Source organism: Trematomus bernacchii, unplaced genomic scaffold, assembly GCF_902827165.1.
Source record: "Trematomus bernacchii unplaced genomic scaffold, fTreBer1.1, whole genome shotgun sequence".
In the NCBI taxonomy this organism is placed as follows: Eukaryota; Metazoa; Chordata; class Actinopteri; order Perciformes; family Nototheniidae; genus Trematomus; species Trematomus bernacchii.
The window spans coordinates 3,568,499-3,709,300 of NW_022987588.1; the positions used below are offsets into that span (position 1 = coordinate 3,568,499).

The 140,802-nt window shown below is 40.1% G+C and overlaps 6 protein-coding genes and 1 long non-coding RNA gene across 10 annotated transcripts in view; 2 read left to right on the forward strand and 5 right to left on the reverse strand.

Moving 5' to 3' along the window:
* Positions 1 to 1,993, reverse strand: part of znf385b (zinc finger protein 385B) — a 44,771-nt gene extending 42,778 nt beyond the window's left edge. For both annotated transcript variants that reach the window (XM_034128956.1, XM_034128958.1), the window contains exon 1: positions 1,649 to 1,993. The gene's annotated coding sequence lies outside the window, so the exon portion shown is untranslated. The remainder of the gene's footprint in view (positions 1 to 1,648) is intronic.
* A 5,814-nt stretch (positions 1,994 to 7,807) lies between these two features.
* On the reverse strand, positions 7,808 to 18,445 carry cwc22 (CWC22 spliceosome associated protein homolog). Its single transcript, XM_034128777.1, has 20 exons — positions 18,326 to 18,445; positions 17,234 to 17,290; positions 16,838 to 17,112; positions 16,312 to 16,505; positions 15,718 to 15,972; positions 15,101 to 15,229; positions 14,786 to 14,954; positions 14,276 to 14,329; positions 14,050 to 14,185; positions 13,332 to 13,538; positions 13,161 to 13,223; positions 12,981 to 13,076; positions 12,730 to 12,811; positions 12,339 to 12,399; positions 10,488 to 10,565; positions 10,038 to 10,190; positions 9,794 to 9,921; positions 9,187 to 9,288; positions 8,895 to 9,067; positions 7,808 to 8,778 (listed from the first exon to the last, which is right to left on the reverse strand). The coding sequence occupies exons 2-20, from the start codon at positions 17,286 to 17,288 to the stop codon at positions 8,015 to 8,017; spliced, it is 3,174 nt and encodes a 1,057-aa protein (XP_033984668.1). The 5' UTR covers positions 17,289 to 17,290; positions 18,326 to 18,445; the 3' UTR covers positions 7,808 to 8,014.
* Positions 18,446 to 19,568: 1,123 nt separating this feature from the next.
* itprid2 (ITPR interacting domain containing 2) lies at positions 19,569 to 55,834 on the reverse strand. Of its 3 annotated transcripts, XM_034128468.1 has the most exons (22): positions 55,736 to 55,832; positions 49,966 to 50,097; positions 48,683 to 48,832; positions 47,818 to 47,860; positions 46,038 to 46,087; positions 45,743 to 45,796; positions 41,760 to 41,799; positions 41,554 to 41,649; positions 39,398 to 39,545; positions 38,401 to 38,461; positions 32,979 to 33,086; positions 31,940 to 32,285; positions 28,158 to 28,377; positions 27,289 to 27,334; positions 26,818 to 26,900; positions 24,879 to 26,651; positions 24,119 to 24,178; positions 23,673 to 23,797; positions 23,457 to 23,571; positions 22,889 to 22,954; positions 22,481 to 22,801; positions 19,569 to 22,297 (listed from the first exon to the last, which is right to left on the reverse strand). In XM_034128468.1, the coding sequence occupies exons 1-22, from the start codon at positions 55,812 to 55,814 to the stop codon at positions 22,190 to 22,192; spliced, it is 4,224 nt and encodes a 1,407-aa protein (XP_033984359.1). In that variant the 5' UTR covers positions 55,815 to 55,832; the 3' UTR covers positions 19,569 to 22,189. The 3 variants fall into 3 exon arrangements, with proteins under 3 accessions (XP_033984359.1, XP_033984360.1, XP_033984361.1); XM_034128469.1 differs by lacking the exon at positions 41,554 to 41,649 and having other exon boundaries at positions 55,736 to 55,834; XM_034128470.1 differs by lacking the exon at positions 48,683 to 48,832.
* Positions 55,835 to 59,340: 3,506 nt separating this feature from the next.
* Positions 59,341 to 63,438, forward strand: neurod1 (neuronal differentiation 1). Its single transcript, XM_034128421.1, has 4 exons — positions 59,341 to 59,434; positions 61,025 to 61,276; positions 61,784 to 62,013; positions 62,329 to 63,438. The coding sequence occupies exons 2-4, from the start codon at positions 61,047 to 61,049 to the stop codon at positions 62,886 to 62,888; spliced, it is 1,020 nt and encodes a 339-aa protein (XP_033984312.1). The 5' UTR covers positions 59,341 to 59,434; positions 61,025 to 61,046; the 3' UTR covers positions 62,889 to 63,438.
* A 2,287-nt stretch (positions 63,439 to 65,725) lies between these two features.
* On the forward strand, positions 65,726 to 84,456 carry cerkl (ceramide kinase-like). The gene is made up of 14 exons (XM_034128781.1): positions 65,726 to 65,990; positions 66,633 to 66,742; positions 69,830 to 70,060; positions 75,052 to 75,183; positions 76,319 to 76,382; positions 78,383 to 78,513; positions 78,639 to 78,713; positions 80,192 to 80,369; positions 80,623 to 80,670; positions 80,880 to 80,899; positions 80,978 to 81,095; positions 81,223 to 81,319; positions 82,956 to 83,152; positions 83,599 to 84,456. The coding sequence occupies exons 1-14, from the start codon at positions 65,827 to 65,829 to the stop codon at positions 83,675 to 83,677; spliced, it is 1,644 nt and encodes a 547-aa protein (XP_033984672.1). The 5' UTR covers positions 65,726 to 65,826; the 3' UTR covers positions 83,678 to 84,456.
* Positions 84,457 to 85,195: 739 nt separating this feature from the next.
* Positions 85,196 to 104,361, reverse strand: itga4 (integrin alpha 4). The gene is made up of 29 exons (XM_034128780.1): positions 103,991 to 104,361; positions 102,362 to 102,562; positions 101,806 to 101,924; positions 101,389 to 101,489; positions 99,927 to 100,059; positions 99,662 to 99,729; positions 99,379 to 99,511; positions 97,804 to 97,889; positions 97,101 to 97,163; positions 96,878 to 97,018; positions 96,448 to 96,556; positions 94,730 to 94,824; positions 94,255 to 94,345; positions 94,124 to 94,169; positions 93,655 to 93,809; positions 93,219 to 93,373; positions 92,954 to 93,106; positions 92,279 to 92,355; positions 90,941 to 91,082; positions 90,652 to 90,753; positions 89,825 to 89,901; positions 89,321 to 89,410; positions 88,655 to 88,742; positions 88,300 to 88,407; positions 87,945 to 88,070; positions 87,304 to 87,429; positions 86,987 to 87,085; positions 86,737 to 86,856; positions 85,196 to 86,441 (listed from the first exon to the last, which is right to left on the reverse strand). Exons 2-29 carry the CDS (start codon positions 102,547 to 102,549, stop codon positions 86,337 to 86,339), a joined length of 3,096 nt encoding a protein of 1,031 aa, XP_033984671.1. The 5' UTR covers positions 102,550 to 102,562; positions 103,991 to 104,361; the 3' UTR covers positions 85,196 to 86,336.
* A 10,564-nt stretch (positions 104,362 to 114,925) lies between these two features.
* Positions 114,926 to 123,148, reverse strand: LOC117481338. Its single transcript, XR_004555714.1, has 3 exons — positions 123,008 to 123,148; positions 121,555 to 121,734; positions 114,926 to 115,072 (listed from the first exon to the last, which is right to left on the reverse strand). It is a non-coding gene; the product is annotated as an uncharacterized LOC117481338 (long non-coding RNA).
* Positions 123,149 to 140,802: the final 17,654 nt, after the last annotated feature.

Genomic DNA, 140,802 nt, shown 5'->3' on the forward strand with positions numbered 1-140,802 from the left:
AAGGACATCTTGGTCACTTCAAATGGATTTAGAGATGGCAGCACTGCAATCAGTTTCCAGGTCACAAAGGAATGGTAGTAAAAACGGAGGGAGGGAGGAAAAGAGAAAAGAGGTAAGGGAGGAAAGGTAGAGGTAGGAGGGAGGAGGATTGTTTTCGTGTGAGCTGCAGGGGGCACTACAGTCAAGATGATCAGGTGTCACCATCACACGCACAGATACACACACACACAGACAGCTTGTCATACTGTCACCTATGTGGTAATTAACAACATCTCCGTGGCAGAAAGACAGAGCCAACTCTGCACGATTCGGACTGTGTGTGTGTGTGTGTATATATGTGTAGGCGAGAGAAACAGAACCATATTACCGATTGATCCGACTGATTATTATTACATTTAATATAATATAACACAAATGGAAGAGAGGACCTGGAGCCATCAAATGATTATGTTTGAAATATTAACTAATGGATTAAGTAATAATTAAAATACCTGCAGAATATTTCTCTTTAAATCAATTAGTTGATGAATCGACACATTTTTGCAGCTCTGCGTTTAATGTGGTTCTACAGAAAGATGTGGGAAAATACTGAGAGGCTACGAAAGGGAATCCTTTACTTAAGTAAAAGTAGTAATCCATCACATACATTAAAAGTACAACAATACTCATTATACTGAATGGACACATGCAAAGTTATTATCCACCACAGCCGGGTCAACTGTCACTGGTGGACATAACTCAAGTACCTGATTTAAAGGTTAGAAAAACGACCATAATGGAAAAACACTCTTCAGGGCTTTCCTGTGATTTATCCTGTATGTGATGCTTTCTGGTGAAGCTCTGCATATATAATTTAATTACATATGTCATACATTTCTTTTTAATATATTATCAATAAAACATCCAATGCAATTCAATTCACCTGACAGCTCTTGCAACCGGTTACTTAACAGATGAATATATACAAAGGCGCTTTTAAAATATATCACCTATTTTATTGGAGGTTTTACTGGCTGCTTTTACTTAAGGGAAATGTATAAGTGTTTCTTTATCAGTGTTAAGGTTTCATTTGAGCGTTTTCACTTTATTATGTTTACATTACTGCTTAATGTCTAGTTTTACTTTACCAGATCGATGTAAGGATTGTACTCTATTTAACTGACGGTATACGTTCATGTTCTATATAGATTTAAATGAGCTCATAAGACATACTTGTATTAGTTAGGAGATCTGAATACCTCTTTTACCACTATTTATTTACTTGATTATTTCCATGTTCTGCCTTTACTTAACATTTCAAAATATATACTTTTAAGAGCAAATTCAGCAAAAATCAGCTCATGCTATATTACACTTTCAACTGATAAAACGTATATTTATTGACTTCAAAATTCAGCAGAGAAACACAGTCAGAAATGTCTTGTGAATACCAAAACATGGATAGACTGAAAGGAAAAGCGACACGTAAAAAGTGAGACAGAAGAAAACACACACCGGACAGACGGACACAGTCTGTTAAAAGCCTCTACTGCTGCTGTTTCATAACCTTTAACTAACAGAGAAAAGAGAAAAGAAATAACACGAGTAAAACTATTTAAAAAAAAGGGAGTAAAAAAGACAGAAGAAGAAGAGGAGGAAGGTGACTTACCGGAGGAGGAGGTGATGGATGATGAAGAGAGTCCTGTAGGTTTGAAGCGCTGAACTCACTCACCGCTGCCAATCACTTATCAATGAGTCAATACGGAACAGGTGTGTGTTTCACCTGACTCAGAGTGCACGAGTTTTTTTTTGGTGGATCACACCATCGACCGTCCATCATCAAGTATCCCGCACACTGATCACCAACTCCGGGAGAGCAGAGCCGCGCGCTCTGCGTTGCACCGGGAGCAGGGCGGCGGGGCTGCGCATGCGCATCACACAAAGAGAGAGCGACAGGGAGAGAGAGAGAGGGCATCCTCAATTTTGAAAAATAAATGAAAAACTTAAAACATTACTGGGGGAAATGAAAGAGAGCTGCATTCTCGCATGACAGTTTGAGAGAATCAGACTGACCTGTTGTATTTACAGGTATTTTTATATATTTTATTTGTATGTTCTTATTAATGTATTATATGTATTTACTACAGTACCAGCATCCTGCACAATAATCAATTACTCACCTTAACTTTTTCTGTTTTTTAATTATAGTATTTTTATGTATAGATGTCGTAATTGTACAAGGCTTTGGAAATACTGTATGTCATTATGGCCATGCCAAAAAAAAAATTGAATTGAGAGAGAGAGAGAGAGAGAGGGAGCAGCAGGTTCTGGTTGAATTGACTTCCAGGTTTTGCTTGGCAAAAAAAGGCAAACACCATCTATTTTTAACTATAAATACTGGCTGCAATGGAGACATCGTTTTTTACAGTGTTCAGTCCTTTTTTTTTACCTGTTTATCTCCCTGTCTCTCTTTCTGTATTTACTGTCAACTCACCTGCTCATGACGTCAAGAGGTGTCAGGTTAAAACCTTAAAGGATCATTACGCCGTTTCCTCCAGCCAGAGCTGAAACTGTAGTACATGGAGAGTGGCGTACTTACTCTGTTACAAGAAAAGTCATGCATTCAAAATGTTACTCAAGTAAAAGTATTCATTATGCAAAAGGGGTTTTACCTTTAACTGATTGGTTCTTTTTAGGAGACACGGACATTACCAGATTACCAGACACCTGAGACATTTCACACTACCACTCTGAGAGAGACATCTACCTGTCTGTCTCTCTGAAGCTCAATAATGTTGTCAACAAGCCCAACACACGCACACGCACGCGCACGCACACACACACACACACACACACACACACACACACACACACACACACACACACACACACACACACACACACACACACACACACACACACACACACACACACACACACACACACACACACACACACACACACACACACACTTCAGAATAGTATTGACTTACACATAGTTGTCTGATCTTTTCATGGGGGTTGTTGACAAAGACAGAAATACAGCCTTTTCCTTTAAGTAATTTAGCCCAGGCTGAAAACAATTAGTCCTGTTCTGCCCTCCGGGTACAACTTTCAAACCAGTTTCATCTCTGGATGTGGTCAGAAGTGTGCTTTGTTGCACCTGTAAACACACACTACAGTGATGTCACAGAGTCATGGAGCTCCTGTACGTCACTGCAGAAAGGTGAGTTAAACCCAAGGAAGTCAACAAAAAATGACATTTTTGGGGGTTGTTAAATTACTCTTTAAGAAATCAAGTAACGAAAGTGGAGTCCTTTAAGTATTTGGGAAATATACTGGACATACACTGATATTTGAGAGCAACACTGACATGGTGTTCAAGAAAAGCCATCAATGTCTGTTTTGTCTGAAAGAAATGTAAAGCTCCAGGTTGACAAGACCTTGATGTCAATGTTTTATTGATCTTTTATTGAGTCTATGTGTTCACTTTCTCTTTGCTGATATCATCTCTCAAAGTCAAACACAGAAACACGGTGGTCACTGTCTGAAGCAGAGTAACTGTCCCTGAACGGGAAACTGCAGGATCTTTACAACAAACAGTTTAAAATTCTGAATCCATCCTGCCTCACTGTTTTCATCTTTTACTGAACCTGCTCAGACTCCCACTAGCTAAAACCTACAACTTCCAACACTACACCGTCTGCCATCTCTCTCACAACTCTAGACGAAAGGTCATTATTTGCACAATCTTTTAACTTACGGATTTTGGTGTTAGATGTATGGCCCCTGCGTTTTCTTTTGTCTGCAACACACTGCTGCATACCAACCAATGCACTGGGGACAAATACAGTTATTTTATTGTTTTCTATTTGCATGTGATGAACCAACCAGCAAATGTAGGGAATTTGTCATCATTGTTTTGCTTTTTACACCCCACTGATTCTCTGTTTCGGTTCCTTTTTATTGCTCTAGCAGCTTTTTTGTTGTTGTTGCAAAAAAAACTACTCTTTAGTACCTTTTCAGCACAAAAAAGTTTAAGTCCAGCTGGCGATCACAGTGGAGCATTCAGCAGCTAAAGAGACAGATATTTTCCTCAGGAGATTGTATTAAACAAAATGGTGAAACACACACAACCGTTAAAGAGGACATATAATACTATTTTCAGGTTCATATGTGTATTTTGTGCCTCTAATGTGACATGTTCTCATACTGCCTGTCCTGAAGCACCTCTTTTCACCCTCTGTCTGAAACCAGAGCCCAGTCTGCTTTGATTGGTTAGCTGGCCGGCTCAGTTGTGATTGGTCAACTGCTTAGAGATGTCCCGCCCCTTAGCCTATCAGGTAGAATCTGTTGAAACGCCAGCAAATAAACCCAAGTGTTACATAGCGGTAATGGAAGTAAACAAAAGAGTGCAATGGAGCGTTTCAGGCAGGGGGGGGGGGAGAGTGTGGGGTAAAGAGACTTGCTCTGACATTGACTTTGGGATTTTAGCCTTTGCAGACCATCTACATGCACAAAAACCTATATAAGACACTACAGGAAAGGCCAAACAAAAGCTTAAATCAATTCTTAAGTTGTCCAAACCTGCCGAACGCGTAAATAAGCAACCATATACTAAGAACTGTAACATGTCAAATGTATCAGGTGATAATATGTTAATGATGAGATCCAAGCTTATGTCTACTGCCCTCAAGTGGCCAAAAACTGAGTTGCGGCATGTTTAAAAGACGTTTGGAGCCCTTCAGTGAAGCTAAATAATGTTTACACTGAGGGGTAAATTCAAATCCAAAGACTTTAAATTAAAATATTCCTCATTCGTCCAATCATGTTGTAAACTTAGTAAAACCTTAGTCTTACATGTTTGATATATCTGAGGTATATTAGAATTTGAAAGATGGAGATAATCTTCTCATCTCATCAATCTCTCTGATCTTATTATAAGAATTATAAAGTAATTGTTAGACGTCTCACTTCTTACCTCTCACCTCTCTCTCTTAGCAGTGGGCCTTGCTGTGGTTTCCTAGGGTTCTTTGCAGCTCCTCGGTCCCAGTGGATATTTTTTTTGCTGCAGCATGACATCCAGCCAATCACAGTCCAGCACTGCAACGACCCACTTACATACACACACGCACACACACATCCCCCGTCTCTCACCTTGAACATCACATCAAGGTTGCACAAGGATACAGAGTGTGCATGTGAATGTGTGTGAGAGAGAGAGAGATAGCGTTAGGGGACACTCCAGTAAAACCAGTACAAACACATACAGAGATGATAAAAACCAGTCTACACACAAAAACAGATTTCATTCTCTGCCAACTTTCTGATCTACTTCCCAAGAGCCACGTCCGTCCACATTTTTGGGGAAAAAACTCTTCTTTCCTTTGTTACAGAGGGTTAGAGGAGAAGCTTGATATCACTTTCAAGGAGACAATTATCTTTGAACATACACTGGAAACCTTTTCCTGAAAGCTGCAGAACAGGAATTCTACATATAAATGAACATTGGTAACAGTCTATGATTAAAACCCATAGCGGCCAGGCAACACTCTGATGTCTATGCCAACTTGTGTTTGCAGACTTGCTTACCTCAAATTCTCCCGTGAGAGACAATTAAAGTATTTTTAATTGATTTGTCAGCTCTTTTCTGTTGGTTTATACCTAAAAAAAAATCCTCCACCTTTCAACCAAGTATAGCCCCAATTCAGCCAAATATTTGACCTAAAATTACCCAAATGACATTTCAATGTGACTTTCACTGCAGCTTGTTCAACGCCAGTGCGTAATACTGCTATCAGTACATTGTTTCCTGTGGAGTTACGAGGAGGTATGAATCCTCCTCTGGATTTAAAGAGCTAAGAGATGACCTGGAAGCTCAGTCAGCTGGTAACACAGGGTCGTTTCTTATCAAACCAAAAGGCTTAGCGGCAGTGGCATGTCATGGAGAGGAATTTAAGTAACAGTATAAGCTGAAGACGGTGTAAGAAAAACAAATAAATAAGGCCTTCAATACAAAATTATAATTGTAAATGTGTTTTGCCAAAGTCTTACAGCACAGGCTAGATTTTCTAAAGCCTTTTATTAAGTTTTCTCTTACCACTTGTAATACAAAATGCTGAAGGGCTACTTGCAAATGTTTTCTCATAATAAAAATATATATATACCCAGCTTTAAAATATAAATATAGAATTGTTCTTAGTTTAATATATATATACACTGTACATAATGTATTATAATTGTGAATCTAAAAATGCACTATAGACTCAAATTATCATAGTGTAGTAAATAGTACATGGGTTTGTAAAAGGTAGGGGAGCAGAAATATAAAGTAGAAAAATATAGTATAGTAAATTAAAGTACAAGCACCACACAATTATATTGAATAGTCTCTTCGACAGCATATCAACTTCTTTGTACTCTTCACTTATTTCTGAGATATCATACGATATCAGGGAGTGTCATTACAAAAGCACATCACAGCAGGGGTATGTGGAAAGACATCCCTCAGCACCAACAATAATAGATGTTTTCTAGTGTGTGTCAGTTTACCTTTTTATTTAGCTCCTCCTTCATGTGTATTCCTCAACAGCTGGGCTTTGTGACAGAACATTGTGTTGGGCGGGAGAAACCAGGCGGTGCCATTTTGTCAGAGTCAATGAACTACAGACACCAGCAGCTTCTGAACCGACACCACCAGTGACGTTTACTGTAAACAAAATACTGCTTTTGACTTTTAGACGAGAAGCTTTTGGAAGCCTGTATGAACACACCTGAACCTGTCTGTGGTACACATTTCCTGCTGGTCTTCACCTGAGGATCTGTTGTTATATAGTTGCATGTTAACGACTTTAAAGGTGGGGTAGGTAAGTTTGAGAAACCGGCTCGAGATACACTTTTTGTTATATTCCATGGAATGCTCTTAACATCTCGATAGCAATGAATATCTTAAGTGCTTTGACAAAAAATCCATAAAAAAATGTCATCTGTGGAAGCCGTAGTACTGTAAAAAGCACGACCAATCATTTTAGCCGGCCCTGCTAAAATAACTGGATGGCCTACCTGCCTGTCAGCCTTCCATCTGTGCACAAACTTATCTCGTGCCCTCATTGGTCATGTGCGCGTTCGTGTGTGTTGGAGGAGGGGCTCTGTAAGGAAGTGGCAGATTTTTTCCGGCTGTGTATTTTCAAATTCTAGCACACTCGAGCTGGTTTCTCCAAAATTACCTACCCCACCTTTAATGTTACAAAATGTTCTGCTTTTAAAGCTTTTGTAAAAGCAGCAATAGTTTCAGTGTTTACAACAAAACGGCTTTTGGTAAAAAAGCTTCATGTGGAGAAGCAAATACTGTCATTAAAGTCGCTATATCCTACAACAAAAAAACTCGCAATAAAAGACGTGGGTCAACTTTTACTAATAGTAAAGCTGAACATTATTATTTTCGTCTATGAAGTCTTTCGTTATCTCAGAAGGTGGTCTCTGGACTAGTTTAAACACCAGGGCATTAAATAGCTGTATGTGGATCTTGCAAAACGTTATGGAACCGATATAGCAGAACATCTTGTGAATTGGAAAGGATTGGAAGTGAATGCCACATCCTGCTGCCAGAGTTAAGTCAGGCACAATAAACTCCTATAAGCGTATAGGTTGGCAGCTGTTTTTTTCCTGTAGTAACGGGGATTTGAAAACAGTCACACGTAGCTAGCAGAGAAAAAAGTCTGAAAATGTCCTGCAAAAGGCTCATACACACAGTCAGACTGCTGAACAGTGAAAGACAATATAGTGTGTGAATGTGGAGGGAGTAGGAAACAGTTCAGACAGAAACAGATTTAAAAACATCTAAAGCAACTTTAATGTTTTCTTTTCACATATCATTAACAAGAAAATATTCATAGAAAATACAGACAGACAGATTGAGACAGGAAGAGATAGAGAGAGAGACAGGTCCCAAATCCCCACACCGGAGTGACAGAGCGAGGTGACTTCACTTGTCTGTCACTCATCGCTGCTGCTTCAGGACGACAGATGAAGACTTTCACCTCCTCCTCCTCTCCTCTCTTTCTCCATCTCTGTTCCGGTCTCTGTTCTCTTTATTCCTCTCTCTATCCCTCGGCTTCTCTCGCTCTCCCTCCCTCTCTCTCTTATCCTCAGTCTCTCTGTCCCCCCCTCTCTCTCTGTCTCTCTCCCTCCCGCCGTCCCTCTCTCTCTCCCTCTCTCCGTCTCTCTGTTGGCCTTGACCGTCCATTTTCCCCCTCCTCTCGTCCTCCTGCTGCCGCTCCTCTTCCTCCCCTTCGTCTCGTCTGTTCCGGCGGGGGCCCTCACGTGCACGCTCCTCTTCCTCACGTGAATGGTCACGACCCTCCACCTTCCGTGCGCGATCGCGACCCTCCACCTCACGTGCACGCTCGCGACCCTCCATCTCTCTACCGCGCCCACGGCCCTCCATCTCTCTACCACGACCCTCCATCTCACGTGCACGCTCACGACCCTCGACCTCACGTGCGCGACCCTCGACCTCACGCGCATGCTCATGGGCCTCGAGCGCACGCTCATGAGCCTCGATCTCGCGTGCACGCTCATGCTCCTCCACTTCCTGTGCACGGCCTTTCTTATGCTTCTTGGCCTTCTTCTCGTCATCGCTGTCCTCGTCCTGTTCGTCGTTTTTGCGTCCGGCTCGCTTCTTGTCCGACTGTTTGTCTTTCTTATTCTTCTTTTTCTTGTCTTCACCTTTCTTCTTCTTTTTCTCCACAATTTGGGTTTTTCTCTTCTTCTTCTTCTTTTTGTGTTTGCTGTCCGAGTCTGGGGGACAAGGAGGAAAAACATTTATATACATTTCCCCCTCTTCTCAGATGACCAGATATGTAATAATGTACGATGCATTTAAATGTACTTTTCATAAATAACTATGGATGTACCTGAGCTGCTGCTCGAGTCAGAATCAGAGGAATCTGAGTCGCTGGATGAGTCTGACGAGGAGGATGAGGAAGAGGAGGATGATGAGGAGTCCGAGGAGTCAGAGGATTCCACTTGCTGGTTCTGAGTCATGATTATCTTGGGAGCATTCTTCAAATGTTCCCTCAACTCGTCCCTGAGAAAGAGAGCCAGATGTTTGTACATGCACAACTTTCATATGCACTTTTGGGTCGAACATTCATATTACAACAATATAACTGTTAGGCTTTTTAAACATGTTTGTGACTCTCTTACGTCAGGCCTCCCAGTCCGATAGAGGTGAAGAAGTTGATGGCAAAGCGAGTGTTTCTGGGATTATCTCGAGGGAAAAGACCTTCAAAGAACGGCTGCAGAGTCCTGAAACACAAACACACAGTTTTCTGATTATTATCATGGTTGTGTCACGGAGGCGTGTGGTGCAGTGAGTTGTGCCTTTGGTGTTCGGATCAGGGGGTCACAGGTTCAAACCCCACTGCAGTCAGCATGTCGTTGTGTCCCTGGGCAAGACACTTCACCCCAAATTGCTCCTGTGGGGATTGCCCACAGTACTGAATGTATGTAAGTCGCTTTGGATAAAAGCGTCTAACAAGTGACATGTAATGTAATGTAATATTCTTCAGAAATGTATGCACACACTCTCCAATCATTCAACAATCTGTGTTTCGTTTTTCACCTCAAACCAGTAAATGGACATATATCCTACTAACAGACTAATGCATCGGCCAATCACACAGTTTATTTCCCAATTTGCCAAATGTAATGTTTTTTCTCTGATCTTCAGTCCTTACAATTGTTGTCCCCTTAAATTGTGTGTGTGTGTGTGTGTGTGTGTGTGTGTGTGTGTGTGTGTGTGTGTTCGTACGCGTCTTTGAGCCTCTGGTTGAGTCGGGGGAGGCCCATGTAGGCACAGAGCTCCTGGAAAAGGATCTTCACAAAGATTCTGCTGGACGACGTCGTGGTCTCCTCACTCATCCTGACACACTCCAACACCTGGAGAGAGAGCAGGGATTATGAGGAAACTCAATCAAATAGCTTCATGTTTGTTTCAACTGAGTTTGGTCAGACTAGAAAGCATTTTGTGTGTGTGGGTGTGTGTGTGTTCTTACACTCCAGGGCACTGAGTCTGTGTAGAGCAGGTGAGCGAACAGTCGAGCCACGTTCCTCAGTTTGTTGGTCTCCAGTCGGTGAATCGTGTCGTACTGCTCCGCAAAAATCCCCTCAAAACTCTCCATGTACTCCTTCTTCAGCAGACAGAATCTCTATGAACACACAAACAGACACACAAACAGACACACACAGACAGTGTTAACAAGTGTTTTCAATTTAGACAGTTGTGATGTTGCACTGGACTCCCGTAGTTACTCCTCCCATAAATGGAGATGGAAAACACAGAGAGATCCGAAAAGTGAGTCTTAGTCAACACTTTTTGTTCTTTCCTAGGCCTGATATTTAATTCAGTGTGACATGTGCACGTTTAGTAATAATAGCCAATGTGGTGGGCTGTCATATATGTACGTGTGTGTGTGTGTGTGTGTGTGTGTGTGTGTGTTTCTCACCCCGGCCAGGAGACCAAAGAACTTCTCGTAGGTCCTCTGTTGAGCGCAGCAGTCCAGGATCATGTTACACAGCTCTTTCTGTTCACACACAAATAAAACATCTCATTAAAACATACATTTATAGAAAATCACATATTAAAGTTAAAATCATGTCTATCAGACTGAACATCTGAACAGAGGTTTAAAAACAGTAGTTGAACAACAGTCCTTCAATAACCATCTTATTGCGTCGCTGACGTCTCATTTTGAAAACATGTCCGACTGAGCCGTCGTCTTTTGAATTCTCGGCCAGCTGTGATCTGATAGGACGTTTTCTGGAGGCTCAGTGTTAAATGGGGTCAAAGGTTAAATGATGTGAATGTGAGAGCAGCAGCCAGGTGTGAAATCCCAGAGGTGGGTTACCCCCTCAATCTGAGGGAGAAACAGGGCCGAGACGATTTGGTTTGATCGTGTGTGTGTGATGTGTGGAGAGCAGCTGTGACTACACGTCCTCAGATATCAGCCACGTCTCAAATAACACACACACTTCAAACACGTCACCGCCATTGGGGCCTCTTGTCTTTAAGCACGTTTCCCTGATGTTTTTATTGTATGTTAGGGTGTCAAAATCTCGACTCTAAATTGAAATGTGTTTCAACGTTTTTTTTTTTTAGAAAAGATTCCAAATACGTTTAAAGACAAAGCAGCACACAGATGTTTAGATTTAGGATCGAAAGCTTTGTGATATTAGGAAAACATTTTTCTGTGAGAGGAACGAGCATCTTTGTGCGAGTGTTTCCAGCTGTTGTGTTGAGTGATTCAGTCCTGATGCAACTCTGGCTGACAAGGTCAACAGCTCTGACCACACACACACACACACACACACACACACACACACACACACACACACACACACACACACACACACACACACACACACACACACACACACACACACACACACACACACACACACACACAGGATCGAAAGCTTTGTGATATTAGGAAAACATTTTTCTGTGAGAGGAACGAGCATCTTTGTGCGAGTGTTTCCAGCTGTTGTGTTGAGTGATTCAGTCCTGATGCAACTCTGGCTGACAAGGTCAACAGCTCTGACCACACACACACACACACACACACACACACACACACACACACACACACACACACACACACACACACACACACACACACACACACACACACACACACACACACACACACACACACACACACACACACACACACACACACACACACACACACACACACACACATTCCACGTTCTCTGAGGCTTCGGATTGAGCTACATTTATGATTCACAAAAATCACTTTGTCGTCTGATGCAATGAAGTCCTGAAGTATAATTTGTTCCTCAGTTGATCTCTGGTTGAGCTATTCAACTGTCTAACAATGTTGGAAAGGGTTTTGACCCACACACTCACAGCTTCCCCACTATAGTCACCGTCTCAAAGCAGCTATTACAGTTACACAACCACACACACACCCACACCCACACACACACCTTTAGTTTTCAAATAGTGAAGTGGTTTGTCAGCGCCACCTGCTGGTCAGCAGTGAGAGAAAGAGTGGCAATAAATCCGCCCATTTCAGAAACTGAACAAATTACTTTTTTTTGTATTGACCGCTTTGATTTCTTGGTATTAATTATCTGGCTAGATGTTTAATCTCTACATTTGACTTTCATCCGTTGTTATTTTAGCAAAAATACGAGTTTTCACATTTATCCTGATTCCTGTGTGGGTTTGCGTCACTGATTTATAATTCTGCCAATTGTGTGTGCGTGTGAGTGAGTGTGCGTGTGAGTGAGTGTGCGAGTGAGTGAGTGAGTGTGTGTGTGTGTGTACTCACCGTCTGGCTATCAGGAAAGTCCATCTTGATCAGTTTGTGAGCGCACTCCTCAAAGTCCAAACTACAGAAACAATCATTCCATTAATATATTTATCGGTTAATATACATCATTGAGTTCAAGTGTGTCATTTTCTCAAATCTGTTTCTGTGTTTCATCCTGTTCTCCAAATCTGTGAGCTCCTGTACATTGAAACCATGGTAACTAGGCTGTGAACACACATACCCTAACAAACACACACAGATCTTTAAACACAGCTTGAAATATTAGTCCAAGTCCATCAAATATAGATGGAGCTGTAAATAACTGCCAACACCCTGAGTCACTCTCTGTGTGTGTGTGTATGTATGTGTGTATGTATGTATGTATGTATGTGTGTGTGTGTGTGTGTACCTGGATTGGATAGCGAGGTAGATGGTTCTTCTGAAAGCAACCAGGTTGATTTCTGTCTGATCGTAGATGATGATCTTCTCCTCTGTGAGGGAGAGACAGAGAGAGGGCTTCTTTAATGTTGTGTTAGAATCCGGTTCATACTATCCGGGACTTGTTATATACTTGACTAAACTCCTTCAGCTTTAAAGTAGTATAAACATAATTATCCTTTAACTTGAGAGAAAATGGCCTTTTCAGCATTTCTGCCTCACCTTCTGTTGGCTCTGCGTTCTCTTCTTCATCGTCTTCATCGTCGCCGCTGCCGTCTCCATCTTCCCCTGAGTCGCTGCTGCCCTCATCCAGGATCTCTGTCAGGGGGTGAAAGCTGATTGGTTAAACTGTGGAATAGGTGACAGCTGATTGGACTGTTCAATGTCTTTACAAACGCTCACCTCTTTTGATGGTTTTGTATTTCTCCTCGTTCTCCAGGAAGTCTGGGTCCATCTTAAACGCATCTGAGTGAACACACGGCAGATGTTAGATCTACATATATAACACATTATCATTTCTGCAGACTTTTAGAGCCAGTTTCCCCCCCCCCCCCCTCCCTCTCTGTGGCTTACTGAGGATGTCGTCGATGTTGTACTCGTCGTCCAGCGGCAGCATGTGGGTGAACTGCTCCCCCTCGTCCACCAGGTCCAGACCCTCTGGGATCACCGGGTGGTCTTTGAAACCGTCCTTCCTGATGGCAAACATCACCTCGATCATGTACTGGACCCTCTTATCAATGGCCGACTCGTGGAGGACGTTCCTGAGACGCTCAAATATGGCTGAAAAGAGAGATGGGCAGATTTGTAGGCATTTTCGATTCATTATGCTGACACTTGGGAACTTTTTGAATTTGGAGAGCCTTTGACAAAGCAGTACTGCTGTGTTTGGAACCTGTGTGTCTTGTCCAATACTGAGGAGCAGGACACGTGGTTCCAATTATCACAAATATTATATTTTATTTAACACGATGCAATATTTAAAAGACAGTTTCAAACTCAATCATACAGGGGGCTATAATATAAGGGGACAACTAATCCTAACGTTTAACAACAGAATTCAAACCAAAGAGGAACAGTACATTTAAAAAATAATTTGTCAATTATTTCAGAAATTATCAATTGATGATTTGAAGAAAATGGCAAATTGGATAAAAAGAAAATTGAATATAGTGACATTTAAAAGCTTAAATGCTTTATTTGTAAACTGCAGGATAACAAAAATGTCTACATTTGAGAAAGTCAATTGATAAAAAAAATAAGAAATGTCTGGTAACGTGTCTGGAGTATTTACCGTTGATTCCTCGCGGGGACACCTCGGTCAGTTTGAGGCCACACTCCTTCAGGAAGGCGATGGCGACCTCCACGCTGTCGTCAGTCGGACGCTCCAGCAGCAGAGTGAGCATCTCCAGACACAACACCTCATGAGCCTGAGGGAGAGACGTGAACACACTCCATTAGAGCTGAACATGAACACTTGTTCTCTTTCGTGAATGTTGACGTCCGACAGCAGGACCTACCACGTTCTGGTTGATGAGATGAGCCACAAACTTGGAGGCTGTAAGGCACTGTTGCTGGAAAACAAAAGACACACTGATTTGAATACATCGGTAATCCTCATACAATTGCTTAACAAAGAAGCCAATATTTATGACATTAAATGTTATTCACATTTAATGTCATAAAAGGAGAAAATGCTCAATCTAAAGTGTGTTTGAACAGTATTTTCAGATGTATATGTTTAACAGTTATAAATACCTCACATTTGTCTAGCAAAGCTTGTTATTTCATACAAAATGTACCAAAATGCTTGCCTAATTAGAAACTGAACAACATTTTGCATGAGATGAGGCTTTTACATTTTACAGAAATGGAATCCTGGCATTTGTAAAACAAAACAATTCTTAACCACCTCTATCAGGCACGTCTTTTAATTATACTGACTGTACTGTCACTTTCTGTTTATCAATGTTTCAACATCAAACAAATACAAAGAGACACAGACTCAGCGAGAGACACAGGACAGGTACCTTGATGTTGCGGCGGTAGCTCCTCCTGAAGGACAGGATGAGGCGTTTGAGGATCAGCTCTCCAATCTGAGGGAACTTGGAGTTGATGATGGATATGACAGCGGAGTAAACGTGAGTAAAGATGGGAGACGCCGCCTGAGCCTGCAGCATCGAGCGAGCCAGCAGACCCCTGAGAGACAGACAGGGGGACAGTTACAGCGGGCAGTCAGACAGAAGGTTTATAGCCCCTCACTACCCCATATTGGTTTCACTCAATCTGTCTGTGATAAGATTTTAGTAATATGAAGTTGTCTGTGTGTGTGTGTAATTCTTCACCTCCCCCTGACGATGTTCTCCTGCAGCAGCTCCTGGATGATGAAGACGATGTTCGCCACGTTGACTTTGTTGATCAGACCGTTGATGGACTTCTTCAGGGCCTCCCAGCTCATCCTCTGATAGGCCAGGCTGCACAGGAAAAGGGCATTAGTGACACACAGGTTATAGAGTGGTATAAATACAAATAGTTGGAAAAACAGCCCCTGAGATGTGGAATTGTTTTATATTGCGTGCTTTATGTTGATAGGGAGACAAAGCGAAAGGAAAGGCAGAAAACGGTAACAGAGAGAAGATAACACGCAACAAAAGACCCTGGGCTGAATTCAAACAAGCTATTGCAATTTCATTTACTAACGGAGCTAATCAGATTTGAAAACTCCCTTAAATGCACAACGTTCAACCTTCTTCCCATCCAACTTTGACTATAAGACAAAGTAGTTCATGATGATTTATATAACGGTTATCTGCAGCACGTTTCTGGTCTTCATAAGAACAAATGTGAATATCAATCTACAAACTGATATACGAGTAGGAAACGATCTGAATGACTTGAGGAACCAAATCTGAAAGACAGTGTTCTAATCTTAGCTGCTATAAATAAATAAAAACACTCTTACCTGGTCTTGTCTGTGATTTGCTGCTGCATCATGCGCAGCTTGGCGGGGGGGATGTAAGCTCCACCCGTCCTCGTCAGGATCGGGTCGATCTCCTCCTTCTTCTTCTTGACTGGCGGCTCCTCGGCGGTCCCTGGCTCCCTGTCAGCTGACGGGGATCCGGAGCGCCCTCGCCTCCTCTGCTCCCACTCTGCATCTCGGTTAGGTCGCCGGTCAAAACGCGCGTCCCTGTCGTCTCGGCGAACATCGTAGCGATCGCTGGGGGAAGAGACAAAAAAACATTTGTTGTGGTTGTGTTTTTTTAGGTGTACCAAACGTTGTATTCAATCAAAAGAAAGAGAGGGGATGAGATCTATTTTGTGGTATTCAATAAATTAGGTACAATACATAAGAGGCTGCAATCTGATTCTTATGTTGTTTGTACTTTTAGTGTTTGATCCTGTCATGATGTTATGCAATACAAAATACTTTAGACATGTCTTTAATGTGCAATGTGTTCGATGACCCGGTCTTTAAGCTATCGAGGACCTTCTTTTAAACTAATAGAAAGTCACCCACTAAAATGATGGCAAGCCAATAAGAAGCAGCGTTGGTTACCGATCGTGGCGTCCTCTGTCGTAGCGCCCGCGGTCTCTGTCTCTTGACCTGGACCGCTCTCGTCCTCTGGATCTTGATCTGTCCCTGGACCGGTCTCTGGATTTGGACCTGGATCTGTCTCCCTCTCCCGATCTGGATCTGTCTCGGTCTCTGGATATGGATCTGTCTCTGGACCTAGACTTGGATTTGGACCTCTGGACAACAAAAAAACAAAGACTGTCAGCGGTATTTCTTTTGGTCTCTTCATTTTAAAAGGAATGTCACTTTGAGTTTGAAAATAATTGTTTAACAACTGGGAATTGCGTTTACATTATAGCCTGTGCACTTTATACAACTTAAGATTCAAGTAAACGGACCAGAAGAACACTTCACATTTCTGCTTCATGTTTAATTGCAAGATTTAGAGCTAGACCTTCATCATTCAAAAAGGATTAAAGAAAACAATAATGTTGCTCCCTTGATGAATGATAAGGATAAACTGTAAATACATTATAACTTTTTGCATTTTTAAATTGATCATGCTTACCTTGATCTGAGCCACACTGCTCCTGAGCCTTCGCAGTGACCCTTGATGTTCATCCTCATCATCACTGCTGGTGCTGTCGTCTGAGCTGCTGGAGGCAGGACCCCCAGAGGCCGGACCCCCAGAGGCCGGACCCCCAGAGGCCGGGCTCCCGGAGCGGGACCGGGCTGCAGGACTGGCCTCACGGGATGGCTTCGTCTGGGGTTCTGGGCTTTTCTCTATAGGACCCTCCTGTTTGGGCTTTTCTGCTGCAGGACTGGCCTCATCTTCTGAAGGTCCTGAAGACAGAGAGGGAGAGAGCAGCGTTATCAGATGATACTACATCTACAATTACTACAACTGCTAGCAATGCTGCTGTTCCTACAACAACCTAAAATAACGAAAGCAGGTTTTACTCACCACTTTGTTCCTTCATCTCAGGAATGGGACTGGGACTTCTGCTTGGAGAGTCCATACCTGAAAATATATGCATACACATGAATGACTTTGGAGAATAGGTACTGAAACAGACATCACAGATCAACTTATATGTGATAAGCAAAAACATTCTATTGATGAACACAGAGTCAGACAGCACTTATAGCAATACATTAAACTATACATATAGTGTGTATTTTAGATAGCAGAAAAGCTACAGTGATCATCACTTTTAAATATCTCGACAGTCTCTGCATGATATTACAAAATTGTTTTACAATTGATTGCAGATGTGTTGCTCTGACACCAATCGGCCTTCTATGCAGAAGAGATAGCTTTCTCGATGAATTACAGTATAAAACATTTGATTAGCAGGTGGAAACAACATAAAGCCAGAGATGATGTCTTCCATTTGATTATAAGGATAGCCCATAATAATCACATCTAAGATGCTGTTATCAACACATACGCTTTTATAGATGATGGATTGAATTAATATAATGTTCTCTTTTCTGTCGATCAACTTATTGATGACTAGAACAATATCTAATTTCTAGCAAAAAGACACATCACTGATGAGACTTTCTGAATGTTTTTATGTGTGCTGTCTCACGGTCTCACAGACTGCTTCTGGACAACAGCATATCAAAACATCATCACAAACGCAGGATATATGTTATTCATTTTAAGTTCACTGACTCTTTGAAGTTAAGTGTCTGCAGACTTTCACTTAAAACTTAGAACTTGAGTTGTACCTGTAGCTAATACATAGGAGCAGCTAACACTGACAAGGGCAGGACAAAACTTCAGTAAATCAATATGAAGTATACCTTACAGCTAAAGTAGTCATTAAGGGTACTTTTTTAAACAACAATATTATTTATAAATTCAAAATAAAAAACTCCAACGAACGCATCAGTTTTAAGGCCATGTGTGTTTGGGTGAGCTAAAGTTAGCTAGTCAGCTAATCCTACTTTAGCTACATCTGGTTAGCTGAAATGCTAATTATTTGCCCCTAAAACAGCAACACTTTGCTTTTGTTTGCGTCTCTGTAAATAAACGAGATATTCTTACTTCACTGAGTTTGTCTTTTTATGTCCAGTTGTCGTGTTGTTTTCCGCCTTTTCGTTCCTGTGTTAAATCAGTACGTCGTACTCTGGCGGAAAACGTCGCCCGACAGCTTCCGGATTTCAGAACAAAAGCCCCCGAATTGTTTCTGTACCGCCCCCTGGTGGTGATAATAGTGACCTCCTCCAAAGATGTCCCTTCAGTTATCTAAGGGGGAACTTGCATTATCATGGATAAAAACAGTATACATCTTATATAACGGTTAAATTACATCCACATTCTCATAACTCAAATCCAGCACCAGACACTGTTGACGCTGCTATGGACAATCTGGCAATAATGCACATTCTATGGACAATCTGGCAATAATGCACATTCTATGGACAATCTGGCAATAATGCACATTCTATGGACAAGCTGCACATTCTGTGTACAATTTTGCACTAATGTACATTCTCAAATATTGAAGTGACTGTTATTTTGTATATATTGATTGTTGTGTTTTTATGTAGGTCTTAATGTGTGCAGATGTAAAAATGTGTCTATGATTCTGTGTATATATACATATTTGCACACATATTTTTATACACATTTGTTTTTATATACGGGATTGTGGGAAACGGTATTTCAATCTCCAAGTCTGTACACACAAACTGGAAGATTGACAATAAAGTTGACGTTGACTTTGAAATTGAAAAGGCTGCTTGTGAAATAGGGAGATAGAGCTTTATTAATGTCATAGGAAATTGTTCTGCAAGAGTTTTCTCAAAAATTAAATTAGAAAAAAATCCAATAATAAATGTAAAGTGTATGAGAAATAAAGCAATAGTACCAGTGCCTAGATAAGTAACTAACACCTGCACCTAATATAATAACAATTCAAGTAAGATACATTTACAAACATAATTGAATTAAGAATAATAAAGTAGTACTAACAAATATTTAAAGGTAATATTGAACATGATATTGAAAAGTAATATTGCCCAGGATATTGATATTGCTGTTTTAAGTGTGTGATATGACATGTGTCCTAACAAAATATATTTTTATACTTTTAGAAATTAGGAATGATCTTCTGTGGCATTCTATATCGCACCTGGTTAATCTCACTCTACCCCCGAAGGTGATCTGATCATGACCATATGGTGGTGTTTTTGGGGCATGAATATAAAATGTTCACAGTTTGAACATTTGAAATACTTGAAGTTGTAGAAGTGGCAGTAAAAATAAAAGAAGCAGAACACATCAGTACTGAAAATAAATACATCTTTATTATTCTCATCGCATGGGAGTGATACCTCCCATGCATCCCGCTGAAAAAGACATCAATACAAAATACACATCATCATTATTAGACATTAACAGAAATTAATAGACACCAACAGACAAAGCAGGGAAATTAGAAGTGTGCGAAAGATTTTCTTGATCAGATACAAAATAAAATAAAAGCACGTTTGAGCCTCGGAGTTCACAGCGAGTGTTGGTCCAGCAGAGTAAGGTTTGTGATCAGTGAACATAAAAAATAAAATGTTTAAACAAACACAAAGTCATAAATGTTGGAGAGAATCGAAGGTCAAATGCGTGTTAGTAATGATTTAGATAAGGGAATAACAAAGGCTGTGTGATGTGGCTGACAAATCTAATGTCAGTCTGTACAGACATTTTGTTAAATATTGTTCCACAAAGACGTAACATTTTTGAATCGAGTGTGTTTGTCATGATTGACAGGCCTCTTGGACACAACACACAGTACTAAATGCTGATTAAACATTTTTTCAGTTCAATAGTGAGGCAAAGTCAGGCCCCTTCTGGTTGACGACCATTGACCCTCATTTGGAATAAGACTACTAAACTACTAATTGTACCATTAATTACAAATACGATGTTTGTCAATTGAACAATTATTTTGCAAGTCAAGTAAAAAGTTTTGTTGCAGTTTTTCATAAATCTGTCATATCATAACTTTCTCTCCTGCGATGTATATGTTTCGTGATGTACTCACAAGAGGAACAGGTCTTCTTTTGCTCGATGGCTGATAAAAAAAAGATCATTAGTCGCTAAATAAAACACATCATGTAGAATAACGTAACATTTGTTCCTAAAACATAGCTAGAGAGTTCATGGGACTTCTTGACGTGCAAAATCAACTTTTAAATTGACAAACACATGTGTTATTCAGGGCATAAATTTAACAGATGAAACGGTTATTTGTCCATAGCCTTTACATATTGTACATATCTTTCAAAAAAATTCCCATGATGTAAACTGGCAGATGTTTCTTTTTGGTCATTAGTGGTGAATTGTTTAGTGATAAATCACCTGGATTATGTACAAAGAAAAGCGAAATCTAGAGTTTCTCTCAATAAAACCAGCAAACTGCAGATTCATTTCTGTCAGATGTACTAGTAGACATGTTGAGTTGAAGTGGTGCAGGATGACCTGAAATGTTAAAATTGATTTACTCAGTAATCAATACATATCTATATATTATTGCACACAGGTTTGTAATTGGTGAGTCGGTAGCTAACATTCTAACACAGCTAATTAACCGCAAAATCAAAAATACAAATGTATCTTCTTACAAGAAGTGTTATTTATCGATCTAGATTTTTTTGTGGTGAGATGCTGAGTGTTGCGACATTTCGGCCGTAGAGATGTTTGCCTTTCTTTGAATATAATGGCACTGAGCTTGTGATGCTATAGACTGCTATACAAATACATTTGAACTCAACAGCTCATCCATACATGATCTGCTGGCTAAGCTCTTCCTTATGATTGAGCATAACATCATCATCATCATCATCATTACTGTCACCATGACAACTTACTGAAACCTGCTTGAACTCCTCAGTACCTCACATGCCATCACACACTAACCTCATCACCTGCTCTGTAGCAACCAACCAAAACACACACACGCACGACATTCTGTGAAATCCTTTCAGTTCAGGATGAGTTCGGCCATGCTGAGCAAAACCCAGCACGACAAAATGAACTGTGAATGAGGCGAGAGGAACAGAAGCACGATGACAATGATGGTGACGGTGATGAAGATGAAGGAATGTTGACTAACATGGGACAAAATACATCTGTAATGACACATCTTTAAGACCTCTTAGAGCCCTTTGCATCAAGGTGAAATGTGCATGGAATTAGTAACTTTGAAGAGTAAAAGCTAAGTAAGACTGCGATTATTGAAAATTAAGGAATGTTACCCGAAACTAAAAGGAAGAAAAAGTTCAGATTAAACCGCATTAATGCACTTACAGTATTTCTCACAGAAGTCTGTCACCTGTTTGTCGCTCTGATACCATTGAAACTCATTCAGCCAAATCATTATTATTATTATTATGATAATTATTATTATTATTAGGGAAGCCTGATCTCATATGATACTTGGATCTAGGGCAAAATAACTTGATAGGGACATTCACAGGACTGGGACTGTAGTGGTGATGCTGGCAGTGTAATGTTAGTAGTACTAGATGTAGTACTCGTAGTATTAATGGCAGTGGTAGTACTTTAAGGCCTAGCTTTGATCAAAACAGCTTAGAGAAAGGAAACGTGAAGAAAAAAGGCGACAGCTTTCTGCTGGTGGCTCACAGGCTGGTGTTCCCAGCATGCATCACACCGGCACATTCGAACCAAATAGACAAGTAAACGTCCTCGTGGCTCTGCGTCCCGTCGGAGGCTCCACAGGTGGGGGGGGGGGGTGGTGTTTCATCATCAGTGTTACAGACATACAGTGTTGAAGGCACATAGTGCTCCACAGAAACAGTGTTACTCAGCTATACAGTGTTACAGACGGACAGTGTTGCCGTGGTTATGAAGGCTGAAGGTGAAAGGGAGCGATGCTTTGCTGTTGCTGTGTTACAGGGGTTGTCGGCTACCGGGCTGGGGTGATTGCCGTGGCGACACGGCAGCCAGCAGCTCGCTGTAAATTTCCTGTCGGACCTCCTGCGCCAAGTTCTCTCGAATCTGGAAAACAACAGAAACATTGTAAACATATAAACAACAAGCAGATCCCTTTCTGTTTTTCTCACTGTTTTAATAATTAATAATATGGAAAATATTATCTCATTTGGCGTTTTCCCTCTACACACACAATTAAATAGGAATCTTAACCAGTAAAATCCTGCACTAGTTAGAGTAAAAGGTTACCTCTTTGATGAGCTGCTGCAGGTTCCCCACTCTGGCTCCTCCTGCTGCCCCTTCCTCTTCTGGTACTCCTCCTCCTCTTCCTCTGTCCGGCTCGTTCTCATCCAGCTCCTCCTCCTCCTCTTCCTTTTCCTCAGTGTGTGTGATGGATCGAGGAGGAGGGACAGGGTTAATGTTAATTGTTGCCCGGTACACGCCTCCTTTCTGCCGGCTTCCACCTCTGACTGGACTGGAGGATCGGGACGAGGGGCCGCTGGAGGGGGCGTGGCCATCATCACTGAGCTCTGATTGGAGGTAGAGCTGCTCTCTGAGGAGGTCTGACACCTGGACCGGAAAAGGTTGTGCATTAAGATAAAGTTTACACCGTGAGCTTTATATTAAATACGTGTGTTTGTATGCGTGTGTGCTTACTGGCTCCATGGCTCTCAGTGCAGAGGCGGTGGACAGACTGTCCACACTGCCGCCTCTATGGAGACCCTGAGGAAGAGAGTAGGACACATAACGATAAGAGTCGAGACAAAAGGCATTTTACAAAATGAACACCTTTTTGAGTGTAATTTTAAAGCTTTGTCAACTGAATATGACATTGGGCAGATCTGCATCACCTCTTGTCTTTACGTCACAGGTGTTGAAAAGTCTTCCCCTTATATCTCCTCCAACAAGACTCCACGCTCAATTGGGACGGCTCTTACTGTTGTCTGGGATTACCCCTCTTTCTTTTCACTCTTTTCTATATTTCTATATTATTTGAAGGCTGTGGTTTGATATTGTCCTTTTTTTACTTGTACAAATTGTAGTCCAAATCAGATACATAGTCTCAAAAGGGTTGTGAAAACCTACTGCTGTAACAGCTCTTTATGAAATAGAAGCATATATATGTTGTATGCACATGTATAATTGATCATTAACCCTGTGGTATCAAAGCAATATAGAATACATCTAGCTATGAATGCTGGAAATTAAGATGCACTGTGTGTACCCTGTGTGGTGGGCTGTGTGTCAGCTCCATCAGTCGGTCCTCCAGCTGTTGTTCCAGCTCCTGCAGCTCCTCTCTGACCGCCGACCTCAGAGACTGAAGCTGCTCCACCTCCATCCTGAAAACACACAAGATGTTTGTTATGTTCATCATATACACACAGTCTCAGGGCTGTGATACTCTGTTTATCTGTGATGATTGTTTGCTGTGATGACTCACCTGTCAGCAGGGCTCAGGTGTTTGTAGACCTGAGCCTGCTGTCGAATGATTGACAGCTCCAGGTCCATCATCTGACTGCGGAACAAGTTCAGGCTCTGCCTCTTCTGCTGAAACTCTGCCAAAGACTGTAAACAGAGAGAGACAAAGGTAAACACACCTGACTGATGACACGAACAATATTTACATTTGAAGCCATGTAAAGCTAGTATTTCAAGTTACTATATTACTATAAATTCCCAACGATGGGATGTATGCACATTATGTATGAAACATATAGTCTTTGCATATTATCTCTTTGTAATGACTCAGTCAGAGAACATATATCCAGACAGTGTTTGTGTCATGAACGTCCAGTAAAAGCTGTACATGCGTTTTAAGTAGTCTTTACTTACAGGAGCATTTAACGCACAAGCTAAGCCACAAAACGTAATAAGGGATGACGATACCTTGTGGCTGGGCAGACCCCCTCTGGGCTCACTGAACACATCCGGAGTGCCGACTCGGGTCTAGATGAAGACGACAGAGATGTTAGGACAGGAAGTGGAACATGACAAGCTGACCAGGGATAAGTAAAAGCTAAGCGAGGACTGGACGATATGGAAAAAATGTGATTAATATATTTCTTTTTTAACCTAAAAAAAAAGCAGATAGTTAATTATGGTTTGTAATATACAATTATTTATGATCAGAAATCCAGCTGAGGACAAGCAAGGCATCCAACAATACTGATCTCCAGTACCTGCCCTGTGTGACTTTGGACAACTTCAACTAACCTTTAAAAAAAACTAAAGTAGGACAATAACATAAACTAACTAACCAATCAAGGCAGCTATGGCAACACCCGTGTTCTGCCAGTTATATTTACAGTTATTTTTTCAAAACGTCCCTTTAAAAAGAGACCATCGATGGATATATATGTTTCAGTTCCGTGGTTTGGAGGCAAGGTAAATTGGTGAAATTATTCCAAATAAAAAAGACACTTTAAGTGAGATTCAGATTTGTTTTAGGTGCTAGAATATGGTTTGCTGCTGCCCCTTTCCACAACATTATATTGCTTGACTCCCGTGTTGGAATTCCTTCTGTTTCTCCACACTAAGGACCTGCAGACTGCCATTTATTGCAGGTAATACACTGACCATGGATAAGTTCATCATACAAGCCCACTTCAACAAATCAAAACACTTTAAGGAAGTGAAGAGCACTGACCTGGCTCAGGCTCTGAACCGTGTCTTTGATGTCGTGCAGGACCCTCCTCAGCTGCATCTCAGTGCTGGACGGGCCATGGCTGGCTCCTGGACCGGGAGCAGCATGAGGATTGAGCCCCGGGTGGAGGCTGTGACCCGAGCCCAGGGAAGAGGCCAGGCCTGGGTAAAAGCCTGCAGGATGAGTAGCAAACCCTGGGTGGAGGCCATGTTCTGGGGCAAACGGCGGACCCTGTGTGGCGGGGTTGTGGTACGCTAGGTGTGGGTTCATGTTGTACATATTGTGACCAAGGTAGGGGGATGCAAACTGTGAGCCGTGAGGAGAGGCATTGTAGGGTGACTGATGGCCGTATAGATGATTGTAGCCCTGTTGGTGCATTGCTGGAGTTCCAGGATGTAGGTTGCTGTGCTGACCAGATGAGGACTGATGAAAGTTGGAGAGGTTGCCGTGCTGGGGGATTGTGGGAGTTGGAGGTTGGTAGAGACTGTTTAGACTAGAATGATGGGGAAAGTGTTGGTGCTGAAGGAGGTTAGGAACACTGGCGTACGGATTGAGATTGGAGGGATACTGCTGAGGAGGGTTTAGAGGGGAGGGGTACGGGCTGGGACTAGGATTTGGGCTTGGGTTTACGTACGGAGTTTGAGGATTAGGATAGCGAAACATCATCTGGCCTGAATTCCAACTCTGCTGGTTTTGCTTGGTGCTCATGTTCTGTTGGAACTGGCCCGGATGCTGCTGATTGGAGAAGAGTTCGGGAACGCTCTGGGTGCTCCAGGAGTGGCCATGGCTTCCTGGGGACCATTCTGCAGGAGGGCTGCTGCTCTGCAGGGAGCAGGTGGAGCGCAGCAGGTAGCGTGGAATGGGCTTCGGTGGGACGGGACCTTCAGGGGGAAGCCTTGGTGGTTTGTTGATAGAGTCTGAAGAGGAGGAGGGGTTTATGATCAGGGTAGACATACAATTCATTGATCGTTCCTCCCCCTCCTCTTCTTCTTCCTCTTCCTCTTCCTCTTCCTCGTCACCTTTATCCTCTGGAGTGTATTTGAAGGAGTACCTTGGCTGCGTGCAGGACGTCTGTCCTCGCCCAAACAGGATCCTGACAGAGGACACAACCCTGGTGGGGGAGAGGAGCGAAGAAGGCAAGGAGGAGGACCTCTGCAGGGGGACGCCACGTCTTCCTCGTCCTCTCCCTGGGATATGGGTCAGATCATGACCATGGGACAGCTGGCTCTGTTTGGCTCGGTACAGAGCGCAGAGGACTGGAGACGATGGAGGAGGAGGAAAACAAAGTGGACCAGAATCGTCCAAGGTTCCTTGCTCTTCCTGGGCCTGTTCCTCAGCACCCGCTCCCTCTGTGGGTGGTTCTGCGTCTGCAGCGGTCTCCGTCTGATTCGGGGTGTGTTCCAACTCTGGTTGTGATTCTTGTTCTGCAGCAGGTATAATCTCCTGTTCTGCTTCTGGTTGGGAATCATTCTGGTGTTCACTTTCAACTAGCTCCTCCTCCCTGATCTCATCCTGTTGCGTTCCTATGTTCTTGGGTAGGTGGTGCGCTGAGTACTGCAGAATCTGCTCTAAACTCCCATCATGCTCATCTTCCCTGGATCCACTTCCCCCTTCAGCCTCAGCAGCAGCAGCAGCAGCACCAGGACCCGCCTCTTCCTCACAGGTGTCTGGCATCTCAAAAGCTGGTTGGTCCATTGGGACCGGCGTGGCCACATCAAGTGAAGGGTGTGACGTCACGGTGGTCTCGCTGTCACAGCTGTCGCTGCTCTCCTGCACCTAATCACAATCAATGTATTCGCCAGTTAGTGGATGAAGAACTAAGATGAAGTTAAGTTAAAGAATACAACAATGTAAAAAGAGAGATTGGATTGAACATCTGCATTAAAAGTTGGTGTTCTGAACAGAGATACAGGCGGTAAAGACATAAAACACACAAACAGACCTTGAGGTAGATGTTGGAGTCTGCAGACGGCTCCTCAGCAAAACCACTGCTGTCTGACTGCTGACTGACTGTCCTCAACAGGTCTGAGAGAGACACAAAGACAATGACACACATGCTGCAGTACATCGTCTGTCCAGCTGGTGGCAGAGTAGAATAATTTACACTGAGCCTAAAGCAGAAAGTGACGGGACAGTCTGTCCTCACTGACATCTGTGTGTACTAAGACAAAAGGAAACACGTTTATTGCACACAGAAACAGGCTGCACATATAAATCCCCATTCCCGTAGATACACTGGATAGGAATGCAGCACGCAAGAAGTAGACCACTAGAAAGTTAACATACTGTAGATGCAGGGACTTTTTATTTTTCAATGCATCTAGGTCAGTACAATAACAAATCCAATAGGCAGTTTGAAGGAAAGTCAAATATATAAATGTCACCAGTTGAAAACAGGTAAAGGGGAACTCACCGGTTGCTCTGGAATTTCTTTGTGGCAGACCCTCATCTTCATTAATCTAAAAAGCAAACAAAACAGTGAATTTAAAAAGACAAAAACATACTCAACATGGGCAAAATGATAGTTAATCTACAGCAGCAGCAGACCAGGCTCCACACAGGGGAGGAAATCGCTTTAAAAGGTCAATACATAATGGTTTTTGTTGCATTGTTTCACATTAATGACTTTTTGTGGTTTTGCAATTCTCCTAGAGCTTTATCTTCCCATGGCATGATTAGTGAAGCATCAGCTCCACATAAAGCCGTTCAATTCACACAAATCTCTACGACTACACAACTTAACCCATAATGATCACGCAAGGTCATCATATTCACTTTGAGCTTTGTGGTTTTTAAACAGGCATATGGGGAAATTAATTAAATGAATAAATAAAACAACAATGATTCCTTCCTGTATATTCCACATGGAGTCCACAGTCAAACTATTTTTACTCACAAAAGTTGTTTAAGTTGTTTGGAAATGTCACCGGTTCTTCTGGTTTATTTTTAAATACAGTGGGAAGACAATTTTAGGATTTATTTTCATCAATTTCAGGGCTAGTTTGTGTTGGGAAACTAGTGTTTAGTTGCTAAACTAGGAGCAGAGTGCATATGCAACAAATACAAGGATAACGTTGTTTAATTGAGATGGTGAAATGGAGTTGTGAACCCAGGAGAATATCACACATTTGTGTAGGCTGATTTGAATGTTAAAAAATTACCAACAGGTACCATTTATAACCTAGTGACCGCGCAGATCATTATAACTCATTGTGTTGGAGAACCCTGTTTGGGAGTAGTCCTGACATTACCACATACTAATTTAAAAGATCCCTGGCTTACCTCCTCCATGTCAAAAGAGTCCGTGTTTTCCTTCTGGGCCAGCTTGAACGGGGCCAGGCTGGGATGAGCTCTCTCTGGGGTTGAGGTCCGGTTCTTCTCCTCCAGCTCTTCTTTGCCTACCTGGGTCCTGTCCTCTGTTCTCTGATTGGTTGACGGAGAGTCAGCTGATTCTGGTTCATGCTCTCCATTGGCTGCTAGACTGGCGCTGCTCTGTTCAGGACTGACGGGAGGCGAGATGTTAAGGTGCAGTCAGAACGAACTTGGTAATAGACAACTTTTTAAACATGGATGCAACTACTAGCCTTACTGAATTGTTGTCTAAGTTTTCTTCTGAAATCATTTTATTGGGTGATTTAAATTGGGACTGGTTAAGTGATAAATCTTCACAGTTTAAGCAGGTTTGTGATTCTTTGAACTTAACTCAGCTTATTGATAGTCCCACTAGAATAAACCCTGCCAAACCCAATAACGATACCCTTATAGATGTCATTCTAACAAATGCAGCTCATAAGTATGTGTTTGTTGGTGTTTTTCCTAATGATATCAGTGACCATTGCACTATCGCTTGCGTTAGGAGCACTAAGTTGCCCAAAGCCAAGGGCCTTATTGTGCTCAGGCGCTGCTTCAAACACTTCTCTGAGCAGGCTTTCCTACACGATCTGGCGGAGGTTAAATGGCACTTCACAGCGTTAATTCCATCTGTTGATGTTGCCGTCCAATTTTTTATTGATCACTTTTTATCGATTATTAATAGACATGCCCCCCTTAGAAAATTCAGAGTTAAGAATAGGAACACTCCATGGTTTACTAGAGAACTATCTGATCTCATTCATGATCGAAATAAGCAATGGTCCTTAGCTAGAAAGTCTAACACTAGTGATGACTGGCTTCTTTTTCGTGTCCTCAGAAATAAATGTTCTGCCCTTATTAAAAAAGCTAAAGCTGATTACTATCTGAGCTTAACCACTGATTGTTTTAATGACCATTCCAAATTCTGGAAAACAATTAAATCACTTCAGAACAAGAAGGTTTCTAGTTTCCCACAAAAACTGAAGGTCAGTGATTCTTTTATTTCAGATTCAGATGGTATGTCTAATGCCTTTAATGCTCACTTCAAAAAGGCTGGTCACATTTTTGATGAGCAAAGTCATGACTCTCTAAATGGTCGTACTCACAGCCATAGTCAAGAGTTGAACTCCCCTGTTTTTGATTTCGCTTATTTCTCGGTCTCTGAAGTCTTACAGGGTTTGCACTCGATTGATCCTAAAAAGTCTGCCGGGCCTGACGGCCTTGACCCGTTCTTTTTAAAAATTGCAGCTCAGATGATAGCACAACCAGTAACTGATATTTTTAATCTCTCCCTGTCCACTCACACACTGCCAGCTGTGTGGAAGCAAGCTCTGGTATCGCCCCTCTTGAAAGCTGGTGATCCCACGGAGTTGAATAACTATCGTCCTATCTCAAATCTTTCTGTGTTATCAAAGATTCTTGAGTCCCTTGTTTCTACTCAGCTAAAACTTTTTTTAAATTCACACAACATCCTTAACCCTATGCAATCTGGATTCAGATCAAAGCACAGTACTGTGACTGCCAGTCTGAAAGTCTTAGACGATATTAAGGCTGCTTTGGATAAGAAATCAGTTTGTGTTGCATTGTTTATTGACCTAGCCAAAGCATTTGACACTGTAGATCACCACATTATGTCTAATGTTATGTTGGTGTCTCGTTTCGGTCACAATGCCATTTGCTGGTTTCAGAGTTATCTAACCGACCGTACTCAATGCGTCAGGTTGGGTAGTACTGTCTCTGACCCTGTCACCTTGGAGAAGGGAGTTCTACAGGGCTCTATCTTGGGGCCCTTGCTCTTTTTATTATATGTAAACAATATTTGTAATCAGATGCAATTTTCTACCTATCATATGTATGCTGATGACACTATTGTATACTCGTGTGCTCCTTCTCTGGATATGGCCGTTTCCAATTTAAAATCAGATTTTATCACGCTGCAGCATGCGCTTCTTGATTCTAAACTGCTATTGAACAGTAAGAAAACCAAAGCAATGCTTTTTGCTCCCAAGTCAGCGTCCTCCTCTTGCCTCTCCATTGACACCCTTGATGGCGTTTCTGTTGAGTTTGTTGATACCTACAAATATCTGGGCTTTTGGTTGGACAGTAATCTGAACTTTAAACACCATATTGAAGTTTTAACAAAGAAATTGAAATTCACTCTTGGCTTCCTTTTCAGATTTAAATGTTGTTTTTCAATTTCATCCCGTAAAAGGTTGGTCTCTGGCTTATTCCTGTCCCAGCTGGACTACGGTGATACCATTTATAGATTTGCCTGTCCCACTGTTTTGGCCAAACTTGACCCACTTTACCATGCTGCACTGCGTTATATATCAAATGCACCCTATAGGACTCATCATTGCACACTGTATAGCCTAACTGGATGGTCCTCACTTACTATGCGTAGGATGCAGCACTGGTTTTTATTAATGTATAAAGCCATTTTAGGTAAGCTTCCACTCTACATATGTGTCAGATTTGCCCCAGTTTGTGACTCTTACAACCTCAGATCCAGTGCCTGGATACGGTTCCAGGTACCTACTGTACGGACTGAGGCTGGAAAAAGGAGTCTTTCTTATTATGGTCCTTGGTCTTGGAATGACCTTCAATCACGCCTTAAACTGAGGGCACTTGTCTCTATTTCATGTTTTAAATTGAAGTTGTCTGAAGTCCTCACCACCAGCTGCTCTTGCAGTAACAAGTAGTGTACTTTTTTTATTGTCCTAATGTGCACGATGTAGTGACTGCTTTTTCGTCTTTTGTTTTCTTTGTTATGTTCTCTGTATTTTATATGTTTGTGTTATGTGTTATGTGTAACGTTGCTGCCTTCTTGGCCAGGTCAGCATTGAAAATGAGATTTTATCTCAATGTTTGTATCTGGTTAAATAAAGGTTAAAAATAAATTTAAAAAAAATAAAAATAAAAAACCAAAAACCATTAGGGGAAAAAAACTAAACAAAATACTAAAGTACATTTTAATACATTCCCAATGATGCTCAGAGAAACAGCAGTCCACTGTTCTTCTACCGACTAGATTTGGTTTCTTAATCTCTGCAACGAACATCAGCTCTATGCAGATGATACTCAATTACATTGCTAATATGCAATTAAAGGTAGGGTAGGTAAGTTTGAGAAACCGGCTCGAGATCGCTAGAATTTGAAAATACACAACCGGAGAAAATCTACCACTTCCTTATAGAGCCCCTCCTCCAACACACACGAACATGACCAATGAGTGCACGAGATAAGTTTGTGCACAGATGGAAGGCTGACAGGCAGGTAGGCCATCCAGTTATTTTAGCCGGGCCGACTAAAATGATTGGTCGTGCTTTTTACAGTATTACGGCTTCCACAGATTACATTTTTTTATGGATTTTTTGTCAAAGCACTTAAGATATTCATTGCTATCGGGATGTTAAGAGCATTCCATGGAATATAACAAAAAGTGTATCTCGAGCCGGTTTCTCAAACTTACCTACCCTACCTTTAAGTGTAATAAAGCAATGGTGGAGAAAGCACTGCTCATAGTAAACCAATCTAAACACAAAAGGTGTTTTATTCTCTTTTGGCATAGCATTTTGCAATAAACACTACCTACACAATACTAAGTTAAATAAAAAACATATCTATTGCCATATTTACAGATTGGAATACTTCCTCCACCACTGCAAACTGGCTTAAATATTAGCGAGCTAACATAAGCTAGCATTTTGTACCTGTCGTCTCCATCACCGTTGGATTCCTCGGTGACGGTTGCCAGGGAACAGTCTTTCCTGCGCATGTGTTTCTGGTTGACTGTGTCCGCCTGGTGGTCGGGGTCAGTACTGCTGCCGTTCTGCTCCAGGCCGTTAGCGTGACCGTTGGAGTGCGTGTGATCAGGGTTAGCGTGTCCGTTCAGCTGCGGCTGATGGTTGTTTGCTTCAGGCGACTCGGGGGCGGCCGCATGCAGGTTTTTTTTGCTGATGGTTTTCTTGAGGAGTTTAGCAACGTTACGAGCCGAGTTGGTCTTCTTCAAAGGAGGACACGACTCGTTTGCTTCTTTTCCTTCTCCTTCTGCCCCTCCTAGAGATGCACAACCAATATGTCACTATCAGTCAAATGCAGTGCCAACTATGTTATCATAGTAAGAGTAACATGAATGAAAAAACAATCTGGGATCAGTTTGTCTGCATTTCACTTCAATGGTCGTAATTGATCTTGAACACAGACTGTAGGCTATATAAGAAGTGTGTAGTTTTTTTTAATGTTTTATTATTTATTCTACCATTTCCACAATTAGACAATTTATTTAGAAGTATAATGGTTTGTTTGTCATCATTACTAGTAAACTTGAAATTTGAAGTATATTTGTATGTATCTGTACACACGTTGGTATTTCCTACTCCATTCTTCTCAATACATTTTTCATGCACAAATAAAATAAATTATAGATCCAACCAAATTCCCATGGAACTTTGGTGGTAAAATCGAAAAAAATAACAAACAAATGTGATTATTTGGAAATCTTGGTAAGTCATCGGAGGGTTAAATTAAAGTCCCATTTAAGTCTGTTGTAAATTTCATGGACATTTACCTATGTTTTTTTTGCTCTGTAAAGTCAGAAAGTAGGGGGCCCTAAGTAATAAGGCTATGTCTTACAGCAGAGTTATAATCTGACCTCTCTCTCTCTCTCTTGTTCCTGTGTCGTCAGCTTTACTATCCAAACCCCGTCCCCTCCCACCACCAAACTAAAATGATTGCAATTGTCATGGTTACCTTGGTCCTTGGAGCTGATGCGTTGGACAGGCTGACCAGAGACTTGACTGTAGAGCTGGAAGAACTCGTTAGCTACTGTCGTCAAGACCTCGATCTGACGGAAACGACCTGAGAGAGACAGAAACAAAACAACAGTTACAAAAATGCTGTGCCAAAAATAAAGAGCAGGAAAGACCATGTGTGAACTAAAACATTTTAAATGAAGAAGTTACTGAAAACAAAAGATACTCTTTCAAAAGTCTGCACACATTTGGATACTGGATAAGGCTTTTCTTTACCTGCTCCTAAAAGTGTAACAACTGGCAGAAAGGAGGCAATTTAGTTAAACTTCTAAACATGCTGTCAACATCCAGCAGCGCTCTTCCTCCTCTGAGCCAGTTCAAATATCTCTGCCTGGTGAGGTTTCCTGGTGTCCCTGAGCTTTTTGTTAAAGCACTCCCCCCCCCCCATCAAAAAAAGACATCCATCTTACAAGGTCATTCATTCCCAACTTCAGCTTCATGAATACCAAGAAGTCTTGTTAAAGAAACATTTAGAAAAGCGACTTCCAAAATAAGAGACTTATCCACATTTACCACATATTTTTATGTTACATTTGATAATTTTGACTTTAGTGTATCAATTAACCCTTTGTAATCATCTAATGTGTATCATATCTGTACAGGTGAAACGTGTATATTTGTATACAACTATCTTTTTGATCTGTTTTTTGCCTTGATACATGATACATTTTTATGTATCATGTTTTCCTTTTCATTTATGACTGAGTCACTGTAACAAGTTCATGTCCTCAGTGTGTGATCAATAAAGTTGTTATCTTATCTTATGTGGGTTAAGTTGTTTAAAAATACAATTCAACAAAAAGGAGTGTCCATACACTTCTTTCTGCTAATAATCCCAAAATGCCATGAAATGTCAAATTATATACTGTAGGGGCACATTTTACGGTACAACCTTACTCACTATGGAGTTACCTTTTGAATGTTTATTACAAAGGGAGTGAATGAAAATAAGTAATAGTAGTGGTAATAATCTGCGATCCATTTTGCCTGTTCTTTTCACATTTCACAAGAAACAAGAGTTTTCGATTTAAAAACTATCTGCAGTAAAAAAAACGACTTGGCAAAAAGCTTCATGTTTGACGTCAGAGCCTTCCTTCTTCTGTGGTTGTGTAAGCCGAGCTGTCAATCTTGTCTGTAACAGGATGATGATGACTTGCATACGTTCCTTCCTTCCGTACTGGTCCCTCCTCCCCACCATCCCTCCATCTTTCCCTGTCTAAATACTTGTCACTCTGTTATGAAACGCAGACTTCTGTCTTTTGTCAGTCACCCTGTTAACCCCACATAACTTGCTCTGAAGTCATCACCTGAAATATGAAGCTCAGGTCTGCTCGCTCTTGCATTTGATCCCACCCTCTAGTTGTTACATCGATAGATAGATGGATAAAAAGATTGATGTACTTTATTCATCCTAAATTTGAACAGCAGTAGCAGGTTATCAAGGCATTGTACGAGAGTAAAGAAATGCAAAAAAACTATAAATACAACTATAACTAACTTTTGTCAGCTTAATCAGTTTTCAATGCATAGGTTAGTTTGGCCTCTTGCCAAGAAATTTAACAATTTGAGTCACACTAGGCTATTGAGATATTTAAGAAAAATGGACTACCTTACTTCCACAATTTGCGCCAAAAATCTTACTCTCTCTCAGTCATAACTTTATCAAATCTTAACACTGTAAAAGTAACAATACATATATGTCCATTATGAACTTTTGTCTATAAATATACGAAGAAACCAGAGAAAAAAGATGATCGTTTTACTCTAGAACATTCCTGAGAATCATCACGTTTCTATGTTTTCTTCAGTATCAAAGTAATCCAGTTTAAGTTTTACTGCACGAGTATGTTGCAAAAAACAAGCGCTAATAGTTATTTGGCATTCTTTTAAAGGTAGGGTAGGTACGTTTGAGAAACCGGCTCGAGATCGCTAGAATTTGAAAATACACAACCGGAGAAAATCTGCCACTTCCTTACAGAGCCCCTCCTCCAACACACACGAACGCGCACATGACCAATGAGGGCACAAGATAAGTATGTGCACAGATGGAAGGCTGACAGGCAGGTAGGCCATCTAGTTATTTTAGCCGGGCCGGCTAAAATGATTGGTCGTGCTTTTTACAGTACTACAGCTTCCACAGATGACATTTTTTTATGGATTTTTTGTCAAAGCACTTAAGATTTTCATTGCTATCGGGATGATAAGAGCATTCCATGGAATATAACAAAAAGTGTATCTCGAGCCGGTTTCTCAAACTTACCTACCCTACCTTTAACTGTGCCATTTTGACAAAATGTAAACAAATGTTGGCAACAAGTGATATTATTATAGCCAGAACAACTTTTAGAGATCCATATAATTTGCCATTGTGGCGTTTTCCAAATGTTCTGCTGCCCCAAAGCGGCCAAAATATATCCATTAATGCACCATTAAAACAAGCAGTAATGATGAAATATGAAAACCTTTAAGTTAAACACATAGAAAACATCAACTGTGTTCAAGCCACAAACATCTTGACATGACGCCACAGAATATGAACCTCTTATTACAGCAGTCGTGTGTGATGATAGTAAGACTGTGTGAGTCTGTTTCCTGCTGACTGCTGACTCGGCACTAATCCTCGTTCTAAAACAGGAAATGAGGAATAAGAGAAAACGACACGTACTCTCTCTTTCTCTCTCCCCGTCCCAAGAGATTCATTCTGATGGTGAGAACAGAGCTTACGTAACAAACAACAACACACACACACACACACACACACACGCACACACGCACTCTCTGGGACCCGGGGAACCGATGGAACAGTATGAGAATGTTCTGGAAAAGAAAAAAAAGTTTCCAGGACCCAAAGAGAGACCAGAGGCTGTTAAAGGAGCAGTTCACTTTGTAAAAGACGGACACAGAACTGATCTCAGTCACCCCGGCTGTGTGTGAAGTCAGTTTGTATTTCGTTTTTAACCAAACATTTACTACATCAGGCTAAAGCAGAAAACAATCCCTCCCATTACAAAAAAAACGATTTAGTAAGTCAGTATTTTGTTTTACTGTTGTTTTTAGTCACTTTCCTACACAATGGTCAGATTATCAAATGCAATTTGAAATTGGAACCAGGTGGGTGTTTCTTAAGCGGAGTATAAAAAGACAACAAGAAAGCTCTGTAGCCAGAACAAACAAGGCTAACTTTTTTAATTCTTTCAACCTTGACAGAGTCAGCGCACACCAGATCAACCTGCTCCGTTTTTGTCTTCTACAATAAAAGCCCTAATTAAACACTAAGCAAAAAGGAAATACGTAAATCATAGAGAATGATATTGAATCAATAATAATTCCCTTAAGAATGATAGCCAGAATCTACTTAAGCCTTTCATTGAATAAGTGCTTGTTTAACTCTTTCTCTCAGTGGAGAGTGAGTGCATGAGTTCAATGTCATCCTGAGCTGTTCTCCTGCCGTCAGACTGAACGCTGGCCCACTTCTCTCCTCCTGACTCAGGTCATTGAGTTTCAGTGTGCGTGCATCCAAACAAGCCTGTGACTCATTTAGTTGCTATCAGCAGATAATCAGTGATTGTGAGATAAGCAAATGGAAACCGTATGGATGAATGTCAACAATGCAATGTGTCCGGTTGTTTATTGGAGTGAAACATCCAGGTTAATAACTGTGGTGACATAACAATGAGTCACAGCAGAGTCTTATTTGGTTAGTTGCACTTATACACACTGTCCGGATTACAATGACATCAATATGTCATGACCTCAACTGTGTACATGTATTATCTAACTATAGCCGTCATGCAAATGTAAGTTAAATGACAAAACCAGAGATGGAACAAATGAATGAAGGGCGTGTTGTACCTAATAATATAATCATTTCCTGAAACTGTAATAAAAACCCATTGACTATAATTTAAAAAAATGTCTCGACTGATATCGTTTTTTTTTTTTTCTTTCAGATGGGTCCTTTCTTTTTCAAAACGTATGATGTTATAATTAGTATGTTATTAAAAATGTATTATACTGTTAGCGCCATGCTAGCCTAATAACGAACACCAACATTTCACACTTTTAAAAATGTAAACTCTAGGTTTTATGAGGAAATTGAAAAAAGTGTTATCAGTGTGTTATCAGTTAAAGAGGAATTCAACTAAAATCTCTAACAATGGTAAGTCAACATGGCCACACCCATGCTGATTGGTTGTTGTGCAAGGATTGTCTGTCAGACGAGAGTGGATCTTAGATAAGACACCATCAGAAGATAACAGAAGCTGCAGACGATCGCCAACGTTGCACAAGTGAGCGATGAAGACAAAACAGCTGATGTCCCTTAACTCTCCTTTTCATCTGATTCAACAGTCATTCTTATTGAATGAAATTCTCTCTCTATCATTTTATCACATCATTAGTGAGGTCATTACGTTATTGGGTTTTAATTCGTGCTCAGAAAATTATTACATTATTGGGTGCTACAAGGTGGTCAATAAGACTTGGAAAACTGTTGCATAGTGGCAAACATATGCATCTTTTGCACTACACATAAAAAACCCACCCTTAACATTAAGAGACACAAACTCTGGTTGAAAGGTCAAAACTTTCAATTCCATAAAGATGCTGAAGTGAAAAAGTAATGGCGCATAGGCACTAAGGTCAGCCACGTAATAACGCAGTCGTTTTAACATACAATTGAGTGGCCTGGCTGTTTTCAGACCACCAACGCATACCAATAACTTTCATTAAAGTAAGCTGGAAAGTCAGTGATTCCTATTCTTCCATATTAAAGTGATAACTAATGCAGACCACCCAGCTAAACTACCATCATTGCTATGGAGTGATTCATCTTCCCACACACAGAGGATCTATGGTCATGCTATTTTTGTTTTTTTGAACAGCACCAAGACAATTAAAATGTCAAGAAGACTAGAATCAGCTGTGAGCGTGTGGTGTGCGTGTGTGTGTGTGTGTTCAATTAGGGAGCCAAAACCTTCCATGAAAACAGGAGTTGAAAACAAAAAGAGGCCAGGATGTTAGTGGAGCAGGTCTGTATATATATATATATATGTGTGTGTGTGCGTGTGCGTGTGCGTGTGCGTGTGCGTGTGTCTCTGGGACAAACGGATCTTTGTCCTTGCTGGCCGTGTTGTCCAGGCAGTTGGCAGAACAGCTAAAAGAGCTAAAAGACCCCACAGAACACCATAATAGTACTGAGAACAGGACACTCACACACACACTCACACACAATGTTTGAGCTTCACTTCCTCTGTCTACAGTTTCTGGACATAACCCTCCTTCTGCAGTACTGGTGTTCTTTAGTTGTTGCCCTTCAGAAACGTGTAGTAATAAACACTGGAACAGATGGAGGTACATACTGGTCAGAGCGTAGTTGGGGTGCTCCACTTCCATGCGCTGCAGCTGGGCTCCCAAGTAGACCTGCAGGTGAAGAACAGGAAGTCATTATAATACAGTATCAGTGATTAACTATTAAAAGACAGGCAGCAGAGTTAAGAAATGGTAATCAGGTGAAATGCAACATTTGATACATTTGCTTCTCTGCACCAGTCAACAGGCGATTGTGTTCCTCAGCTATTGACAAGTGTGCATATGTGTATGTATTGTGTGTGTCTGCTCGTCTCTCTGGCTCTCTGTTTAGACAAAGAGGACAAACAGGTTCAACTAGAAAGGCCCTAGGAGAGAGGAGACCCCCACCTGGAACAATGGGGCATTCACATGGTATTTGGGTGGTACACAGATGAAAGTAAATTAGCCGATAACGTAAATATATACTTCAGATTAGTTAAACAGGGCAGGGCCATGTGGAATTGAATGACGATGCGTACTGGGGTGATCAGTGTTAGGAACTCGTGTCCATCTGAGTATACAGGTGTTTCTGCTGTGGTCTCCAGCAGTTCTATAGGCTTTGAAAACACACCACATTTGTTGGCTCTTAAAGGTAGGGTAGGTAAGTTTGAGAAACTGGCTTGAGATCGCTAGAATTTGAAAATACACAACCGGAGAAAATCTGCCACTTCCTTACAGAGCCCCTCCTCCAACACACACGAACGCGCACATGACCAATGAGGGCACGAGATAAGTTTGTGCACAGATGGAAGGCTGACAGGCCATCCACTTATTTTACCCGGGCCGGCTAAAATGATTGGTCGTGCTTTTTACAGTACTACGGCTTCCACAGATGACATTTTTTTTAATGGATTTTTTGTCAAAGCACTTAAGATATTCATTGATATCGGGATGTTAAGAGCATTCCATGGAATATAACAAAAAGTGTATCTCGAGCCGGTTTCTCAAACGTACCTACCCCACCTTTAAGGTTTGTATACAGTGATAAAACACTGAAGGCGTCAGTACCTTAATGTCGATGCCTCGCGCTATAGAGGAGTTGTTGAAGAACCTGGAAGGAACCTTCGAGGCTAGGTCAGGTTCTTCTCGACCAAAACCAAGATTTAAGAGGATTTCCTCGGGGTCTTCCTCATACAGGTCCAGCAGCTCTGACACACTGTGAACACACACACAGGCAGTCAATGATTCAGTCATCAAGGCCGTGAGTCGCTCAGTCAGTTAGTTAGTGAGTTAGTCTGCTGGTTAGTTTATTAATCCTAACCGCAGCTTAAGAAGGGGGTTCTCCAGGGGCTCCTCTGACAGCTCCGACAACTCTGAAAAACTATGAAAACACAGACAGCCAGTTAGTACTTCTCACACACAGCTTTTTGTTAGTCTGTTAGTGAGGTAGTTAGTTAAATATGAAATACGTGGGGTAGTGGCTGAGCCTCTCCTCAGCTCCTCAGCAGCCTCACCTAGAGGTGGAGAACAAAATAAACCTGACCAGGAGGATCAGCCCATCAAGGAATTAGGAAACGTTTTTTTGTTTGTATTGGGGTGGCTGTGTCTCATAAGGATGAGTTGGCGTGTACCAATCTGTGGTGGTTAGTACAATTGGTAACTTTTGTGGGTATTGGAAATTAAATTGCAGGGATAAGTCAAATTTGCTTTAATTCAACGATCACAGGAGGAAATATATGATGTAGTAAACTTAGTCTTGCATTGAGGCCTACTGATTTTCCTTTACAGCAAATGTTTAATTATGTTTTTAATGCCCTATAGGTGCTTCATGAAGATATGTTTTATTATCACTGCTCTCTATGGATTATTAGGTTTTCTTCTCATCACACATAGAAACCAACAAAAGCTTTCAATCTGCTACAAAACTTTTTTTTTTTTTTTTTTTTTAAACACAGCATCTCTCAAGTCCTTCGAAAAATGAAAAAACTGTGGATGGATTACCCATGATGCACCACCGCATAGCCCATGATGCACCACCGCATAGCCCATAATGAACCAGTACACACACAATACACCAATGACCTCCAAACGCTGGAGTAATGCCCAAACCCTGGCACCATCAGCCCCCTGCTGTGACCTCATCCCCGCTCGACCGCCACCAGCAATAAATCCAAAAGACTCCTTTCCACCACAAACACTTTGTTCAAGAGTAAATCCTCCAAACACAGATCTACTGATGATGCACCGCAGACATTAACAAACACAAACACACCAGCTTCAATCATGGAGATCTGAAAAAGTGTATCCCCCCACATTTCTGAGAGAGCAGTGACACTGTGAGCTGTTATTGTTCAAACCAGGCAAACTCCACTAAAAGGAGCTCTGAGAAAGGTCTGGTGTTTTGTAAGTATTCAATCAGAGAAACTAACCACAATGGTTAAACTCAACCAATATATATTTACATCTTTATATACAGCAAATTCTTGTATGAGTGGTTCCCAATGTTCTTTTTATTTTTTGACCTCCTAAAATGAAGCAATGTCTACCAATGATGACCATAGCCTGACCAACACAGGACTTTTGAGACCCATATCGCCCAAAACTAAAAAGAACGTGTGAATAAAAGTGCAGAGGTATCTCTCAAACTGAGGGTGGAGATACTCAGAAGGAGGCAGTTTATTTTTGATAAGCCTGCATGTGACAAAGCTGAATGGCTTTTTGAAACATGTTTTCTGACCCACGCAGCCCACACATTCTGTCTTGGTTGTCTTATTTCACACTTTATGCTTTGTTAGGAAACCCAGAAACACAAATGTATGTAAGGAGTTATTCCTGTGCTCTTTAATACAGCTCTGATATGATCGTGGGAGAGTAAACACTAAACACTAGGCTGATATCAATGACACACAATTACAAATAGTGGTGCTGGATTACTGTGCATGCTGAATCATCTCCTTATGGAAATGGCAGCGTTAAAATAACATAATTTTATTGAGAAATGGTGACTGAATGTAAAAAGATGAGGGGGTGGTTTCCTACTCAGTTTGTAAAATGTGAATAACTTTTTGGTTGTGTAAAAAAAAAAGCTCTCTTTCGAGTAGTTTGATTGGCTTGAAGTTTAATAACAGCCCTCTGTGCCTCTGCTGCTCTCTACCTGAGATCACTGCGTTACTTCCTGCAGAAACCTCCATGAGTCTGAGTGGAGACTGACGAGGGGAACTGACCTGGACACAGTGCTGCTCTTCCCTGATCCTGTGGAGTTCATACTTCTTGCACTCTCTTTATACTGACTCCTCTTCTGATCCGCCGCAAGCCCAAAGCTACACATTGACATACACACAGAAGCAATAACAGACATACACAGAGTTATCAACCAACTGTAATCATCTGTATTTACTCAAAGTAGAGAATTCAATAAATGTTTACTCACCAGGATTCAGATTTATTGTTACTGGACTGAAGATGGTTGGCTGCAGAAAAAAATAAGAAATTAAGATCATTCATATATCAATAAAAACAACATATATACATTGATTATTTTCTATTATGAATTGATTGGTAACTATTGTTTTGTGAAATCTGTCCACATAAAGTGCTTTGCCTTCTTTTAATGCAGTTTTTTTTTTTTTTTTTGTGGAAATAGATTATCAAGTGCTCAAGAAATGATGGTTTTCTTGTATTTATGCAACTATAAGAGCAAAAGCCTGGTCTTGTGCATGTCCCTGCTCTAGTGAAGGAAATTCGCTTCCCAAGAGGATAGGTTCATGTTAGGTCTTATAAAGATCTGCTTTACAATAAGATGAGCTTCAGATTGTCTGGCTAACAAGCTAAGTAACTACAGTAAGTACTGAGCATGCCAAACCGGTATTTTCAGCCAACTCATGGTGTGAGGGGTAAGCTTCATTAACTAGCTAGCTATAACAGATGTCAGACAGTTGTCATTTCAATGAGCATAACCAAAATGAGAAGCTTATTTAAATAATATTAAATAAATACGTTACAGGGCATAAATCTGCTGCAGTTCTGACTTTAAGAATGAATGAAGCGTGTACACTTTTCACTCAGTCAGAGATCTGCAATCACTCATCACCAGATGCAGGTTTGACAGTTTTCTTTTTCATTCAAAGGAACCTGTTGGGACATGTCGTCACACTACTGTCTGTCTGAGTTCCTCTCTCTATTTTTTCCACTTAATTTCAGCTGACAATCTTCTTCTTTCTTTAAATCCAGTGTCATTATCTGTTTTAAAGGACCCAAAACATCACAAAATCTCCCCTGCAAACTCTTAATTCCCTGGCTTATTTCCATCTATTCACCCTGAATCCTTTAATTAACTAATTCACTTCCATTATATTCACACAGTGACACTATGATCCCCTTCCTCCTGTCCTTATAATGTTTGACATCATGTAAGCCCATTGCGATCTGTTCATACATGACATCTCTAAAGTCTTCTGCGCCACTAAAGCTGATGAATGTTATTAAAACATGATTAAAGCACTTACAGTCAGGACATCAAAACATAAAGTGAGATTTAGGATGATGACAAGAAGTAGCCACAGCCACTCAACTAAAGAGGTTTTCTAACAAAACCAAAATCTAAAAATAGTACCATTATCTTTTCTTCCTAATGTAACATCCACATAAACACAAAGCCAGTGAGCTCAAAAGAAGAAAGGTCGTGAGTGATCAAAGGTTGATGTTTGTGATGATGAAACAAATGAAGAGGCAACAGTAACATAGAAACTCAAACTCAGTCCTTGTGGCTACAATAGAGGAGAAGATTTAAGTCACACCAAAGTCCAAATACCTCATTCTTCTTTAGTTTAAAATGAAATAAAATGTTTTGTGCATCTTTTTATAAATACAAACTTCATACTGAAATGATTTTTCTATTTGGAAAAAAATGCTTTCCAATCCACTTAAAATAGAAATTGTTTGTATGCTAGTATTCTATAATAAATACGTTTTTATTAACAATGGATCACATTATTACTTGTTTGAAATGGGGCTGTTCTAAAGCTCAATCTGTATAACATGAATCTGCATCTCCCTTGAGCTCAACAGATCTTTTTCATGGCATTTCTCAGCACAACGTTTGTGTTTTCAGGATGAAAGCTAACTATTGTGCTTCACTTTCACTGGTTTCAATGCTAAGTTTTCAGTCAGAGCAGGCAGCTCTTTTCAGCAAAAAGTTTTAAAAACCCACTGTACACTAGCTGTCCGGCACCAAACTGTGTTCGGACATATTACCCAGATGTTGAACACAGTGTAGCATTCAGCGGCTAAAAAGCCTGATATTTTAGCTGGTAGAGACCAAACACAGAGCTGTAAGATGAGTCAACATTGGAGGTATATTATAGGCTGCAATTAATAAGATTGACTTAACCGCCTAACCATAACTGTATACATGCCAGACAAATGACAGGTGGCTATTATTCTGAAGAAGGCAAGATATGCAGAGAATTTGGCATACAGCCTAACAAAGCCTTCTAATAGTTATTGCACAGTTGTGCAAGACTAAAACACATTTCCTGAGAAAAACTTAGGCGAGGTGCATCTATGTTGTCGTGTTAGGTGAAATTCCATAGAACAAACATTAAACCAGTTTTGCGAAATCAAGCTGAAGGACAAGTCTGATGTTATTGCTGAAAGATTTAATTACTTGATAGTTAATGATTAACGCTAAAATGAATTAAATTGCTAAGTTTCAGCACAAGATGAAGATAAATGAAGCGAAGGCTGCTGTTCCTGAACAAGTAGTCCCTGATCAAATCTATCCAACCTGCTGCCCCTCAGCATCAACTCATTGGCATCTATTCAGTCCCAGATTCCTACAACACACACCTTACAGTATAGTACAGTTGTGAACGCAACCATACCCGATTAGGATATTTGGTCAAGGGAGAAAGACCAAGAACAGCTACTTCAACAAGGATTTTCCACATGAAGGACCTGATAACACACACACACACACACACACACACACACACACACACACACACACACACACACACACACACACACACACACACACACACACACACACACACACACACACACACACACACACACACACACACACACCCACACACACACACACACACACACACACACACACACACACACACACACACACACACACACACACACACACACACACACACACACACCACACACACACACACACACACACACACACACACACACACACACACACACACACACACACACACACACACACACACACACACACACACACACACACACACACACCTCATTAGAGTCTATTCTTCACTCAAAAAAGGAAACACTTAACATCTATCTATCAGAGCTATGACTGATGTATTCACAGCAGTTCAGAGGAATGATGAAAACACAAACACACACAGAGGACTGTCAGTCAAGCATGCAGTATGTTTCCACACCTCTGTGATTTGTTGACTTTTTGCTTCATGAAGAAACAGGACTGAGGAATGAAGATGGAGCGGTGTATGGTTGTGAACTACACCAAGTTCAGGGGATTATACTGACACTGTTGTGTTTGTCAGACATCTTTATCTTTGCACATGTGATCAAGCTTTATGGTCATTGTATCAAAGGACACTTTGTACAACACAAAGTATGGATGGGCAATAGGGACAAAATAAATTGCAATATTTTTATGCAATTCCTTTGCAGTGATATTGCAACAATTTTGTAGGGTTGGTTTTGCTTTCAACAAATATTTAGAAAATACGATTTTTGATAGATAATTGGCAATAATGTGGATCTAATGACTAAGTCGGTAAAGAGCATCTATAATAGTTAGAAGGAAGCTAATGAAATTACATCACTGTACTTTAATGCAGCGCTTCAAAAAAGGAAAAAAGAAAACATGCCATATTACGATGTCCAAAACCTAAGAAGATATGAGTCTCATATCACTTTATCAATAATATATCGATACATTGCCCAGATCTACAGTAACACATCCCATGACAATTATAGAAACTCAAAATCAAATAAGCAATGGCGTAACTTCACAACCTAGTCGGCATTTTGTTCTGGGCATTGTACATTTGTGCAAAACCCCATTCTTATATATATATATATATTTGATATCAGCCTTGTATCAAAAAAACGATCACGGTCAGGCTCAGAAAAAAGGTCATGTTAATGCTAAAACTATATTTATATATGTATATATGTATTTATATGAACTTGAATAATGATTCAAATAATCTACGGGCGATCAGAAAGCCCAACATCCATATTCTCATGTGAATCTGAGTAACATGGGGAAAATGTCAAATCGCTTGCGGGTGGGTCAGTTACTGTAAAACACATAACTATCCGAACACAGGGAAGGAACTTAACAATGAGCAGAGATCTGTAATCTTATTTGTATTGTGAGTTTTTCTGTGTACTGACCTTCAGCTCCCAATGAAAGGTCATCTTCAAAGCTGCAGCCGTTCTTCTGCACTCCTGTTCACACGCAAGCACAAGCACACATTTTGAGTAAGCACACAGAAGTAAAGTTACAAAATCCCTTCGATAACATCTCCATACTTAAACAAGTAACCGCTAACAGTAACCAAAACAAATTCACTTAGAAAAACAGTCATGATGGCTCAAGTGTTTAGTCATAAAGCAAAGAGATGTGTCCTAACAGGTTGGGGTCCTCACAATGTAATATATAAACAATAGACACAGAAATGTGGATTACCTTTGCTGGGAGAAGCAGTCTGATCATCTAAGGAGGCTCCCAGGGGAGTCCTGGCCAAGAGACAAAGAGACAGTGTTGGAAAGTCACCCAAACCATAAACTAACCATTAAAAACGTAAACATCCAAAAGACTTTGAGGGTGTGGGCTTACATAACAAATATTAAATGCCCTTAATGCTCATCTACTGTTATATCACTGCAACTTAAAATACCTTGAGGGAAAGTCCTAACCAGGCAAAACTAAGTACAAACAAACGAGGCAATAATATTTATCCTAGGATTATCCCTGGTTAAACTGAGGGTAATAATCGACTAATTCCTGTTTGTGAAATTCTCATTAGCCCGTGTTAAGTACTGACTAAGCTAAAGTAACGTTTACAACCTACAGTAAAGGCCTATCCAATGCTCTGGCTTAGTATACCCTGATAAGTCTCTGACTGTCAAATTAATTACAGACTAATTGAATGTCCGAATTAAGGTAACAACCCCAATTTAGTCAGGCTGACGACAGCTATGTCAACGGTAGGTGCCAACCATCTCAGGCTAACTACCAGTTTAACTAAGATTAACTATAGCAACATCAAAGGTATCTTCCTGACAGATAAAGGCCAAGGCTTAGTAACACAGGCTGACTGCCTATCAGGCTAGGGCTATGTAACGCATGCTAACTAGCTGTATTGTGAAGGCTATCCCAGGATAGCTCCTGTTCAGATCAGTCTACTTATGATTACCATCCACTACTGACCATGCTAGACTGAGCATCCTAGGCTTACTCTTGTTTTTTTGGTACCAGTACCAGGTTTCCTACTGACCAGACTAGTTGTCCCAGGCTAACTAGCTGACAGATCGGGCAAGTTGACAGCAGCAGTAAGCAAGCAGTTCTGATCTGCTGTGTGCAGCCAGACGCTGGGAAACACTGAGCTGTTACACAACCTGCCACTCTTATCAATGGGACAAACTTCATGCCACCATTTAACACACTCACACACACTCACACACACACTGATGGTTGTGTAACAGTGTGCAGTCGCAGTGTTTGCTTATCCTACCAGTTTCCACCGGCAGCCATGTTGGCCTCAGGCCCCTGCGGCTGTTGCTATAGTAACATGTGATTCTGATTCTGCTGGTCATGTTGCCACGGTGAGGTTGCATAGCGCCACAGGGTTGTGAGTGACAGCAGTGAACAGTGTGAGTGTGTGATAACAGTGTTAACTCAGCAGGAGAAACCCCTCCTCTGTTTACTTTATTTATTTCTGCCTTTCTTTCCGTCTTCTGTCGGCTTCTTCCTGCATCTTGCTCTCCCTCTTTCTTTGCCTGAACAGCTCTATGTGCCCTATCTCTGGGCGTTGGTCTGCACCCTTTGTGTGTGTGTGTGTTCTGTGTGTTGTATGTCTGGGAGTGGCTGTGAATTGGTTCTACGTCAGCAGCTGATAACACGGGTACTAAACACACACAACTCAAGACATTGGAAAAAATATATCAATAAACCAGCAGGAAAACCAGTTAGCCACTAAAACCAGTTAGTCATTATTTTAAGACCATATCCTCTTTGTTTCCTAATTAAGTCCAGGAACTACTAAGTCCATTTACTGTACATTCCTGATTATCATTTCTAACCAATCAGCAGTTTTGTGATTACATTTCTTCCTAGGCAGTTTCAGTTAATTTTGTACATCAACATTCATGAAACTTGCTGCACTCAACATCTGTCAGCTACATTTTAAACAAATAATAAAGTACAGATTAATCTGGAAAGTCATTGGTTTGGTCAGGTACTGTACCTGCATTCAATCAGCCAGCTGGCGATGTTGTTAGGCACTTGCCCTGGCAGAGAGAGACAGATGAACATGTTAAAACAATAGGCCGCTGCTGTGTGCAACAATGATTACAACATGCTATAAAACCATTGGCTTTGTGGGGATGCGGTGAAGCACAGCTGTACTTTGAGCTACCGTCAGAACACTTACCTGCTCATGGCCACAATGCAAACAAGCTTACGTTTTGCAGGTGTTAGTTTAGCGTGTTAGCTTAATTACATTTGCTAACAAACATGGCGTGCTTTATGATGACACTTCTACGTGATGCTGCTGTGTGTGCAAGGTTTTACAGTGCGCACTCACAATATACTCGTTAATGAGCAAAGTGCAGCATGTTTTCTATCATGTGTATAATTTACAGTATAATAACCTTTTTTTAATGGCTGTTTTTTTACCTTTTATATATTTTCATAGAAATAAATTGTCACCCATTTACTTTAAAACAGTAATAATGCTTATTTGTTACATGTTAACTTGTCAAGACTCCCATTTCTGTGGCAGACTGGGAGCCTGGCTTTAAAGATGTGAAAAGAAACAAAAAAACTCATGAGTGCTCTCTGCAGACACTTTTTCTAAGATATCTCAAATACTCTATACCATCTGCCTTTCTGTTTTGCAATTTCCTGATGCTTATCAGTCGACTAGCAATACTGACATGACTGTGATAAGGTTAAATTGTCTGATAATGGGTGGCAATGAGTGTCACTTAACTGAGGTGTCTGCAAACATTTTTTACTTTCTCAGCAGATATATGGTTAACATGAAACACAGTAACATTTCATATTGTTAAAATATCCCCAGTTACATCTACAGCTGAGGTCAGTCTAACCTGTTTCCTCTGAGGGTGTTTGCTCTTCCCCGTCCCTCTGGTTCTGTTGGGGTCCCTCTTCTTCTGATTCTAGCCAGGTAGAATCTTTGCTCTTTGCCCATGCCCGACGGCGCAGACAGGCTACATTGTAGTCTGCCTGCACTCTAGGATCTGAGGATCAATCAAGCAAACATCTGTCAGACAGCCGGACTACCATGAAGTCATTGATCAGGTTTGGCAGGTATTCAACCAGACTGACAGAAACTACATCTAATCAAACCCTCACCACATCAGGTGAGTCGAGCTAGGTGATCATATGCAACAATTCTCGCAATGTATAACTTGTTTTTTTCAACCACCACTTTGATAAGGGACAATAAAGACAAGACTGAGGCCCTAGCATTAATGAAAATGTAAAAGTCCATCCCCTTGCATTCCACTATATATACCCAGGGACTGCAGATGGTAATTAGCAAACTGCTATAATCTGGTACAAAGCCTCTTATCTCTGTTCTTTGTACATGGTCCCTGACAACTAAACCAATAAACTAAAACACATTTAAAGAGTTATGCTGTGTCTCAATGTTTATGCTTCCATTAGTATTGTGTACACTCTTACTTATTTGGATAGTCTGTGAATTCTCAAAGGGTATCGTTGTCTCAAATTGTAGCAAACTGTTATGAACTGAACTGGCTTGTTTGTGATACCACATCATTACAGAAATGAACCATATAACATACTAAGGGCTTCTATCAGACAACAAGGTAGTGTTTTTTAGGTTAAAAAACAAACTGAATAAAAAAATGTATATATAACTTTTATTTGTTTAGTGGTGTTCACAGGAGAAACCCAAACTACTGCTGGTCCCTCCTCTTCCGCAACATGCTAATAGGCCGACCGCAGAGGGTGAACGAGTCTAGCCTTCCACACTCATCTTTTTGACCATCTTGAGTGCAAAATCAGGTTGTCAAATCATTCTCAGTGTGAATGCTCAAAATAGCAAGTGTAAGTACAGGAGTGAGCTAATTGAGACACACTGTCATTGTTGCCCTGTATTCATTACTTTAAGCAATTCAAACAGGTTTTGGTTCATGTGGGCTAATTTTATGACTGTTTATCCGTTTCCTTTAGCCAACTTTTTCAACTGTATACGATACTTGAAGACAATTATTAAGGCTTTTTATCAGTTCACACTACTCAGGCTTATTTAAAAAAAACTGTAATCCATTGTTTTCATCTTCTATTAAAAAACAGTTTATGAATTTCTTATGTTGACTACTTTTTTAACTGTGAGATGACCCACCTGGAGCAGTGCTGGTGTCCATGGCCAGAGATCCACTCTCCATATCTACCTGTCTGTGTGTCTGGTTGAGGTCAATCAGTCCATCAGAGGAGACTGACGACTCTACAGGAACATCAGCAACAGGTAACACTCCTGAGCAAGAGAGAGAGATAAAGCAATAATAAAAAGAGAAGAGAATATATCTGAAGCACCAAATAACACATCATGCTGCATTATCAGTCCCTAATTGAAACATGCAATGCAGACGCAAACAGTACACAGACAAAACAAACTACACATACAGTATACAAAACACATCATTCACTCACAATAAAAGCTTTAAATGTCTTTAAATAAGCTCTTAATTGGAGCGTCTAAATAAAAGTGTGTTCAAACCTGGACAGTTGAAACAGAGTGAGGGTGTTTTTTGGTGACATGAGAAGTGGCTTCTATTATTGATGACTGAGTTACCCACGCTGAGACCAGCTGAGATTACACAAACGCATGGCAAACATACTGGACTTCTTTTCTTTTACATTGTGGTGTTGCTACTTTGACTTTAGTAAAAGCATCTGAATACTTATGTGAGTTTTGTAGTTTTCAACAGCTCATCTCTCAAATTTCATGCATCCTTCATCACATGAACATGGGGTTTTCCGAACAGTTATTTGGTTTGTAAATGTTTCTTATGTATGAAACAAGCTTCAAGTCTCTGCAAGTTGATTTATCATAGAAATGAGCTGAGACCAGAAGCTGCCTGAGGTGTCACGAGATCAATCTGAACCCTGATAAATGATCTGCGGTAACAAGCGGTGTGTGGCACATCATTGCATGTTCATTTAATGCCTTCAACCAGAATTATCTCTAAGAAACATCACCGCTGGACCAAAATCATGAACTTTGTTGAACTTTGAATGAGTTTGTACCAACACAGGAAGGCACACTTCTAAGACATGTTTTTTAGGACTTAAAAGGTGGGGTAGGTAATTTTGGAGAAACCAGCTCGAGATCGCTAGAATTTGAAAATACATAGCCGGAGAAAATCTGCCACTTCCTTACAGAGCCCCTCCTCCAACACACACGAACGCGCACATGACCAATGAGGGCACGAGATAAGTTTGTGCACAGATGGAAGGCTGACAGGAAGGTAGGCCATCCAGTTATTTTAGCAGGGCCGGCTAAAATGATTGGTCGTGCTTTTTACAGTATTACCGTTTCCACAGATGACATTTTTGTATGGATTTTTTGTCAAAGCACTTAAGATATTCATTGCTATCGGGATGTTAAGAGCATTCCATGGAATATAACAAAAAGTGTCTCTCGAGCCGGTTTCTCAAACTTACCTACCCCACCTTTATAAATACATTTATTTTTCATCATAAACTGTGAGGATCTTTTCATTAACATCATCTATTATTCATGTTGTGTATATAATGGGGACGTTTTCAAATGTATGCATGTTCTATCAGGAAAAAAAAGCCAAAGAAACAACAAAAATCAGTTATGCTAGACTGAAATATATATGTTTGATGGATGCCATGAGGTTTTGTTCAGACATTCATGTTCCCCTCAGAATGAAACATAATCACTTGTCACGTGATATTGTGACATCTAGGCCCTAAAAGTTTGGGACCCTAGATTCTAGGGTCACCATCAGTTTAAAATGTCACTTTGTCCAACACTACAAACGTAATGACATCCCATCAGTCTCAGCTGCACTTTGTACTTTGATAAATAGCTAATGTTAGCATGGTAACACACTGTAGTATCAAAGCAAACATTATACCTGCTAAACATTTGCATTTATATTGTCAGCATGTTGACATTAGCATTCAGTATCACTGTACCTCAATACAGCCTCACAGGTGGCTGTAGGCTGTTAGTCTTGCTGCTTGATAAATGAATGTTAAGAAGCTTAATAATGTATTTTTTTGTGATTATACTAAACCTTTTAAACAATATCTAATTTGGTGTTACCATATATATACACTGCATATATAAACTAAACATATTTGATTATACATTTAATTACCTGATTTTCCCAAAAGCAACTTACAATAAGTGCATTCAATCATGAAGATACAAACTCAAAACAGCAAGAATACTGATCTAAGTACATTAGCTTCAAATAAGGCAACCAAATATATAAACTGTAAATTGTTCATTTGGTTTTAGTACTAGTTTTTTTTCCAAAGGTTTTATCAAGAAAAATAATAGCAAAAATATGAATCTATAGTTCTTGTTTCTGCAATCTGAGGATGTGCTTCTTCAATGTTAACATAAATAACAGATTAAATGTTATATTTATTAGAAAAAGAAATAGGCATAAGCAGCAGCTGTTCTCATATCTTTGGTCCCCGAGTTCAGTCTGACAGGTAAAAGGTGACCGGCCACCAACCAGCCTTACCAACAGGAACAACACCAGAGTTTACTACTGAGGAAGTCTGTATATAAACAGGAATGCAATAATAGGTTAGGCTACATGGTTACTAACAATAACTAACGCAGTGATACAGCCACAAAGCTGTTTAATAAAACTCAAGATTTCGATATGAAGTAAAGAGAGGAGAAAACAAAGAGCTGGTGGGGTAGAAATAAAATAGTCCACATGGAAGAAAAAAAAAGAGAAGCATGCAGCCAAATTTAAATGAGAACGTGTGAAACAGGAAACAAGTGTTTGGGATGAATAACAGAACAACTTCCTGTCCAAAGATACAAGAGAGACAGATGGGAAAGATCCATTTATTTTTAGATTTCTCTTGTAAATGCAGAAAAACAACAACAGACAGACAGTGGGAGATCGAGTACAGCGAGTCTTGTTAACACTCTTTAATCATCCTTCCCCTCCCCATGTCTTTAAATGACTCCTTCAGGCTTAAAGGAGGCTACAAATAGTTTGCATAGTCGTTCTTTACAGAGAACAGCAGCTGTGATACGTTTGGATTCTTATGGTTATCATAGGATTTAATGGTGAGAAGATGATGACAGTGGAGAGAAGTATCAACAATCTAAATAATTAATTATTATATATAATGGTTTCTGACTTCTCCTCTGATTATCTTTTAGCTCAATCTTTTAAAATGTAAAAAATATAAACCAGTTAACACACCTTAACACCTTCAACAGTTGTATATGAGCAACAGTTAAGGTGTAGGTAACTTAGACACCTAAAAACATTACATGTCCAACAATAACTGCGGATTATGTCTTTTACATCATTGCATGAGATATAGTCATCTAACAAAATAATTGTTTTTCTCAGTCCAGAGTTCAAATGAACTACCTTTTCAAACTCAACACTATTTTAGTCACTTTTGCACATCATAAAAGCCCATTCTAATTATTTTTGGACTAATGCAAATGCTGTGTGAATAATTATAATGTGACACCTCTTTTTATTGTCAATTGCTTTGGTCATGTTTATCAAAATGTGCGTGCGAGTTCATTCCATAAGTCATTACTTGCAGAATGGTCCAACCAGTTTTCGTAATCTGCCATGTGTCATGTATTAATGCTTTGCTCTATAAGTGGAATATGACTTTCACTTAATGACGGGGTATGTGGAAGACTGCAGTGTAATCCCCCCCAAACAGGGCTGCATGTAATATTCTAACTACGTTTTATTTTTTAAATATTGTATTTTTTACTTTGTGATATGTAGTTCTGTTAAAAGAAAAATATTGTCTGTAAATAAATTACAGTAAAAAGGGCATACATGTGAATTCAGTTACATCTCTTGCAATGAATCTCCCATATGAAGTAAAGTGTAACTGTGTGCTGTTGAAATGAATAAACCATATGCTATACAGAAAAATGCAGCCATGAGCATTTACAATCCTTGTCATGAAAACTTTCATGATTTCCATCAGAAAATACTCAACATAGCTGCATTTCGACCAACTTGTTTGGAAACAATGACAGGACATGTCTTATCATTCAGATAAGACATAGCTATTTACTTAGGATGATAAACAAAGGATTTAGTGAAAGTGACACGCTTCTGCAGATAATCCATTGTGTGGTGCGCTTTTTAGGAAATGATTTGAAAAGTGCACTTAATGTTTTGCAAATGTTGAGTATGATGAGTATGAAAAACTGAAATACGTTAAGTACATTTTCTTGATTAAACTGGATAACTTAACTTAAGTAACACATTTAATGAAAGAAGTTTACTTTAAAGGAGTCATTTTAAAGTGTGGTATTATAACTTTTAATTAAGAAAGGATCTTAATACTTCCTTCACCACTGGCACTATTGCAATAAAGTGTAAAAATGTGAGGATGTTTTACTTTTCTCTGTTTTAAATCATTGTAAATCAAATGTCTTTGAGAGAAAATGACCCCCGGACTGTCATCAATTCTGACAGGAACCAGACTCAGAGGTTACGACTGTCGGAATAAAACCCTACTTACAGTCCTTTACCTTGAACCTTTGCACAGAGAAACACTTAAACCTTCATCTCACTGACAGTGTTTAACGCTCACTGCAAACAGGCTTAAACAGAGAAGCGTGGGGACAAAGAGCCTGTTTACATCCCTGTTACATCACTGTTACTGTAAACTGCAGGATGACACTATAAGATCAAACAGACGCTGAACAAAGGCTCTAAGTAGATCCTTATGTGCAGTTTTAAAGCATATGAAAAGCAGTTACTGGCTAGGGTCCGGTACTTAAGCAAACTGTGATGTATTTGAACTCTCCTACTTAAGTATTTCTTGTTTTACGAAAGGTAAACACTTCAAATAACCTTTTTTTAATCCAAATACTACTTTTAGTGTAATGCTTGATCTTACGAAGTCTTTGGATAATTAAACGTATTGTAAATCATTTGTTTCTGCCTGATTACTGCCATTATAGACTTAACAAATAACTTATTTAGAAAACAATAACCTGTTCAATAATAAAATAATGATTAATTGCCTATTACTTGTGACTGAATATGTCTGCAGTGTAAGGCATCATTTACTTTTGGAAATAATGTGAGTGCTCCTTACACCACAGGTTTTCAATTGAGAATATAATTGCATTTATTTTATTTAAAAATAAAATAAGTTGCAGCACTACTCGTGAGCAACAAACATACCATTGCCCAAAGTGACCTTCAAATCGCTTGTTTCACCAAATCAGTTGTACCATGGGAATTAATATAATCCTAATAATTCAAAAGGAAATAAGCAAAGCCTCTCATTTGGAAAGCTAAAACCACTAATTGTTTTTGAAGGAAAAATGTTGATTTTTAAATGATCTCCCGTTTAATTCTCTGTTAATTGACCGATCATTTGAGTTGTAGTACTTATCTCACCTGTTGGGTCATTTAACATATCATATTTATAAATATCTTACTATGTTTTATGTGCAACAATATTATTTAGCTAAGTTTGTTAAGTAACTAAAGCTCTCAGAAAAATGTGTAGTAAAAATATCCAACTACAATGCAGTTGAGTAGGAGTAGAAAGCAAATACCTCAAAAGTGTACAGTAACGTTAGTAGAACGTTCACCAGTGTTCATCTTCCACTCACATTACACATTAGATGCTGGTGTGAATCAATTCAACTTTAAATACCTACTGTCAAGTAAAAGCCCCATTATTAAATCCACATGTGTGATTAAACTGTTCTCTTTTCGCTCGGACTGAACTTGTTTGTCCTGTTTAGTTGTTCGTGCTGTGTTTGACACGGAGGACAGGACTGACAGCAGAAAAACACAAACACACATTAACCACAGAAGCGGGACTTCCACACACAATAAGAGGTCATATTAGCGATAAGGTGAGAGGGTACAGGTACTCACCGTCATGTTTCTCCACGGTTTTTGTCGCAGCTCCCAAACTGTCAAACTTGTCCAAACTTTTCTGAAAACACTCCAACATTCCTGCTTCCGCTTCCTGAAAGCAGCAGGAGGAGAGGGGGCGTGTCCGCAGCGCTGCAGCCGAGAAACAGCCACACCTGCCGGACTGACTCCGCACACACAGCACGGCGGAGGAGACGTGGATCCTTTTCATTGCCTTGTACAACATATGGTTGTGCAACGAAATGCGAGTACCATCTGGTTGCATAAGAGAAAGAAAAAAAAAGGCTAGTGGAAGATGATGTGTGGGGTCTTAAAGAAAGACAGACAGACAAAAGAAAGAAAGAAAGAAAGAAAGAAAGAAAGAAAGAAAGAAAGAAAGAAAGAAAGAAAGAAAGAAAGAAAGAAAGAAAGAAAGTGGTGGCCTTGCTTTTACCTGCAGTACCCACATTTAACCACCAGGTGGAGACAACACACCATTGAATTGATGATCGTCTTTAAAGAAACGCTCTGATGCTCTGTGATGATACAGCTGCAAAACACATTGATACAGAAATAATGAGGTATTTCAGTCCAAATTAAACCCACTAAAATGTTAATTATCTATGTTCTGATTATGTTTAGAGTCACTCCCATTACCAGGAAAATTATTTTCTCTTTTTGTATGTAATTTTAAAAAGTCAGAATAAGTATTATGCATTAACTTATTAATTATTATCTATTAGATTGCGAAAAAAAGACATTGATGTTTTTACTCATACTGGATTGCAAAGATATTGATTTTTGAAATGCTTGTTTAAGTTGTTTCTTTATTTGTTTACCGTTTGCTTGGATTTTTGGGAACCTTTTAAAAATGAGATAAGATAAAATGGACCTTTATTAATCCCTGTGGGGAATTCAGGATATTATTCAAGATAATACATCTCAAGGAATATATAATAATAAAAACATACTAAAACACAGTTTCTTCACATGAGAAGTTACCATACATAGCCTACATACATGTATTAGCATACATCTGCTCAAAACTACATAATGATAAGCCTGTTTTATATACATTTAGGTTTATGTGAATATAAGAGAGGTAGAGAGAGAGAAAGAGAGAGAGAGAGAGAGAGAGAGAGTGTGTGTGTGTGTGTGTGTGTGTGTGTGTGTGTGTGTGTGTGTGTGTGTGTGTGTGTGTGTGTGTGTGTTGAGTTTCCAATGGTGGCTACCTTTTACGTATGAATAAGGTAATTTGACCTTCTCCATGCACACACACAGCCTGAAGTATAGAATAATAGTTCTTATTCAACAGCATGTGGCTCTGCTGCTCGTTTACTTTGCTTAAAATAAGGCAACGCATGTTTATTTATATGGCACCTTTGAATACAAGTAAATTCAAGGTGCTTTACAACAATGAAAACATTAAGAGCATAAAGACATCGTGCAGAATGGCATTTAAAAACAGCTAAATATGTATCTCCCCTTAATTATTGTCACCTCACTGATGTTTCAAACTCTACCTCATTCCTGTTTCTGCTCCTGATAAATCTCTGTAAAATAATGTAATATCTGGATGTTTAAAACATAAACATTCAAAGCCACTAACAGCTTGGGTTTTGACTGAAAAACATCAAATTAAACTGTGACTGTTGTGTGACATGTTCTGGGTATCTGTGATTTTATTCTTGACTTTATAAAGGACTTCAACTAGAGAAAAGTATATCAGAAAAAAAGTTTATTGTCATTATATATTATAGTCAAAATTCATGAGCAGCACAGAGAGAAATCTGCAGTTGTATATGCATCAGCCCTGGGCTGATGTTAACCATTAGCAGCCAGAGGATGGGACAGACACTCTGGTCCTCTAAAGTTGCCCGGTAACCTCCTAGCAACCGGTGTTCTGTCACCACAGCAACCTCTTCACTGCAGCGCGGTCCAAAGTCTACTGCTTCTTTCCAAATAAGATGCAGCCAGCCCAGAGTGGATAATGAATGCTGAAAGAGAGGGAAAGTCCCCCATTGGACCATGAGTGGTGCAGGAATGAGTCTTTAACACCAGTAAAAGTAAGCAGGTTTGCACCCCTGTTCCTTAGTCTCAGAATCAATGGGATTTTATTGGGTTTTTGGTAGAATTAGCTTTGTTCGAACCACAAATGTAACTTTCTTACTTAATGTGTTTCATCTAACAACTTCTGGACTTCCTCGCCAGAAAGCAAGAGCAGTTCTTGAGAGAAACATACTGGCATCGTAGGTCTAGATAGAAAGTTATGATGTATGTAGCATACGCTTTTGAGTTTATTGACTTTCTTAAATATCAAATGTGTAAATAAATCACAATTCAAAATGAGAAACAAAAATAAATTACTTAACCACGATTCAAGGAGACTAAGGTTTTGCTAAAAAAAGAGTTTGAACTATGTTGTACAACCAAATTGACAGGAAAATGTGTTTGAATTAGGAAGGAAAGTTATAAGAAAGTTACAGAAATGTTCAAAGTCACTACCCCACATTGCTAATCATAAATAAACAACTACCAACATTTGAAATGGCTGCAAAAGTTAAGGGAGCACCAAAGTTTGTGTAACAAAGTTTGCAGCAATCCATACAATAGTTGTTGTAGATTGATCTAAAACAGTTGGCCTGATGCTGGCTCTAGAGGCAAAGTTATAAAAAGATCATCAAGGTTATTACAATCAGGGAATATGAATGTGAATGAAACAGCAATTCAACCAAAAAGACTGACCTGCTTGTGGCACGACAGAAAAGTCATGGGATCATCAAAGTCATCAGGATTCATCCTCTGGGGACCATGGATGTCTGTATTACATCTCATGGGAAACCATTAAGTGAAATATAAGCATTTGTGGATCCATTAGATTGTGCACATTTGTAATCCCTTCCTGTTGGTTTTTCTTTTGTGGATTGAATCAAATCCAACGAAACGCACCAATCTTTGCACCTCACATTTGTGGATTTCTTATTTGCAGATCAGCTGATTCAGGTGTCAACTGGGGGACTCAAGTTGGCACCTGAACTTGCACCAACCAAAGGTATACTAATATGTGTAATTTCACCCAGGATGCATTGCAATCAGACCTGGTTATATTATATATTTTCATCATCGCCTTATCTTAGCAACAATAGTGATTAACCTTTACAGACTCAACTGTCAATATAATGATCACACCTTCCATTTCAAGAAGGATGTCTGGTGCGCATGCGTGGTTTAATGTGGCGACAGATGGTCATTTTTCCTCACAAAAGAGAGAGAGAGAGAGAGAGAGAGAGAGAGAGAGAGAGAGAGAGAGAGAGAGAGAGAGAGAGAGAGAGAGAGAGAGAGCAGAGAGAGAGAGAGAGAGAGAGAGAGAGGGCGCCTTGGCTGATACAAATGGAAGATTTGTCACGTGATCCCCGGGGCCGTTTTAATGACGTGCACACCATATGGCGCGTGCCGGGAGGGCGTGGCATCGATATGCTAATTATGTGTCCGGTGTGTGTGTGTGTGTGTGTGTGTGTGTGTGTGTGTGTGTGTGTGTGTGTGTGTGTGTGTGTGTGTGTGTGTGTGTGTGTGTGTGTGTTTGGGATGCTGAGTATAAAAACAGCATCCTCCCACTCACACACCTCAGAAATCTCAGAGCAGATCACGCACAGTTACGCTCGGACACGCACATAGAGCGCGCGGGATGCATGTGATCTGACAAACAGCTTCTTACAACAGGTAGGTTTTATTATTTATTATAAAGATTAATAACTTGTAGCCTACCTTTAATGATAAATTCATCCTATGATTGGTTCTTCCTTAAGGACGATACATCTGATTAAATATTTATACCAAATGAATTATATATTAATGGTAATTTAAAACAGAGAACAATTAACAGTGATTCATACACTTAGTAGTCTTTGGCTCTACCTAAGAAATAAACCAATATTCGTTATTTCCTCAATTCTGATTCGTTTTTCTCTCTTTCTTTAGTTATTTCAGCGTCTATATTTTTAGACTGTTCAATAATTCCTCAAATCATACAGATCGAGTTGCCGTCAGTCTATTCTCCTTTTCTGAATTTCAATATACAATTTCATTTTAAAAACGCATTTTTGGGGGGGGCTTTTATTTTGTTATTTTTTATTTTGTTTGACAAATTTGTTTCGTCTTTTTATATTCGGTTTTTCTCCACCTGTTAGTCTGCAACATTTACTGGAGCAGTTTTTGGAAAACGGGAAGGAGACATTTATGATAATAATAATAATAGGTGTTTTCCAAATCTTTTAGCAGGATCTACTTTAAATCAACGTTGAAGTCGTGTTTTCAGACGTTTTTCGCCTAAATATTCCACTTTTAATATGAAAAAAACTGGATATTTAAAACGGACTTAATTTTCTTCACCTTTAAAATAGATAAAACTATTATTTGATTTACCAGAGATGCAGATTTAAACATTGTATTATTATCTAAACTGTATTAAGGGTTATTTCCGTATAGTCCGTTTCCCTATACGGACAATATTAATGTTTTAAAGTTTTATAACAGTTTGTGGATTTTATTCTTAAATCATATATCTAAAGGTCGTATATGTTGGTAAATGTGTGATTTGGTCTAAATAACTTTAAACTTGAGTTATTTATAATACAGTTGATGACTGAATTATGCCGTATTACTCCATAGGCCAATATAAGCCTATTATATACGAATAATCAGCCTATACTTGAATACGCAATTGAATACGTATCAGAAAGCCTGATAATTTAAGATTTAAACCTGCAATTATTTTTTATTTTCGTATATAAATAATATCAGCATTTTAAAAGAAACCCTAAAAGCCTATATTTCTTTTAAGTAGGCCTCACAAACTACAGCAGCTCAATTTAATATTGGTTTTCTGCCATTTTATTTAGAGGAAAATAAAAGCTGCACAGCATGCTCACCGAGGATTGCCTTCAACAGCTGGAAGTTAGACCTGTCTGGTCTTGCGGTTATGAATATTTGTATTTGTAAAATATTTATCTTATAAATCAAGATATTGCTAAATCAACTGCCAAACACGAGTTTGATCACACAATTGAGTTTGTAGCAATATAAAAAAATATGTGAAAAAAGATTAAACCATATGATAACATTGGGAACTGAAGCTGTTATTGATACCTTTTACTCCACAATGTATAAAAGCCTTAAAAACAGTATAGAGAGTAATTTTTATATTATAACTCCCTTAATGGGCAGTTTAATTCTGTTTCTATTAATGAGCCTACAGAGATTAAGTGATAATGAGTTTTTAATTGTTTTCTAATGAGCATATTTATTCTCTAGTCTCACACAGAGAATCAGCATCATGACCAGGTCTCTGCAGGACGAGCAGGAGTCGGTGGGGTCGGAGGAGCAGCAGGAGCCTCAAAGCCCCTCAGAAGAAGGAGGAGAGGAAGAGGAGGACAGCCTCCTTAACCTGGAGGATGAAGACGAGGAGGATGATGGCGAGGAGGAAGAGGAGGAGGAGGACGGAGAGAACAAACCCAAGAGACGAGGTCCAAAGAAGAAGAAGATGACGAAGGCTCGTGTTCAGAGGTAAAGAAGATAGAAAACAAATATTATCAGCCAAAATGCACAAATATGTTTGTCCTGAGGGGGCGCTAGAGGGGAATCACATGTTCATTAAAATGTAGAGGGTTCATCCTCGGAGGAACAGGATTGTGGTCAGTAGATTTGGGGAAATTGTACCCCTATACATAATCAGACACAGTGCACAAATGTAATGAAAATCATAATTCCTATGAAAGGAATCTGGGTTGAAATGTAACCAAGCAGGCTGCAAAATGTTGGCTCCAAAACAGAACCATAAAGAACTTATTTGTGGATCTGAGATTTTGTTTAAATGGGAACATCGTACCAGTGCTTTATTACCAAGAGGACTTAGATCTTCTCCACTTGCCCTCCTGCTCTTACGGAGACTAAATGTTGATTTCCATCGGTCTCAATCTGGACATATTTTCTGTGATATGAATGACATGATGTGATTTTATGTGTGATATTTGAAAACAGGACTAACATTGAATCTGCTTTGTTTTTCTGCAGGTTTAAAGTCCGTCGGATGAAAGCTAACGCTCGGGAGAGGAACCGCATGCACGGGTTAAACGATGCTCTGGAAGGTCTGCGGAAAATTGTCCCTTGTTACTCGAAAACCCAGAAACTTTCCAAAATTGAGACACTCCGCCTTGCCAAGAACTACATCTGGGCCCTCAGTGAGATCCTGCGATCCGGCAAGGCACCTGACCTCATGAGCTTCGTCCAGGCACTTTGCAAAGGTCAGCGTCATCTTATTGCATCAGAATGGGCTGGGTTGAGCTAGAACCAGAGACAGTGTTTGTATTAAAAATAACATAAGGGGGATATTATAAATATGTGGTCTCAACCAGTGACACTCACCAAATTCTAATTAAGATAGGAATTTCTCATAGCGCCCCCTTTTGCCAAAAAAGTGTCCTTGGGCGTTAGAACAAAATGAGTATATTTGTGTATAACAAAATTCACCAGTAAGCCATGCTAGCAGCGAGAATAGCGATGCTTATCTCTTTACCTGATGATATATCGGTATTGACTGATTTTTGTCTCTTTCTCAGGTCTGTCTCAGCCGACTACTAACCTGGTGGCGGGCTGCCTTCAGCTGAATCCTCGGACTTTTCTCCCTGAGCAGATGTCCGAACCATCGGTTCACCTCCCCCCACCCGGCGCTGCCACCTATCCTGGACATTACTCTTACCAGAGCCCTGGGCTGACGGCCGGCCTGCCCAGCCCGCCCTACGGCACCATGGAGCCCTCACACATCTTCCACCAGGTCAAAGGTCAACAACCCTACCCGCTGGAGCCCTTCTTCGATGGCGTCCTGGTATCAGAGGGCCCGTCGTTTGACCCGCCCCTCAGCCCGCCGCTCAGCATCAACGGGAACTTTGCGTCCTTCAAGCACGAGACCGTCGCTGGTGCTGACTACGACAAGAGTTTCTCCTTCAACGTACATTATGGGGCCGCAGGAGCTGGGGGTCACCCTGCCCTCTATGGCAGTGGGGGGTCCAACCCGCGGTGCAGTGAGCTGCAGGTGGACGGGCTGATGGGCTTTGATGGACACTCTCACCATGAGCGGATGATGAACGCCCAACTGAATGCCATCTTCCACGAGTCCTGAGGAAGAGGAGGACAGAGGACAGAGAGCTGACCAGAGAGACAGTTATATGGACAGACAGACAGTTCTGTGTATGTCTATCATTTCATAGCTGTCTTTTATTTTTTCTCTTCTTTCATTCTGTGTCAGACTCTACAACTCCTCATCATGAGGGCGCTGATGGCGATGTCATGTTGATGATGTAACCTTCTGTGTAGCTCTTCATCCTGCAGGAGACACTCTCTGAATGTCTCGTTGTTTTCCATATTATCACTCAAAAATAATCAATAAGCAATAATCTGGTGGAAACTATGCAATTTTGTTCAAATCTGAGCAACGCTCAGCTGATAATTCCAAATGTTGAAAGAATAAAGATTTCTCTATTTTTGGGTCTGTATGTAAGTTGGCTTTGAGCCGGAAATTGGGCCGAAGTGTTCATGTTGTTCATGTGCTTTTTACTTTTTGCTTTTTATAACGTTCCTGTAGTATTCTGTCAACATTTCATGTGACTTTTGTTCATATTTTATAAGATAGATGTTTATAAAGGCCTTTTAATAAAAGGAATTCAATGTCATTTATCTGAGAGTCTCTATTCATCAGCAACAACGCAACAAAACAACAGAACTCCAATTGGATCCTGCCCGAATGTCAATATACGACGAGTTGTGAGTGAGAACGTGTTGGTTCAGTTCAGTTTACTTACATAACCAGGTTCTGCAGTTAAGTTTTGCTCAATTCACTTCTGTCTAAATAACACATTTATGCAGGAAAAACTGTGGAAAATCTAAGCAGTCAGGTAGTATATTATATATATTGTTGCCAGTCTCCAGGATGCTTATTACTACCACTGTACAGACCAAGCATTTAATTTCCCAAAAAATCAACAATGGACTGGCTGATCCATCAGATGGATTTCTGCTTTTAAGATACATTGATAATTCAATTAGTGCATTGACATAACATTCACCTGAGTAACACTTTACTTAAACTCCCTCTACTTACAGTATTATTAGTATGACTGGTCTATTTAAAACTGATGGGTATTCTAATCTATCACACTATCAGCTTAAACAAGAATATGTCAAGATTAACGTATTGGAGATTACGTTTTTATGTGACAACAGCGTTAATTAAAGTGGATTTAAGGCTCCAAGTTTTAATAAACACATGAGGAGAAAACACATATCGCCTTACAGAGAAAACCACGTTAACGTGTTAACAACATTATCCCACTGTGTGTTTGTGTGTGTGTGTGTGTGTGTGTGTGTGTGTGTGTGTGTGTGTGTGTGTGTGTGTGTGTGTGTGTGTGTGTGTGTGTGTGTGTGTGTGTGTGTGTGTGTGTGTGTGTGTGTGTGTGTGAAGGGCACAGATGTTCGTTCTGCAGGCAGATTTTAATTTATGAAAATGATCTTGTTTATGCATGAGAGCCCCTCTCTATATACACTGCTGTCTTGCTGAGTGTGTGTGTGTGTGTGTGTGTGTGTGTGTGTGTGTGTGTGTGAGAGTCAAGAGGGACAATATGGTGGCCATATCCCACCATTTAGCCTCTCTGTTAGTGGAATAATTATGATTAGAGCATAAAGATTAATCCTGTTAAAACCAAACAAAACAGAAATGTTAACTAACACTTATAAGATGTAGGAAGAAAAAAAGTACTTTAACCTCAGCCTTTTTTAGAGAAAGGAAGTTATAAATATAAACGTCATGTGGACATTTTAATTACATGTAGAACCAAAAACTTGTATTAATAGCAGTAAGCAGTAGTACTTGTGATATAGGTTTTATTTTTTCAGTCTGTCGGAAGATCATAACACCGATTAATGCAGATTAAAGTAAACCATCTGTTATCAACACACATTCCCATAATATGGTGGTTATACCCCAGTCAGGGAACATCCTGTTCTCTGATTTGGTTTGCATGTATATATTAAAATCATAGACAGTGTGCACCTGATGAAGCAGACTATAGTAAATAGGGGTGTGTCGTTGGGACTAACTAGTTACATGTAAAGGCGTCATCTACAAAATAAATGTAATTATAATCTGTTTTCATTACTGGGACAAATATGTCCTTTTTAACGACAGTGACTATGTTAGTAATTAAAAAGGGGTTACAATCTACTATCTGGTTTTAGATATGTAGAATATGACGATCATGTTGTTGCACCTTTCATTTGCATAATGGCTTCTTTTTTTAGCACATTTCTGGACTAGGCCGACTAGATGTTGGAAGTATGTGCTCAAATATTTTGTGTTGTTTGAGGAATTTTGCCTTACGAATTTATATAATGTAAATCCACTGATAAATATTATAATAAAATATATGTTCAGAATCAGAATACCTTTATTTAGCAGCCAGGATATATTACACAGTTATTAACGGCATTTATATATATGTTGTTCTAAAACAGACATTATGCATAATGAGTAAACTAATTAGGACTTTTAGCCTACTTTCAACATAGGATCTACTATTGTCTACACTGTGCTACTCATTAGTTCTCATAAAACATGTGAAATATGCAAAGTAACTCGTAACTTAAGTAAGAGTAATAGGAACTAGGCCTATAAAGAAGTAGTACACATTCAGACAAGAAGTACACATTAGAAATACTCAAGTTAATATACAAGTACCTAATGACTGTATTTAAGTATAACCAGAGAACTTTAAATATTGTTATAAAATAGGACTGCTTTAAGTTGACTCACTGTTTGCGCACTCCCGCTTGGATGAAGGATAGACGCGGGAGCGCGCACGAACGTTAATTAGACGCTGGTGAATCTGCCAAGTGTCTGAAAAAGCGGCTCCCCGTCTCCATAGCGACGACACCCCGGAAATACAACATAGCTCATCAGTTGTGATCAGCTCACCGTATGTTTATCTGCCGCTTGGTTTTTCATAAAGGAACCACCTCATAACTTATTGTGTTTGTTTGATTGTTCGTCGATCGACTCGATAAACATGTCGGAGAATGAGGAGGACCTCCAGAGAGAGCAGAGCGACAGCACGAAGAAGAAGAGAGAAAAACAAAGTGCGAAGAAGAAGAAAAAGAAGAATGGGGAGGAAGAGGAGGAGGAGAAGTACAAAGAAGAGGAAGAGGAGGTTAAGGAGGAAGAGAAGAGCAGGTGAGTGTGTGTTGTTAGCAGAGGCGGACTCATGCCGTCAGAGGGACAGGGGCGAAACAAATAAAAGGGCACAAGCTTCATGAAGGCCCAGCGTGCAGGAAGTTGTGTAGCTTGAATGGCAGCTTTTACAGTGTAATAAAAAAAAACACCCTTTAGAAACTCAACCCTTTAAAGTTACACACCCTAAGAATAACCAGGTTGGTGTTTGCTAGTTTTAGCCATTAGCAAGGCTGTCCAATTCTCCCATCAGAAACTGATCACGCTCTTGCCCCCCTTGTATAACCTGTACATTAGTGCACTGCATTTTGTTTCGTCCAATTAAGGGGATTAAGATATTTATTTTGGCCGTAAAATACAATATTTGGTGGCCTCTTGGGACATTCTAATCAATGCCACAATTATTGTTTTGATTTTTTGACACTTTCACTCCTGCAGGTATGATTTAAGAACATTCACTTTGTTACACACATATGAACTTGTTATATATTACTGAAGGACACTTGATTACATCATATAGAATGGAAAAAGATGATTTGGGGTTTCTGACATTAGTCTGCATAATTCATTCTTTTGTTTAGTAAGCCTACAAACATTTATGTGGCATATTCAAATATACTGTGTGTGTTTGGTGTGTTTTGCCAGTGAGGGTGTTTTGCTGCGTGGGATCTTCAAAGTGGGGAAGAAGAGTCATGACGTGTTACTCACCCAAGCGAGGCTGACGTGGATCCCCATCATCCCGGAGAACCCCAAAGGTCAGTTACCACAGCGACATGGCTACACTACAGACAGAAAGACAGACAGACAGACAGACAGACAGACAGACAGACAGACAGACAGACAGACAGACAGACAGACAGACAGACAGACAGACAGACAGACAGACAGGCAGGCAGGCAGGCAGGCAGGCAGGCAGGCAGTGTGTATTTCGAGGCAGCTGGTGGTGTAATGGAGAAGTTCGGTCATGTTGAGACCACCTTAAACATGACATCTGGACAAACACACACACACACACACACACACACACACACACACACACACACACACACACACAACACACACACACACACACACACACACACACACACACACACACACACACACACACACACACACACCAACACACCACACACACCACACACACACACACACACACACACACACACACAACATTCTAAAATTAAATTAAGAGTCTTTTCTTTGCATGATCAGAGTTAATCATTTTAATTTTCCGATGTCAATCTCTTCTACCTGGACTGATTGCCAGTGCATGTCTCTTAACATGGCCACCACCACAATCTCAGCAAGCTATAAATAAATAACACACCTAAAAAGCACACATTTAAAGATATACTTTTTGTATAAGAAACATAAGGAACTACAAAGTAGTGTGCCTGATTCTTTAAAGGTGTACACATTCTTTGGTGCAGTCATGTTGTGTTGATTTTGTAATGGTTGGTATCATGGTGGTAATATTATGAAATTACTTTAATTATTTTAGGAAATGTCCTGTGTTGTGCGCTTGTTTTTAGTTGAAATCCATTCAAACAGAACTGATTAGTGGAGCAGGATGAAAGTGTGAATACAATGTGTGTGCGTGCGTGCGTGTGTGTGTATGTGTGTGTGTGTGCGCGAATTTGGTTGATGCCAATCTGTTTTGTTGTATTTCATACAAGCTAATACCATTACGGCAGCCAACTGTGTGTGTGTGTGTGTGTGTGTGTGTGTGTGTGTGTGTGTGTGTGTGTGTGTGTGTGTGTGTGTGTGTGTGTGTGTGTGTGTGTGTGTGTGTGTGTGTGGTTGTTTGTTGGCAGTAGTATAGAGCAGTTGGTTCGGCCTGTGGGGGGTTATTAGAGTGTCTCAGTGTGAGGAGATTAACACACACATACTCATCCTGCCAGCGTGCTGTGTGTGTATGTTGATTAGATATTTCTATATAAATGGATCAGTTGTTGTTTATTTGTGCACATGAATTCCTCCTGTTTCACCCAGCAGCCTGTCTCTCTGTCGGTCGGAGAGACTGGACTGTTTTGTACTAACAAAATCATGGAATATACATGCAGACCAATTTTTGTTTTTTGCAATGGCCACTGGGGCACATATAAGATAAGATGTACTTCATTGATCCCAATTTGGGAATTTATTTTGTTACAGCAGCATATCCAATTACTAATACAATTACTCAGAACACAATTTAAAATAATTAAACTTATCCAGAGGCTATTGTCAATATCATTTTACAAGAAAATTAACACATAAAAGAACGGACTGTTCTGGGATGATTAGATTTTCTGGAGCTACTTCATGACCATCTGCAATTTTTGTTGTTGTAATTAATCTGGACACCCTGCTTTTCTTTATTCTGGATAAAAACTGAAATCTCCTTCAGGCAGTTAAGTATCTCTGGAGGTTTTACAATAGTCAGAATTTTAAGGGAACAATAACTGATCAATTACACTATCAGAGTGGTCGAGCATTTACACGATCAATGTGTAATGTTACCCCATTGTACAATATATGTGTGTGTGTGTGTGTGTGTGTGTGTGTGTGTGTGTGTGTGTGTGTGTGTGTGTGTGTGTGTGTGTGTGTGTGTGTGTGTGTGTGTGTGTGTGTGTGTGTGTGTGAACTCTGTATGATCCAAACCTCCTCGGAGTGAGCCACATGGCATGACACCATGAGACAGGACTCCAACAGTGTATGAGTGTGCGTGTTGTGTGTTTGTTGTGGGTACGTTGTGTATACAGTATGTATGTGTGTGAACAGCAACTATGTGGGTTCTGTCAACTCAGATCAGTGTCATCTTCATTGGGGTGGATGGAAAATCTGTCTCTCTTTCAATGCTTTTAGGTTATTATGCCAAACTGCAAATAGGTGTGTATCGAGAATGAAAACAGCAATGTATAAAATGAAGCCATTATTCTCCTTAATGGCTCTACAGTGCAGTATTCCACTGCATATGTGAGGAAGAATTTGAGTTTGTGAGAATATTTGGACACACTGTTGGGTGACTTATAATCAGCTAAGAGCGTCGTACATTCAGCCACACCTTGCTCTGACTAAAATGAAAAATAAAGCCAGCTGTGGGTCATATTCATGTTAATTTGTGTTATTTACAATATGAGATGAACCCAACATGAAGGAAGCAACAACAACAGACAGACACACTGTGACCCTGACATATGGATGCTGGCCTCGGCGGGTGGAAGAAGGCGGGTGGTTTTGGGTTTTTGGTATTTGATAGCAGCGGGAGGGTATTTCACAGAGAGGGGGAGTTAATCAGCTTGTATCATATATAACTAGTTCCTGATGGATTGGTGCTCTCTGAGTGGTTCGGATCTGTTGTTGAAGGTGCATGGTTTTGAGTTGTTTATGCTGATATTTATCATTATTGTCTCATGTTTAATTTATCATATGTGGCCAAAGCCGCAGCTTAACATCTTTTTTTGTCATTTATGTTTATGGAACATGTTTTTAGACAATCGAAGCTGATATGTGCTGTGTTTTTGACTATTATGTCTGTTGAAGGGATGCAAGTGATTTCCTTTAATACATCATTAGACATGAAAATCTGGATGGATTCAGATATTTTTTGGTGATTAAAGCGGATTAATATTTAATTAAAGGGTTTGTTTTTTCATGTACAGATGTTTGTCCACCTGCTGTGACATGTGTCTGCTTGTTTGATTTTCAAAATAAAAGCCATTTTTTGGTTTACATTAATAGAAAATAGAAAATATCTCACATTTCAGTTACTACTTTATTTATTTATTTGTATATATCTTGAGTGTTATTAACATTAGGTGCATTTTGTGCGTGTGTTTAATCGACCTCTCTCTGTGCAGGTGAGACGAGTGTCCCGCAGCCAGGTGTACTGCTGCTGCAGGATGTGTATGCAGTGAAGGTGAAGCGGCGGCGGGCGGCGGGACAGCAGTCGGGGGGGGCCGTGCTCGGTGTGGCTCTGTTCTGCTGCAAGAGGAGAGGGAGGAGGCTGGAGGGGGATACGCTGCACCTCCACAACGCCTCCACAGAACACACACACATATGGTACAACACCCTGAAGGAGCTGATCACAGGTAACAAACACACACATTTAGAAGAAATTAAATATAAGTGGGCTGCCAAAATATTGGATACATTTTTTTTTTGAGGCAGACAAATAGCAATACTTGCCTTCCATAGTGGCAGACTGTAGAACAACAGCAAATAGCTGCAACCACATAGGTGCATCCACTTGTTTATGCAAACACAGCCTAAAAGAATATTCAAAATGATCCCCATGCCAAATTTCCACCTCCTAATAATTGTTTGTGAACTGAGAGACAAAACTAAAGAGCTGCTGGTCACAGATAAATTGTTTTCAGTGTTTAGACAAAATTATGCAACAATACACGTATGTAATGGAAGCTGCAGTACACACTTGAAGTAAAAAGAAAATGTATGTAATTTGGAATACGGACCTTATTTTATATCACCCTGTTCATCACTCAGTATAATCAGGTGAGTCACAGTTACATCAGTAAAGCTAATCTGCTAATCCACCGGAACAAAGAGACACAGATTATACACACACGCACACACACACTGCACTCAGCCACCCTCAGTTAGGTGCTGTCAGCAATAGAATACTTGTTGTCTGCAAGAGAGATTAATTAGCTAAACTACTCGTCTACACAATCACGTGTGTGTCCAATTCACTTTAGCTCGCGACGAAAACCACACTATTGGGACGTAAAACCGTAGCTGATGTACACCACAAGGGCAAATGTAAAGGGTGTGCCAGAGTTTACAGCCTCTGTGCTGCTGGTTTCAGACTGTCCACCAGCAGAGATTTGCTCCCGTTTAGCCGCAAGAGCTTTAGTAAGGTCTGACACGGTTGGGTGATAAAGTCTGGCTCACAGTTGGATTTCTAGTTTATCCTAAAGGTATGGAATGGTTTTGAGGTCAGAACCATGAATCCAGTTCTTTTACACCAAACTAGGAAAACAACAGACATGATATCTATACTAAACTTGATTGTAAATGTGTAATATGCGTACAAACGAAAAATCTGTTGCATAAAATGTGGACTTATTCCCTTAAAGCTGCCCTAGTTACTGTATTCATTTTATGGAATACTTTTTTATATTAACAATGAATTACATGTCTAGGTGTAATGTAAAAGAGACAGAAAATGTATTAATTAATTATCTCCCTCAGTGTTTCCTGCCATTTCATCTTTGAGTTGATTTCACCATTATTAACTTGCTTGCCAACAAAACATAAGTTTGCATGAATCCAGGAAACCAGTTTGATAAAGTTCTGGAAGTTGCTGCAGACTGAAGTTCCCAGACGCTGGTTTCCCAGGTGCACTGTAGCAGGCGGTGTCTGGCTGACACTTAACCCACAATAGAAATGTTTGAGTGCTCTGTGTATGGATTTAACTCACACAAAACACACTTTACATTTCAGTTTGTTTCGACTGCAACAGAGGTGTTACAAGCTATCCATAAATGACGAGGTCAAAGGTCACACACACATTACCGTCGTTTTGTCACCATGGCAATCGGTCTGACACATAATCGCCGGTCACCTGTCTGTCTGTCCGTCCGTCTGTCCGTCAAACCAGATTACCTATGATGCCCTGCAGCAAAGTCACAACTTCTTTAAGTGTTTTCCTTTGGCCTCACACACACACACACACACATGAATGGTTCACAGGTCGTGTGTCAGCTCGCGTGGTCACACTGCACATCAAACTGTGGAGGCTTTTGTGACTTTACACACCACGGCGAAGGAGTCTCTGTATGTGTGTGTGTGAAAGGTAAACAGTCGGCCGCTCTGCTGCTGTGCGGACATTAAGCCTATTTTCCAGCCAGAGGTCAGTGTGAAAAGCGCATTGTTGTGTGAATCGTGGCGTCGCGGAGCAGTCAGTCTCGCCGCCGCTGACACTACCGCCACTTCTTAACCTTCAGGTCCGAACATTCAGCTGCACAATGGCGAACGGAGAGCAGACACTTTCAGTTTCTAGAGCGTTATTGGCTGTGTGAAGCAGCTGCAGAACGCTGTGCAGAGAGTGAATGGCAGTCAGAGTGACAAAAGGCAGGCAGTGATGCTGTATAGAGTCTGTCTCCATACAACGCAGTCAGACGGTGGGATGGATTGACTGCAGTTGTTTAACAGTACAACAGACTGACAGACCGGTGGTGGCGGCGGAGTTCACGGGACGGCCAGACTGAGTTCGCCCCAAGCCACCAGCGGCCACCGCAGCTCCTCCCAGATCAATTGTCTTGTCAATCTAACGTCAGTTTTCTGCTCGCTTACAGAGCTGTTAGTTTGTTTGCATAGTGACATCAGTGGGAAGTGGTGATGGTCAGTCTGGTGGTACTGTAAGGTGTCTAAAGGTCAAAGTGACGACATCTTTACACTGTGTGGACAGCAGGTGGGTTGTTTAATAACATTTAATCAGATCCAAACCCTTTGGTATCCCTTAAAGAATCTTATTAGGTCTTTCTTTTAACATTTGCAATTAACTAAAGGAGAAAATAATACCTAAAGTCAAAGATGTTTTATCATTGAATATTTGGCTAAGAAGGCAGAAACACAGTTTTAAGTGAAATGTATAACAAGCCAAAAGGAAGGTTAAGTTTGAAATGTGGCCTTCAGAGCAAGTGCCAAGAGGCTGTTTGCCCCCCCAACTGCAGTATTAAACACAACAATATAGTTTTTACTAGGGGTTTTCCGACCAGAAATACTATATGACTAACACAAACTGTTCCATCAAACATGAAGCATTGAACTGTGTGTAGTCTTTTACCACACAAGATGGTTATGTCTGAGTTTGACTAAACTCTATAAACCGCTTTATGGCCGTGTGTGTGCTGCTTTGTGTTACATATTAACCGGTGGGTCTGTGAAGTCAGTGAGTGTCTCCATAGTGACAGTCTACCTCATATTCAGGTAGGAGGCCTAATTTGTTTGTCAGGAAACAAACTTTATGGTACAGCAGCACACATGCATACCCCCACCTCCACCCACCCAATCAATATACAGAGGATATATGCAAAATGCTAAATAATGGTTGTATCAAAGGTCAAACCCTTTGAACCCCCTTTATTTTTGCACAATGATTTCAATGCAACTTGGCAATTGAAAGGGTTTGTCGCCCGTCAGTCAATGTCTTAACAATTATCACGCATGACGTAGTGTACAGACATTTATGGTCCAAAAAGGATAAAACATACCAACTTTGGTGATCCTCTGTTCTTTCCCTTAGCTCTTCTAGCAGGTTAACATTTATGTATTTTTGTAAAATAACTGATAACAACAATATGATGAGTATGATAACAATTGCTCCTGTGGGGATTGCCCACAGTATTGAGTATGTAAGTCGCTTTGGATAAAAGCGTCTAACAAGTGACTGACATGTAATGTAATGTAATGTAATAACATTCAAAACAGGTTCCCCAAGCCTAAAGTGAAATGGCTTACTTTTACCAGCAGTCCCAAACCCGAAGATATTCAATAAAAACTGCAGAAAGCAATGAAGTTTGAAATTGGAGGGCTACTTACGAGTTTTGTCTCTACAAATACTACAGTAGAATTTAACCTTTAAGTCTCATGTCTAAAAAACGAAATCAGTAGACTGGATCGTTCCGGAGAATCTGATCAAACTGGACATTTAAAGCCTTTAATTGATGACTTCTGTCCGCTGACATCAGGGGGAGTCTGCAGCACAATATAATCTTGTTTTTCTCCACACATCTAGCATCTTTGGTTTTCAGTCAGAAACTCAACACTTCTGCTTGACAACACTGGGATTGTTTACCATGACAACATTTTAGCAACGCCATAGCAACCTGCCGCTAGCCGGGGCTCGGAGATGATCTGACTGATACTTGATCTGTCTACATGTACCGGTCTGTCTGCATTTCTTCTTAGAAACATATCAGCAAATTGAATGACCTCATCTCCTCTGAGACTGTGTGTGTGTGACAGACAGGCCTAGTTCGAGCTTTCAGGATCACATTTCAAGGGACATGAGTTATTTTTAAATATTTTAAATACTTTTGTTCTTAACAGCATGGGCATCAATCTGCTTCTATAAGCAAGTAAACAGACAAGTGCTCGAAATAAAAGTAACAACTTTTTCAGATTACAAGTATTATCCTAAACCCCTTCGCCAAAATGTCCTGTGGTTTCATCCCAGGTCCTTAAGTCCCCTAGTGGAAAACTGTTGGAGTTTGATAGGGTCTACATTTTTGGGTGGCACCAAAGTGGGCGAGCTTCTGGTATGGGTGGGGGACGAGTAGAGAGAAAAGTGGCAGGGGTGCAGGGTAACTCCTCCTGGTCCTTGCTGTGGGGTGTAAGGGATGCCAGGAGGTGCACTGTGTGTGAGTGTGAGTGTGTGTGAGTGTGTGTAAGGGTCATTATCAGGGCGAGGTCACAGCCTTCTGGGAACAGATTATAGTAATGATCTGGATAATGGAGCTGGTGTGTGTGTGTGTATTGATCTGTGCAGGTCTACGGGGAGTTATAATGCGGTCTCTAAATCGGCCTAATGATGAGCTGTACAGGGGGTCTGGGGTGTGTGTGTTTGTGACTGTAGTTTGGAGTCGATACCATGTAACCACACACACACACACACACACACACACACACACACACACACACACACACACACACACACACACACACACACACACACACACACACACACACACACACACACACACACACACACACACACACACACACACACACACACACACACACACACACACACACAGCAAGACAGCAGTGTATATAGAGAGGGGCTCTCATGCATAAACAAGATCTACCACTGTTGATGATGTAAATGATATGCTGAATATTTTTGCATCATACAGGCCTCCTCCATGTTATAAGAGCACAGAGGTGTCTATCTCCTCTTTTAAGGATCATCTTCAATTCATCACCATGACTTTTACTAGTTTCTTTTGTTCACAACATGAAATAGAGAAAAGCTGAATAATCACCACATTTAAGAAGCTGGAACCAAAACAATTCTGACAAATTGAGACAAAATGTTGTATGTGTTTGTTTGCAGGGCCCAGCACTCGTCCCAGGTATCTAAAGGTGTTCATAAACCCCTGCAGCCACAAGAAGGACGCCGTTCACATCTACAGAGAACACGTGGCTCCCCTCTTCAAAATGGCTGACGTCCGCACTGACATCACTGGTCAGTCCACCTCATTTTTTATTTATCCACTGATCAACTTCACAACAAATAATAGTAATTATAATCAGAAATATAATACCCTTAGTTTGACTTCCAGATGTTACAACTTATGTATATTGTATTAAAACGTTGTTGGAGTGCGGCAGAACTGTCCTTCCATCTTTATTGATATAAGAGAAGACAATGTGAAATCAGTGTGTGTGTGTGTGTGTGTGTGTGTGTGTGTGTGTGTGTGTGTGTGTGTGTGTGTGTGTGTGTGTGTGTGTGTGTGTGTGTGTGTGTGTCCAAAGGTCAGAGTTAATGGCAGTCTCTAGTCGCTAAGTAACTTGATACAGGGGGCGGAGCTTAGCCCATCTGTTGTGACAGAGAGACAACCTGCTCCTCTCCTCTTTTCTCCTGACTAATTTTTCTCCTCTTTTTATATTTCAAATAATGCTTTCCAAAGATCTCCCTGTCTCCTCATCACTCTTGTTTCATCTCCATGCCTTCTATCCTCTTTTCTCCTCTTCCCTTCTCTTGCCTGTCCTTTCCTTTACTCCTCCTTATATCTTCTCCTCCCCTCATCTTCTCTCCTTTCTTGTTTCCTCTCTTTTCACTTTATCTCATCTCCTCTTCTCTTCTCTCCTTTCTTGTTTCCTCTCTTTTCACTTTATCTCATCTCCTCTTCTCTTATCTCCTTTCTTGTTTCCTCTCTTTTCCCTTTATCTCATGTCCTCTTCTCTTATCTCCTTTCTTGTTTCCTCTCATCTGATATTTTCTCCTGGCTACGTCCACCTTTTATCTTCCTCCTCATATCTGCATCTTTTTACTCCATACTTTTGTTTCAACTTCTTAGCTCCTCAAACCTCACCTCTCCTCTTCTCTTGATTCTTATCCTCTCATCTCCTGTGTCTCTCTGTATCCCTTTTTCTCTCCTTGTCTCCTTTCCTCCTCTCAGCAGATGGTGTGATATCCGTTGTCCCACTTTTTTTTGGCAGCCATCGAACACACACTCGTGTACATGTGACCACACACATACATGAACACTTTATCTCTGTCCATCTCAGTGTCTCTCCATCTGTTTCACTCTCTGTTTCCCCCACTCTCCTCCCCTCTCTCTCCTCCTGTCTCTCTCTCTTCCTGTCTCTCTCTCCAGTTACGGAGAAAAAGGGTCATGCTCTCTCAGTGATGAAGGAATGCAAGCTGGATGGATATGATGGGTTAGTTTTCTCCCTCTCTCCCTCGATTTAACATTTACAATTGTTTACTGGACTATAAATAAATCACTCTACTCTACTCTAAACTTCCTGCTATAAATCTAATTTTGATTAACACACCTGATCTTATTCTGAAGCATAAATGTGATTTGGAGAAGGTATTTTCCCAGGGTTAAGGGGGCTTCAATAACATTTTTAATAATTTCAGTAATCTCATTATGGATCAAATATAGCCCTTATAATAATAATAATAATAATAATAATAATACATTTAATTTTTATAGCGCTTTTCCTGGTGCTCAAAGACACTTTAAATAAAATCAGAAACAGTACAAATAAAAAAATAAAATGACTACATACATTATATTGTCCTGCAATAATGAGTTTAATCTCTGTGTGTACTTGTCACATGTTAAACATGAGCCAGGCCATACAAAATTGATAGCAATCACATCACACCGAAACAGGTATTGTATACACGGATACTAAAAAATATATATATATATATATATATATATATATATATATTTCCGAAATGGGATGGGATCAGTTTCAGGATATTGGCTTAAATGCTTTTTCAGGTGTTGGATGTGAGGATTAATATGTAAAGTCTCTTTCGCATGAATAAAGTCAAAGCTGTAAAATGAAGGCCCACTGTTTATATTAAAGTGTAAGGTAACAAGTCAACATGTTGTTCTCAAACTGTGACATCTTCCTCCCACAACAGTCTGCACTGAAACAGATCATTAGACAGCAGTTCAGAGGCTGACACTAAAACACACTGACCCAGACTGATTACCCACTCAAACACACACAAACTAAGACTAACAGAGAGACAGGTGAAATCACTAACTTCTAACTGAGCTTACCTCTAAACTAAAAGTGAAAATAATATGTTGTGCTTTCAAGAGATATAATATAACTTATCTAAATGAAAATACACTGATCAAACTCTCATCATTACTATCTGTGATCAGTGTGTGTGTGTGTTCATGTATGTGTGTCTGTAAGCAGCTTTTGTGCTCAGGCCTCATAAAGCTTAATGTGCTTAGAGAAGATTAGCTCAGCGTTGCTAAGCTAGCTGCTGAGTGTGTGTGTGTGTGTGTGTGTGTGTGTGTGTGTGTGTGGTGTGTGTGTTGTGTGTGTGTGTGTGTGTGTGTGTGTGTGTGTGTGTGTGTGTGTGTGTGTGTGTGTGTGTGTGTGTGTGTGTGTGTGTGTGTGGTTGAAACCTACATTTGCCAATTAGGCTGGCTGTCACCGTGGTGACCGGAGCTTCAGGTAATCCCATACACAGGAGGAGGGGGAGGGGGCGGAGTCTGTTTACTTCACATTTACTGGAAACACCAACTCTGAAGAGGAAGCTTCTCATTTTTAGCTCCTAAAAAAGATACTAATAATAATAGGGATAATATGCCTTATTACGCATGCAGCATGCAACAGTACTCATTTATTTTGACTCACCATAAACCAAACATTTTTGAGAGAATAAAAACTAAATGTTTTAACCCATACAACCGTTCAGATATGTCATTTGAAAATGTAAACCAAATTCCCAGAAAACAACTGGTTTTCATCTCATTTACATTTTTCCATACCTGGGCTTCAGGTTTTTTTCTTAACAATATTCTCTTTGGATGTGTATGTAAACAAAACTACAACAATGACCTTCAGTGGGTTAGGGTAACCCTAACTCTTTAGGATACTTGGTACTCCAGACACAGTTTGGTCACAAAAAAAGTATTGAGGCTCAATACCCAGCCCTTTTCAGTGCCATTGTCAGTAAAAAATATTTGACAATGGTTCTGTGGAGAAGCCATGCCACCTGCTGGAGGACCAGGAACTTAAAGGACCCCAACAATAAAACACTTTTATGATGGATCAATGTCACTGGAGTTCCTGTCAGAAGTAACCCTAAGTAATAAAATACTCTCATTAGAAGTCCAGAACATAGTTGAGACAACTATACAAATACTTTTCTACCTGTCTGCCTGTCTGTCCCTCAGGGTGGTGTGTGTTGGGGGGGACGGGTCGGTGGCGGAGCTGTGTCACGCTCTGGTCTTCAGAGCTCAGCTGGATGCTGGATCCCCAGAGAAACCAGTGACAGCAGTGCTGCCTCTTGGAATCATTCCTGCTGGTGAGAGACAGGGCACAACCTCAAAACTGCAAACTAACTCTGCGCAGAAATACATATATATATTTATATCAACCTTTTTGTAGAACAGCCGTGATGTTTCATTAACTGTTGGTTCATCTTGACAGGTTCTACAGACGTGGTTTCCTGTTCTGTTCATGGAGTCAGAGATCCAGTCACTGCAGCCCTGCACATTGTCCTTGGTAAGTTCAACCTGTCCTAGATCCAAAGATACAACGTGCATCATCGTTAGTCATATTGTCCTGGGTTGGTTCTACTTGTTCTATATCTATAGTTACCTTGCCTAAAATATATTTTACCTGTGTCGAGCGTAACTGTGATCGGTTGATGGTCATTCAGTTTGAGAATAAACAAACGTACAGGCAGACAGATGTCTAACAGCAGGATCAGTTTCACTCTAAATCACAGGTCTACTCTGCTTACTGTAGCCCCTCCCACTTCACCTGTCAAGTACACCTGCAGACCAATCAGTTAGCGGGCTGCTGTGTTTGAATGAATGTGGGACGGTGTTTAATTAACACTAATCAAGACTAATTGTCTGTGCTAACCCTTGACACATACAATTCCTGAACAATAGGAAAGCTGTTCCCACGGACCCAGGTGAGTTCAGGTGAATTAGCGACTCAACCAAAGTGAATATACCTGACCTGTCTGTTACACCTCAGTGTCTCTCGTGTAAATATGTTTAATATGAAGCTAGAGCCTGCAGCTTAGCTTAAATAAAGACTGGAAGTCTACACATCTTCTGTCGCAGACTGAAAACCCACATGTTTGGACTGTACCTTCGCTATGTTCAAAATAAAAATTGGTTACACTCTTAAGAAGCGCAGCAGGCTTAATATCACTGACACACACTGACACACTGACTGAGACCCACACACACACATATGGAGAGGAAATCTGATTATATCCAGAAAGAGAGACAGGCAGTCAGACAGACAGGTGGTCAGACAGCACCGCAGTTCAGTAGGTTAGAGCAGGTATGTGTCCAGATGGTGTGTGTGTGTGTGTGTGTGTGTGTGTGTGTAGTGTGTGTGTGTGTGTGTGTGTGTGTGTGTGTGTGTGTGTGTGTGTGTGTGTGTGTGTGTGTGTGTGTGTGTGTGTGTGTGTGTGTGTGTGTGTGTGTGTGTGTGTGTGTGTGTGTGTGTGTGTGTGTGTGTGTGTGTGTGTGTGTGTGTGTGTGTTACATTCAAAGGCCGTAGGGAAATGTTTAGAGTAGAGGTTGACTTACTTCGATCTGCTGATGGAGTTTTCATGGCATTTTTTAAAATTGGCTTACTTGTAAACACAGTAAAATTGTTTAGAGTCATTTAAAGGAGAGTTTCACCCAATTGTGACAATCATCTCGAAGCTTTGAAAAAATTAAACATTAAATTGAACAGATGTAACTATCTTCTTAAATTAGCTGCTTTAGAGACTGTTCACTCTATTCCAATGGGATCAATTTACGGAATCTATAGATATTAACACATACACACACAAACACACACTCCTGACCTCTTTCTGTCGCCCATATTTGGAGTGTTGCCTCTCATTCATATTAATGAGCTTCTCACCATACGACCACTTGGCCTATGTACAGGCTGTGTGTGTGGAGGGTCCCAAGCATAATAAATATTCATAATCTTTCATCAGTATTCATCTCCCCCTCTGTCTGCAGGTCACCTGCAGCAGGTGGACATGTGCAGCTTCTCGTCTCTCGGTCAGTTGGTGCATTTCGGTTTCTCCGCCATGTTTGGCTTTGGTGGACAGTGCTTAGCGCGGGCGGAGAAGAAGAGGTGGATGTCCTCAACGCGGAGACGAGAGTATGCTCTGGTGAAGACGCTGGCTAGGCTGAGGTAAAACACAGAGATAGAAATGTATTTGTTGTATACAGTAAGTTAGATTTACTTTCTATACTTGAAGACATTTCACATAGTTTAAAATGATCATATAAAACTACACACAACATTAATCACCCATTAAAAGCAGTTCTGAAAGCTGAAGATTTATGATTGGACTCAGATGTGGTGTGGATCCAAGGATTTAGGTTATATGTAGTATAAGACTCCCAGAACTCTTATTCTGGATTATTTTTCTTTTCTGTCTCAGACCAGAGGACTGTCAGCTGTCTTTTCTACCAGCAAAGAAGTCAAACAGGTGAGGAACATTAGCAATCTGTGAAACAAAGTATTAGTGCTCTTTACAAGGCTCTGTAGTTGATTATTTATACTAAATAATAAAAGTGGAATATAACTGTGCATGTAAACTTAAATGTGGTAGAGAAACAGGGATGTGTTTATAAATGTCAGTGTGTTATATCGATTGCCTGTCATGTTTAAAACTAAATATGATCTCCTCTTTCTCAGAGACAAGGACTCCGGGTCAGGTGAGAATGGTACTTGCTGGTTCAGATTTCCGTCTCTGTCAAACTAGTTTGATTTAGAATTTTTCCATTTGTGATCAGTTGATGCAGAAGTGGAGGAGTCCTGGACGACCAATCAGGGCTTGTATCTGAGCATCAGCATCATGTCCGTCCCCTGCCTGAGCCCACACACACCTCGAGGTCTCGCTCCCAACACCAGGTACATGACCAGCAGATCTGGGAATGCTAAAGTCAGCTGTGTTGTGACCATGAACGCACCACGCTGCAAGTTTATTTCATTCTGTTTCTGCTTCTGAACGTTCTCTTCCACTTCCTGTTTGTGACAGTTTGGCAAATGGCAGCGCAGCATTGATCGCTGTCGGAAACACTTCCAGGTCAGAGTTCATCAAACACCTGAAGAGATACGGCAGCTCCAGTGGACAGGTGAGAGCAGCTGTCAATCAAAATCTTCCAAACACAATGAAAACATATATAAATGAATTCTACACTTTAGTTATTTTTAGAAAACGTGGGTTTGGGATGTTTTTATTTTATTTTTTTAATGCAAGAAGGTACAATGTTGAGTTTCAAATGTGTATATAATAATACAATTATACAAAAGCTTGTATTTGGACATGCCCATTAGTTTTAGGAACACTCAAGTTTCTGTTTGAGTGCTTTTAATGGATTATTGATTTTGGAGGTACTCCTCAATTGATTTCTCCAAAAATGTGCTCTGAGTTCAAACAAAAGAAAAGAATACGAAAGAGACATTCGTAAGTGCAAATACGGCAAAATGTAAGACTGGAAAAATAATTCAAAACAAACACAAGACCATTAAGTCAATTTATCCTGAAGATCTGTATTTGTTATATTTTTAATCTTCAGGTTAACTTTGAGAGATACAAAATGTTTGACAATAATAGGGATCTTTGGGCACACGTGGCCCGTATCTCAAATGTACCCGGCTATCCTTAAGTAAGTTGTATCACTCGACCTCGCCATCCTGCAGGCTCCTCCTCTCACAGAGTAAAAATAAACATAGTAGATAGATTAGCCTGAGAGACTGCAGACTAACCCACTTACTATATATACGGACAGTGTAGCGTTCACAGGCTGTTTACTCGCTGACCTACATCCTGACGGAGAGACGGACAGCTCAGGGAAAAACATGACAAGACGGAGCTGAAATGTAACCATGAGGACCCCCATTTGAATCCCCACGCCGACATTGAACCTCACATTTGAATCTATTCACATGCCTTCTCAAGTCCAACAAACAGGCCAAACCTACAATAATTCAGTTTACTATAATTTAGGACAAAGAAAACTGTTAATTTTCACATTTTAAAAGTTGAAGTCATAGGTTGCAAACAAACTCCCACAGACTACCCTGCAAACTTAAAAGTTAAATCATTTATTTGCGATGTTTCGAGTTTGTTTGCAACTTTTGATCTAGCTTCCTCGTCCTTCTGAGCACCTGACTTATAGAAGTAAATGTGCTTTTGGTCATAGCTGAAAACAATCTAATGTTTGGCATTTTTGAACAAAATATTACCTTAATAAATCATTTCTGATATTAGTTTACAAATACATTTTGGATGATTGCTTAATCAAGTAGTTTATTGTTTATTCATAAAAATACAAATAAACTACAATATTCCTCGTATAAATATACTATATTAATCTGCTTGAAATTTGAACTTGATTTTTTCCCACCATTGGACTCTATAAAGTGCATCCACTTAATTGTAGAAAAAAAACGGAGGAGAAAAGACAGACAGGAGAGAGAGACAGCCTGTCTGTCTGTCTGTTGGTCTTTGCTGCCCCCTGTTGGAGCTCCATGGTGTTACAGAAGACAAACAGGGAGAGTCCACAGGAAGGAACCCTGTGACCTGTCCAGATTAACAACCTGATGAAAGAGGATCTTGACAAGCTTTTGACCTGAGAACACACACACACACACACACACACACACACACACACACACACACACACACACACACACACACACACACACACACACACATAACCACACACACACTACTGTCTGTCAGTTTTACTGTCTGTCTCTCTGCAGTTCAGCTTCTCCTTCGTGGAGACGCACGACGTGTCCGCAGTGAGGATCCGCCCTCGCTCGCTGGTTGGCTGGACGGAGGAGGAGAGTGAGGAAGAGGGCGAGTCCAAAACCTCGCCAATCATCCAATCAGAGGCCTCCGCCTTTACCCTGAACATCGACGGAGAGCTGGTGGAGATTGCTAACGAAGTGCTTATCAGGTATCAATATAAAATCTTCATTATCAACAATATTATTACTCTGTCTGAAACAGGGTGGCAGCTAGTTATTAATTTATGTATTGATTACACTGACATTTTATCTTAATAAATGTATTATTAAATAATGCCTTAAAAAACTTTGAGCTATCCATTGAAGATGCACAGAACATTTTAAAATTGATAAATAAGCGGGGGCAGTACATTTTTGGCATTATTGGGTAACAATTCCATAATTATCTTTCAAATATTAGTAATTTGATTGGTTCCCATTGGAAGGCAGTTTTATTGAAAAGGCAAAAAAAAGTAAAAATGCCATAAATAGAAAAATACAGTTCTAATCCTGCAGCTCTCCGAGACCCAATGACGCCAGAAAGAAACTGCCTACGACCCCAGCTTTAAATTCACTGTTTTTCTAAAGTGCATTTTTGTGTACGTGGTGCGTTCAGGGTCCACCCGCGGCTCATCACTCTGTACGGGGAGGAGGTGGACGAGGCCGAGTCGACCGTCTCCTGCAGCTGCATCTGAGTCCATCAGAGAGACAAAGACACATCGCCATGGTAACAACAGTGACTCGACAGTGCCCTCTCTGGGTCATTACTGTTTCCATCGCGATGTGAACTAACGTAGAAGCTTTAATCAAAGTAGAAACAGAGCTTTGCAGCTTCCTGTTTACTTCATGCATTGTTTTTTTTTAATAACTGCAGCTTTAATAACATAACGTAACTTTTGTAAGCTCTCTTTAACTCCAAACTACCCGTGCTTTGTAAAGTTTGTCACGCCTAGACCAGACTGAAGAGGATAAAGATTTTTTTTTTTTATTCAAATTAATGTTTACATTTTACAAAATGTTAATACCAAGCTCTTCTCAAATGGCTTTATTTTACTAATGCCTATTTTTTTACAATTTTCATTTTGTTTTATCTTGTCCATTTTCTGGAAGTTAAAAGTATTGAATCCAACACTGTGAGAAAAAAATATAAAGTTTATGTTAAATGTTTTTGTACAGATGAGCAGAACCAGACTCGACGAGCCCAAAGTGTCCAAAGACTGTAATATTTTAATATAACATTTTGTATTATATTATTCTGATAAAGCAGTGTTTTAACAGATGTAATCATGATGATGAAAAAATACAAGTTGTTTAAATAGAAAATCCTTAATTTTAATAGAAAGGTGTTGCTAAAAGCAGTGAGACTCCAGTGCAGAACAACTTCACATAAACAAAAACATACTCATTCATTAAAATACTAAGAAGATATTTCTGTGTGATGTGCATTTGTATTAAATAAACATAAAGGAAGGTAGCGGCTGGCTTCGATGTCTGCATTCATTGAATATTTTAAAATATCAAACATTACTTCAAGTAGTCTTTCAACATTCAACCCTGCGGCTCCCCATGTTACATATTTTTCTGCATTTTCACAATAATAGTTTAGCTTGTATCTAGGAGCAGTTCACCCCAAAAAATATTATTTAATTTCTCACGTACATAATCTTTTGAGTATCCTAAAGAAAGAGCTCTATAATTTAAATGTGCCTGAATAAAATGGTGGTCTTTGTGACTTGCACGGGCTGGTCACAACAAGTCGAGGTTGTTCCAAAAATGTTGCACAGATTTTCTTACGCCCCAATAGCAAATCCATTAATTGTGCGATTCCAACAACAACAATTCTGAAGTAAAGTGATTCTGCCAAGAAATGTCCTTGAGAGCCTTAAGAGGTATTAGCTCAGAAAAATAAATCCCATAGTGAAAACTTGCTGAAGGGTAAAAACAAAGTGATGGTTTTCCGCTTTAAAACACGTAAAAGCCGTGAACCAGCACATCCCAGCTGCCATCAGTGTGTGTGTGTGTGTGTGTGTGTGTGTGTGTGTGTGTGTGTGTGTGTGTGTGTGTGTGTGTGTGTGTGTGTGTGTGTGTGTGTTGTGTGTGTGTGTGGTGTGTGTGTGTGTGGTGTGTGTGTGTGTGTGTGTGTGTGTGTGTGTGTGTGTGTGTGGTGTGTGTGTGTGTGTGTGTGTGTGTGTGTGGGTGTGTGTGTGTGTGTGTGTGTGTGTGTGTGGTGTGTGTGTGTGTGTGTGTGTGTGTGTGTGTGTGTGTTTTGACAGTGCATAAAGTGTTGGCCATGAGATAAAAAGTATAATGTACACACAGTAAAAAGGAGGTTCTACAGAAAGCGATGCACGGCCTACCTCATCATGTCTCTGACAGCTACCTCTCTGAACTGCAGCCCGTTCTTTCTACATTGAGTTTGCATTTAGTGACCTGTTTATGGAGCCTGCAATTCACTGCAATTTCCACAACATGGTCTCGCAAACATTTCACATTAAAAGCCTGAAGGGATTTGATCCACAGAAACCCTTGAAGGGCTTTTAATTATAAACAGAAAGAGGAAGGGCTGAGTAATAAATAAATACTTTTTAACTGATACTTATTCTTCAAATATAGAAATTGACACTGATGGGATGACCATGACCATGACTAGCAAATAATAAAATGTGTTGTTTTTGACAGGAACACCTTGTCTCACGCAGAAAAAGAAAATGAGACTTAAATCTCTATAGTTGATGAGGCGTGGGCTGTGAGGCAGCTCTAACCTGTTAACATGTGCACCAAAATGAAAGCAAAAGCACACTGGCTGCTCAGGTAGGCAGTGTGGCCGAGGCGTGATGAGCCAATCAGAGGCCAGGTTTCCATCCCTTGAGATCAAAGGTCATCAGAAAGTCTCTTCCTTTGGCTTTTTTCAACTTAACAGAGTCAAAATGGCGGTCATCAATAAGTGTCACAGGTGTTGCAGCATCCCAGGAAGCTCTGAGGCCTTCTGATTGATTCAGGTTCACTTCCCTTTTATTAATCCTCCATCCATTGCTGCCTTCTTTTCAAGTCTTTGATCTTGTCTGGATTTGGAAAGGCACATTATTAAAAATTGTTTTAAAGGTCAAGTTCAGGAGGTGTTCACTTGAGACATTTTATCATCGGTGACACGGGCGTCACGTCTGAAACCAGCTGACTCAGTCTGGACAGATTTCATTGGCCGACTGTGTTCAACGGCAACTTCCCACTGCTTTTGGATGAATTGGATAGCCATATTTTCACACAGCACTCCATTCATCAGCACACATGTCTCATTGAATCTGTTGCACAGTCACAATGTGAACTCCCTCCTGAGGTCAGAGGTCACAGTGGGGGTTAGGAAGTGCTCTCTCTTTTGTCATTTTTAGGAACGTAGTCCCAGCTGTCTCTCTTGAACTCTTCCTCCTCCTTTTTCTGGAACTCCCTCTTAAAGAAGCCGGCCTGAGAGACAGACGGTGGACAGAGACACAGAGGTACAATTAAAAATTATGCTGGTGTTGCTACAACAATAATTATAACTTGATACACAGTTTATGAGTTAATTGACCCAAAGATTTTCTGCAGATTTTAAATAAAACACAAAAAGTATTCTGCAATATACTGCATTTGTCTGTTTATTATATTAGAATATACTGCAGTTTCAGTATCATTAAATTGCAATATGCTGTGTTTTATCAGTAAATAATATTATAACATACAAGCAATATACTTCCAGTGTATAAAAACTAATATTTACCTTCCACAAACACCAGATGAGAACAGCCAGGATCAAAAGACCCAAAACTAAACTGACGACGATGATGAAGACCTTTACTGTTGTTGAGGGTTTCTGGGTAAAAAGAGCCTCAACATCCACCTGGAAATATACATTGAATACAATTATATATATATGATTATTACTTAAACCCAGGATTATGCATGAGATAGAAGCACAGTAAGGGAACAAGTAAAGTTTGACTCGGGTTTTTGGTGTCCAGGTGTGTTACCTGTGCTGTTGGTTGTTCGTGGATGAGGACGGTGTGAGGGCTTTCTCTGGGGTTTGACATCAGCGCTGTGCTCTCCAACCTCATGACACCATGACGACCCTGAGATGGAGACATACATAAGGAGTTTTTAACAGTTTCTCTAAATGCATTTGAGATAATTAAACATAATTGGCTACAGACACATCAGACTTACATTTTTTTACATAAAGTGCCTTTATGGCCAGCTATGGAATTGCCATTGCCATTAACCTTTGTGTTTTTCAAAATGTTATTTATATTTGAAAAGTCTGAAAACAGTGTGTGAGTGTGTGTGTTACCGGAGCTTGCAGTAATACATCTGGGTTCAGTCTGATCTCCAGTTTGATTATGGCATCTCCTCCCGCCTCCAGGGTACCGAGCCGACACACCAACCGCTCACACAGCTCATCTCCACGGGCACAAAACTGCACAAACATAGACAAATTATAAAGTCATTACATTATCAGGTGGGTGGAGTGATGATTGTTGACTTCAACACAAGCATCTCAAATGATGCTTCATCAAACCTAAATCACATTGGTCATCATGCATCAGCAGTCACATTTATTTTCTTTAACTGTAAATTCATCTAGTATAGTCTCTTTTCAGCAAGAACGTCACTGATACTTTTAATCACATAAGTCACATCTGCTAAATAAATCTGAAGGTGGTCTTAAACCTTATTCCACAAAGATCAACCCATGACTTCACCCAACATTAGCTGCATGTCAGCAGAATTCTAAGTTTTCTGGTTGGATGTTTTTTACACTGATGCTTTATGGGATTTGTAGTTGACTTCTTTCCTCAAGTGAACCCAGTCCTGCCTGTAGCTTTGTAATCAATGGAGAACTTTGTACAAGTGATTTACAGTAACTGCCAGTGAACGCCGCTTTAAATAAGACTAATGTTCTATTAGTTCTATTCTATTATTCTGGTGTACCATTCTGCGGGTGGAGGTGGAGGAGAAGAAGAAGACAATCTGTTTGATGAAGGAAGCTTCGGGGACGTCACAGTCCTCATTGACTGAAATAGTCGTGTCACTGATCGAACACACACCGTGAGACGACTGTAGGGAGAGAACATTGAGATAGATTTATAAATACACACACTTAATTTACCTTTTTGTATGACAACTCCTATTAACACAGCTTCTAACATATTTCTACTGCTTCTTCTACTCCAACCATCACTGCCATGGATGTTCTGAGTGGCATATAATGCTCAACACTCGTCTAGTCTTCCTTTGATCAGATAGTTGCTGATATTACTTTGACGACAATGACTTCTGTACGTACCTGCCAGTCGACCACCTGCATCAGCCTGTGTCGGTAAGGTGCGAGGATCTTTGGTAGCGCGATGTCCACCACAGTGTCTACAGACCTGCTGGGACCAGAGTTTAACACCTGCAGACACACACAACAACATACCATTTATTCCAAAAGTAAACATGACTGTTGAACAAATGTAGTTGACTTAAAACAGCAATGTTCCCTCTGAATCGTAGTAGAATTGAGTTATAGAGTAGTTTTAAGGAAGTTGATTAGGTTGGTCTAAACGGGACAATAGTTTCACATTCAGAAGATGTGTTGTACTATGGGAAATATAACCATTGTGTAGAGCAGTTTTACAGAGAAGAGAGTAAAATAATACCTTGTATGTGTAGTTGAATCTTTCATTATAACAGTCAACCGGAGTTGTGTCTTCATCTCCAAACACAAATGAGGTGGGAGTCACAAAACTACAAGACAGACAGATAGACATTAGAGAACAGAAACAATCTTCTAGAACAAAAAAACATATAATCTAATGATTTATACATTTGTTGACTTTAAAGGTGGGGTAGGTAATTTTGGAGAAACCAGCTCGAGTGCGCTAGAATTTGAAAATACACAGCTGGAAAAAATCTGCCACTTCCTTACAGAGCCCCTCCTCCAACACACACGAACGCGCACATGACCAATGAGGGCACGAGATAAGTTTGTGCACAGATGGAAGGCTGACAGGCAGGTAGGTCATCCAATCATTTTAGCCGGCCCGGCTAAAATGATTGGTTGTGCTTTTTACAGTACTACAGCTTCCACAGATGACATTTTTTAATGGATTTTTTGTCAAAGCACTTAAGATATTCATTGCTATCGGGATGTTAAGAGCATTCCATGGAATATAACAAAAAGTGTATCTCGAGCCGGTTTCTCAAACTTACCTACCCCACCTTTAATGTGTTGCCTTGTGTGTAATAGTAACATGTTTTTTTAAAAGGGCGCATTATATCAATACAAATTCTTGGAAAATCATAGTATGCCGATTCTGACTCACCCGTGGATGTTGACGTTGACTCCATATTTTAGAGGAAGCAGGAGACTTATTGAGTTGTCATGGAGATACTCTGCCCTCTCATAGTTATCGCTAGAAAAAGAGATTTGAAACATTAAATATGTTTTGTTCTTGCTAAATTCACAGTACGAATAACAGCTATAAGAGAGATCCTTTCTTTTCTACAAAGCAGAGCATTTCTACATGTCTTTCTAAACAAACAATAATAAAGAGGAATCCATTAAATGTACACTTTTATTGAAGTTAACTCATACAAATGTTATAACTAAATAACAAAATGACCACTGCATGTATTATGTGTTGAACAATTTTATCTGAATAATATCTAAAACTTTATTCTTACGTCTTGCTTCAAAGACAAATGTACGGGTGCAAGAGTTGTGATGTCAAAAATGGTGAGTGTTGCATTTGGTATAAAAGCCTTGGAAGCTTTATTGAAAGGTTTTGAGACTTCTCCTCTGGAGTTGAGCGGAGGTGTGTCCTTACCTGCTGGTGTTAAGGTGAATCATGACGTCACCAGCTGTGCTGTTAGGATTGACGTCCAACAGGAAGCTGATGTTTAACTAAAAGAAACAGTTAATGTGTCAGTGATTTCAAATTAACAGCTGCATCAGTGTGCGGACAAACACATTCAACCTTAAAACTGCTGCTCTGTTTGTTTCTGGGGGAAACTCAGATATTTCAACAGTTTATATTGCAACATTTAAAACACAACTGGGCAAAAGGACATAGAAAAAATATCTGCTGACTGGGCTGAAGCTGCAGAACAAAAAAGTACAGATATACACTTGATCTCATCTTTGACCAACAGGCTGTTTTCAGTAAGACTGGGCTGAGGAGAAATATTAGCCAAGTGTCTTTTCATTACTCAAAAACTGTGCAATATCTGTCTGTCCAGATAGAGATATCGCCATGCCTTTTGCTTTAGTTATTTTACAGTCAATAACAATCTGAGCCTGTAAGTGGCAAAAGCTAGCGTTTGTAGTGGTCATTAATTCACGGGTGTTCATTCGCCCACAGGATTGCATCGTAACTTTTTTGAGGCTTTCGCACAGTACTTCACCAATTTCACTTTTGTCGTCCCCATAAGTCAATTAGACAAAAACATATGGGAAAACAGGGCCTAATTCTGGCTAACGTGGGTGTAAACTCTCAGCTGAAAGTCCTGCCAAAACTGAGGGGTACTATCTGGAGTTGAAGGTTGAAGTACCTGCACACCAAAGAGGCGAGTTGATATGTTTGGCGCAGCGGGAACATGGCATCAGTGTTGTGATACAATCATTTCACTTAGTGTGTGATTTGCTAAGGTTTACCTGGGCATGGGCTGGTAGGAGGAGGCTGGTGACGCTGCAGTCAACACCCACCATCGTACTGTTGACTTCCTGTGTGACATCACAACTGACCACATTGTCCTGCTGCAGTACACGGAAACACACAGACGGGGTTTGTTGTGATTACTTTGTTACATGAGTCATTTGTGTTGTTATAGTTATAATTCTTTGGTTAGAGTTTTCAACTATGATTGAAATCTTAGGGTCATAACTTTAAAATCATTAACCGATCATTTATTCGAGCTGCGCGTTCAGCATGCTGTAAACTTACGTTCTGCAGTACTTTGATGTAGTGGATGTTGTTGGGGAAACGCAGCGTCAGTCGAGGTAGGAAGGCGTCGTCTCCAGAGTTCAGAAGGGAAGTTTTCACCATGATGGTTTGTCCAGAGCCGAGAGCAAAGTACTGCTGCTGACTGATAACAACAAAATAAAAACATTGATGTTTCAGTCAAATGAACATCCAATCACTAAAGGGCAAGACAAAATGAGATTTAGAGTCCATCACTTCTAACATTGGTGTATTTGTTGTCATTGTTGAATCTCACTTTAATGTATCAGAGATTAAATAATGTTAACTCTTTGACTGAAAACACTTTAAAGGGGACCTATCATGCAAAATGCACTTTTGTACGTCTTTTATACATGAATATGTGTCCCCGGTGTTCCAGGGAACTCACCAAGTGTCAGAAAACACAACCCTCTCTATTTTCCTCCATACCCAAATCTCTAAAAAAGGGGCTGCAACGGATCTGATCAAAACTGATCCAGATTTGAACACTGTCCTGACGTCAGGACAGTGGCGCTATGGCTATTGGGCCAACTCCACCAATCAGGAGGAGACAGCCACGGCCATTGCCGTTCGAAAGCGCTGGAGACGCTGTAGTACATATGCCAGGCCTGTAGATGGTGCTGTTCTCCCCTTATCTGCCCTTACAAACACAGAGCTAAACATTTTCAAATTGAGCAAAATGAGGCATGGCTAAAATGCATGATCTGTTTGGTATTTTGCACAAAAAAAAGTATAAATATGCCTTATATAGGTATGGTCCTACACTATATTATTCAAATATAGCATGATAGGTCCACTTTAAATCAAGAGATTCATATTGACACGATTAAAGATCACGTTTCATTTTTGCATAGTTTGTAGATTTTGGTTGCAGCTCATAAAATGCTTTGTCATTTTCTGATCTGAATCTACTGTTAGGTCTTTTTTTAATAGTTACAAATATTGGTTTACTTTATGAGATACTAATATGTATTTAATCTGTTCACAGACAAAAATGTAAAAACTGCAATTTGCAGTATTTTATAACTTTGGAAAGAGTCATGTTAGTGTTTTTGCTAAACTAGGCTAACGATGTCCTTACACAAGCAAATAACCCCAGGAACCTAACAGCAACACAACATCAAGTGAATGATGTTGTTTTTCATGAATCCTCTTGAACTAGCCAGCAGCTAATTAGCATCATGTGATAGCCTCTGTGAGGGAATAACCTCCTAGCGAATTGATTATGGTCTGAACTGCACTGATTAAAATACAATGATGCTGTTGTTTTTGTCCTTTCATCTCTCTTTTTCATGATTCAAAAACGTGTGTGTTTCTTACTGTGGCAGCACAAGTTGGGCCGACAGCTGCATGTTGGTAGAACAGTTCACCAGCGAACAGGGGCGAGCAAACCAAGTCTGACAGAGAAAAAGGAGGCAGAGAGTTCACCAATTATAGTTATGAATGGGGCAGTTTTTCTCTTTAATGAAAATGAAAAACAACTCCTGTGAATGAAGAACTCCAGCTGCACATTCCTGCATGTTAACCCTCCCTGCTCTGTTCACAAGTCAGTGGAACATGGGATGATCTGACTGATGTTGGTTAATGTGCTGCAGCTGTAAACACATCTGGATTAGCAGGAAGTCATTGTCTGTGTTTGTGTGTGTGCGGTTAGCGCTAGATTCCTGACCTTCAACACAGATCGGTTTGATAATGGACGGACAGATCTGACACTGACGCAGCTCCAACAGGAAACTGAAGGGTTAGTTATCATTGTAGCAATCAGAATAGATCAAAGCCATCTATTAAACTAGTAAATAGCTATAAACTTGGGGAAAGTATTTGCAAACAAGGTTTTTATTGTTAATAAACTACCCAAAGATACCTGAACATTTCTGAACATCTCATACAGAGCAAAGCAGCTAGGGCTTTGGTTTTCCAATATAATAAACAAATATATTTGTACTGATAGATTATCTGTCGCTCTACCTAGTTAGCGTTAGCGCTGGTCTGTACCTGCTTGGTGATGGTGTTCTGGTGTCCTTCGCTCTGCTGAAGGATGGGTTTCAAAGGGGGGAAGGTTTTAGAGGAGGCTCTGTGGGTGTTTGTATCTCTGCGACTGTAGGAAACCTCAAACTTGACAGGAGTAAAAATGTCCCTCACATCTTTCTGTAGGAGGAAGAAAGCTATGTTAGCATCACCACAGCAAATGCAATCGAAATGTTATTACATCCAAAATATACTTCATTCACTGTCCTCTTCATGTGTGAGTGTGTGTTACCCTTTGGTAAGCCACGTGTGTTGAACAGGAGAGCTGGCCATGTCGTGCTCTCACACGCCCCCTGGTGCTATTGGATGACCCGTTACCATGGAAATAGAAACGATGAGGGAAGGATGGTTTATGGAGGAGGTCAGAGGTCAAATTATATTGAAGATCTGAAGATGACAGAGGAACATAAATAGATATCAGTTGGCAAGTCGTATATATATATATCGTCTTATATACAATATCATTGAAGGTTGTGACCTTTATGTTCTACTTCTGATAAAAAAAAATGTAAGCTCTACAGTTGATGGTGAATTAGGGCTGTTCTGAGATTAAAGTTGCACATTTACCAATTTATCAAGAAATCAAATCGTTTATCTAAGATTGACATCATACCACTTTATGTTATTTTTAAAAATACATAAACATAATATCTGTGTGTTTCCTGTACCTATAGCCCCTTTGAAGTGTCCGGACTTGACACTGAAGCAGACGGTCACATTGAAGCAGACGGTGGGAGTCTTGTGTTCTCGGCACAGCGCCACCTGCTGGTCAATGTGCTCAGGCAGAGTCATAGACGCCTTCACCTGAATCACCGGGCGGGTCCTACAGCACACAGGACACATTTGGAGGAAATTATTAAAGCATGTTGACAACAGTAACAGATACAGCAAATGCTAAAAGTGTGTGGAAAAACTGAGATGGATTGTATTATTTAAAGGCTTCTAGAAAATCCCACTACTCAGCATAAAATGAAACTTTTGGTTATTCTTTTATAGGATGTCCTGCTTCCCCTGCCATAAAATGTCCTTCCAAATCAGCTAAATAAAGGAGTTTCCTTCCTGTACACCTGTATAAGAGGAAACAGAACTACAACTGTAGGATGTTGGTTTCAGCACAAAGCTTCAGTGTGGTTTTACCTGAGAATGACAGCGGAGTCCGAGAGGAAAGCACCAACCGCCACATCTGTAGAGACAGACAGAGAGTTTAACTTGGTCTTAATGTACAATATGACAGATGTTGTGGCAGGAAACAGTGGTTTTAACATTACCATTATAGCCATTGTCATCGATGTCTATGCCAGAGTTCAGCGACTGGCCAAACATCCTGAGGTCACGACCGAGAGTCGACCCAGTAATCCTCTGAAAACACACACAAGTTTGTTTATTTCATCTTCAGAATCAGAATGATAATCAGGTTAGAACATGATGTTATAAGGCTGGTCATTGTCCTCATCTTGTAAAAACTTCAGTGAAAAAAATGACCCCCTTGTTTTGGTGGAAACAGCAGGTTAAATGTGTCTAATAATGATTCAGTATTATATTAAATTATTTGATTTACTCCATTTTCCCTCTGTTTTGAACACCCAGGTTTCTTATGAAGAGTGATGGTTGTCACTAAAGCTATTTAAAAACATTTCATACTCTGCAAAATAAGACACCATCGATCTACATTTTCCATAGAGCTTATCATTAATATTTCATGTAAATATTTTTAGCTTAAAAAGAGCTTGAATGTATAATAACCTGAGATGGAGTTGGAGAGATGCCATCCTTCCTGCCGTTGTAAATATACACAGCTCCTCTTAGGTCGTCTTCCTGTGGGGCACCAACTGCCACATCTAAACACACACACACACACACACACACACACACACACACACACACACACACACACACACACACACACACACACACAAAGATAAGCACAGTTCATTGTATATTTGTGAAAGTATATAGAGCCTATATTGCAAACCATTTACTTGCATTTTAGTAAGACATAGGTTAGATTTCTGTACTTGTGAGGACTTGCAATCGCTACCTTCCATGCAGCCATGAGTGAATGTAGCTACTTTGATGCAGGTTTTACAGATTTTACACTTTCTACAGATTGTTTATGTGTGGTCCCAACTGATCCTCTGGGAGGTCAGGTCTACATTTCTGAGGGGGCAAAGGGTGTGTGTTGGAAAGGCCCTGAGGGAAATGTTAAGCAGGATGAAAGTATCCAGGATAAGTACATAAACATGAGAAAACAGCAGCATGGTCATTTAATATTTAACCTGAAGTCCTTTGAAGATTTGTTGGGGTAGTAAGAAAGAGCTACTGGACACACGCACAGACACACACACACACACACACACCCTTTTATCTTTTTATCTAGCTGTGGCAGATTAGAAGGCAGGATCAGTAACAGAGCAGCAACAGTTTGTCATTACAGTTTTAATGACCTTAATAACACACTCCACCCCTCACGCACATGCACATATGGTGAGGGGTCTGTGTGTGTGTGTGTGTGTGTGTGTGTGTGTGTGTGTATGTGTGTGTGTGTGTGTGTGTGTGTGTGCGTGCGTGCGTGCGTGCGTGCGTGCGTGTGTGTGTGTGAGGGCGTTGTGTTAGTCAGTTAGGTTATTCATCAGGAAGTGGCAGTTACTGCAGTTGGTGGTGGGATGTGTCCCCTTGGCAAGAGATATACAATACACAAACTATGTGTTTTTTTGGTTGTTACTTGTATTGTAGTAGTATTACTAGCATTTTGGGTAATTTGTATCTGGGCAGACAGCCAAACAGAAACTCTTAAACATCCCTAATTACTACTTTTGAGGTGCCCTTGAGCAGCAACGTGCACCCCCAGCTGCTCCAGTGGAAATGCTCATAAAACAACTTGAGAAAGTAATGCAACTTCTACAAAGCAGCAGAATTAGAAGTAAAACACTCTTTTAAAGTAATGTTAGTAGTAGTAGTATATATATAGTAGAAAGCTGATTTAGAGCACTGTTAGCAATATGTATGTTTCCAAAGGTGTTAGCAGCAGTAATAGTAACAGTGGTATCAGAAGCAGTATTGTTAGTATTCACAGTAGCAGTTGCTGTAGTTAACTTACATTAACTTTAACAATTTATTTTCATACAATTGATATCTATTGTGCTTTTTTTATGTGCAATATACACTTCATTTTTATAATTTATTTACAATTTGTTTATGTTACTGGCTCCTTCAATACTTGTCATGTTATGCCGTCATTTAAATTCTTGAAAATGTATATTTATTGTTGTCTATTTTAGATTTTCTGTTGTTATTTTCTGTTTAGTTTTTGCTGTTTTGATTACCTACTCAAGTAGAGTAGTAGTAAGAAACTGCAGTTATAAATGACATCAGACATAATCATAGCTGAAGATCTATTCCAGTAATATTAACAATGAGAATAGTATTTGCATTGCTTTGAGCAGCTGAAGTATTGGTATTACCAGGGTAACCGTCGTCGTCTATGTCTCCCAGGTCAGCGATGGTTTCCCCAAATCGGGCGGCGTAGGCGTCGCTGCCACTCAGCTGAAACTCCGCCTCCATCAGCTTCGCCTGAGACAGAGTCAGTTTGTGAGACAACAGACGACACAACAGGTCTTTACGAAGATGTTCATATGTAGAATGGAACAGAAGAACCTGATCCTAATGTCGGCCATTGTGGCGCCACAGAGAGCCCGGATAAATATCGATTGTTTTGTGATAACCTATTATCAAGGTTTTTACAGCTTTTAAAGAGTGATATCAAGCACAATTCGAGAATCTTAAATCCTCAGATCTGAATTATATCGAAAGCATTTGCAAAATGTACAGAATTTGTTTATATCCACAAACTTTCAAGACCTTGTACGAACACTATATTGTGTGTGTGCCCACCTGCCCCTGGTTGATGTACACATGCACTCTCCCCTCCTCCCTGGTGATGCCTGTTGCCATGGGAGCGCCGACCAGCAGATCGGACAAACCATCAGCGTTCAGATCCACCGCCAGCAAACTGGAGCCGAAGTAAGATCCCAGCTACACAACAAAAGCACACAAGCTAAATGCTAAGTATACCATTGTTTGGAATGGAGAATGCTTATGCTAAGTGGCTCCTTACCTCACTTCCTGACACTTCAGAGACGACTCGCAGCATGTTGTCGTCTACTGTAAAGATGAAGACCTGCACAGAACAAATACACATCAAGCATCCAAACTACATAATACCCAATATTTACATAACCTCAATAACAACTCTGCAGTTTTCACAAGTTTTCACAACACCAGCAAGGGTACGTGGGAACTGTTTTGACATTGTTAACACCACTAACACGTTTCAAATTCGTTATCATCATATGCACAACAGTTACAGAGAAGCAGTAGTAACTAAAACAAATCTTGTATCTAGGGATCTCTCCAACAACGCTCATTAAATATGAATATTCATTTATTTAGACTTGAGAGACTATTGAGGAGGTATGTTAACGTTCAATAGTGTTAAGATGTGGAAAAGATGCTTGAAAACAAGCTAGAAATTAAAATGAAAATAATTAAAAAGATGCTATACAATTTATTTTAAAAAATCACTCATGTTAAAGCAGAAGAATAATTTAAGACATAAAAGAGTGCAAGCTCAAATATGATAACGTTTAAATTCAGGGCGGTAATATTAAATAAACATGTGCGAGTATTGCAGGAATGTAGCAAATGGATAAAAAAAAATGAAAATAATTCATTATAAAAAAAATAAGCTATCTTTAAACATTATTTAAACATATAGACTGTCTGTGCAGTAAGTAAACAGACAGACAGGAGGGTCTCACCTTGCCCCTCTGGTTGTATTGGGGCGCCCCCCCCACTACCTCTACGGTGCTAGGACTCAGAAAGTTTCCGGCTCCAACAGCGTAACCTGGACAGCAGCAGGACAAAGTGCCACAAATTCAGAATTTTGCAGATGAAAAGTAAATAAGAACATTAAAAGATTGAACCACAAATTCACAAACTTTTTGGATAGTGACCCTTTAGAAATGTGAGCAAGCGTAGACATTTTGTTTGTACCAATTATTATAGGACTGAAAATGTCAAACTAAGATAAAAAAATAAATAGATACAACACCTTTAGTTTATCATCACCAGTGTGGCCAAAAAGGTTATTGGTTTAGGTTTGACATGTAGTGGTTGTGGCTGAGGCAAGAATACGTGTGTGTGGGTGTGTTGGAGTGTGTAAGAGAAAGTCGCACAACCACCGCTGTCAAATGGGGTTCAAGTTAACCAAACGTCCTACTCTGATGTCAGCTGTTACTTCCTGTTAAACTGTGTTGATCATCGAGTGAAACTGCTGCACACACAAACAATCCTGACTAAGGACAGCACACTCTCGGGACAATATTTTGAGGTCTGTTTTGGTGTTACCGTCTTATCATGAACTCTTCAGTCTTATCATTATCATCATCGGTCTTTGTGCAGCTTTTCTGACACTGTGTGAACAGCGTACAGATGTTTTCAGAGAAAATAAACACCTTTATCTGAAGAACATCACACCTTTGTGCTTAGCTTCCTGTTTACCATGAAAAGCCCAAAAACTGAGAGTACATGGTGACTCAGGAAATACACTCACACATGTGTTGAAATGAACTTCCATGACAAAGTGTTTGTGTTTTTGTCTTCCTGTGTTTTAGGCTTCTCCTAAGTAACATTTCATTCTGGTTTCTTGAAACTCACTTTCGGTCTAACTGTTGGAGTTTCTACAGGCAAAGTTTTTTTGGAGTGTGTAGAAAAGCTGAATTTGAGATGTTTTAAGAAATTGAAATACCTGTTTTACCAAATTGGGGACAATGTGGCCTATAATAATGTATCATTATGTAATTTGTTCTTCAATTCTTCCCAGCATTATATAACAATCATTTATAATGATATTCATTCACAGATTTTGAAGTGACTGTTATTTTGTATATATTGACTGTTGTGCTTTTATTTATGTCTTTTAATGTGTGCAGGTGTATAAATGTGTCTATAGATGTTTTGAATGTGTATATACAGTATATATGTATATACATATTTGTATACATATTTGTATATATATATTTGTATTTTTTGTATTCCTCGGGATTGTGGGAAACACTATTTCGATCTCTCTGTCTGTACACACAAACTGAAAGATTGACAATAAAGTTGACTTAGACTTTGATGATTGGTTAAAAGAAGAAAAGAAGAAGGAAGCAGATTTCTACACCAAACCTTTACCTACATTTGTTGACAAGTCATTTAATTAAAGATAAGGCACTTCCTAAATAACTCAGTCGCTTAGCTCATGATGGTTCTTAAGGAAGGCTTCAACAGTATACGTTTTAAATTGGTATCAGCAATGGCTTCAATAGGTATAAGATCTGATTTGTTACCCAGGTAGCTTCCAAAGTTGACATATCTAGCGTCCTCGTCCAGGTACACCGACATCACTCCACTGGACGTGTTAAAGACCAACACTGAACCCATCCAATAAGATGTCCCCGGAGCCCCCATGATGATCAGATCCTGAGAACAGCACAAGTTGATATCATGTGACACACATCTCTATTAAAGCTTTATTATATATGGTCATATTGTATATACAAATTGTCTACATAGTTCAGTCTACTGGTGGAAACCGTGAAGACGAACTGGATTTTGAGGAATCTAACTGACCTCTGTGAGGAAGTTGGAAATACCGGCCTGACATGACCCATAATCCTCACCGAACTTCTTCTGGTAATCTGTAAGAGGCAAAGACAAACAGACATGTTGAAAGGTGAAGGTGAACAAATAATAATAAGATAAAACCCAAATGTTTTGCTCTTGAAGCTGAACAGCTGCAGTAATGAAGGCACCAAACATTTGGATAGTCATACATTATTAAGGAGGATAATATTTCTTATTTGTTACCAATGTATTGTAATGTATGTGTGTTTACCTCTGTAGCAAGGGATTAAGGGTTGGGCGTATCTCAGGTCGCTCCCGTAACGATAACAGACTCCGTTGGGCAGCTTGTGGTTCTGAACGTCTTTCCTTGAGTAGTAGACGTTCTTCCAGCGATGAGCACATGCCTGCACACACACAGACAAACACACACATAAACACACACACATAAACAGACACATGTGACATGGACTCATTACTGACAACACAATCACAAATTAGAAGCACAGAGTCTTGTTATTCCCGTGACCCATGACACTGTGACAGAGGCTGTGTGTGTGTGTGTGTGTGTGTGTGTGTGTGTGTGTGTGTGTGTGTGTGTGTGTGTGTGTGTTGTGTGTGTGTGTGTGTGTGTGTGTGTGTGTGTGTGTGTGTGTGTGTGTGTGTGTGTGTGTGTGTGTGTGTGTGTGTGTGTGTGTGTAGAACAACATTAGCCCTGTTCCAGTTTTAAGTTCTCCTTTTTCATGAGATACCTCGAACATTGCCTAATAAATAATAAACATGTATCTTTTCAAGTAAGAGCTAAATGGGAATCTAAGACATAAAATAGTCAAAGTTAAAATAAAAATATAAAATAAAGTCTTGCAAATTACAAACTAAATTCCAACAGGTAAGTAGTAAATATCCCTCATGAGGAAGTAATAAATAAACATAAAGTGTAAATATTTTTAAACAGTTAGTAAAGTATAGTAAGGCAACCTGACAGTAATTGATTGAAACCAAAATGTAACCTGGTCATCTTTCACTCACTGTCTCAATGAGTGACAGTGAGGAGACAGCTGCTTCTGCTGCTGCTGTAAATAGTTTTGCTACATCACTAAATTTAGAGTCTCTTCAAGAAATGGAGATCTTATAGATTGCTGGTATGTTGAAGTAAAGCCTATTAGGTGTTAAACATACTGTACCTCTCTATTGAGAAAATGGTAAATTATGGCTTTAATCACACATTACAGAACAAGCATGGAAAACTAGATTTGCTGTGTCACTGCTGGTGAACAGCGTTGAGTTGTTTTACAAAGTTGGATTGTTGTATTATAAATACAAAAGGGAGAGGTGTTTTTTGTTTCTCTCACAGTATTTCTCACTGATGGATTAACAAACGTACTCGGCTGTTGACAATTGATTTATCTTGCTCCCATTTAAAGTGAAATTGAAATGAAAATTCAAAGGAAGGTCAAGTTTTAAGATAGATGTAGTCCGAGCAGGGGGGCGAAGGTACCTTTGCCCCCACCACTTTACGCCCCCGGGCCGATTTGGCGTCACAAAACAGACAAACACCTGGCAAAGTACTCAACATTGCGTCTGTGGTAGTCACAATTGTAGGTGTCTTAAGGACACATTTCGACATAATGACACACACACACTTATATGGCTAAAACAATACCAGCATTTGTGACATGGCTGGTAAACTCTGGAGCAATAGGAGGTGTAGGACAGAGAGAAAGTGTTTGTGTTACCAGGATGTGCCCTCCATTGTCTCCAGGTTGTCTGGACAGACTGACTCCCAGCCACTGGTGATCACTCTCTGGATCGCACGTCTTCCCACAGCCCTGCACGTCTGCACACACACATTAATTCAACAGTTTCACACATGCAGCCTTCACAGCTTAATCAGTGGTGTTTTACAGCTAACAAGCTGACAGTGTTGTCTTGTTCAGCCCAACAACGTCCCAAAAAATAAATAAGAGTGTTTGTGGTGTGTTTTTTTTAACTGTATGATGCAGAAAGTCCAGTCTGGCAAATACACATACACGTTTGCCTTTAGGATAGGTAATATTATAGATAATGCTCTATCTCAAGCAAACAATGTGTAATGAATATGTTTGTATTCCAAAGGCTGGAAAGAAACAACACACAAACAGACAGGAACACACCAGCATGCATGGGATGGCAGTGGTGGGACTCGGCAGTGACGTTGCAGCGGTACACAACTCCTGGAGATCGGACCGATGGATTGGAGGTCGAGTTTGCTACCGGAGCTCCAACCACCAACCTGAGAGAAGGAGACAGAGACAGGATCTGTCTTTGTGTCTGCTTAGTGTCTGAATGGCATCTGTGTGTGAAGCATCAAAGAGCTTCTCTCATTGACACAAACTGGCTAATTAGCATGCACACACAAACACACACGCACAGACACAGTCCTACTGTGAAGAAGGCAGCTAATAGAGCACCATTAAGTTAATTTAATAAATCTAAATGTACTGATGGCTTAAAGATGGGTCAAGAGTGGAGCAAAAGAGGGTCGTTAGAAGGTTGGTAGAGAATCAACATGCAGATCAACAGAGGTTCTATAGAAAATTAATAAATAATCAAAATGAGCTCAATATAGCATTAATAGATCATTTATAGTAGATGACTGGCAGATCAGTAAAATATTAATAACTGATCAACAAGAATCAATCAAAAAGGGGTAAAGACGTAGATAAATACCATCTGTGGGATTTGTGACGGTGCAGCAGGACTGAGTATCCGAACATGGAGGAGGAGGGGCCGCTGAACTCCAGACTGTGCTCCTGATCCAGATTGTACCCTGTTGCAGGATGGGCCAGGACCAGGATCTGAACCAGGATCAGGATCAGGCTGCAGAGCGTACACATGCTGCCCGCTGAGGGACACATGATGGAGGACAGACTGCAGGGACACCAGAGAGAAGAGAGACATTATTATCAATACATCAGATCAAAACAAAATTTGATTTTCTGTCGTCATCTTCACATACTCACTCACAAAAATGCAACATTCTAGTCCAGTTCTTAAAGTTCCCTAATACACCAAATATGTCAGACTATTTGATTGAACACTGCAGAGACTGGTTAGCCTATTTTACCATTAAGATTGGAAATAGGGGTAAACAGTATATCTTGCACTCATTTCAAGGCTGCATGATGTTTGCTTGATTTGTATAAAATCAAATATGGTAGTCAGTATCAGTCAGTCCTATTTGTTCAGATCTCCACAAAATGTTCATATTGTATGACAGTATTGGCTTAATCATCACCATCTTCAATAGTGGACAAAAAGCCTTTGTACTGGCATCACTGTCTTATTTGACTTAGCATTGAGAGCTTTACTCATTTTTGGCTTTATAAAGGTTAATTAGAGTCCAGTGATTGAGCCTCTCTCCAGATATATTGAAAGAAAAGGCAGTAACAGAATAGCAGGATGCATGGTGAATGCCAATTGTAAATTACCACAGCACACCACATAATTCAATGTGTGTTTTGCCAGACCAGTAACTACCAATAGTTTCGCTGGTAGCCTGGCAACTGCACCTGGCCACATGCAAAATCATCCAGCAAAACATTGACTTGTATACATTTCTTTTGAACAGATAAACAAAGAAAACGTTTTTTGTTTTTTTTAAATACAATGTGCTAACTAGTAAGTATTAGTGGGGTTGTTAGGTGGATTTTGTTCCAACAGAGCCAGGCTAACTAACAGTTTCACCCTGTTTACACTAACTATGCTAAACTAAGCTAACTAGCTGCTCGCAGTACTTTGACAACAGACATAAGCAGCCTACTAAAATGTTCTGTTACCTTGATAGTAACTTTCATTATAATTAACTGGTAATTAAGCACATTTTATCAATTAAGTCTAACATAATTATTACATTATTTAGTGATGTGTCTATAGTTTAAGTTATTTAGGAATATCTCAAACTCAAAGAAATTAGACAAAATCAGTTTGAGGAACCAACTTTGCAGCGGTCCCCCAAACTTGTTGTTCTGGCCCTGCATGGGGACTGAAATATTCCTAACAATATTTCTAAGTCATAAAAGTTTTTGAAATGTTTTTGAAATTATTTCAAACTTATTTTTATTTTTTTTCTCCAAAAGCGTATTAGTCATAACTTCAAGCAATAGTTTTGATTTATCAAAAAATGTATGTCGTTAAAAATGTCTCAACTTCAATCTGACCAACAGTCCATTAAGTTTAAGACAGGAAAAAAAAAGCCAACGTGTTTGTTTTATGATTGAAAACCTTCCTCATTAACTTTTCCACTCATTCATTTAAGTCCATATGGTACATGACTAACTAACGGAGAGTTAACTTTACCTCTATCCCGTTTGAGACAGCAGTTATCCCGGGTCAGACTGTGGGTCCACTCGGTATCCTACCGGGCAGAGGCTGGATCAGTACCGGGCACAGGGGACCAAAGAGCCGCAGTGTGTCCGCAAAGTCTCCGTTAAATCCTTCTTGTTCCCGGTGTGACTCGCTGGATGGAAACCTCCTGTTGCTCCTCGGTCCGTTAACCGACTTGTGCGTAAAACGAGGCACCCCGAGGCTCTGGGATTGTGTGACACAGAAAAAGTGAGGCTGAGTCAAAGAAACCGAAGAGAAAACCCCTTAAACTAAGTTCATCTCAGTTTCAGAAGAAGTCAATGAAACTGAGAACTAGGCGCGCTGAGACCCTCCCTCCTGCGCGTGGTGCATGTGTGTGTGTGTGTGTGTGTGTGTGTGTGTGTGTGCGTGTGCGTGTGCATGTAACGGTGTTTCCTCTCTACCCCCCCCAATGTCCGCCTAAACTAGAGCGTCTGTGTGTGTGTGTCGGGGTGTTTCCTCCTCAGTTATCACTACAGTGTGAATGGATTCAGTGCAGCTTTAATCTCATTTAACTGTCTGATCCCTGCTACATACAAATACTAATATATAGCTTTGAAAAACACTAACAAACACTCACACAACATCATCATAAATATAAGTAAGGGTCTTTTGAAAATAGTTATAGATGTTATGGAACACAGTGTGGAAGGTAAAGGAGTATATGCCTGCATTTACTCATATTACAATTTGTATAGATAGGCTACGTATTTTATTTATTACTTGTATTTGCCACGTTATCGGGCTACTAAACTATGGACCAAAGCTAGTAAGAATGGGATCCCATTAATCCATTATATGACCCTAATATGTTATAAAGAAGGCCATTCTTATTAAAAAAGTTAGTCGCCTTCTTTTGCTTTTAATACATTGAATACATTTTTGATGAACGGTTTAAAGTTTTGTTTGTGGGACAAGTGTGTCAAAGTATTTCTTCACTGAGGTATTGGTCAAAAAATATCTTTGTAAAAGTTATGAGCAAGACAACATGAGCAGTCACTAAATGGCCTTTTTTTTTAAGTGTACCTAAAGTTTTACTTACGTTTAAAGAAGTTTAGGAGTATAGTCCAGTGTTGGGAGTGTTGCCACAGTGAGACGTCACAGCTCTCATGTGGTCTGTAATCCTGCTCAGTTGAGGTGACACTTCTAACAGCGTAACGTATAATTAAGACCAACATTGTTTAGACCTACATTGCCTGAAACAGCGGGGGTCCTGATGCAGAAGGACAACTGTAACACCAAGTTCTTTAGCTAAATGCTAACACCAGCATGCCAACATGCTCACAATATTTACTCATTTTACATTTGGATCTTAGTATTAATAAACACATATATTTCCTTTAATGCTACTTTTATACTTTAAAAAAAAACGTTGAAGTATATCTTAAGCTGAATAGACTAAAGCCCTCGCAAAGCTCAACATTACATAATGAAAAGTAATTTAGATATACGTGAATCTCACAGAAAAGGGTGCTACAAACATATAATCCTATAGGATATGAAACTAAATATAGGATTAATAGTTTTTATTAATATATTGATTGCACATAGATTTTTTGATCACATGAAATTCCTTATATATTCCAGGTAGAGTAACCTAGACAAGTAAGAACATTTAATTATTAGCAATAACCCTGATAACAAGTCGGGGTAAAGAAATATTTGAGTGGTTTTACGGACTGTAGAGGTGTAGCAACAAGTCTGGGATAAAATCGCTTATCTAAACATAACATAAAAAGAATATAAACACCTATAAAAACAGTTTTAAAAAAAGCTCTGAGCAATAAAACACGACATCTTCTCTGAAGCTGCCATGTTTTAACACTAATAAAGCTCATGAACAAACCAAAGTCACTTAGCCAAAGGATAGAGCCTATTCTGTAGAAATTATTTTTTGTTATTATTTACAGAGAACTGCTATGAGTGATTGAAATAGTTTAATGCAGTGTCACTTGCACTGACAATGCCTTTATAAGTAGTGTTACATGATGAACAGCTGGTGCAAACTATGTTAAGTTGTGGTTCAAGGGAGAAATATTTGTCCTAAAAGAGTCACTGAAGAACTCAAACAGTTCTGTGATTCATTCCAGACCTTCGACCAGCCATCAATAAATAAACAAGAGGAATGCGAAGAACAGCAAAAAAATGTTAAATGTTCAAACTTTAAGAGTTTATTTAGAGTATCTGTACGTTGTTTCACAGAAAGTCAGAGAATAAATGTAAAAATAGCTCCAAAGATAGCTGTGGAGAAAACAGCCTGCTTTAGTGAATGGCGACAGGAACACACCACCACACACCACCACAACACACACACATATACACACACACACCCACACAACACACACACACCACACACACACACACACACACAACACACACACACACACACACACACACACACACACACACACACACACACACACACACACACACACACACACACACACACACGTTTGTCGGTATTTCCTGTTAATGACCCTGCAGTTATTATGCTGGAATCTGACCAGCTACTGTTCCCACCCTCCTACGCAATCTGAGGGTCCTTGTGTTGTAAAGAAGGGGGGAAATCCTCCTTGTTTTAAAGCATTTTGACATTTTTAAGTCAGTTTTATACTCGCGCCAGCTACAAGCATGCACTGAGATTAGGCCTAAATCAGGAGGCGTGCAAACAAAGTATTCAGTGAAGAAGTAAACCAATGTTACTGACAAAACAACGTAGATCACACATGTAACTCCAGGAGTAATTGATATTAACTTTAGTCAAATGTTCATGGACATACGTTATTGCCTTAATACAATCCCAGTCAAATTGGATCAACAAATATATTATAATAAAAAGAAGTTTGAAATGTTGGATATCCGGAAAAACTATATAATTCGGCTGGCAAAATACTTACCAAAATGTAGATTTCTAAGTTCTTCTGCTTAGTTTTGAAAAGAAAAATAATAATAATTAATAGATTTTTTATTTAAGGCACAATAGTAGAGGAACAAAATACAAATATGAACCTGAAAATAAGCATAATATGGCCCCTTTAAAATATCACTAAAGAAATAACTTGACTTTCTTTTGTCCCTGAATTGTATTGCCTCCTTTTATCACATTTAGCTCTATTTACATGAAAATAGCTCATTTGATGATGGATCAAACACAGCCCTAAAATACTTCGGTATTGTCACAAAGATAAATGCATGTACTTTGAAGGTTGATGATTGCTCCCTTTTATATGGAGAGTGACATCATGTGCAGAACACAAACAAGACATTAAAACTGTCTCTAGAACACACACACACAAACACACTTCTTGCTACATGTAGCGGTGATAGCATCCCTTTAGCTGTGTGCACTGAGGTATTTTTGAACCACCGCTTAACGTACAATTACAAGGTCAAAGGTCACGGCAGACAGTAGATTGATGGACGGGAGGACAGAAGATGAGAAGCAGATACAAAACATTTGAACTCCCACTCTTGTTTCTGTGCTTCTTCAATCTTAAAGAATTTTAAACACACTGCTGCCAGGAAATTTAGACCATGCAGTTAAAACGACCAGTAAATAATTAGTGTCTCTCAAACTCACACATGGAAGGCAGCATTCAGTCATGCAGTTAGTGTGTGATGAGTGTGTGTGGGACTATGTTTGTTTCAGAAGACAGTAAACACTTGTAGCACTTCCTCTGTTCTCTTTCACTTCCTTCTCTCTCTTTTTTCTCACAGTTCAGAAGTACATCCCCACTAAACTAGTTCAAAGTTGATTTTCTTTTAAGTCTTAGGTCCAGAGTAATATAGTTTATAAAAACTACGAAGTTTGGAGCCAATTTGGGATTTTGTACTTGACTAATAGGTAGGGATGGGTATCGTTAAGGTTTTAACGGTACTACTACTTTTATCGATACCGCTTATCGGTCCGGTCTTTTAACGGTACTCTTATCGGTTCTTTTGGAGAGAAAAATGAGGTAAACGAACTATATGTTGTATGTCAGGGACTACGAATGGAAATTAGCTCAAAGCTAAAATCCGGCATATTTACCCTTGAAGCATTATTTGTCTAAAGTGTTCATTAATGTGCATTGTCCCTATTCAAATAAACGATTAAATGACAAATGAAAATAAACAAATTGTGAACAAAACTAACATTGCTTTTTATTTAAATTAAATACATAATATTTCACATCAAAAGAAACAACAACGTTTTAACAAATGGTATTAAATAATGTGATGACAGAACTGTGAACAGAATGGCTGAAACTTTAACAAACTAAATAACTCAGTTACCTCTAATCATCAACCCATGTTTTTGTATCATTGAGTTAGCTCCGTGTGTTGCTGCTAGCATACATAACACCTGACGTGGAAACGTTACTCGTGGATGGGGACAGACAGTCAAACCCGGTGCATTCCTCCGTCTGAATGTGGAGCACTTTTGCTAAATGTTTAGACAATTGCTCGTGTTACCCGCCCCTGACATGCTAAACTCTTATTGCACTTTAGGCAACGAGCGAGACGGGTAAAGTTGAACCACACCTCGGAGCGCGTTCTCTCCGCCATCTCCTCCGTGTGTGTGTGTTGCTGCATGTTGCAGCTGCGTGTGTGTAAACTGCCCCGCCCCCTCGCACACAGGCGGGGGAGAGAGATCTCTCGTCTGGATTGGAGAGATCGAAAATACTGAAAATGACGCATTTTGCAGTCTTTTTGCGTATTAGAAACGGAGTTGGCAACACTAAAACTGCAATATAATGTTTGTGTAGCAATAATACACATGACATATTTTTTAGATGTCTCCAGTACCGATAAAAAGACCGATAACGTCGGAGATTAACGGTACCACGGTCTTTAATAATTCAGCCCCGGGGCCCGTTTAATACCGGGGCTCGGTACCCATCCCTACTAATAGGTCAAGCATAGGTTCAACTAGTTGTACCAAATAAACTGGCAACTGGTTGTATTGCATGTTGTCAGCGGGTCTTTGACCTGTGATGATTAAATTCATCAGACATTCTCTGACAGGTCAGGGAGGATCGATCTGAAAATGAAAGAAGTGTTTCTAAAAGTCAGCATTTTGTTCCCAGTTTCCTGATATAAGTTATTACAGATGTGGAGGAGTGCCTGTAATGACACTCAGAAAACAATGAAGCAGCAACGGATTTTCCTGAGAAAAGCCCTGATGAAATCATTTCACAATGCCTGTATAGTCGTCAGGACAACGTAAACACAAACACACAGTATGCCAGCGACAACATCTGTGTGAAGTGATACTGAGACAGGAATCCAGAGAAAATAACCAAATTACCGTAAAGAAAAAAAACAAAAACATGCACTATTCATCCTAATTAAAATTCAGTTTATCCACAAAGTTAAATACTGAAAGAAGAAGACAGAAGAGTTTGTTTCATTTTATTCAATTTACATTAGGTGTTGAAAATATTGTTTTAATTGATTCATTTCCGTTGTGAGAGTTGAGTTTACATTCAGTTTACGTTGACCAGATGTTGATCTTACTTTAGTTGTTTGAGCTTTAGGTCAGATCAGATGTTTACGAGTTTCCATGTTTATTTCTTACTTTTTATTTTATTTGGATGTTTGTTAACTTTAGTTTCGATTTATTTTTGTTTAGTTCACTTAAGTAGAGTTTAGACGTTTTGTTTTTTGCAGTTATTTCTGAGTTTTGGCTTACTTGTAGTTAGAGTTTTTGTTTACTACAGCATGTCCTGTTTAGATTGTGTGTTTAGTTATCTAGTTATCAGGAGTTGAGGAAAGTTCAGTTATTTTCTTTACTTTAGAGTTCAGACGTTGAAATGCTTTACAACTTGTTGCGTCTTTATTAGTTAGGTAGTTGTTAATCTGTGTAGGGGAAACTATTTGACAACTAACCACATATAATTTACACAACATGTAAATTAACTAAAATAGAGATAGAACAACCAAACCTTTCCATTTCCTCTTTGAAAAACAAAAACCCCCCATAAATGTAAATGTTCAAGACATAAACAGATCACAGGTCTGTGAGTGTTTGTTTGTCTTGTCTGCTGATGGAGCTTCTCATGATAACACACACATTCACAGATAAAAGAGTTACCGACTTATCTGTGGTATGTTAAATAGACTGCTGATTCCTGCTGTGTTCACATCTAATGATCACAGATCAGTCTGATCAGATACAGAGCAGTGTGTGTATGTGTGTGTGTGTGTGTGTGTGTGTGTGTGTGTGTGTGTGTGTGTGTGTGTGTGTGTGTGTGTGTGTGTGTGTGGGCTGTACAGGACGAGAGAGGGAGATGATGAAGGAGGTGGGCGTGGCTGCTGACATTACTGAAAATGGAAGGAAATGACACACATACATACACACACACACAAACACACACACCGCGTCTGAGGATACAAACTGTTTAAAATTCACCCTCAAGTTTACTTGAATTAAACCTTTACTCTCAGTGCTTTTGAAGAAAATAGTTTTCTCAGATTGAAGTTCAACTTAACCAAACCTGCCCCCAACAATCGCATTCCCGTACAACTGAGCAGGATTGTGTCCCAGATCATTTTTGCAGTTTAAAATATGTGGTCATCTTTCTGCAAAATTACGTTGTTATATTTAGTAATAGATAATTGTTTGGCCTAAAATACTGTACATATGTTTGCTACGTTACGTTTAGAAAGGTAACATTGACTTTTTTGTTTTACGATAAAAACACCAGTCTTTTGGGTGAAAGTCGCTAGTTTATCCGGCCCATCCGTCAACCTTGACCAAAAAGGTCAAGTCACTACACAATGCTAGTTTCCCCTCCGTGGGATGAATAAAGGTATTTGGATTCTGATTATAAATAAACTCAAATAAGAGTACAAGTAAACCTGAAAAAAACAATCTAGTCCTCGAAACCAGGCTGGAGGACCGGGCTTGTTTTAGGAGTCATTGGAGTCCCACAACACTAGAAACAGTGAAATTCAGCCATGCTTCAAAGCTCAAGGAGATAAAAACCTTTTCTCTTTTGTGGGATTATGTTATACTTTAACAGAGGAGGTGAAATAAAAATGAATGGTTCAGCAGAGCTAATAAGCTACGATAACTTCCTCTGGTTTAAACTCTCAGTTCCCTTAATTATGAGCTCACTTTTGGTCAATGCTGAACATTTACGTGTCAAAGTTCACCCGAGTTGAACTCTTCACACTGTCAGATTCACTTCACCTTTGTAAAGGAGAGATAAGATAACAAACAATCGGCATGCTTTCACTTGGTTTAACTAAATCAACATTTTTTTTTTTGCAGATTGTTGAGACATCACAATGAAAGCGAGCACATCTATCTGAAAAATCTGTATTAAGTCCTCATAATGCGTGAAAACTGTGTCCACACAACTACAGTAAGCACAGTAGGACAAAGTTGAAACAGGAAGTTGGTGTGTGAACTGTAATGGGTGTTTCTCCAGATATTTTAGGTCATATTTACTCTTCTCAATATCTTGGACGTTTTTTAACAGTCTCATCTGAGTGTTTCTTAAATCGGAAAAATTACGATAACAGTACAGTATTATTGATAAAAAGAATATGGGCAAAATTATGAAAATAAAACCCATGTTATAATACACATAATTATCCTTTAAATCCAACTAGATGTCAAAAGTTTTTTATAATGTCCATTTAAAATGACTACGATTTAGTTCTACTCAATACAGTCATTCTCATTTTATTAAAAACATTTATATGGCATACATTAAAATTGATGGCAGTGTGTTCTCCTAGCAACGCTGCTAAACAGACGTACTTTACAAATACAGAGCAGAACCGGTCTGATTTGAAACATAAGGATGGACACACACACACTCACTCAGCACTGTGAAGCTCGTTGTGTCTACAGCCTTATATGGAGATGTTCCTGTGGGTGAGGTCACTGACAGTTAGCCGTGACTCCACACACACACACACACACACACACACACACACACACACACACACACACACACACACACACACACACACACACACACACACACACACACACACACACATGAATGTAGGTCACTGATATAAACTGTAAATCACAGAGGACTGTAAATATTTTAGCAGTGATGTGCAGTGACACACACACACACACACACACAGAGATGCACACACACACACACACAGAGACCCCCTGGGGGAGGGAGGGAGAGTCTGAACAGCTTGTGACGTCTCCAGGCCATGGTAACGTCCGCTAATTGGTTCCATCAGGCCTCAGTGTGGTGTGTGTGTGTGTGTGTGTGTGTGTGTGTGTGTGTGTGTGTGTGTGTGTGTGTGTGTGTGTGTGTGTGTGTGTGTGTGTGTGTGTGTATGTGTGATGTTGTCATTGCAATAGTTATTTGGACTATCTCAAAGTCACTATTACTCACAGTCTGCAGGAATGTTTTTTGTCAGTTTTAAACTAATTTCTTCCATCTCCTTCCAAAAAACAGACTCAAACCGCGTTGATACTCATTTGTTGTGGACAGGAAGAAGAACACGAAAGAGCAAACAAGAAGACGACAACATGCAGCCAAAGTGTCGGAGGTTGAGAGATGACACAATGTCCTGACGTCCTTAAGGATGTGTTACCTCACCAACACTCAACTAACAGCAACTTGGGAAAGATCCAAAGGGAAGTCAAAAAATTACCACAGAGATCCAGTGACAACACCAGATAAAATACTGCAATATTTTACTGAAGTAAAAGGTGGCAATACCGCAAGTCTACTGTGTAGATATACAGTTCGGTCAAAGTCATGCATTCAAAGTTTTACTTGTGTAAACATATCAAAGTATAACATAAAAATGGGACAAAAGGTTCAATATTGTTTTTTATAATAACTGACACATACAGTACGTTTCACGGTGTGTTTAAAGATAAAATAATCATTGCAACTGGTAAAGTTGGGGCACATTTTTACAACCTAAAGCTTAATCTATAATAATGTATTGAAAACACATTTTTTGCATTGCTAATCGAAGAAGAAGTTAACGGTAGAGTAAAAAAGTGCAACATTTCCTTTTTAAAATGTTAACAAGAGTATTTGAGTAAATGTAATATGTTACTTTCCACCACAAGTGAAACTTTGAAGAGGCAAGTCTTTCCGGAGACTCAGCCACAAAAGAGTAAAAGGATTCTAGGAAATATGGTATAGGTTGAAGCTAAAACTAGCTGGTTAGCTTAGCTTAGCGTGAGTACTGGAGACAGGGGAAAACAGCTGTGGTGCTGAGAAGGTCCACAATAAAGTATGTTATCTGACCGTATACGTGAGGGTCCACATGGACATTCTGCAGACGTCTGCAAATGTTATCGACCGTGCAGACTTTACACACAGCACATGTGAACATGTCTGCAGCATAAACAGAGAATATCAGAGAGACAAGGACTGCAGTGTTAGAGGACTGCATGTAACAGACTGAGCGGAAACATGGAAAAAATGCCCAAAATAGATATATTAAAAAAAGAAGGTTAAAAATGTCTGGGACTTCTCATCCGTCAGGAGAACTGAGGATGCCTCTCAGAAGAGAAAAGAAACATCTTCAAACTGAGCTGCATGTTGATGCTTTTAGATTTTCTCTAACCAGAGTAGACCGAAAGAAAAACCTTCTTCTGTTTTCTGAAGACTGAAAACTGATCACAGAGTTACGCAAAAGGTGTCCCAACTGTGAATCTTAACGTAAATAAACTCGGTCCAGTGAACTGGATTAGAGTTCACATCGACAGTCTGTCTTATTTCAAATAAAACAGTAATTAATGATACAAATCAAGAAGACTGTTTACTGTGTATTTGCAGCCATATGTTAAATTAGTAATGAGCTACAGGCCTGCAGCAGTTAGACTGTGTGTGAGTATGTGTGTCTGTGTGTGTGTGAGTTGTCCCACAGGCAACACAAGCTGTTACTAAAGAAAATGCCTTCGGACACACAGACGGGCTGCTGACGGAGGAAATGACTCTACACAGAGTAGCTGCAATCCAGATTCACAAAAAAATGTGATTCAAAAATTAGATTTAGATAGGTCACATTACTCGGAACACTCACAGCATGTACGCGTTTATCCAAGTCCACCATCCAGCTTTTCTAAGTGTTAGAAGGGGAACAGTCCATCTCTGTCCATCTGAAAATCTGAGGGGTTCAGTTTATGATGCTTCAAACTAAATCCTATTCTCCAGACATTGACTTTGTAACATTGCTGTGCTCTATCAGTTAAAGGGATATATGTTCACCATTCAGCCATTATGTGCCTGTAAGGTAATGTAACAGATGCAACAGGAGAGGACATTTAGGATCTGTAACAACATTTGGGAGTAAAACGGTTTTAACCAAGCCCTTCAACTTAAACGACAAACTTCTATGTGCCGTTCAAAACTACATAAAGCCATTTTCTGGTTTACCTTGTCAGCAGGATAACAATCTCGGATATTTAAACAGGCAAAATAATTTGCTTTCTAATAACATTAAACAATAAAATGAAGGAGAAAATGAATCAGTGGATTCTCTGTGAGAGCCAGGGGAGCGCATGCATGCTCACAATGTCAAAGATTAAGGCTACAATAGCAAATATGTTTTAAATTCATCATGAATGCAGTGAACATTATAAACTTCCCGCCTTTTTTTATTATTGTACTATTAAACCAAGCTGAATTTATCTCATGCACCATGCTGCATTTTCGGTCAGTGTGCTTTCACATCTAGTCATTTCTTTAAAGGATGGATAAGACAAGCAATATATTCCCTGTCTAAAGAGGATTTAGGATTTGATTCGTGCCTATAATGTAAGAGTAACTTTGGTTTTATTCGGACATGACACCAACATGTAAAATCATGTCATTACAATTACATTAGGAGGTCCATGTCTGAAAGCAGCATACATTTTTTTATAAATATAAAAATTCTTAATTTTAACAACCTTTCGTTAGTGTGAACAGCTAAAGTACAATGGAGTCTGTCCTCAGGTTTGTGTTCAGTGCTTTATTGTCAGGAGGAGCAGACAGTGGTTCCTTCACACTTAACTAAACGCAGCTGGATGAATCCTTCCGTGTGCGGCTGGTGTGGAGCAGCTCCAACCTGTAACAACACATCAGAGCACAAGAGATGTGATTAGTCAGCTGGGACTGCTCGTGTTTCCTGCTCCACGTTTCTGACCATGAAAGATTTTAAACTGTGAAGACAATGCGAAGCCCTCCAGAAAAAGAAAAAAAATGGTTTAACTACACAGTGTCCCACATTGGAAAGACCTTTCTCTTCACTCGGGCACTTTCTTAAATAAACAGGACGTATTTGTACAGTATGTCTGCTTGTATGTACAGTATGTGTTCTTTTGTGTGTGTATGCATTATTCTCTGTTTATTTGTAAATCTTTGCTGTTTTATGTTGTTTCTATGTACTTCTGAATAATGCAATCTGAACCGCTTTTGTATGATATGGTGCTATACAATATGAATTGAAATATAAAAAATTACAAAGTAAAAAAAATGACATTAAAAGTTAACTTGATAACATTTTTTTTAAATAGATATGTTTTTGGTAATTGATGACATTTTTGTGCATTACTTATTTATTCAAGGTTGGCCATTTTGCTCCCATAAAAAACTATAACAAATATTTCCCTGAACCTTCCTCTCATTGTGATCGTCCTTATTATCCACACAGTGATAAAAGAATGTAAACAGGATTACTTTGGATAAACAACATGGCCCAATAATGTGAACGTTGATCAGACGAGGGTTGCACAGAAACGATGCTTCACTTTACAAGAGGAGAGCACCCATATTAGCCGCTTCCTGTCCTATATTCCTTCATGATGATGTCATATCCTGTCTAGAACAAGAGCCATTGTTTGTCCCCAGGAAGTGAACTTCCCGCCGACGGTTGTTCTTCCATCCGCGGGTCAGTCATTGCAGGCGTGTTTCTCCTACCATGAATATGCTACTCATGCAGGGTGCAAGAGACACAATATGATACATAAATGTCTCAGTCGGTAACGATATGATACCGTGCGACACACAGCCCAAGTGGCATCCTATTTTTGGGCTGTTCCTTTAGTAACTGACTCAAAGCAGGTAGAACAGTTGCACAGCTGTGTAATGTTTGAGAAACTTTTTTCAAAGTTTTACTTAGCAATCTACTAATGCACTACGAATGCTGGACCCTTATAGCGACACATCAATCATTACATTATGTTACATGTAATATTGCATTACATGCTTTTATCCAAAGCGACTTACATACTCAATACTGTGAGCAATCCCCACAGGAGCAATTTGGGGTGAAGTGTCTTGCCCAGGGACACAACGACATGGGTTTGCACTAGTCCACTGCGCCACACGCCTCCAATCAACACTTAAGGTTTCTCCAGACGCGAACAGGGACCGGATGGGACTGAACAACAGCCCCAGACTCTGACTCAGCCCAGCCCACAACAATTGATGCCTTCCATGAAAAGGCAAGAGCCAGCAGCAGTGTCACAATGTTTTGATCTTAACTCAGAATATTATCAATGATATATTTTCTTGATGTGTAAGCAACAACGGTTTGCATCAGAGCTGTCTCCCTATGACACGTGTCAATGTGCAACTTTCATGATGTTTAATCAAAATTAAAAATTAAAATGATAAATGATGTGCCAGTTGTTCTGTGATTCTCCAGAACACACAGGTGGCCAGTCGGCCCCTGAATGCAAGTCAGACATTTTGGCAGCCAAGGCAAATGATTTTCACAGACTCTGCATGCAGGAGACCAACATCGGCCCTGCACAACATCGATCTTTAATCCTGAGAATTACGCCAGTCACAAAAAGGGTTTAAGTTGTTTATTTTCACAGTCTGGATAGTCAGACTTTGAACCCCAAGACTCATTGATATATAAAAGAAGAACATTTTAAATACTTCAATCATCATAAACTCAAATGGCAGCGATAAAAGACGTCAGTCGACATTGGAAACAATGGAGGGAGCGGCCGCCACCGCTGGCCGTCTAATAGACAAAACATTCCCCTGTCTACACATCAAATCCTTTTAAAAACAGTGAAGGAAGGATGTATATAATATATTTAAAGTACTTACACAAAGCTTTGAAATTACAATTAAAGTTACAAGTAAAAGTAGGATAAATATAACTCCTACACATTGCTTGTATTATCCAACCAACCTCTACTTTTTATTAAGTTGAGAAAAAGCAGAAATCCTGAAATGTGTGAAGCTGGCTTCATCTCCATAGCTTTTTCAGTGCATCCCTTTTGTTCTATTATGGTTTGTATAATGAACGTATTGTTTGCTTGTTCCACAGTCCCAGACAATGATGATCATATGACTCCTATGTCTTCAGATCCTGTTGTCTCCCTGACTTGTTTATGTGTTCATTAATTTGTTCACGGATCTGGTGTGAAATCAAAGTGTGAAATCATGTCTTCTGTTGCGTCAGACGCTTAAATGAACACTGTGGACTGCTAACATGCAGCTGCATTAAGCTAATGAGCGTCAATTAATTGTGTTAATGAGCTGCAGTGAAGATCTCTCCTGGAGGGAAACTGATACCCTGTTAACGAGCTGAAGGGGGGGAGACCATCAGATCGGCTAAAAACAGTCGTTAGAGCCGGAGTGTGTGCGTGTGAGTGTGTGTGTGAAGAGGGGGGCTTCCTCCTGAATTGTATCTCTCTGTGGCCCTGACATGCTTATCTCTGACAAGTGAACACACACACAAGACCTTGTCCCAGTGTGTGTGCGTGTGTGTGTGTGTGTGTGTGTGTGTGTGTGTGTGTGTGTGTGTGTGTGTGTGTGTGTGTGTGTGTGTGTGTGTGTGTGTGTGTTGGATCCAGCTGTGGCTTCATATCAGTGACCTCCTGTGGTCCATGTGTGGGTGTGTTTGGGGGAAGGAAGCTATAACTGGTTCACACTAATATCAGCCCTAATGAAGCTCCTGTGTGTGTGTGTGTGTGTGTGTGTGTGTGTGTGTGTGTGTGTGTGTGTGTGTGTGTGTGTGTGTGTGTGTGTGTGTGTGTGTGTGTGTGTGTGTGTGTGTGTGTGTGTAAGCATGAGCTCAGCCTCAAACGGGAAGATGGAGGACACCCATCTCTGTGTGCAATGCCGCAGTTGTAGGAAGCAGGACTCATGTCCGTCAGCAGCAAAATAAGAAGTTGGGTGACAATATTATAGAAAGAGGGAGGTTCGTGTGGCCTAATGGGAAAAACATCAAACATTAAGAGATGACGCCACCACTGTCCCCTGAACTAAACAAAAAATGCACGATTGCATCCCAAACCAAGATCTTTTCCAAAACCTAACCAAGAAGTTGGACTTTTTTCACAGGAAAACAGTAAAAAACGAAAGGTTTGTTTCCTAAATAGCAATGGTTTTTATTCAGTCTGTAGGTTTAGAGAAAGTACATTTGAGATTTAACTGTTCAACAGTATTTACAGAGATAATGGTTACTTACGGGGGATTTTATTAGGAAAATGGCACATGCAACACCGTTGTTCTGAAGATCGAGTAATGTTAGTTAAGTTAGTAGTACAATGATAATATGCAACCATAACTGTAGTAGTTAATGTAAGGTGCCCAATATTTACAAAACTAAATTGATAATTATTTGTTTAGCCTTTCTTGTTATATCGATAATGGTTACTCCTTTGTTCCAAATAGACTTGTTTTCTTCCTCTGAAATGACATTGAAGTACCAGTAGGAACCAGAAGGTATCTTATCGGGGCTTAATTCATACAACTGTAAATCACATTCAGTTTAATAAAGTGTTCCCGACACACAGTTTGAACGACATTTTGACCAATATGTTAATTAAAAAGAGTACAGGATGTTAATTAAAGTGAGAGAATAATGCTCCGTCAGCATCATTACACAGTGTGTAGGAAACCATGCCTGTGTGTAATGAAGCACGAGAGGCGTGTGCATCAAATGACATACTGTGAAGAGCTATGATGGAACAATTAAAACAAATTTGACCTTCATTTTGACAAATCAGACGTTCTTTTCACCGACTGGGGGCCTCTTTTATTCATACATCCTAAACCCTTATCGGGATGGAAACTGATGATGTCAGCGTTAAGACAGAGGCAGCAGTGTGAGGTATTTGACTGCAAAACACACACTGTCACACACACATACATTGACAGCTGTGTTCTCTCCCACTGCTCTTCGACTGGTTTCCAACTGTTGATGATTCATTAACAGACTCTGTCGAAAGTGAAGCTCATTTCCTCCTGACGAGATGCTTTGAGTTAAGACTGTTTTTTTAACATCTGTCCTCTAAATTGTGTCTCGTTATGCTTTGATACACAGTGTCATCGAAGAAACTCGGATGTAGTTCATCATGAAAACAGATCGACACAAAAAGGAAGCGACAAAACTGGGTTTTTTTGTGGCACATGCCACTACTGTCCAGTTCATGCTCATGAAACATGGTGGCTTACCTTAACCCAATATAAGCACAATAGAAGTGTTACATAGTGATGTCATTTTGTTACAGAAGTAAACAGTGGAAAATAAACTCCCTCTGACGTGAACTTTGGTGTTTGCAGACCATTTTCATGCACAAAATCCAAAATAAAACACTGCAGGAAAGGTTAGAAAACCCAATTAAGAAAATAGGGCCCCTTTAAAATGTGTTTTGATGCTTTAAAAGCTACAAAAATACCTATTTTTCCTCAATCTGTGCACCTGAATGTACCTGTAGAACAAGATGCGTCAGTGTTATTTGCAATTAATAGATTTATTTGAGACCTTGGACATCTCTTACACTTAATCGTCATTTGATTATGAGCCAGACCAGATTGTTTGTCACTTTGTTTGATAATATTGTCGTCTAAATCAGAGACCAAATCAGTCCGACTGCTAATGTGTGCGTGGTCATTCAGAACACATCTTCCTGTCATGTGTCCAACTTACCTCTCTGGCTTTCTAGTTAGAGCGGAGCACGACTCCTGACTTTTCCGTGTGTTTTATTTTTATTTTGTTTTTAAGATATATCTGTTGTAATTTATTGTCGTTTATTGTGAATGTAGTAATGTGTTTTTATTACATGTACAGCACTTTGGCTCGACCAAACATCGCTTTTAAATGTGCTATATAAATAAAACCTGATTTGATTTGATTTGATTTTACCTCCAGGACTTTAAACCCATGAGTGAAGACTGACTGTACTTCACCTCTTACTACTGTTTGTCCTTGTGTGATTCTGTAAATGCCCAAGAATCACAGAATCACATGGTGACCTGAATGCACCCTGGCCGTCACAAGGCGCACACACACAAACACACACTTTTATTGCCTCAGCATGATGATGTCGGTGCATAAAAACTCTTTGGTCCAGAACATCTACTGATGAGGTTTTCATGGAAATGAATGATAATATTGTTGCTTTCAAGAACACTTTTCAATGGACTGCCATAACATTTAGTTTAGGGATTCTTGTTCCCAAATTGATGAAATTTGATAACTTTGATGAGTGTCTGTCTTTTGGTCATAATCGGGTCAACATTTTTATATTTCCCATATTATTGTTTATTTATCAAATACCAACAAAACTAATGACATTACCATGACTCAGTGGAAATGATCAAATGTAAGCATGCTAAGCAAAGAGTATAACCATAGTAAGCATCACTTCTGCTAAACATAAGCATGTGAACATGTAGCCATAACAATAACTGTATTGTCCATCACATAATGATACAAATTATCTTGGGTTAAAGTCTCTCGTAACTTAAATGAAAAACACAAACCATGTGATGCAAAGCTGCATTCAGAAGGAGTGACTGTCTATTTGACCTTTAACAAAAATGAATAGTGCAGATGGAAGGTTGTTTGCACTGCGGCAGCCTGGTAGGAGTGGTGAGAGGCTGTGAAGGGTCCTTAATGAACACATGAAGATTGTCTGAGGGTTGGGTTGGAGTGGTACAGGGGATTTTGGTTGCATGGTTGATGACTCATGAAAGGTTTTTTGTTTTGTACTTTGTGAGAAAGTTGAAATGTATGATGCGAGGATTATTTGATTAAAAAATGGATATACTGCTATTAAGATGTCTTCTACCATTCTAGCTTTACAATGTTAAAACCTTCTTAGGAAAACATGCATTGTTGGTTCTTCTTTTAGACCCAGTGTTGTGTGAAGGACAAGTTGTGTTGATTTTAGTGTCCAGGTACTTAAAGATCTTGACTTCTTCGACCCCCTGCCCCTCCAGCCTGAGTGGTCCGACTCAAGCTTTTAGCTCAAAGTGCCGCTATGCATCAGTTCAGCCTCACAGAGCCGTTTGTGTGGCCTAAACTCCAAAAGGAGCCAATATAATCCAACAGAGCTGATGTCATATAGCTTTGGAAACCCCCTTTCCCACCCACACCACGTCAGATTTGAGGATGGGGGGCTGCATTGAATAGTTTAAGTAACTTTCCAAAGTAAACACCCGTTTACAATCAGCAAGATATCAAGTTCTTATTATAAAGAAAGTTTTCCAAAGAACACTCTAAGAAATGTGTCTGTGGTTGGAAAAAAATGACACACTGACTAACTTCCTCCTACTGATGATTTCACATGTAAATACCTTTGTAGCCATGGCGACTGCGATGGATTTCCTCTTTTCTGTTGGACAGCGAGGGACTCTCTAGTTGCTGAGGAAGGCTTTAGCACCCGTTGCCCCCGGCGACAGATGTTGGCTCATCCTCCGTTTCCGTCTCTCCCTGTTCCCCTCGTCACAGGAAGTTCACCTCTGTCAAGGCCTCGCCTGGTGGAAGTGACATCAAAATAAGAGCACTGAAGGCTGACTGCCTGTCAAAATAAGAGTATAAGTCCTTCACCCCTGTCAGAGTGAATAATAACATCCTACACACACGTACACACACACACACACACACCCCAACACACACAAACACAAACACACACAGCTGTCTCCTCCTGAGTTAACCAAGGGAAGCCCCTGCTCTGCTTCTTTGTGATTAGAAAACCTTTACATGTAAAAAAGAAATCTCTCTAGATTATGTTGGAGGCATGGGATGTTATGTTGTATTGTCTGCATTGTCCCAGTTCTGAATGTCAAGAATTGAGATCCAGGTATTACCAATAAGAATTAACTGCACACAATGTAGGAGTTCTTAATACTCAGCTTACCTTATTATAAAGAAAGGAAACATTTGGAAACAACCTGACTCTCCACTCTATGGCTTTTGATGTAACAGTTACTTCTAGCAAGTCTATACTGCAGCGAGGCACTTCAACTTTGTTCTTAGTTCAATAAAGTCAACAGTGTTAAGTCGTAATATACAAATGGCTAAATATTTACTTTGGTTTAATGTATGATGGCTTTTTTTACACCCTCGGCAATGTGTGTCATTTTTAAGACCTCACAGATTCGAGAGGATGTCAAATATTCAAACATGATGTTTGCTGAATGTTATCCTGACAACATCTCTACTGTTCATTCATCTCTCTCCAAAACAACAAGGAAGTCTGTCTGTCTGTGTGTGTGTGTGTGTATGTGTGTGTGTGTGTGTGTGTGTGTGTGTGTGTGTGTGTGTGTGTGTGTGTGTGTGTGTGTGTGTGTGTGTGTGTGTTTTGAATCTCTATTGTAACCATTTTTGTGAATTTCCCATCATGATGTTTATTATCCTGTTTAAAATAAACAAACAGGAAGTGAGACAGAATAGCAGGAATGGGACATCCTGTAAGGTGAGAGGCACATTATGTACCTCCAACCAGTCAGAGACTAGAGCTGCTGCAGTGAGGTCACTTCCTGTCAGCTCAATGCCTTCAGAGGGAAACTCTGAAATCTGCACATGGTTTCCATTCAGAACAAAACTTCTTTCTTTAGTGTGTGTCCCTTTCGCCAATGTAGAAGACAACGAAAGGCTTTGGTTTCTGAGGACTGAAGCAAAACACACACACACACACACACACACACACACACACACACACACACACACACACACACACACACACACACACACACACACACACACAGAGTTTCCTGTATTTATGCAAATGAAGGTTTTACCCCTTACCATTTTTAGAGACCTTGTTGATGAAAATGATGTTGTTGTTTTCGTCTTAGTTGCCAGTAGCGATGTTGACATCGGGGAGAAGTACAGCTGGTGATACTGGAGGCATCGCCACAGCAACACAGCCCCACAATGCCTCTGGAGCAAAACATCTGTTCTGACCAGGGGCGAGAGACCTAGAAAATCAGACCGTCTCTTTTAGTAACAGGATGGATCAAATTGACACATGATTAGTTACTATTGACTCCTTTCAGGTTACCCATTGAGTACCAATCACACAGAGGGCTCTAGCCTGGTCTATTGGCATTTGGGGAGTGTCAGCTCATTTCAGTCTAGTTTATTAAATTGGCTATAATCTATACTATAAATGGGCAGGAAACTTTACTTCAGCTTAACAGTTTATTTGAAAGAACCGCTTCCAAAAGGATTAGGTTCTGCCTAATACTTAATATGTTCTGATCCTCTGCTACATTATAAACCATCGTGACTCTCCGGTATGTTTCAGTTCTGCTTTCTGTCCCCAGAGTTCAAAACTAAACATGCAGCAGCTCTCAGTTTGTAAGCTCCATATATCAAAAGAACAAATTCCCAGAAATCTGCAACTCAGTTCCTTAAAACACAGTTCTGTTTGTGCTGACTTTTCATTTAATCAAATAACAATTCTTGAATGATTTATTATAGTTACTTGAAATAGTTGTTTTAGAAATGCATCAGCATTCTTCGAAATGTTTGAAAGTCATGGAGAGGAACTAAAACATGTTTAGTTTTTATACTTATTTGACTAATTAAGCCTATTTTCCGAGTGGGGAATTCATTTTTCTGATGATCCTGAAGGCAGCACAACTGATGCACATGAAGGAAATCCAATATTAGAGCTTTGTAACACCTTTTTTATGACACTTCAAATACACGTTACAAGGTGCTCTACAAGAATTTAAAAAAAAGTTTTAAATACATACAGTAGCAACTGTCTGGTAGTATCATAAAACAAAAGGAGATGGGCTGCTATAAAACAAATACATAACAAATGTTAAAAAGCAGGACGGACAAAATAAAAACCACTGGAAATAGCTGAGCTCAAATCTTCACATCTGAAATATGAATTTAAATAAACATAACAGATTTATTTCCTTATTATTCTCTTGTATACATTTCATTCTCTCAAGGAACTTCTCCACTGCAGAGGAACGTATCAATACGCACTTCTGGAGAAACTAGTTCCAGCAAATCAGCTGAGTGATGAAGTCATGAGAGATCAGAGAGAAAACAGACAAACACGGAGGTCAGATGACAAATATGAATCAGGTCGTATACTGTTTGTGTTTGAATTCCATGTCTAATCAACGTTTAAATTCATCCTTCCTGTCCACAGTTCTCATGGTGGCCGTGGGAGAGACTGACTGACTGACTCACACAAACAAAAGTGGTTTTCAGTCGTATTTAAGGAGTTAAGAGAATGAGCAGTAAGTTCATGCAGTACCTAAAAAGAAATACTTATAACTTAAGTTCAACTTACTCAAACAAACGAATTACTTCCTCCTTTTCGATAAATAACAGATGATGAGATTTTTATAACAAATATAACTATACATAAGTAGGTTAAATAGTTAAACTCTACTTCTGCTGCTTCTACTTATACTGAGCAGGATATACAGTTACTATCTGCAACATCAAAATGATATGTATTAAAGCATCGGTAGTTATAATGCGGTACTTCAATTTTCACTATTGAAATTGGACATTCTATTGTACTTAACTTTTAGTCTACTTAATTTTATGATTTTGAGCGTAGGACTTCTACTCTTCCTATTTCAAAAACGTTTTATTGCAAGGATGTTTAAAGAGTTTTTATATATGAATTAAAGTTACTTATGATTACATTTGGACTACTTTTGTCATTAATAATGTTCCATGACTGCAGCAGGAGGCAAACTTAATTATTAAATCTGAGAGAAGCAGGACAGGAAACCGTTTTTTTTCCTCCAGCAGAAACAGAGAAATATACAGAACACGTGTTGTTGGTGTTTCAGCTCTATTGTTCTGTATGTCCCAGATCTGACAAAGCTAACTGTATTAATGAAGAGGAGGCTAACACACACACACACACACACACACACACACACACACACACACACACACAGACACACACACACACACACACACACACACACACACACACACACACACACACACAGTGCAGTGTTTGGTTGTTGGACAGCAGAATGGCGCTCTGTTGTCACATCTGCAGCTCTGTGCAGTTTCCCTCTTACGGAGTTGAAAGGTTATTCCACCACTGGGAGGTCAGAGGTCAAGGATCAACACAGCCACCCCTCCCTCTCGGACGTCTCACAGCTTAAACTTGAGTCTCGTCAAAGAGGTCTCGCTGCAGTTTATGACCTTCTTTGTTCTCCTCAGCAAACTCAGCAGTGGAATGTAATGAAGTACATTTACTCAAGTACTGTACTTAAGTAATATTCTGAAGTACTTGTACTTAAACCTAGTATATTCATTTTGTTGCTACTTTATACTTCTATTCTTACTGTACTAGTTCAGATTATTAGCAAATCAACTAATAATAAAACTTCAGGTCAAGATATCCAGCAGCAGTGTGCTTCAAACTAGTCCACCTTCACTTTAATTCATCAGTTAACATAATTCAGTAATTGAATGGGCCATTACGCTTAACAAGTACTATTACTTTTGGCACTTAAGTTTATTTTAATGGCAATACTTTTGCAGTTTTTTGAGTGTTTTTAGAGTTTAGTATATTTCTACTTTTACCTAAAAATATAATATGAGTAGGCTACTTCTCCCACCACTAAATATGACTTGTTATAAACTGTACTTAGTGCAGAGTTTAACCATGACAGACTCTGTTCCAACTTAAATATACAGACGATACAGGCCTGTGGTTTCAAAAACAGATGTTCTTTCTTACAGCCAATGTCCGACTGAGTGCGTTCATCTCCACAATAAATCAGCTCATTTACACCATGTAGCCTGACCTGTTCTCCAGAGGCTTTAACGCTTTAAATATTGTGATGGCACGAGATGAGATACTGTCAGATAAATGTACTCCAAACACTCAATCTCATTTTCACACCTTATGCCTGTAAATGCAAATTAGAAAAAAACGAAACTACTTTGCAGACTTATAAACTGAATAAACTTTAAACAGTATATACATGTGCAAAGTAGTTCCGGTTTTAAAGTATCCTTTGTTATGATTTTACTGGTGGTAGTTTGGTCTATTATAATGTATTCTAAGTTATGTTTTTATATTTAATATTGACTAATCTATAGATACATGATGGATATTAAGCTTTCTAGTGTTGTGTGTGTATATGTATTTATTTATTGATATTGATAGCATAATTATTTCCCAATTTACAATCAATGTATGTATGTATCTATGTATGTGTGTATCTATCTATCTATCTATCTATCTATCTGATAAGATAATCCTTTATTTTCCCACAGAGGTGACATTTGCAGTGTAAAAGGAGCAAGTAAATGGATAGCAGTGAGCATGAAAAAGGCAAAACAATTATGGGAAACCATTTTCAAATCCATGTAGAGCTGAGTGGAAAGTCTGTTGATAATTCCCTGTAGGTTTGTCACTCCGAGCGGCCCCGTTAACATTACTCATTTTATCCATCTGATCTCAGTGTTTCTTACTCATTCTCACTGACTCACTCGCTTTCTCAGCTGGTTCAAGTTATAGAGGAGCAAACGAGCCAGGTTAAAGGCTCTGAGCTAAAAATAGCTACTTGTAATCTTGACTGAGTTTAGTCACACTAAACAAATTCACAAAGACAATAAAAAGATGCAGGAAAGGATTGTGCATAAACACATCAAGATAATCAGATGTTGTTTTATCTGTAGGCACAGTGCTTCTGCTGCCAAGGAACTGGATGAGAACTCTTCTAATGTTGGTTCACACATCAAGAACTCTTCAGCCCAAAAATAATCTTTTGTGTTTTAATTGAGAAGAAATCTCTGTTGCATCCCAACACAATCATCCAGCACTTACGTGTGTTGTTAGCTGTTGGCATCAGACAGACAGTCATCCTCGCCATCATGATCAACATGCGAGACAACATCACTATCTCAAGTCTCAGGGGTGTTTCACAGTTTGGATTGCAGCCACTGATAGCACCATGAATTGAAAATCACTTGCACCAGCTATCTGCCCCGTCCCCAGGGCAGATTCACAAAAAGATAAAGCAGAAATGAAATTACAGAGCAAAAAGCCTAACTACTATCTGTCAGCATATGTGTCTCCGATCTGAGGTGAACACAGTGTTTCCATATTACTGTCTGTAAACGCCTTTAAGATGTACACTACCTTAAGGCCGACATTTTTGTTAAAGTGCTTGCTGTTATAAAATGTTTTGGTTTCGAAACATCTATGACATAAATGCTTTAATACATATATCCTGCTTTGTGATACCTTTTGGTGCAAAACCCTGTTGCTTTTAAAAGTGCTTTATAGATAAAATCAACTTGAAAATTGGGTCATTAAACAAATATTGTCTGATTTTGATGAATTGGAGCCTCTTTACTAAAGGACATCTTTGTCTTTCCTCACAGGAATACAGATCTGCAGGGGTGTGTATCTGAAAGAAAAGAATAGTACAGGACAAAAACAGTGTGTGTGTGTGTGTGTGTGTGTGTGTGTGTGTGTGTGTGTGTGTGTGTGTGTGTGTGTGTGTGTATACATGTTGTACCAGTGGGACTGTATAAAACAATGCAGTATCATAATAACTGAACCACATATTTATCACCTGCAGTGTCAAACTACTCTGTGTGTGTGTGTGTGTGTGTGTGTGTGTGTGTGTGTGTGTGTGTGTGTGTGTGTGTGTGTGTGTGTGTGTGCGTGTGTGTGTGTGCTCATTAATCACTGCAGTGTTGTTCCTCCAGTGGGACGCTGTGATCTCAGGAGGGGAACCATCTGTTGCTCAACACCTTTTCTTCTTCTGTGGTGAGAAGAAACACCCAGAAGTTTGAGCTGAACTCATTAGGCATCAGTGATGACAACACACCAAAAAATATCATCCTATTTAAAGAGTGAGAGACAAGTTGAATTATCACTAAATAAACCATGAGAATCCCATTTCAACCTGTCTCTACTGTGTAATTCACTGCAGATTCTAACACTGAACTATTTGTTAGAGAAATATTGTTCAAATCAATAAATCAATGTGTTGTAACAACAAACAATCCAGGGAAGAGGACTCAACCTTTTTTTACATTTATCTGAAAACTAACACAATGTCTCCCCCTAGAGTCATGCTTGACACATCTTTAAAATCGTCAGAAATATACAGTATATTTTTACTCCAATCAGGGCTCCCAGAAAACTAGCTCGATTTAAAGGTCCCCTATTATACTGTTTTTCATCAATATATTATAGATGTATACAAAACATGTCTCTGAAATGTTTGGCTGAAACACCAGCTTTCAGCCCTGTTTCAAAAGTGCTGATTCTCTGTCTGGTACATTAGATGAAAATAAGGAGCCACTCCCAACGCCCAGGGCCATTTCTAGCCAATTTGATGCGAGATTTTAGCTGGCGCCCCCCCCCCCCCCCTCCCTATAGAATATATAAAGAATAAATGAAAAATCTCTACAAAAGACAAATACACTACAAAAACAGAAACATATTGACATAGGTTATATGCATCAAAAAGGCTTCAAATGTATTCAGTATTGTATGAACATGTTTGAATTGGGGGGTGGACATCACCTCCTCTAGGGGGGTCCGGTGATATGCCCCCCCAGGAAGATTTTTTTTTTACATTTTACAGTAAAATGCTTCAATCTGATGCACTTTGAACACACAATTACTAGAGACTAGGGGGGTACAACTCTAAACTAAACACCCATATGAAAAAGATCAGTTTACATTTTAATAATCAAATAAGTATGTGAACAACCAATAACCTACCATAGCCAATAACAAATAAATTGTTGTTCATCATATCTTATTTTACCTAGTTAAAGGTGGGGTAGGTAATTTTGGAGAAACCAGCTTGAGATCGCTAGAATTTGAAAATACACAGCCGGAAAAATCTGCCACTTACTTACAGAGCCCCTCCTCCAACACACACAAACACGCACATGACCAATGAGGGCACAATATAAGTTTACTGTCCTATAGTATACATTGAAATGATTTCAAACCTGTTTATCCCAATAATTATAAAGGAGTGCCTTGGAAATATGTGTTTACATAAATTATGATCAAAACGTTTGAGACCCACTGAGATAACTTAGACTAAAGTTAACTATCTAAACACTCAGAGAGTCCTTTACCTCACTGAGCTGTAGTTATCAGCCTCTCAGTCTGTCAGGACAGCTCCCCTCCACCTTTGTTGTAGAAACATCTTCTTCTTATATCCGTTAGCGCAGCTAGCACCAGATAACATGGTTTTTTTTGTGTTGCCATAAGTTATTCTCTCTCCGTTGGTGTGCGGGGCTAATGCTAATGCTAATAATGCTAATGCCAGCAAATACAACGGCGGCTTCAAAAAACTTTTCAGAGTTTTACGGGGTGTGCAATTCGCCCAGCCAATCAGAAATTGGTACTTTTTTCTCCCCAGGATAGTCTAACCTCTCTAGCAGGCACTAAAAATGTGGGTAAAAGTTCTCTGAACTAAGTTCTCTTTTTGGTGTGAACGCAAAATTCCAGGCACTAACGGAACTAAACGGGAAAAGTACGGGTAAAAGTACTCCGGTGTGAAAGCGCCTAATGGTACTCTAGGAGGAGATTCAGGTGATAAGGTGGGGGGGGGGTTACCTTGGTTGGTTCTTAGCTAATGGTTGCACAAGCCAAAAAATTGTTATGACATCATAAAGTGGCCAAAATCTGATCAGCTCATTTTCAGACAGGTTTTTATATAAATGGATCAGGACAAAAAGAGAGCAAATCTTTTTTCCTGAAACGTTCAGAATCTCTTTACACAGAGGGGACACATGTTGATGTAGAAAAGACATGAAAAAGTGGATTTTGCACAATAGGTGACCTTTGGGGCGGCAGTGGCTTAGTCTGTAGGGACTTGGTCTTGGAACCGAAGGGTCGCCGGTTCACATCCCGATCGGACCAAAAAAAAGATGGAGTGAGCTGGTAGCTGGAGAGGTGCCAGTTCACCTCCAAGGCCACTGCCGAGGTGCCCTTGAGCAAGGCACCTCACCTCGAAACTGCTCCCTTGGCGCCAGGTACCTGGCAGCCTCTCTGCTCTGCCACCTCTCCTATCTGCATGTGGTTGTGTGTGTGCATATATCCTCTGTGTTTGTGCATGTATATCCTCCCCTGTGTGTGTAAACACAACAGAGTGGGGAAAGAAATGTCCCTGTAAGGCAGTGGTCACCAACCTTTTTAAGCCCAAGATCACCGACCTCGGCCTAGGTGAAAGGCGAGATCTACCTATTGCAGAATTGAGTGAAAAAGACGGCCCAGACAGTGCTTCCAATTTGAGGCCTTTTATATAGGCTGCATCTGAATTACTGTTACAATGAAGGCTCGATAATCAGCTCACGGCATATAGGCAGGGGTAAAGTGCTCTTTTTTATGAGTGGGGGGCGGTCCTCACCTCCTCTGGGGGGTCCGGGGGGATGCTCCCCCGGGAATATATTTTTTTAAATATTGAAGTTGAAAGCATCAATCTGGTGCACTTTGAGAGCAACATGAAGAGATCTATGGATACCTCTCTCAACACCCATATGAAACAGAACTGTAAGCAGATTTTCTTTTTCTTTATGGATATTTTACAAATCACTCCCCTTTTAAACTCTATTCTTGTTTTACTGCCATATAGTATTTCATAACTGTTTTTCCTTTATTCTCTTATTGTTTGTATAACTATAATGATCATATGAAGGTGTGCCGCGGAAATAATCTTTTGAATAATTTGTGACCAAACCGTTTGAGACCCACTGAGATAACTTAGACTAAAGTGAACTATATCTAAACACTCAGAGAGTCCTTTAGCTCACCTGAGTCTCTCAGTCTGAGAGGAGAGGACTCTTCTCCAGCTTGTTGTGGAACAAACAGCTCCTTATGTCCGTTAGTGCAGCTAGCTAACCAGATGCTAACAACACGGTCCATGCTGGCACCGGTCCCTCTCTCTCTCTCTCTCCCTCTCCCTCTCTCTCTATCACACTAAATGCGCTATTGCCACACACACACAGAGCCGAGCTTGAATGACACAAGCACACGTTTATTTCCATGCAACTCTCTGATTGGTCTGGTGTCATGCCTCTGTTGCATTCACTGAATATGGGAAATTACAGTCCTGCCGTCCTCTCTTGTGTCATGATGAGGTTCACGTAAAGCACGGTTAATGTATTATATTATTGAGGGAGAATTAATTGTCCGGGGCTACAGAAAAAACATTCGAGGCTAAAGCCCCGGATGCCCAGGCCAGGCGACGCCACTGGTAACCACGTACATTTACTTAAGCACAGTACTTTAGCTGAGTATTCTCAGTTTATGCTACTTTATACACTATTCCACTACATTTTAGAAGCTAATATTGTACTTTTTACTCCGTTACATTTATTTGACAGCTTTTAGTGACTAGTTCCTTTTCAGATTTAGATTATTAGCTAAAACAAAATACAAATTGATTATTGAAAGGACTATGATATATAATTAAAGGTTAGGATATACAATATTTTGTATTAGTTCTACAGTACCTTTACCAGCTGTGATAAACACACTACCATCAATAATCATAAGTCATTTAATATATATATTTCTGAAATGGGCCATTGCGCATAAGGAGTACTTTCACTCTTGGTACTTTAAGTATATTTTGATACAGTTACTTTTGTACTTTTACTTCAGTAATGCAGAATGCAGGACAGTATTTTTTATAAATATGACTACTTCTTCAACCACTGTATACATACTGTATCTGTGGAACGCTTGAGTTGAAATATAGAGTGTTGTAAAGGTTAGCTCCGAATTAATGTTATTTATTGCGGTCCATGATGTGATGAAGATGTGAAGGAAGCCTTATTAGAGTGAGAAAGGGATGTCATTTAGGAGGTTGCCCATATATGGTCATTTAGAATGTTGGCCATGGTCCTTTAGAATGTGCTTTGGAGTTTTGGCATTCTGGAATGCTGGAATGTTGGGACAGACTATAAGTTCCAGGCCGATCAATCTCCCCTTCATTTGGACAGGAGAGGCCAAGGAGGGTAAGAGTGTGATCACTTTGAGAGTTTTTTTAAGTAAGATGAGGATTTTTAATTATGAAGGAAACTAACAGGTTTGGTATGACACAGCAGTGGACTATTTACAAGATAGTGCTACATTTGGGAGGGATTTAAATTACATGGGGAGGCTGATGATTTTCTTCCTTTTTGTTAACACTGTGAAATAGGCTTCTTCAGTTACGAGAAGACGATAGATTGTGAACATTTAGCCTGCAAATTTGCATGCACAAAGTATGTATTAGAGAATAGGGTTTGTTTTCTTCTGTTTCTTTACCTATTCTCTACCAGGTAAGACATTAAGAAAACGGGAAAGTCCTATGCGGATGTGACTTTGGGTCACATGCCGATGTGTCCTTGAGCAAGACACTTTAGCACAAATTGCTCCCGTAGGCATGTCTACGGTATTGAAGTGTTTGTAATTGTTACGTGCCGTAGTGTTTGTGTGTGTCTTTCTCTCTCTCCCTCTGATTCCCCAGGTGCAGCCTGATTGTCCCCAGGTGCAGCCTCTCTCCCAGGTGCTCCAAATCCCCAATCAGGGCCTCCATATAGGACCTGAGGAAGGCTGCAGTCGCTCTCCCTTTTCTCCTCTGGCTGCATGGGTGCAGCACGTCGTCTTGGGTCTCTGTGTGGGACCTGATTGTCTATATTATTGTTGGATTAAATCTCATGTGTGAAAAAAGAGATCAGTTTCCTCTCTTTTTTCTCGTGCTGGTCGTTCTGTGTTTTGTTACGTTCCCTCCAAAATCTAGGGGTACGAAGGGGAGTAACAAAACACAGAACGACCAGCACGAGGAAACTGATCTCTTTTTTCACACATGAGATTTAATCCAACAATAATATAGACAACCAGGTCCCACACAGAGACCCAAGACGACGTGCTGCACCCATGCAGCCAGAGGAGAAAAGGGAGAGCGACTGCAGCCTTCCTCAGGTCCTATATGGAGGCCCTGATTGGGGATTTGGAGCACCTGGGAGAGAGGCTGCACCTGGGGACAATCAGGCTGCACCTGGGGAATCAGAGGGAGAGAGAGAAAGACACACACAAACACTACGGCACGTAACAGTAATGTAATATATATATTTGAGTTTTCTTCCGTTTCTCTACCTATTCTCTGGCAGATAGTTCATTAAGAAAACAGAAATCATTGGCGGATGTTGCATTCTTGAGACGTGACCATCTCTACTCACAAAATGTGAGACAGGGAATTTATAATGTGCCAACGTTTGCACAAAGTAAGTTTTGGAGAATAGGGTTTGTTTTCTTCTGTTTCTTTACCTATTCTCTACCAGGTAAGACATTAAGAAAACGGGAAAGTCCTATGCGGATGTGACTTTGGGTCACATGCCGATGTGTCCTTGAGCAAGACACTTTAGCACAAATTGCTCCCGTAGGCATGTCTACGGTATTGAAGTGTTTGTAATGTAATATATATATATTTGAGTTTTCTTCTGTTTCTCTACCTATTCTCTGGCAGATAGTTCATTAAGAAAACAGAAATCATTGGCGGATGTTGCATTCTTGAGACGTGACCATCTCTACTCACAAAATGTGAGACAGGGAATTTATAATGTGCCAACGTTTGCACAAAGTAAGTTTTGGAGAATAGGGTTTGTTTTCTTCTGTTTCTTTACCTATTCTCTACCAGGTAAGACATTAAGAAACGGGAAAGTCCTATGCGGATGTGACTTTGGGTCACATGCCGATGTGTCCTTGAGCAAGACACTTTAGCACAAATTGCTCCCGTAGGCATGTCTACGGTATTGAAGTGTTTGTAATGTAATATATATATATTTGAGTTTTCTTCCGTTTCTCTACCTATTCTCTGGCAGATAGTTCATTAAGAAAACAGAAATCATTGGCGGATGTTGCATTCTTGAGACGTGACCATCTCTACTCACAAAATGTGAGACAGGGAATTTATAATGTGCCAACGTTTGCACAAAGTAAGTTTTGGAGAATAGGGTTTGTTTTCTTCTGTTTCTTTACCTATTCTCTACCAGGTAAGACATTAAGAAAACGGGAAAGTCCTATGCGGATGTGACTTTGGGTCACATGCCGATGTGTCCTTGAGCAAGACACTTTAGCACAAATTGCTCCCGTAGGCATGTCTACGGTATTGAAGTGTTTGTAATTGTTACGTGCCGTAGTGTTTGTGTGTGTCTTTCTCTCTCTCCCTCTGATTCCCCAGGTGCAGCCTGATTGTCCCCAGGTGCAGCCTCTCTCCCAGGTGCTCCAAATCCCCAATCAGGGCCTCCATATAGGACCTGAGGAAGGCTGCAGTCGCTCTCCCTTTTCTCCTCTGGCTGCATGGGTGCAGCACGTCGTCTTGGGTCTCTGTGTGGGACCTGGTTGTCTATATTATTGTTGGATTAAATCTCATGTGTGAAAAAAGAGATCAGTTTCCTCTCTTTTTTCTCGTGCTGGTCGTTCTGTGTTTTGTTACGTTCCCTCCAAAATCTAGGGGTACGAAGGGGAGTAACAAAACACAGAACGACCAGCACGAGGAAAAAGAGAGGAAACTGATCTCTTTTTTCACACATGAGATTTAATCCAACAATAATATAGACAACCAGGTCCCACACAGAGACCCAAGACGACGTGCTGCACCCATGCAGCCAGAGGAGAAAAGGGAGAGCGACTGCAGCCTTCCTCAGGTCCTATATGGAGGCCCTGATTGGGGATTTGGAGCACCTGGGAGAGAGGCTGCACCTGGGGACAATCAGGCTGCACCTGGGGAATCAGAGGGAGAGAGAGAAAGACACACACAAACACTACGGCACGTAACAGTAATGTAATATATATATTTGAGTTTTCTTCCGTTTCTCTACCTATTCTCTGGCAGATAGTTCATTAAGAAAACAGAAATCATTGGCGGATGTTGCATTCTTGAGACGTGACCATCTCTACTCACAAAATGTGAGACAGGGAATTTATAATGTGCCAACGTTTGCACAAAGTAAGTTTTGGAGAATAGGGTTTGTTTTCTTCTGTTTCTTTACCTATTCTCTACCAGGTAAGACATTAAGAAAACGGGAAAGTCCTATGCGGATGTGACTTTGGGTCACATGCCGATGTGTCCTTGAGCAAGACACTTTAGCACAAATTGCTCCCGTAGGCATGTCTACGGTATTGAAGTGTTTGTAATGTAATATATATATATTTGAGTTTTCTTCTGTTTCTCTACCTATTCTCTGGCAGATAGTTCATTAAGAAAACAGAAATCATTGGCGGATGTTGCATTCTTGAGACGTGACCATCTCTACTCACAAAATGTGAGACAGGGAATTTATAATGTGCCAACGTTTGCACAAAGTAAGTTTTGGAGAATAGGGTTTGTTTTCTTCTGTTTCTTTACCTATTCTCTACCAGGTAAGACATTAAGAAAACGGGAAAGTCCTATGCGGATGTGACTTTGGGTCACATGCCGATGTGTCCTTGAGCAAGACACTTTAGCACAAATTGCTCCCGTAGGCATGTCTACGGTATTGAAGTGTTTGTAATTGTTACGTGCCGTAGTGTTTGTGTGTGTCTTTCTCTCTCTCCCTCTGATTCCCCAGGTGCAGCCTGATTGTCCCCAGGTGCAGCCTCTCTCCCAGGTGCTCCAAATCCCCAATCAGGGCCTCCATATAGGACCTGAGGAAGGCTGCAGTCGCTCTCCCTTTTCTCCTCTGGCTGCATGGGTGCAGCACGTCGTCTTGGGTCTCTGTGTGGGACCTGGTTGTCTATATTATTGTTGGATTAAATCTCATGTGTGAAAAAAGAGATCAGTTTCCTCTCTTTTTTCTCGTGCTGGTCGTTCTGTGTTTTGTTACGTTCCCTCCAAAATCTAGGGGTACGAAGGGGAGTAACAAAACACAGAACGACCAGCACGAAGAGAGGAAACTGATCTCTTTTTTCACACATGAGATTTAATCCAACAATAATATAGACAACCAGGTCCCACACAGAGACCCAAGACGACGTGCTGCACCCATGCAGCCAGAGGAGAAAAGGGAGAGCGACTGCAGCCTTCCTCAGGTCCTATATGGAGGCCCTGATTGGGGATTTGGAGCACCTGGGAGAGAGGCTGCACCTGGGGACAATCAGGCTGCACCTGGGGAATCAGAGGGAGAGAGAGAAAGACACACACAAACACTACGGCACGTAACAGTAATGTAATATATATATTTGAGTTTTCTTCCGTTTCTCTACCTATTCTCTGGCAGATAGTTCATTAAGAAAACAGAAATCATTGGCGGATGTTGCATTCTTGAGACGTGACCATCTCTACTCACAAAATGTGAGACAGGGAATTTATAATGTGCCAACGTTTGCACAAAGTAAGTTTTGGAGAATAGGGTTTGTTTTCTTCTGTTTCTTTACCTATTCTCTACCAGGTAAGACATTAAGAAAACGGGAAAGTCCTATGCGGATGTGACTTTGGGTCACATGCCAATGTGTCCTTGAGCAAGACACTTTAGCACAAATTGCTCCCGTAGGCATGTCTACGGTATTGAAGTGTTTGTAATGTAATATATATATTTGAGTTTTCTTCTGTTTCTCTACCTATTCTCTGGCAGACAGTTCATTAAGAAAACAGAAATCATTGGCGGATGTTGCATTCTTGAGACGTGACCATCTCTACTCACAAAATGTGAGACAGGGAATTTATAATGTGCCAACGTTTGCACAAAGTAAGTTTTGGAGAATAGGGTTTGTTTTCTTCTGTTTCTTTACCTATTCTCTACCAGGTAAGACATTAAGAAAACGGGAAAGTCCTATGCGGATGTGACTTTGGGTCACATGCCAATGTGTCCTTGAGCAAGACACTTTAGCACAAATTGCTCCCGTAGGCATGTCTACGGTATTGAAGTGTTTGTAATTGTTACGTGCCGTAGTGTTTGTGTGTGTCTTTCTCTCTCTCCCTCTGATTCCCCAGGTGCAGCCTGATTGTCCCCAGGTGCAGCCTCTCTCCCAGGTGCTCCAAATCCCCAATCAGGGCCTCCATATAGGACCTGAGGAAGGCTGCAGTCGCTCTCCCTTTTCTCCTCTGGCTGCATGGGTGCAGCACGTCGTCTTGGGTCTCTGTGTGGGACCTGGTTGTCTATATTATTGTTGGATTAAATCTCATGTGTGAAAAAAGAGATCAGTTTCCTCTCTTTTTTCTCGTGCTGGTCGTTCTGTGTTTTGTTACGTTCCCTCCAAAATCTAGGGGTACGAAGGGGAGTAACAAAACACAGAACGACCAGCACGAGAAAAGAGAGGAAACTGATCTCTTTTTTCACACATGAGATTTAATCCAACAATAATATAGACAACCAGGTCCCACACAGAGACCCAAGACGACGTGCTGCACCCATGCAGCCAGAGGAGAAAAGGGAGAGCGACTGCAGCCTTCCTCAGGTCCTATATGGAGGCCCTGATTGGGGATTTGGAGCACCTGGGAGAGAGGCTGCACCTGGGGACAATCAGGCTGCACCTGGGGAATCAGAGGGAGAGAGAGAAAGACACACACAAACACTACGGCACGTAACAGTAATGTAATATATATATTTGAGTTTTCTTCCGTTTCTCTACCTATTCTCTGGCAGATAGTTCATTAAGAAAACAGAAATCATTGGCGGATGTTGCATTCTTGAGACGTGACCATCTCTACTCACAAAATGTGAGACAGGGAATTTATAATGTGCCAACGTTTGCACAAAGTAAGTTTTGGAGAATAGGGTTTGTTTTCTTCTGTTTCTTTACCTATTCTCTACCAGGTAAGACATTAAGAAAACGGGAAAGTCCTATGCGGATGTGACTTTGGGTCACATGCCGATGTGTCCTTGAGCAAGACACTTAGCACAAATTGCTCCCGTAGGCATGTCTACGGTATTGAAGTGTTTGTAATGTAATATATATATTTGAGTTTTCTTCTGTTTCTCTACCTATTCTCTGGCAGATAGTTCATTAAGAAAACAGAAATCATTGGCGGATGTTGCATTCTTGAGACGTGACCATCTCTACTCACAAAATGTGAGACAGGGAATTTATAATGTGCCAACGTTTGCACAAAGTAAGTTTTGGAGAATAGGGTTTGTTTTCTTCTGTTTCTTTACCTATTCTCTACCAGGTAAGACATTAAGAAAACGGGAAAGTCCTATGCGGATGTGACTTTGGGTCACATGCCGATGTGTCCTTGAGCAAGACACTTTAGCACAAATTGCTCCCGTAGGCATGTCTACGGTATTGAAGTGTTTGTAATTGTTACGTGCCGTAGTGTTTGTGTGTGTCTTTCTCTCTCTCCCTCTGATTCCCCAGGTGCAGCCTGATTGTCCCCAGGTGCAGCCTCTCTCCCAGGTGCTCCAAATCCCCAATCAGGGCCTCCATATAGGACCTGAGGAAGGCTGCAGTCGCTCTCCCTTTTCTCCTCTGGCTGCATGGGTGCAGCACGTCGTCTTGGGTCTCTGTGTGGGACCTGGTTGTCTATATTATTGTTGGATTAAATCTCATGTGTGAAAAAAGAGATCAGTTTCCTCTCTTTTTTCTCGTGCTGGTCGTTCTGTGTTTTGTTACGTTCCCTCCAAAATCTAGGGGTACGAAGGGGAGTAACAAAACACAGAACGACCAGCACGAGGAAACTGATCTCTTTTTTCACACATGAGATTTAATCCAACAATAATATAGACAACCAGGTCCCACACAGAGACCCAAGACGACGTGCTGCACCCATGCAGCCAGAGGAGAAAAGGGAGAGCGACTGCAGCCTTCCTCAGGTCCTATATGGAGGCCCTGATTGGGGATTTGGAGCACCTGGGAGAGAGGCTGCACCTGGAGACAATCAGGCTGCACCTGGGGAATCAGAGGGAGAGAGAGAAAGACACACACAAACACTACGGCACGTAACAGTAATGTAATACATATATTTGAGTTTTCTTCCGTTTCTCTACCTATTCTCTGGCAGATAGTTCATTAAGAAAACAGAAATCATTGGCGGATGTTGCATTCTTGAGACGTGACCATCTCTACTCACAAAATGTGAGACAGGGAATTTATAATGTGCCAACGTTTGCACAAAGTAAGTTTTGGAGAATAGGGTTTGTTTTCTTCTGTTTCTTTACCTATTCTCTACCAGGTAAGACATTAAGAAAACGGGAAAGTCCTATGCGGATGTGACTTTGGGTCACATGCCGATGTGTCCTTGAGCAAGACACTTTAGCACAAATTGCTCCCGTAGGCATGTCTACGGTATTGAAGTGTTTGTAATGTAATATATATATTTGAGTTTTCTTCTGTTTCTCTACCTATTCTCTGGCAGACAGTTCATTAAGAAAACAGAAATCATTGGCGGATGTTGCATTCTTGAGACGTGACCATCTCTACTCACAAAATGTGAGACAGGGAATTTATAATGTGCCAACGTTTGCACAAAGTAAGTTTTGGAGAATAGGGTTTGTTTTCTTCTGTTTCTTTACCTATTCTCTACCAGGTAAGACATTAAGAAAACGGGAAAGTCCTATGCGGATGTGACTTTGGGTCACATGCCAATGTGTCCTTGAGCAAGACACTTTAGCACAAATTGCTCCCGTAGGCATGTCTACGGTATTGAAGTGTTTGTAATGTAATATATATATTTGAGTTTTCTTCTGTTTCTCTACCTATTCTCTGGCAGATAGTTCATTAAGAAAACAGAAATCATTGGCGGATGTTGCATTCTTGAGACGTGACCATCTCTACTCACAAAATGTGAGACAGGGAATTTATAATGTGCCAACGTTTGCACAAAGTAAGTTTTGGAGAATAGGGTTTGTTTTCTTCTGTTTCTTTACCTATTCTCTACCAGGTAAGACATTAAGAAAACGGGAAAGTCCTATGCGGATGTGACTTTGGGTCACATGCCGATGTGTCCTTGAGCAAGACACTTTAGCACAAATTGCTCCCGTAGGCATGTCTACGGTATTGAAGTGTTTGTAATGTAATATATATATTTGAGTTTTCTTCTGTTTCTCTACCTATTCTCTGGCAGATAGTTAATTAAGAAAACAGAAATCATTGGCGGATGTTGCATTCTTGAGACGTGACCATCTCTACTCACAAAATGTGAGACAGGGAATTTATAATGTGCCAACGTTTGCACAAAGTAAGTTTTGGAGAATAGGGTTTGTTTTCTTCTGTTTCTTTACCTATTCTCTACCAGGTAAGCCATTAAGAAAACAGAAAGTCCTATGCGGATGTGACTTTGGGTCACATCCCGATGTGTCCTTGAGCAAGACACTTTCGCACAAATCGCTCCCGCAGGCATGTCTACGGTATTGAAGTGTTTGTACATTAATATGTTTCAAATGTTCATCTCTACTCTCAAAATGTGAAACCGGGAATTTATCATGTGCCGACGTTTGCAAAAAATAAGTATTGGAGAATAGGGTTTGTTTTCTTCTGTTTCTTTACCTATTCTCTACCAGGTAAGCCATTAAGAAAACAGAAAGTCCTATACGGATGTGACTTTGGGTCACATCAGCATAGGACTTTGGGTCACATGCCGATGTGTCCTTGAGCAAGACACTTTAGCACAAATCGCTCCCGTAGGCATGTCTACGGTATTGAAGTGTTT

Bases quoted from the DNA above. Each gene is read 5' to 3' on its own strand.
- cwc22 (XM_034128777.1), bottom strand. From the start codon at position 17,288: ATGGACTCTCCAAGCAGAAGTCCCAGTCCCATTCCTGAGATGAAGGAA. The intron at 16,506-16,837 runs GTAAGCATGATC...TTTGTTGTCCAG, and splicing joins GCAGTGTGGCTCAGATCAAG to AGGTCCAAATCCAAGTCTAG. The intron at 14,955-15,100 runs GTGAAGAATTAC...TCTGTCTCTCAG, and splicing joins GAGAACATCGTCAGGGGGAG to GGGTCTGCTGGCTCGCTCGA.
- itga4 (XM_034128780.1), bottom strand. From the start codon at position 102,549: ATGTGTCCCTCAGCGGGCAGCATGTGTACGCTCTGCAGCCTGATCCTG. The intron at 97,890-99,378 runs GTAACAAATCAG...GCTGCTGTCCAG, and splicing joins CAACTTTGGAAGCTACCTGG to GTTACGCTGTTGGAGCCGGA. The intron at 89,902-90,651 runs GTAAACCTTAGC...TGTTTCTTTTAG, and splicing joins TCCTACCAGCCCATGCCCAG to TTAAACATCAGCTTCCTGTT.
- neurod1 (XM_034128421.1), top strand. From the start codon at position 61,047: ATGACCAGGTCTCTGCAGGACGAGCAGGAGTCGGTGGGGTCGGAGGAG. The intron at 61,277-61,783 runs GTAAAGAAGATA...GTTTTTCTGCAG, and splicing joins ACGAAGGCTCGTGTTCAGAG to GTTTAAAGTCCGTCGGATGA. The intron at 62,014-62,328 runs GTCAGCGTCATC...TCTCTTTCTCAG, and splicing joins CGTCCAGGCACTTTGCAAAG to GTCTGTCTCAGCCGACTACT.
- itprid2 (XM_034128468.1), bottom strand. From the start codon at position 55,814: ATGTTGGAGTGTTTTCAGAAAAGTTTGGACAAGTTTGACAGTTTGGGA. The intron at 38,462-39,397 runs GTACTGACGCCT...CTTCACCTGCAG, and splicing joins CGCGAGGCATCGACATTAAG to GTCTACTTGGGAGCCCAGCT. The intron at 23,572-23,672 runs GTGAGTCATCAC...GTGTGTTTTCAG, and splicing joins CACCTGAGCCCTGCTGACAG to GATGGAGGTGGAGCAGCTTC.
- cerkl (XM_034128781.1), top strand. From the start codon at position 65,827: ATGTCGGAGAATGAGGAGGACCTCCAGAGAGAGCAGAGCGACAGCACG. The intron at 66,743-69,829 runs GTCAGTTACCAC...CTCTCTGTGCAG, and splicing joins CATCCCGGAGAACCCCAAAG to GTGAGACGAGTGTCCCGCAG. The intron at 80,671-80,879 runs GTGAGGAACATT...CCTCTTTCTCAG, and splicing joins CCAGCAAAGAAGTCAAACAG to AGACAAGGACTCCGGGTCAG.